This window comes from Thermobia domestica, chromosome 10 (assembly GCF_964235325.1).
Source record: "Thermobia domestica chromosome 10, izTheDome1.hap1.1, whole genome shotgun sequence".
NCBI classification, from domain to species: domain Eukaryota; kingdom Metazoa; phylum Arthropoda; class Insecta; order Zygentoma; family Lepismatidae; genus Thermobia; species Thermobia domestica.
The window spans coordinates 258,469,832-258,591,727 of record NC_137463.1 but is presented as its reverse complement, the minus strand read 5'-3'; the positions used below and the strand labels follow the sequence as shown (position 1 = coordinate 258,591,727).

Here is a 121,896-nt window from a genome sequence, read left to right as displayed (position 1 = left end):
ATGATAGAATATGAGCTTCACTGAGATGTTGTCCACAGTTACATTCCGAATAACTTTCAGCGACAACCTCAGTTGTAATCCTCAGCAACGAAACGGTACATACTGATGCAGATGCCTCCCAAACATCTTGCACACATTGCGTTAAATTATCAGGAGCGAAGCGGCGGGCAAAATGTTTGCAAGTTCCAAAAACGTATTATTGAAACCTTTGCTTCTCATCTCAGTTGCTCTTTTTTCCTATCCAATCACACTTCGCAATGTAAATGGGTGCTTAACTTAAATTTCATTTTATTTTTATTCATTACAGTACCAGTCACTTGCACACAGAAGTGTTTTCAGACAAACCATACCTATTGCCAAGGGTGCCGATTTCTCTGTAAATTTGGGGGGTCACATTCAGATGCAGAAGGTATATATAAAACAAATTGCATTCAAATTATGCAGAATATTGTATATTCATAAATACAATAGGGGAATCCACATGAGCTTTAGGGGCCCCGGGCCCCCCAGAATCGGCGCCCTTGCCTATTGCAAGTAAAAGTGGAGTTCTCAATTGAGATTTTATCATTCATACCCGTTCATGCACTTACGGAGCGAGATCGGAAAAATCATTTTCTAAGAATTGCATTTTCGCTTTTGCATTGTGTCAATTATACTTTAATAATCTTTTTCTCCGTTGCATTATTCTCGAGTCGTGCAATGATAAATACCCTCTGTGATTTCCTATACGAGTTTTATTCTGTTCATTTATCTCCAACTGTTTTCATATTAGTGGTACTGGAAGTTTTATCTGATACAGACAACATGTCTTGGCGGCCATCTTGAATACTGTGACCGATATGAAAAATCTTTCGTCACAACGCTTTTTAGTTTTTAGAGATTTATCGAACGAAGTATCACTCGACCCATGTTTCCATTTAAAATTTTAAAGTTGGGCCCTGGGCCCCCATGAAGGGCGGCCCTGAGAGGCACAGCGACAACACCATTCAGTGTGCCCCATAACATTTCCTATTTGAGCTTTTATTCGGTTCATTTACGTTCAACTGTTTTCGAGATATTTCCGTGGAAAGATTAAAATGGGCCACCCGGTATATAAAATGAACCATCGTACGGTGGACATTTGTGTAGGATACTTATCATTTTTCTAACTTACATTATTGGAAGCGCTTTTAAATTTCAATTTTCTTTGCACAATTCCAATCCGCTTGACACGACTCTTGGTAGCCTTTGTACGACTTAATTCTTGAGATAAAATCTGCTTAAAAACTGATGATGTTAGTATTTCAGACTTTCTGCTAGTTAATTTTAATTTAGTATTCCTTTCAGCAGTGAGGCTATATAAGACTCGAACTTACATTTTAATGTGGGATCCGAACCACATGAGCTCCCGTCGGAAATCAAACACGGGCTTCTTGCGCTGAATTCGTGTTTCCTATTTATGTAGCCTCCAGCTGATTTGACTTTGAAGTTGAAGAACTTGTGACTGAAGGTGGAAGTTTTATTGTAATTACTGGGGAATATGACGTCAGTGTGTATCTTTTGATGAACAGTGAGCTTCAGGGAACTTCTATACATTACTTGTAATTGAAGAAATATTTTCCGTCAGTGGCATCATTACTAGAATCGTTCTCAGACTCGCTTTCGATCTACATCAGTGGGAATATCTGGATGTCTGTGGAGCAATACCACACTGCGCAAAACCAGGCACAACATTCCTAATGGTCGCAACCTTATAAGAAGCTTGAGAAAACAGAATTTTAACCTGAAATTGTGTGAAACGGGTTGTTAAGCTTTAAAATCCGTCTGAAGACATGCATTCTTTTCATAATAATTTGGTTATGAACTTCCTTGTATGATATGCTTTAAATTTCTTGTTTTCGTTGACATATTCCTCAGGTTTACAGTTTTTTTTTTAAATTTTTAATTATCGTATTCCACATGTTATTTGTGTCAGGCAATAGTACGCACGTATAAACCTGCCCCAATATACTCCTTTCCCCTACTCATATAATGGACTACTTACAGTTACCTCATAAAACCAGTGCGAAAGGAATGCAATGTGTTCTTTGTGATATGTAGTAAAAAGTGGTTATTACTTGTTCTTTCTATTACATTGTAACTCATGTCGGATGGCTCATAGGCTAGCACTACGATATTCCATCAAAGTATGGAAAAACAAATTTGCTTAACTATATTTTCTATCTTTCTATGCACCAACATCACATATGTTTGTTTGTTCGCCACAATAACTTGTTATTGTCGTATGATAGTAGTGTTGTAATATGTATAATTTCTCTCCGTTAGTTTTACCATTCTTATGCTCATCTTCAACTTACTCTTGCCCCCTCCTATACACAACATCCTACGCTCCTTTGTCTATTTTTCCACATCTATTGAGGCCCTTGTTCCTCCCTACCATAAATTTCTCGATGCCCGCTTCGTAGAAGGCATCCAGCTGATCAGGGAATCAACAACAAACAAGTTTTCTGCTTCAGTGAACCTCTGTTATGCCAGGAATTTCTTCATTGGATCAAATGGGTTGTCATCGCCGGGGACATAGTTTGGACTGTAAGGGGGAATGCTCCATAATTTCCTACGCCCAAGAATGAAGTTTGACGATTATACGCCACGTACAGTTTTGCGGTGTCATGGAGGAAAACCACATCGTCAACATCTCAAATACTTTGACGCTGTTTCCTAATGACTGCTCGCAGATGGTGAGTATGCGACAGTACCGTTCTGTGTTGATGGTTTCACTTCTTGACAGGAATTCCAGTAGAAGTGCTCTTAGGTTGTCCCCAAACACTGGGAGCACCAATTTACCGGTCGATGATTTTCTTCGGAATATTTTCGGTACTGGCAAAATGGGATTTTTCCATACCACGATCTGCTGTTTTGACTCGGGATGTAATGCAATATTCACGTTTCTCAGCCAGTGACAATGAGGTTCAGAAAATTGTCGCCCTTCTCGACGTAACACTGCAAATGCATCACGGTACCATTCGCTTGCTATTGTTACCATCAGTAAGAAGCTTAGAAATCCACCGACATGAAGTTTTGCAGTACCCCAACGAATGGTCGACAATAAAATAAACACTACCATAGGAAATGTAAAGTTCCATGGCAATGTCCTTTAGATGAGCATATCCATCCGCTTTTATCATTTAGTCAACACGCGAAGGCTGCCGATGTCGGTAAGGAGCTCGATCGCTCATTGTCCTGTGCATTTTCTCGTCCATTTTTGAACACCTTACACTATCACTGCACACTTCGCACTGCTTAACAATTGTCCCCATACACCGGATCCATTTCCCTCTGGTTATTTATTTATTTATTTATTGTAACAACAACACAACAGGCGTCCTGCCCATTTACAGTGTTTGTTTACATATATGGTAAAATATCATTATTTTTACAGAAGAAAAACATACAGAAATTTTTATTGTTTCATTAATTAACTCAGCTCATCATACTACAAATTGTGTTCCTAAACATTTTTTCAGACATATTGAATATGTCTATCATTTCACACTTTTCTTCAATATTATTGTAGTGAGAGCTCATTCTCCATAAAGGGGATTTATACATGATGTCAGTGCGTGCTTTCTTACAGTACATGGTACTACTATTGCTTAACCTCGTTCTAGACGTCGGAACATGCAGAAATATATTAGAACTTAGTTCTATGCAATCAATTTTATTATTTATTATTTTATGTAGAAAAACTAAATCATTAACATACCTACGTTGCTCTAATGTCGGTATATTGAAATTGTTTGTTAGTTCTGGGTATGATATGTATGCTGGGTACATTCCAGTTTTTTTATACATTAGTAATCTCAAAAACTTACACTGCACTCTTTCAATCATCTGGATATATTTTCCATTATGAGGAGTCCAAATAACAGAAGCGTATTCCAGTTGGGATCTTATATACGAATAATATAGTTTTAAAATTGTCATGTGGCTACGAAAGTCTCTACTTACACGACAAACAAATCCAAGACTCTTATAAGCATTGTTTGCAATAGTTTCAATGTGATTTGCGAAAGTCAGTTTCGGGTCGAAGGTAACACCAAGGTCTTTAACAGTTTCCGGCCTACAAAGATTTATACCGTCAATAGTATAATCATAATTTATGTATTTTCCTTTTCTAGTAAATGTAATAGCTTTACATTTAGTTATGTTTAGGCTAAATTTATTCACGTGGCACCAGTGTTTTACATTTTCCAAGTCTTCCTGGAGGTTTTTACAGTCTTCAAGTGATTTAATTTGAGCATATAATTTTAAGTCATCTGCAAAGAGTAAAGTATGCGATTTCTTGATGTGCTTAGTTATGTCATTGATAGTGATGAGGAATAATAAAGGTCGAAGGTTTGATCCTTGCGGTACTCCCGATGTAGCATTAAAATTGTTGGAGATATGACCTTTGTAAGCTACAGATTGTTTGCGATCACGTAAGTATGATGTGAACAGTACTAATGCTTACTTAGAAAGATTCATAAGAGCTAGTTTTTCAAGCAAAATGTCGTGGTTAACTAAATCGAACGCTTTCTGAAAGTCTGTATAGATTACATCCACCTGCCCACCTTTGTCTAGTTCTGAAGCTATAAAGTTTGTTATAATTGTCAAGTTAGTTGAAGTGGATCTATTCTTGAGAAATCCGTGTTGGTATACAGAGATACTGGATCTAACATGATTAAGTAAACGATTGTGTATTATATATTCATAAATTTTTGCAAATGGGGATAGAATTGCAATTGGTCTAAAGCTTTCTATATTTTTAGCATTGCTAGTTTTTGGAATAGGACATATCAAGCTTTCTTTCCATCGGTCTGGAAAAACATTATATTTTACGGACATGTTTAATAGTATATGTATAGGATGTTTTATGATATCAATAGTTCCCTTGTAAGGTGGGATACCATCAGGGCCACACGCTGTTCTAGATTTCAACCTTTTAATGGCATGTTCTATTTCTGATATTGTTATTTCAGTGATTTGGAAAATATCGAGTAATATACTTCTAGGTTCGTGTGACATTAGAGCATCAGTGTTATAACTCACAGGTTCATGATTGTAAACAGACTTAAAATAATGTGCAAAAGCCTCCGCAATATCCCTGTTACACTGTAGACTTTCACCATTATACATAAGGGGGCCATTAGTCAAATGCCTTGTTTTATTTTTGATAAAATTCCAAAAGTTTGTTGGATCATCTGCTATGCAATTCTCGGAGTTAGCTACGAATTCTTTGTATGCTTTCGCAATTTTTGTCTTTACCTCCGTCCTTAAACTACAGAATTTATCACGGTAATATGTATTATTGTCTATTGTGTTCTTCCACTTTTTGTGATAGTACGATTTTTGTTTGATTTTTCGAATTATTTCTGAGTCAAACCAGACAGGAAAGATTTTATTACTGGGATTCTTTTTAGTTGGAATGCATTGTTTAAATACGTCATCAATTAATTGATAAAAAGTTTCTACAGCTTTATTTACGTCATTTGAATATGAAAGGCAATTCCAATTAACTTTTGAAAGTTCTAAATACAATTTATGATAATCGGCTTTTCTGAAATTAAAACCAGATGATCTATTGTTTACTTTTTGTTTCGGAAAACGTTTAACTGAAAGCGCTTTAATTAAGGGGGGATGGTGATTGTCTATAGGTACCAATGGTGAATTTTCACGGTTTACTTCAATTTCGCATGCATTCGAGAGTACTAGGTCCAATGTACGGTTATTGGTATTTTGTATATTATTATACATAGTTAAATTATAGAGTGACAGGAAATTGAGGAGGCTTTTACATTTAGTTGAGGAATGAGTGAAGTCAAACATAGAATTGCTAATTTCCGGGAGGTTGAAGTCCCCAATACAGAGAATAGAGCTACCCACTGGGCAATTACTTTCAATGAATTGATAGAAGTTTTCGTAAGTGCTTATTTTCGATTCTGGCCCTATATACAAAGCACAAATATACACAACTAATGATTTATTTATAAGTTTGATTAGAATACATTCAAGTCCTGCATCATATGAATTAACAAACTGAACATTGAAATCTGAATGTATTGCTATTATTACACCCCCTCCCTTTGATGTCCCAAATAGTTTCAAGTTCCTGTCTTGACGAAATACCGTGTATCTGTCATCAAAATATTCAGAATTATAGTAACCCTCACACAACCAACTTTCAACAGCTATAATAATATCATAGTTAGAAGATAAAACATTAGTGTAAAATATTTCACTTTTACATCGTAAGCTACGACAATTCTGGAAATATATTTGCAAGTTAGTTCTACCTATTTGTGTTAACGTGTCACTGACCTTCTTTTTTAAACATTCTGGTGCATGCATATTTTTATCTATTATCTTACTTACAGATGGAGAGTCCTTGATACACATTTTTCATTTGACTGGGTTTGTCACAATAAGTTGGTTCTTGGACGAAGAGGGGGAAGATAAACTCTATCTATGGTTTTGTGTCCCTTGCGCAATAGGAAAAATAAAAAGTAAAAAAAAAAAAAAAATCGCTCCTCATATGGCGATGAAGTCCTGAGCACTCCGTCATTTTTGGCAACTGATAATAGCGCCGCGCCGTGGAAGAAATCGGAAATTACACTGGGGCTGTTCCAAGAAAAGCCTATCGCATCACTCATATATATCTCGATTTATATTAAAATGTATTACACGCTCAAATAAATAAATAAATAAATAAAAAGTAAGCACAAAGACTTTTCAACTTTCCTCGTATTTGTAAGAAGGATTAAAACGTTTAACGTTTAATTCAAAAATACATTAGTTTCTGATCTCGAATACTACTTGGACGCTGCATCCTAAAGTGGTAATCAAGGCGTTCAATTTGCTTGGTTAGTAAAAAACATATCAATAACATTTAATAAATAGTGATTTCTATTCTACTTTTGTACAATTGTGGTGTGATGTTAGACTGCATTACTTAATACGTAGAAATCACATTAAGTAATGTTATATATACACATACATAATGTTTTAATGTGTTTACACATACATAATACATATATATATATATATATATATATATATATATATATATATATAATGTCTTAATGTTATATATGATAGTAAGACACTATCATATATAACATTAAAAGTGATCGCTAAAATTCTTAAAGGATAAGATTGAAGTAATTTTCCAATAGTTTATATTATAATAGTAAGTTTAGATAACATTAACTTGCCAGTTGCTTCAAAGAAAATAAAAAAAATCATCAAGCACTTGAATATAGTTGATTTATGGTAGTATCCATGATTCCACATACCCTTAAAAATAAACTCTGAACTATGAATCAGACTTCTTTTTAATTATATTAAAAATAATAAATAGCTTTTAAGAATTGCCAATCCATGAATTAGCACTTGTTCATTTCCAATACATATCATAAATATACAAATATTTGAATCTAGTCTAGTGCAAACGTCATGTACCCACTTACGGCATGTCATGCATTCAATCCAATTTGGCAGATCATTCTACATTGGAGTTAATTTGAACAGTCCTCCCACAAAGTTTTAACATGTTTTCCATCCTCATCCTTTCCACTATTGTTAATAAACTCCAATGAAAACAAAAGACTAGATTTTCAATACGAGTTTGCTTGCTATCAGCAGAAATGTCATTATAGACAAATCTCCGCTACAATTTTCTTTTACTATACAGTACCTGTTTACTTGAGTTATGGGATTTTAATGAAACATTTACATTATTAACCTTACCTAATATTCGGTTTAATTATTTATTTTCGTTTTGGTATCCTTAAAGGTGACTTTTCTTTTTTTGCATTCTTTATACAAGTACTGTAAATAGATGGCACTACATCAAAGTGTCTAAATTTGAGTTTCTTGAGAACTCGTAAGAAAAAAAAATGAGACCTCTCAGCTAAAGTATTCAAGAGGACTTACTTTCTGGTTTATCCTTAAGTTGTTGCGACAATATAGGAAGATCTATATGACAGTACTAAATAATCAAAAGTTCATAAAATTGTAACAAATATTAGGTGTCAAGGTATCCTCTAATATATCCAGAAATGCATCATGGTCTAAAATCCATACATTTTCTCAGACTATCGAGTATTGTGAGTTACTGATCTTGGGAAAGACGTAATATTTACAGTCCGTTTATCTCTGATGAGAATGAAACTATGTTTTAAAATAGTATCAGACCTTGAAAATGACTTTTTTCTTATATATATCCGAAGAAAAAACTAACCTCTGAATATACCAAAGGTCATACGTCAAACTCCCCCTCGAAAAAATGTCGCAACACTATTAACGTAGGTCTAATATATGTATGTTTATACAAACAAACTATCACAGAAACATTAAATGAATTAATTGTTTGAAAGTAGATACTAATGTTTTGAAGTATGTACAGTACTCAACGTGGAGAAGCAATTTTGCAGAAACTAAAGAAGTCTTGATACAAACAGAAGAATCATCATCAAGAAAGATGTGATTGTAACATTAGACGCATGGCTTCCGTCATCTTTCATCTCGCCGTTTTCAGTAATTAAGGATATACGGTTCTCAATGCCTTGGATTATAGGGCTCTGCTTCTTAAAATATTCCAAAAATATATCAATATCAGTTTCTCCTGTAAAAAGAAGAAATAATTAAGATGTAAGCAAGTAAGTGTTAAATTACAGTAATATAAATAAATGATATACAATGGCTCTACACCTAAAATATGTATTTTTTCCCTATTTTTCTAATGGACCGGAAGTGTTATGGTAACATCCTGCTCGTTTCTATCGTTACTGGTATAATTTTCTGTACTATGCATGCTAAAAATACTGAAAAAAGTGTAAGTGGTGATGCCTGACATCCCAGATTGTGTGACCGTTAGTGTGAAAAGAATAGTGGCAAGGTTTTAGATTTTGAACAGATGAAGGTGAGAAAAGAATTTTCTTTAAAAATATTTTTACCAAACAAAATTAAGAAATGAGACCAAATTAAGGAGTAGCATAATCTACAATAACCAGAGAGTATGTATACGAAAAAATATTGACATTACCACAGTAACGGGTGGGAATATACCCTTATTTCAGTTTGAGAGGTTTTTGTATAGTTAACTAAAGTTCAGATGTACTGTAGAATATTACGTAAAAGACATTGGGCAACATTCAAAGAAACTTAATTAATCCAGCGCTAGTCACGTGATTAGTTAGTGAAGTATTAGTTCTGTACTAAGGAGGGTGTACTTTTTGGTATTTAGTCTGCTTGGAGTTTAGCTAATACGTTAATTTGGGTGTAATTAACTAATATAATCCCAATACATCGGGTGAGAAAAATAAATGTGGCAACTACGGAAATCTAGACGTGCGCATGCATACCTGTAAAAATGAAAATATATGAAATACGAAATTCGATTTTGTTTTTACTTTGACATCACTATAACTTATAAATATTTGAACCGCTTACTGCAGAAAACAAACATGTCCAACCTCTACACATTTCCTTTTTTGTGACGATAATGGTTTGTAATAGGTCAATGCATCGTTTAGAACCGAAATGACGCTTGTCCGCTCAATAACAATGGGCATCGCGACACTTTTAATTTTCCGTTTACTGCAGAAAAGAAACTTGTCCCGAACGAGTTCCCTATCGACAGTAAATGAGACTGTAGTTTTCCCGTTAGAGGTCACTCCTTCATGCCGAAAGATAGGGATTTCGGGATAATATTGAAGAAGCTGAGAAAGGAGGAAAACTAAACAGTGGATGACGTTGTTGGGCTCATTAAAACTTCCTCAACCATCTCCAACAAGTTTTCCATTGTTCAAATGAAAGCGACTGATTTCATTGACAAGAATTTCTGATGGCCTGACTTTTACAAAATAGCGTGTCTGAGCGATCATTTTTATGGCAAAAAGCCTCTAAACACCTAAAACGACTTTCAACATTTCAAAATACCATGAGATGTACTTCTCATATCTAAATCTACATAGTGTTCAGTGTAACATGAATATTGGTAGCTTGACAGTGAATACTTTTAGGCTGAGGAACTCGTTTAAACACTCTGTCCTGCCCATAAGTAATAAGAAAATGGCTGACATCTTGGTCCACATAACTCAAGAAAAGATGCTAATTTGGAGTTCAATAGCATCCTGACCCATCACAGCGGAAACACGTTCTGATGACAAAGATGACTGATTAATTTGTAATTACACAACTCACATATTATTCAAGAATGTTTAACAATTAAGTTTCCTTCCAATAAAGGATATTTATTAATTTTATAGTCGTTTCCTTTAATCAATTTAATGGAACCCGGAGGTTCAATGCCATGTTCACAAAAGCTCTCCACTGACTTCTATCCTTAGCCAACTGGATACAATTTGTTTGAACAATCTATTTACTGCAGAAAGGAAACATGTCCGAAACACAAAAAAGTGCCCCCCTCTACCTTCTTAGGTGAAACACAAATTTTGCATGTGTATTTTAATCACATACTTCTATCATGTACGGTACTTCTATCATTAAAGGAAAAGTAGTGGAAATAGCGTAAAGATAGTTCTATACAGTTTTTTTTCCTCTCCTACAAAATTACGAAATGTAGACATGTTTGCTTTCTGCAATAAGGGGTTCAGTTACGAAATCGGATTGTATTTTACTTATTGATTTCTGAGGAATATATATTTGGAGCAGGAATAAGTACAACTCAATTAATATTAGCAACAATCGAAGGATTATGTTCTCATTATAAGAAAAAATAATTTATCAGTCAGTTGTATGTATCCCTAAGAAAACTATAAAATGTTTTACTCATCTCTCACTGTTCACTTTAAGAAAACAGTTCTGCTATTGTTGAGGATATGCTGTTTTATACAGCATTGTTCAAAAGACTAATTAACTCTATGGCCTATGGAATCCGGAAGTTCAATGCCACGTTCACAAAAGCTCTCCACTGACTTCTATCCTTAGCCAACTTGATTCAGTTTCTACGATGTATTTCTATTTCTGCAAGATCCATCTTAATAATATTGTCCTCCCATCTGCGCCTAAGTCTTGCTAATGGTCGTTTTCCGATTGGACTTCCAGTTAAAAGTTTGAAAGCATTCCTATTTTGTCCCATTCTGGGTATATGGCCTGCCCACCTGAGACTCCTAGATTTGATGTCCCTAACATTGTTTGGTAAACCGTATAAATTATGTAGTTCCTCGTTATGAAGTTTCCGCCATTCCCCATTCTCGTTCCTCTTGTGTACAAATATCATCTCAGGATCTTATTCTCAAGTATTTTCAGTCTGCATTCTTTCCTTAGAATAAGCGACCATGTTTCTCAAACATACAGAACAACAGGCATGATTATCGTTTTATATATTTTAAAATTCCTCGACAGGATTCGAGGCGACAAAAGATTTTGAACCGAATAATAATACGAATTCCCTGCTTTTAGTAGACATTTAATTTCTCCGAGACCACCGGACCGGGAAAAAGTACAGAGTAAATATTAAATTCAATTGTAAACCAATAATATACTGAGTACAATAAATGAACACATTTAATCGTCAATTGATATTTTACAGCATGACTTGCCTTCGAACAAGCGTAAAACTCAGAATTAAGGAAGGACATACTATCACTACGTATAAGAATAGATTATACGTTACCTGTAGTGTGATTCTTAGCGTTATTTGTTATCACTGAGTATCCGTCACCACCTGAAACCAGAAAGGATGGTACTGCAATCCGATACATAGCTTCTGGATTAACAGGTTCGAAGTTTGGCACTCTGCACTTTCCACAACGAACTTTAAGCTCTTTCACTCTATTACCGATGGGTTTTGTTAGGTTATACGTAATCTGGACACCTTAAATAAAGGAAGGAAAAGTAAACAAATCTTAAAATCAGTACAGAAATAGTATAATTATGAAAATTTTATAGCCTTTTAAAATTTGCTAACATAACTGGATACAAACATGTGCTAGAAAGAGATATGTAAAGTGTGTGAGTGAGTGTCCCATTTTGTGGAACTTAAGCTCCGAATGATGTTCTGCAATTGTTTACATTCTTTTACTGCATGAGTTAAATGTGATTTCCAAGTTAATTTGTATTCGAGATCTAAACTATGTAGTCAATATATACATCCCAAGCTTACTTTGTTTACTTTTAGATTCAAAACCTTAATAATTCTATTTCTTCTTTTTCAGAATTAGCTTGTGTTTGAACTTTCTGAGCATTTCCTGATCTTTTTGTAATTTTCAATCAACTATCAACTCTGCAGGATGTAACTCATTATTCCTTGCTAACGTGAACAGAAACACGTACATTCTAGTAATAAAGTTTTAAATTTAACTTGTAAATAATTACAGAAAATTGAACACTTGCTAAATAACTTAAAATGAAAAACTGTGGTGTGCGTCCCATAGCGCGTAACGGCGCACCACAAACTTTGGTTTATTTATTGCTTAAGTTTTCTCGTTGGAAGGTAAAAGAAATAAAATTCTATCATAGATAGATAAAGACAAAACATAACAATTGAACTTGTAAATTCCATATGTAGAACATTTCTTTGCAGCTCAGAGACAGTCCGTTAACACTCAAAAGATGTTAGTCCTGGAATATTAGTGGACATCGTGTGGGAATCCTTGCGAAGCGTTTATGTCCTGGAAATGTGACTTCCCGCGGGACACCTTTGAGAAAATACTGGGATGTTCGCGAGGAACAAAAAGACAACTTTCGAACATCCAAATACTGTTACATGACATGCACATCCCACTGAAATCTAAAAGCAAACTCCGTAGATATATCCATTATTCTTATAGTTTGCACTCAAATAGCTACATCATCTGAGTGAAATCTGAGAGAAAGCCGCGGATATTTCCATTAGCCTAAGATTCCACTGTGATAACATATTCCACTGATATCTAAGGGAAACCCCGCTGATATATTTCCATTATACTTAAATTTCTACTTTGATAGGTACATCCCAGTGATCCCACTGTAACCTAAGGGAAATCCTATGAATATTTCCATTATGCTTATAGTTTCTACTATGACGGGCATATCATTCTACTGAAATGTAAGGGAAATCCGAGTATATTTCCACTATTCTTAAAATTTCCACTGTGAGCCACATTGGCCCGGGACAGGTATGAATCGCATAGAATACTCAATGGACGTCCCTTGGCCACGTTCTATATGTGTGGAGTCCACCAAAACAAATGATACCAAAAGCACAAGGCACAATTTCGTTACAATTGGTCCATCCATCGAGGAAACCCTTACCGTTTGAGCACACTTGCTCCACCTCAACTATCAAATACTTCAAGACGTAATTTTACAATGATAATGATAATCGTTACCTGAAACTTGGAGAAATCCAAAGAAAAATGTGGACTGCGTAGAATTAGGATTGTTTTCCTCCCTGCTTACAGCATGTTCGAATACTTCTAATAGGTATTTGCCTTGTAGCTCCAATGTATCAATGGTATTTTGGAATGGTGATGTTGTGGCTAAATCTTCAAACGTAACATCTACAAAGAAAGAAAAACAGGAAACTAACTTTCCAAATTGTCAAAAAATGTATGGTTCCAAGCTGTGTATCTAATATTTCAACCACTTGAAGATAAACATAATGCATACACAGGTACAGTATAGGTTTCAGTTTTACACAGATAGTATATGTTTCGTTACCTGATTATTCGTTTATTGATAGCTTCTAATGGATTCCACCACAGTTTCTCATTATATTATCCGATCCACTATGAACTATTATTTCTTCACACGTGTATAAATACAGGTTTCTTTAAATATTTCATCGCAAAGGTTAAGTACAGTAGTTCCTTCGATACGGATTCTTTAAGATAATAAATACTTCAGTCAAGTGGTCACTGAAGTCCGTAGGTCTCAAAGTCTGTTACACGTTTCTGAATCCAGATCTTTTAAAAGATTTAATTTTCTTTTTAAAAAGGATGGCTCTAGAAGATTATGCCTTCTTTTCAACAAGAAAAGTATAGATACCTGAAGATTAATATACTAATTAGGTTGGTAGTGTGTACCAAACCTTGTAGAAGTCGAAGACTCGGATAAGTGTGCTCTTAAATAATTGTATAAATACGGCAAAGAGTTTGGAATGATCGGTCGGCAAACTAAACAAAAAAGTCAATGTATACAACTTGGTCTTTTAATTAAGCGAAATGTTAATTTAATATATAGTGTACATCATTCTGAAACCTCGAACGGAACAACCAGTGAGCCTAAAACACTTGAATAGCCCTTTGTAGCCTAGTCGCTAACGAATAGGAGGTTTGTTAAAAAAGTTCGACCTTGTTATTATTATTATTATTATTATTATTATTATTATTTTGGTGTAAATAAATATAGCTAGGAAGGTTTAGTTTAATGCATGTATGTAGGTGGTCCTAATGCACATTATTATTTTCTTTCCAGCCTGTAGAAGCCATCAGTCACCGATGAGTGAAGTGTAAATGAGCGGCTTCAAAATTTCGTTTTTCATAAAATGACTGAAATGTGTCCAGCTTTAAGAGTCCTAAGCGGAAATCATGCGCAAGAGTCGACAGCCGTTGGGAACAGAAGCAATGAGCATCAAAAAGAATGCTACAGCCCGCCTATTCTTCACATTTATTGACCAAACATAGTATACCTGTGGTTCTATGTCATTTCTGCCTCTTCTCCAGCTGAAAATGTGCCTGATTGGAACCAACTTCAATTCAGAAAAGATATCATGCACAAATGCACAATGCAACGGATGAGCTGCGTGCAATCACAAAAAAAAGAGGAGTTCCAGGTTTCCAACAGTTGAAGAACTGTTTTGAGAGGTGTGTATCACAGCCCAAGGGAACTATTTCGAAGGATATTACGTAAAACTATGGTATCTAAATAGATACACATTTTTTAATGAATAGAAGCCGAATACTTTTGAACAAACCGTGTATGCTTTGTCTCGAATCTGATTCTCATTCGAAGTGGCAATTACCCTGGATACACACTCAAGTAGTGGTTTGAATCCTACTTTGAATAGAAGACGCTGTCTCATATATCTTTGGTGTTGAAAATGCCATTTCAATCAACCAATACAACCACTTGAAAATGAATCCTTTTTTTTAACCTTTTACGCCTTCCCTTCTGCCAGCAATGTATAGATATCGCGAAATTTTTATTAGGTTCATTGGTTGAGAATTCACAATATAGTCGAATGTTAACCTCCTTAGAGGTCTAGATGTTGGTAGAAGATAATATGGATCATATATATTTTTTTTTATCATATGATGTGTTGAGAACACAAGGGAATCAAGCCATGAGAACACAAGGGGGTGAAGCCACATTATTAAAGTTATAAGAAAAGTAGACATGAAGTTGGTACGAAATACTTAATTACAAGGAAAAGTTTACACTAATTTGTTATATTCATCTGGACAATGAATGTTCATCTTTTAAGCTGTAAAAGTGAATTTTGATGTAGTTCTTAAAGGTAAAATTGCTCAAAATGACCAAAAGTGTACTTGACTCCTTATAAGGATTTCGGGACACCTCCCAATGGGCATGCTTTAGATGGTTGTGCTAATTTGTATAAAAGGTTTATAATTCGAACAAGAACAACTTGTAATGAATGTAGTACCTGCAGAGATTAGGGTTACTAACTTCCTAGAATTTGGCACAATGTTTAATTTTTCTCCTATCAAGGTTTGATTTCATCCGGGAGTTCGTATCTACCGTATTAAAAATAAAAACAGCAAAATTGCGAATTCAATCATGAATTTGTGAGTAAAATTTTCATTCTTGAAGATTATTTTGCTTCCTTTTTCTTACATACGCAATCTTCTTTTAGAAAGATCAAAATATCGTGAGATTTTCAGCAATACCATAATGCTTTGTAACCATTTTATAGCTGCTGTGTGTAATAAAATGTTTTAAATCTAAGCATTTTTTTATCTTATATATAAAAGAGAACGCACAAATCCTTTGTTCCCTCATCACGCTAATACGGCTGAACCAATTTCTTTCATTTTTGGGGGGTTATTAGGATTTGGACCCTAGATGGTTTTTATCATATCACTTTAATTTTCAATTACCAGTGTCTTGAGATAATTGACCATTCAAGTGTCCATAACGTACAAATCCTTTGTTAGTTCATCATAGGTAAAAATAAACGTATTTATATGCAACCCGCATGACCGTGTCACTCGGCGGGTTAACATAAATGACAGGCGATATAATGTTAACATTTACTGCAATCTACTATGGTTTTTATCATATCACTTGAAAGCGAAAAAGTAAAAATTATCTAATTAACAAGGTTTATTGCGTTCCGGGGTGACCCCAGCGAAGCGGGGTGAACGCTGCTAGTTGGCAATAAACGTAAGGTTTCCTTTATTTTGACAAGAAAGCTTACCTCTTTAGCAGATGGTATTAGCGTTAGAACGACTGTGTAAGTTTACAAGCAGATATTGTTTATATTGGAGTCATGTAAGGACAATTCGAGGCATAACCTCCTCAGTCCTGGCAATTTTTTTTGTCTCAAATTTCTAATTTTCCTTTACATATATTTAATATAGACTCTAAATGCCCGTAAAATGACCTCAAAATTTTAGTGCTTACGGTGGGTTACGAGTAATCTCATGTCCCTTCCTGTAGGGAACATTCAAGTTTACAGGTTTACTGTACTATCCACGAAAGTACAAATGACGTATTACTCTTTGTCCATATTTTTTCCATGTCTTCCATATTTTTTTATGATTAATTAAACTTATCTTCAGTATTCAAGGAACAACTCTAACTAAAAATAAATATATTTACCTACATCTGTTCGCTGAAATTCCATTCTTTCTAACTACGACATATTTCCAACACATTTAAGAAGCGACGTACAAAATTTTGGCGCGAAAAATACATCACATTACGTACTGACATCTATCAACAATATGTAGAGACGTTGCAAACTCCAATCGTTGCTCACTAGACTTCTTTTTTTTTTAAAGTTATTTCATGTCCCCTGTAGGGGACGTTCGGACCGAGGAGGATAAGGGAGGGGGTGCTCCAAGGACGGTAGGAAGATGGGCACTTGTGAAGCAAGAGAGATATCTATGAAGGATACCAAGGAAATTGCCATACCCATAATTACGGGATATGAGATCCATATATGTATATATGAGCATGAATCTCCTTGTCATTCCTCACATCTGTACATGCCCCTTTACAGACACAAGTGAAAGATGTCTTCATAAAAATCGGCAAGGGGTATCATAAAGGGAAGATTTTTTTTGATTATTTTTTCAATATCTCGCACTGTTTGTAAGATATAAGCCTATTTCCGGTTGCAGTTTCTGATTCATGTATGATAAGTGTTTTTTTTCTTTTTGCATGCAGTATGTAATAAGCAAATAAATACATTACACACACAATTAATTATATCAGCGATATATGGTGTTCATTGGGCAAAGCACTCCAAATAATAAAGATTCACCTTAGACTGGAAAAATGGTTATCCTTCGTTTTTCATTATCATTGGGCCATGAAACAAACGCCCGAGAGATATACTAACTCCGCATACAAACGTGTGATGTTGGAATATATAACTTATAGAATATGATACTTTATTTTTTTTTAATTTCAATACTTCCAGTGTACCCCTAAAAATGTAATAACGAAATAACGGTGACATTTTTTTTAAAAAATTATTCAATTAGAACTGGACAATCTACACAAAGTTTGCAATCGATCAGTGAAAACGGCATCTTTTTAGAGCTTGTGGTTCCCGAGATATCATGGCAAAATAATTGGCCAGAAACATATAAACTTTTCTTGACCACAAACATATAAACCTAGTTCATTTTAATATAAATTACCTGGTTTGTCTTCAATGGAACTTCGAATGCCACCTGAATTGTAAATGGCGATTGGTGCAAATGTCCACCAGCCTCGCTCAGCTGATTTCACGAGCTGAAAATGAACAATACAGTAAGCTAAAAGTTATTTTTTAACACGTCATTACTTCTCAAAAATATAAACTTTGCTAATCGACTGTAAATGTAATACACACTTTATACACTCATATATTTCAGAACTATTCCAACATTCCACGTTTGAGAACACATTAAGATTAACATGTACCTTAGTTATGTATGGTACCTCGTATTATGAATCTAATGATATTTATTTAGGTTTCTCGCAGGGAATCGAACCTACGTCTTCCACACTAAAGACTTTTGCATTAACCATATAGCCACGAAGGAGCGTCCTCTGATATATTTGTACATATATGATGATTGTGAACTAATTTCGTTGTTTACAAGTTACGTCAGATATGTAAGAGTATCGTCAGGGGCAGTGTTTTTACGTGAAGTTACATGCATGCGCATAAATGTTTTGAGAAAACAAACAGGATACGTTGAAACTAATCACATTTGTGCGAGAGCAGTCGTGTACATATAGGGTTTGTGAAAAATAATTAAGTATTTTAAAAACTGTAATAAATTCTGTAATGTAGATCCTTATTAATTAGAAAAAAAAAAAAACAAGTACACGTCCTTTGTTACATAAGTAAACACAATAATATGTTAAATCTTAACATAGGAACACGTATTGTTAACCAGTTCCCTCAAATGGCGAGGGATACAATTGATGATTTTCTGAAGGAAATCAGTTGAAGTTTGGACGTGTACTCCTTCCTCTAAATGCAGCCCCCTCAAGAAAACATTACATGGAGGGGATCTGGATTTCTTGCTGGCAATTCGTGAGGTCCACGCCACTGAAGCCGATGTCCAGAAAGCTGGCTCATGAATAGATAGTTGTTCGCCATGTTTTTTTTTTTTTTTTTTTTTTTTTTTTACATTACACATGCTGCTTCCAGTAGTCAACAATTGAACTTAGTGAAGCAGACAACATGAAATCTTAATAAATACTTTATATTATGATATTGTTTTCAACGTGAAATCAGTAATATTAGCTATAATGTTTATAGAATTTTATAAATTCCTAGTTATTTTCACCCATCCGATTCTTTAAGCCGTTTTCTGTATAATAAGTAAAATCGAAGCATCCCACTGAACAGCTCTGTACTGAGCATTTCAGTGAATTCAAGAAAGACAGATAAATCCTGTAGTATGTTCCTGGATAAGGAAAAAATATCTTAGCTTGAATTTTCAGGCAAGCAAAGAGCGGTTGATTTCCCACAGAGCTCCAGGAAAGCTAGATGGGTAAAAAAACACAGAGCTCCAGCCAAGCTAAGTGGTTGCAGGTAACGCCTAAAGATTTTCTCATACCTCTAAGCAAGCCAAGAGAGTGATCGAGTGTTCACGAAGCTCCAGGCAAGCTAACTGGGCAAGAGGCATCAAAGCTCCAGGCAAGCTAAAAAAGGAAAATTGACCAGCCAAAACTGATGTCGATTAAGACATTACCTGAAGTTTTATACCTTTTACTGGGCAGCGATGGCGCTGTTGCTTTCTTTCTGTCACCTGATCTGACGATGACGATGATGCCCGTCTCCTTTTTGTACTAATTTTGCACTTTTTTTTTTTTACAAAATAAAAGCAGGTGTTGGTGTTTACAAATACAGACCACGTATAAGATATTAAATCTCACTCATATTACATGCACTGTGATTTCACTTGTCATTCAACACATTTCAAAGTGTGCCATGCAACGTTATTTGGTGCTATGTTCCATTTATCGAAAGAATCACTTCAACTATCATATGCAATAACAAACTAATACGATAGATGGACTATGTCTACTGACTTTCACTGCTCTTGTCTCCTGGCAACCCTGTAAAGACAGAAAACTATTCATGTCTCCTAACCCAGCACACACATCAGCCAATAATAGCGCATAAACAGAACACCCGCGTATCTACAAACAAATACAGTAGCCCGCAAATATGTAATACATTAAACCAAATAATAATAGCACTTTCTGTGTTGATTTCAACTTACACTCGAAATCATTGCGTCAGTGATAAAATTCCCTATGTTACATTCGCCTCTTGAACAAACACCATTGTTGAAGTCGAGCAGAACCTTAGAAGATCCGATAACTTCTTTTCCTTTGACGTCAACCGCTTCCTTCCAAGGTTGTAATTGGGATAGAACATAAGGATCTAGAATAAAAGAATCATGAAACATTACGCAACATTGAGGAAGACCATTACATTACACATCCACAAATATACTCTGATAAAAGTATAAACATGATTACACATATAAGCAACTAATTTTCAAAAGGAAAATTCACATTTTTTTTTTTTTTTATCGAAATTCACTTTTGTCAATTTCTGAATCTTTCGGATGAGGTATGTCGGATTGTGCAACTGGGGTTATAGAAAAAAGAAGTTTTTTTTTTTTTTGGTAGAAATCACAATGTAAAGTTAATCGTTTCTATCAAAATGGAACATGTCCACCTCGTTAATTCATGTCTACTGTGAACTCTGTAAGGCTACTATACACTATGAAATAAGTCCTAGAAAATATCTTAGGATTTATCTGAGGAAAAATGTTACAACATATCTCATAGGAAATCCTACCCTTTTGTGCCATACACGTAATTACACTGCATATCTTACTGATATTGATACCAGGCGCCATGTTGTTAAATTGCATACCTCTAAAATAGCATAAAAATCATAATATAAAAGATCAAAACATACCAGTAGCCTCATCAGTCCTTCACCACCCTCCATTTTGTCGAGTATTTTTGCTCTTTACCCAGATACAGCTGGTGGAAAGAAAAATTTGTTTTAACTTTCTCTCACCTGATGTCGCTTAAATCGAAATCTTACGAATTTTGTTTCCGAAATAGAGCGTGCTCTAAACAAGAGAAATCTCATAGGATCGTTCAGAACACAGGAAATGACATGCGATCTGATGCCATACATGTTGAGATTTTGACTCTAGAAAAAATCGTACGAGATTTCCTAGGATCTATCCTATAGTGTATAGAAGGCCTAATTGTGAAACTTTCATCTCAAAGGTTCAGAAACCGTTAAATGTGAATCACGAAAGAAATGAATAATAATAATATAAAAAACAACAGAAATGGAAATGGAAATGTTCCCTTTTTAAACTAAGATTCTCATGTAATACAGTCCATGATCGCTGATATAATACAGTATCGATTCTCTGAATAATCATCGCATTCTCATAGAATATCCGAAATACACATCATATTGTAAAGATTGAATCGTTTCTCTGAATATTTACCACATTCTCGTAGAATGTCAGGAATACTCATCGTATTGTAACGACTGTATCGTTTCTCTGAAGACCCATCACATTCTCGTAGAATATCCGAAATATACATCATATTGTAAAGATTGAATCGTTTCTCTGAATATTTACCACATTCTCGTAGAATATCCGAAATACACATCATATTGTAAAGATTGAATCGTTTCTCTGAATATTTATCACATTTTCGTAGAATATCCGAAATACACATCATATTGTAAAGATTGCATCATTTCTCTGAATATTTACCACATTCTCGTAGAATATCCGAAATACACATCATATTGTAAAGATTGAATCGTTTCTCTGAATATTTACCACATTCTCGTAGAATATCCGAAATACTCATCATATTGTAAAGATTGAATCGTTTCTCTGAATATTTACCACATTCTCGTAGAATATCCGAAATACTCATCATATTGTAAAGATTGAATCGTTTCTCTGAATATTTACCACATTCTCGTAGAATATCCGAAATACACATCATATTGTAAAGATTGAATCGTTTCTCTGAATATTTATCACATTTTCGTAGAATATCCGAAATACACATCATATTGTAAAGATTGCATCATTTCTCTGAATATTTACCACATTCTCGTAGAATATCCGAAATACACATCATATTGTAAAGATTGAATCGTTTCTCTGAATATTTACCACATTCTCGTAGAATATCCGAAATACTCATCATATTCTAAAGATTGAATCGTTTCTCTGAATATTTACTATATTCTCGTAGAATATCCGAAATACTCATCATATTGTAAAGATTTGAATCGTTTCTCTGAATATTTACCACATTCTCGTAGAATATCCGAAATACACATCATATTGTAAAGATTGAATCGTTTCTCTGAATATTTATCACATTTTCGTAGAATATCCGGAATACTCATCATATTGTAAAGATTGAATCGTTTCTCTGAATATTTACCACATTCTCGTAGAATATCCGAAATACACATCATATTGTAAAGATTGAATCGTTTCTCTGAATATTTACCACATTCTCGTAGAATATCCGAAATACACATCATATTGTAAAGATTGAATCGTTTCTCTGAATATTTATCACATTTTCGTAGAATATCCGGAATACTCATCATATTGTAAAGATTGAATCGTTTCTCTGAATATTTACCACATTCTCGTAGAATATCCGAAATACACATCATATTGTAAAGATTGAATCGTTTCTCTGAATATTTACCACATTCTTGTAGAATGTCCGGAATACTCATCGTATTGTAAAGACTGTATCGTTTCTCTGAATATTCATCACATTCTTTTGTAGAATGTCCTGAATACTCAGACTTCAGGCAACATTTAGCATGCCTAACAGCCTTACTCAGCGTTTTGGATACAACTCTGTTTCTGAGTAAGCTAATTGTCGCCTTTATTCGTGCGATTGAAATATTTGACATTCTCTGAGACATTTGTTTATAGGTTTTGTGTGTGTTGTTTTGTTATCTAGGCTATATAAATGCAAGTGACCATGTTTCTGGTTTCATGCCTCTTGAACCATTAGCCCATCGGATGGTATTTATTATTTCAGTTTGAGGGTTCAACATGGGTAAGGGCAGCGGTAGATATTTAAAAATGATCGAAAATGACCGATATTAGTGTTGAATCTACAGTCTTCGGGGTCTCTGAGATTAACAATGATACTTCCGATTCTGTTTAAATACAAATTCAGGCCCGCAACTTGGTTGATGGAGAGAGGGGTGATATATAAAAATAATAATCGAAAATGACCGATATTAGTATTGAATCCATAGTTTTCCGGATCGCTGAGATGAACAGTGACACTTCCGTTGCCGTTTTATTTCAAACCAGCAAAGCGGGTAATCATCGCTAGTTCTTTTATATTCTTTGAGTTATGTTTCCTGTTTTGATTTCCTTTAGTTTATTCACAACTTTTGTTTAATTTTTTTATAATTTTATTTTCAAATACGTGTTATTTCGTCGAGCTTATACAGATACCTTTACCCTTTGATAGAAGTCTCATTATTGATTATTGTTTCTGTTTGGAGAATCCTTCTACGAGAATCAGTTGTTACTTATCGGTCTTTTCTTGACAGTGACTTCGCAGCTGAGGTTATATCAAATAGCATAATCAATCAATCAATCAATATAGCCTAATAATTCACAAACTATCTATTCAATCATCTGCAAGAATAGTTTTCTCGGGAGAGTATGTCCCTTTATCTTCTGTATATGAACAAATTTAATTCCTTTCACATTTCGACTAAAAACTGTCAACTTTGATCACGAACATACGGCGAGGTTGTCTTAAAGGTTTCGGAGAAAGAAATGGACAGTAAAGATTTTAAGCACTGTACTGTATTTTTAAAATCCAAATAAATGTTATTTTATTAAATTAAGGATTAGTTATTCACTATTTCCAACTATTATATCTATTTTGATTCGAAAACTAGTTATTCAACATAAAGTTGTATACATATTTTATGTACATTTCCTTCATCAGAATTTGATTTTGATTTTTAAAAATGAAATTGATTCAAAATCTTCCTTTTCGACTTTTTTTTTCTGAAGATTTAGAATTCCAATTCCTGAAAGCTTGTGTTCACTTTTCTGTTTTTGATCCCTCAGGTATCCATTCTCGCCGGTTTTAACGTTGTCCTTTATCATCCCCATCTAATTTTCATTAACCCTGAAGTGCTGACGCGAGGTGTTTAGCATATCACACATTGTAAAACATCTCTATCTAGACTGATTAAGTTTAACTATCTACTTGGTATCTTTAGTGCTCTTCAATTTACATCTTATCTAAATTTCTAACCTAGAAAGTTTTATATCACAATTGTCACTTTTGAATTTACGTAGGGTATTTGAACGTCATAGCGTGTTTCTGTCTGCGTTGTCAGAGAAAACTGCGACTTGCTCCTATGATAACAGTGTATTATGATAGTTATAATGGTCAGAACACGCTTGCAGACTACAATTCATATTGGATTACTAGAAAAAGAAGACAACGGACCACCACCTACAAGTCACATGACGACATGGGAGCAGCAGCGGCTATATAAGGAGGAAGATTCTACGGACAGGCACCAGTCTTCGATTGCTCTTCCCCTCATTTAGCTTGCCTGGAGCTCTAGGAGAAACCCAATCTCAAAGCCTTTAGTCTGCTGCGGGACTCTAGGCTTCCCTTCCACCTCGCTTAGCTTGCTCGGAGCTCTGTCGAGACCCCAACCTCAGTTGCTTAGCCTGCTTCGGGGTTCTGTGACTCTTAATCCCCTCACTACTTGCTGTGGAGTATAGAAGTTTTCTACACCATTCTACTTAGCTATTCTAGAGCTCTGTAGAGATCCCAACCTCAGTTGCTTAGCCTGCTCCGAGGCTCTGTGACTCTTAATCCCCTCACTACTTGCTGTGGAGTATAGAAGTTTTCTACACCATTCTACTTAGCTATTCCAGAGCTCTGTAGAGATCCCAACCTCAGTTGCTTAGCCTGCTTCGGGGTTCTGTGACTCTTAATCCCCTCACTACTTGCTGTGGAGTATAGAAGTTTTCTACACCATTCTACTTAGCTATTCTAGAGCTCTGTAGAGATCCCAACCTCAGTTGCTTAGCCTGCTCCGAGGCTCTGTGACTCTTAATCCCCTCACTACTTGCTGTGGAGTATAGAAGTTTTCTACACCATTCTACTTAGCTATTCCAGAGCTCTGTAGAGATCCCAACCTCAGTTGCTTAGCCTGCTTCGGGGTTCTGTGACTCTTAATCCCCTCACTACTTGCTGTGGAGTATAGAAGTTTTCTACACCATTCAACTTAGCTATTCTAGAGCTCTGTAGAGATCCCAACCTCAGTTGCTTAGCCTGCTCCGAGGCTCTGTGACTCTTAATCCCCTCACTACTTGCTGTGGAGTATAGAAGTTTTCTACACCATTCTACTTAGCTATTCCAGAGCTCTGTAGAGATCCCAACCTCAGTTGCTTAGCCTGCTTCGGGGTTCTGTGACTCTTAATCCCCTCACTACTTGCTGTGGAGTATAGAAGTTTTCTACACCATTCTACTTAGCTATTCTAGAGCTCTGTAGAGATCCCAACCTCAGTTGCTTAGCCTGCTCCGAGGCTCTGTGACTCTTAATCCCCTCACTACTTGCTGTGGAGTATAGAAGTTTTCTACACCATTCTACTTAGCTATTCTAGAGCTCTGTAGAGATCCCAACCTCAGTTGCTTAGCCTGCTCCGAGGCTCTGTGACTCTTAATCCCCTCACTACTTGCTGTGGAGTATAGAAGTTTTCTACACCATTCTACTTAGCTATTCCAGAGCTCTGAAGAGATCCCAACCTCAGTTGCTTAGCCTGCTTCGGGGTTCTGTGACTCTTAATCCCCTCACTACTTGCTGTGGAGTATAGAAGTTTTCTACACCATTCTACTTAGCTATTCTAGAGCTCTGTAGAGATCCCAACCTCAGTTGCTTAGCCTGCTCCGAGGCTCTGTGACTCTTAATCCCCTCACTACTTGCTGTGGAGTATAGAAGTTTTCTACACCATTCTACTTAGCTATTCTAGAGCTCTGTAGAGATCCCAACCTCAGTTGCTTAGCCTGCTCCGAGGCTCTGTGACTCTTAATCCCCTCACTACTTGCTGTGGAGTATAGAAGTTTTCTACACCATTCTACTTAGCTATTCCAGAGCTCTGTAGAGATCCCAACCTCAGTTGCTTAGCCTGCTTCGGGGTTCTGTGACTCTTAATCCCCTCACTACTTGCTGTGGAGTATAGAAGTTTTCTACACCATTCTACTTAGCTATTCTAGAGCTCTGTAGAGATCCCAACCTCAGTTGCTTAGCCTGCTTCGGGGTTCTGTGACTCTTAATCCCCTCACTACTTGCTGTGGAGTATAGAAGTTTTCTACACCATTCTACTTAGCTATTCTAGAGCTCTGTAGAGATCCCAACCTCAGTTGCTTAGCCTGCTCCGAGGCTCTGTGACTCTTAATCCCCTCACTACTTGCTATGGAGTATAGAAGTTTTCTACACCATTCTACTTAGCTATTCCAGAGCTCTGTAGAGATCGCAACCTCAGTTGCTTAGCCTGCTTCGGGGTTCTGTGACTCTTAATCCCCTCACTACTTGCTGTGGAGTATAGAAGTTTTCTACACCATTCTACTTAGCTATTCTAGAGCTCTGTAGAGATCCCAACCTCAGTAGCTTAGCCTGCTCCGAGGCTCTGTGACTCTTAATCCCCTCACTACTTGCTGTGGAGTATAGAAGTTTTCTACACCATTCTACTTAGCTATTCTAGAGCTCTGTAGAGATCCCAACCTCAGTTGCTTAGCCTGCTCCGAGGCTCTGTGACTCTTAATCCCCTCACTACTTGCTGTGGAGTATAGAAGTTTTCTACACCATTCTACTTAGCTATTCCAGAGCTCTGTAGAGATCCGAACCTCAGTTGCTTAGCCTGCTTCGGGGTTCTGTGACTCTTAATCCCCTCACTACTTGCTGTGGAGTATAGAAGTTTTCTACACCATTCTACTTAGCTATTCTAGAGCTCTGTAGAGATCCCAACCTCAGTTGCTTAGCCTGCTCCGAGGCTCTGTGACTCTTAATCCCCTCACTACTTGCTGTGGAGTATAGAAGTTTTCTACACCATTCTACTTAGCTATTCTAGAGCTCTGTAGAGATCCCAACCTCAGTTGCTTAGCCTGCTCCGAGGCTCTGTGACTCTTAATCCCCTCACTACTTGCTGTGGAGTATAGAAGTTTTCTACACCATTCTACTTAGCTATTCTAGAGCTCTGTAGAGATCCCAACCTCAGTTGCTTAGCCTGCTCCGAGGCTCTGTGACTCTTAATCCCCTCACTACTTGCTGTGGAGTATAGAAGTTTTCTACACCATTCTACTTAGCTATTCCAGAGCTCTGTAGAGATCCCAACCTCAGTTGCTTAGCCTGCTTCGGGGTTCTGTGACTCTTAATCCCCTCACTACTTGCTGTGGAGTATAGAAGTTTTCTACACCATTCTACTTAGCTATTCTAGAGCTCTGTAGAGATCCCAACCTCAGTTGCTTAGCCTGCTCCGAGGCTCTGTGACTCTTAATCCCCTCACTACTTGCTGTGGAGTATAGAAGTTTTCTACACCATTCTACTTAGCTATTCTAGAGCTCTGTAGAGATCCCAACCTCAGTTGCTTAGCCTGCTCCGAGGCTCTGTGACTCTTAATCCCCTCACTACTTGCTGTGGAGTATAGAAGTTTTCTACACCATTCTACTTAGCTATTCCAGAGCTCTGTAGAGATCCCAACCTCAGTTGCTTAGCCTGCTTCGGGGTTCCGTGACTCTTAATCCCCTCACTACTTGCTGTGGAGTATAGAAGTTTTCTACACCATTCTACTTAGCTATTCTAGAGCTCTGTAGAGATCCCAACCTCAGTTGCTTAGCCTGCTTCGGGGTTCTGTGACTCTTAATCCCCTCACTACTTGCTGTGGAGTATAGAAGTTTTCTACACCATTCTACTTAGCTATTCTAGAGCTCTGTAGAGATCCCAACCTCAGTTGCTTAGCCTGCTCCGAGGCTCTGTGACTCTTAATCCCCTCACTACTTGCTGTGGAGTATAGAAGTTTTCTACACCATTCTACTTAGCTATTCCAGAGCTCTGTAGAGATCCCAACCTCAGTTGCTTAGCCTGCTTCGGGGTTCTGTGACTCTTAATCCCCTCACTACTTGCTGTGGAGTATAGAAGTTTTCTACACCATTCTACTTAGCTATTCTAGAGCTCTGTAGAGATCCCAACCTCAGTTGCTTAGCCTGCTCCGAGGCTCTGTGACTCTTAATCCCCTCACTACTTGCTGTGGAGTATAGAAGTTTTCTACACCATTCTACTTAGCTATTCCAGAGCTCTGTAGAGATCCCAACCTCAGTTGCTTAGCCTGCTTCGGGGTTCTGTGACTCTTAATCCCCTCACTACTTGCTGTGGAGTATAGAAGTTTTCTACACCATTCTACTTAGCTATTCTAGAGCTCTGTAGAGATCCCAACCTCAGTTGCTTAGCCTGCTCCGAGGCTCTGTGACTCTTAATCCCCTCACTACTTGCTGTGGAGTATAGAAGTTTTCTACACCATTCTACTTAGCTATTCTAGAGCTCTGTAGAGATCCCAACCTCAGTTGCTTAGCCTGCTCCGAGGCTCTGTGACTCTTAATCCCCTCACTACTTGCTGTGGAGTATAGAAGTTTTCTACACCATTCTACTTAGCTATTCTAGAGCTCTGTAGAGATCCCAACCTCAGTTGCTTAGCCTGCTCCGAGGCTCTGTGACTCTTAATCCCCTCACTACTTGCTGTGGAGTATAGAAGTTTTCTACACCATTCTACTTAGCTATTCCAGAGCTCTGTAGAGATCCCAACCTCAGTTGCTTAGCCTGCTTCGGGGTTCTGTGACTCTTAATCCCCTCACTACTTGCTGTGGAGTATAGAAGTTTTCTACACCATTCTACTTAGCTATTCTAGAGCTCTGTAGAGATCCCAACCTCAGTTGCTTAGCCTGCTCCGAGGCTCTGTGACTCTTAATCCCCTCACTACTTGCTGTGGAGTATAGAAGTTTTCTACACCATTCTACTTAGCTATTCTAGAGCTCTGTAGAGATCCCAACCTCAGTTGCTTAGCCTGCTCCGAGGCTCTGTGACTCTTAATCCCCTCACTACTTGCTGTGGAGTATAGAAGTTTTCTACACCATTTTACTTATCTATTCCAGAGCTCTGTAGAGATCCCAACCTCAGTTGCTTAGCCTGCTTCGGGGTTCCGTGACTCTTAATCCCCTCACTACTTGCTGTGGAGTATAGAAGTTTTCTACACCATTCTACTTAGCTATTCTAGAGCTCTGTAGAGATCCCAACCTCAGTTGCTTAGCCTGCTTCGGGGTTCTGTGACTCTTAATCCCCTCACTACTTGCTGTGGAGTATAGAAGTTTTCTACACCATTCTACTTAGCTATTCTAGAGCTCTGTAGAGATCCCAACCTCAGTTGCTTAGCCTGCTCCGAGGCTCTGTGACTCTTAATCCCCTCACTACTTGCTGTGGAGTATAGAAGTTTTCTACACCATTCTACTTAGCTATTCTAGAGCTCTGTAGAGATCCCAACCTCAGTTGCTTAGCCTGCTCCGAGGCTCTGTGACTCTTAATCCCCTCACTACTTGCTGTGGAGTATAGAAGTTTTCTACACCATTCTACTTAGCTATTCCAGAGCTCTGTAGAGATCCCAACCTCAGTTGCTTAGCCTGCTTCGGGGTTCTGTGACTCTTAATCCCCTCACTACTTGCTGTGGAGTATAGAAGTTTTCTACACCATTCTACTTAGCTATTCTAGAGCTCTGTAGAGATCCCAACCTCAGTTGCTTAGCCTGCTCCGAGGCTCTGTGACTCTTAATCCCCTCACTACTTGCTGTGGAGTATAGAAGTTTTCTACACCATTCTACTTAGCTATTCTAGAGCTCTGTAGAGATCCCAACCTCAGTTGCTTAGCCTGCTCCGAGGCTCTGTGACTCTTAATCCCCTCACTACTTGCTGTGGAGTATAGAAGTTTTCTACACCATTCTACTTAGCTATTCTAGAGCTATGTAGAGATCCCAACCTCAGTTGCTTAGCCTGCTCCGAGGCTCTGTGACTCTTAATCCCCTCACTACTTGCTGTGGAGTATAGAAGTTTTCTACACCATTCTACTTAGCTATTCTAGAGCTCTGTAGAGATCCCAACCTCAGTTGCTTAGCCTGCTCCGAGGCTCTGTGACTCTTAATCCCCTCACTACTTGCTGTGGAGTATAGAAGTTTTCTACACCATTCTACTTAGCTATTCCAGAGCTCTGTAGAGATCCCAACCTCAGTTGCTTAGCCTGCTCCGAGGCTCTGTGACTCTTAATCCCCTCACTACTTGCTGTGGAGTATAGAAGTTTTCTACACCATTCTACTTAGCTATTCTAGAGCTCTGTAGAGATCCCAACCTCAGTTGCTTAGCCTGCTCCGAGGCTCTGTGACTCTTAATCCCCTCACTACTTGTTGTGGAGTATAGAAGTTTTCTACACCATTCTACTTAGCTATTCCAGAGCTCTGTAGAGATCCCAACCTCAGTTGCTTAGCCTGCTTCGGGGTTCTGTGACTCTTAATCCCCTCACTACTTGCTGTGGAGTATAGAAGTTTTCTACACCATTCTACTTAGCTATTCTAGAGCTCTGTAGAGATCCCAACCTCAGTTGCTTAGCCTGCTCCGAAGCTCTGTGACTCTTAATCCCCTCACTACTTGCTGTGGAGTATAGAAGTTTTCTACACCATTCTACTTAGCTATTCTAGAGCTCTGTAGAGATCCCAACCTCAGTTGCTTAGCCTGCTCCGAGGCTCTGTGACTCTTAATCCCCTCACTACTTGCTGTGGAGTATAGAAGTTTTCTACACCATTCTACTTAGCTATTCCAGAGCTCTGTAGAGATCCCAACCTCAGTTGCTTAGCCTGCTTCGGGGTTCTGTGACTCTTAATCCCCTCACTACTTGCTGTGGAGTATAGAAGTTTTCTACACCATTCTACTTAGCTATTCTAGAGCTCTGTAGAGATCCCAACCTCAGTTGCTTAGCCTGCTCCGAGGCTCTGTGACTCTTAATCCCCTCACTACTTGCTGTGGAGTATAGAAGTTTTCTACACCATTCTACTTAGCTATTCTAGAGCTCTGTAGAGATCCCAACCTCAGTTGCTTAGCCTGCTTCGGGGTTCTGTGACTCTTAATCCCCTCACTACTTGCTGTGGAGTATAGAAGTTTTCTACACCATTCTACTTAGCTATTCTAGAGCTCTGTAGAGATCCCAACCTCAGTTGCTTAGCCTGCTCCGAGGCTCTGTGACTCTTAATCCCCTCACTACTTGCTGTGGAGTATAGAAGTTTTCTACACCATTCTACTTAGCTATTCTAGAGCTCTGTAGAGATCCCAACCTCAGTTGCTTAGCCTGCTCCGAGGCTCTGTGACTCTTAATCCCCTCACTACTTGCTGTGGAGTATAGAAGTTTTCTACACCATTCTACTTAGCTATTCTAGAGCTCTGTAGAGATCCCAACCTCAGTTGCTTAGCCTGCTCCGAGGCTCTGTGACTCTTAATCCCCTCACTACTTGCTGTGGAGTATAGAAGTTTTCTACACCATTCTACTTAGCTATTCTAGAGCTCTGTAGAGATCCCAACCTCAGTTGCTTAGCCTGCTCCGAGGCTCTGTGACTCTTAATCCCCTCACTACTTGCTGTGGAGTATAGAAGTTTTCTACACCATTCTACTTAGCTATTCCAGAGCTCTGTAGAGATCCCAACCTCAGTTGCTTAGCCTGCTTCGGGGTTCTGTGACTCTTAATCCCCTCACTACTTGCTGTGGAGTATAGAAGTTTTCTACACCATTCTACTTAGCTATTCCAGAGCTCTGTAGAGATCCCAACCTCAGTTGCTTAGCCTGCTCCGAGGCTCTGTGACTCTTAATCCCCTCACTACTTGCTGTGGAGTATAGAAGTTTTCTACACCATTCTACTTAGCTATTCCAGAGCTCTGTAGAGATCCCAACCTCAGTTGCTTAGCCTGCTTCGAGGCTCTATGACTCTTAACCCCTTCACTACTTGCTGTGGAGCATAGGGGTTTTCTAAACCATTCTACTTAGCTATTCAAGAGCTCTGTAAAGATCCTGTTCTAAGGCTGCAAGGTCTTGGGCTATCTTGTTCTATCTCTCATTACTGAAAGTTGTATTGTCATATTTCTGTAAATACTGTTGTTATATTAGAGGATTCGGTAGTGGGAGTCGATTCCGGACTATGATTTACTCAACCTAGCTTTATTTCCCCTTTCAAAGGGAAGACCTTTTACAATATATTCTAAATGTAAATAATTAAGCAATTTCATTACCTTGAGGCACTGCATTATCTAGAAGGATAGGCTGTCCACTCCACTTTGTAACTTCATTGTTGTCGTTAAAAGTAACAGATAACAATCCCAGATACTTAGAGAAGCAATAGGCCTGCACAATGGGTACTTCCTTCCCAGTGTCTTTCTGTTTGACAACAATTGGATATGGACCGTACGGTATTTCAGTAGAAGGCGGCGTTCCTGTAAAATATATATATATACTCACTAATATATTAGTCTATTAGTCACTATATATTAGTCTCACTAATATAAAATTACAAAAGGTGTAAGGTAACCCAGAATAAAAACTAAAAGTTTTTCTAACATGTATATAACTACTGTAGTATTCAGCAAATAATTTTATACTATAAAGAATCCAATAGAATTCAAATAAATTATTATCGTCAAATGATTCAATAATACTTCTAGATTACCGGAAATCTATGGAAGAAACCTCGCAACCGTTTTATATACTTACCTCGAAAATTTATATACTTACGCTGAAAACGTGATTCGCTTAGAAAGGAGGCAATTTTCTGAGGCTAATGAAAGCTATCATCAGTTCGCTCTGTTCGTTTCAAAGAAGTGCATATCGCTTGTGTATTTCAGGAGTGACATAACTCAAAAATCGCCCTTATTAACTTATGGGCAGAAAATGAAAGCTAATCTTGATGTCTATCTTGGTAAAAGTTTCATAGATGTGATTCCAAAACTGGGCGCTAGAGAGCACTTTGTGTCGTTCTTGCGCCCATTTGTTTTCATTGCGTTTCGAAACTTTCAAACGTTTCTTCTGAATAGTTATGAATTTGGAGTTATGTCACTTTTGAAATAAACAGCGATATATATGCTTGAACCAAATATTTTTATAGATAGTCTTTAATCAGGCTATGTCGAAGGAAGTTGAATGGAGAACAAAAATATACCGGTAAGGTGCGAGAAGAGAAAACGCCTCGGAGATAATTTTCAGAGGACTTAGTACTTTTTTCTAAAGAACAATAACCCCTTTCTACCATTCGACCATGTAACTTAAATATAAATTATATAAATATAAATTATAAATATGGAGAACTAGTACACAAAAGAAGGGAATGAAATGGAAACTAAATAAAAATAACTGATATTGTAAATAAATAAATAAATAAATAAATAAATGCGAAACAACAAATAAATAAAGAAAAAACTAAATATGCATAAACAATCTAAAAAATTTTTAAAAATATTAATAAATAAAACCATAGAATATTTAAACACTAGTAAAAATAACAGTCATGTTAGGCTAGGCTTAATTAGGTAAGATAGTTTAGTTAATAATAAACATTAATAAATTTTGATAAACTATTAAGATAGGAATAGGAAACAATTAGGAACTAAGGTAGGCAGTTAAGAGACATGCAAATGAACATAGCACTTAGGGAAATTATTGTTTTTTGTTTGTTGTTTTCTTTTTTTTGTGTGTGTGTGTTGTGGTTGTTTCCCTTTTTCCCTTTTTCCTTTTCCCTTTTCCAGAAATATAATGGATAATGAATAAAGAAAAGAAAAAAATGGCAATGATGATAACCCGTTCCGGTTTAATTTTTCAGATACCGGATCTGAAAGACGGGCCTGAGCCAAAATAAATAAATAAATAAATATATATATATATATATATATATATATATATATATATATATATATATATATATATATATATATATATATATATATATATATATATATATATATATATATATATAAATGTAACTTAAGGTAATCAGGATTCACCTGAAACCTGAAATGCAATTTGATTAGTCTCCATTTATTTCATTGGTTTGTGTTTCGTATGTACTCTATTTTGACGAGAGACGCCTACAGCAATAAAGAGATTGGGTCAAGAATTGCCATAGCCAAAGAAGCATTAAACAAGAAAAGATCACTTTCAACTAGCAGGTTTGATACTGAACTAAGGAAGAAGTTAGTCAAGTGTTATATATCGAGCATTGGACAGAATGGTACAGAAACTTTTAGGTTACAGAAGTTAGAAAAGAAATATTTAAAGAGTTTCGAAATGTGATGTCGCAGGAAGATGAAGAAGATAGAATGGACAGAGAGAGCAACAAACGAAGATGTCTTAAAACGAATAGAAGAAAAGAGGACACTTCTATCTGACACCTTTCATAAAAGGCCAATTGAATTGGACACATCTTGCAAAGAAATTGTCTTCTTCATACCGCCACAGAAGCAAAGGTGGAAGGAAAGCGAGGAATAGGAAGAAGAAGAATACAAGTGATCGATGATTTGAAAAATAGAGGAAAATATTGAGAGTTAAAAAAGAAAGCTGAAGATCGAGAAACATGCAAGGAACAAGGAATAATAGTAACGATAATAATAATAATAATAATAATAATAATAATAATAATAATAATAATAATAATAATAATAATAATAATAATAATAATAATAATAATAATAATAATAATGTACTCTTTACAGTACTATATCTATTATTGTTACCGGGAGACATCATACACAAAATAACATCTTCATTTGTATTTAAGAAGCTTCTTTACCAGAAACTCCTGTATTTACTTTGTCCGTGTGTCCGTCCGGGAGACAAAATATCTTACAGGGTTTCTATTGATCCGGAGAAATATATTTCCCTCACTTTTCTCTGACTTTCCCTGGCCTTTGGGAGGAAATTAACTGACTTCCATGACAGGTGTCAGATAAAGTTGACATATAAATAAAGAATAAATATATATATATATATATATATATATATATATATATATATATATATATATATATATATATATATATATAGGGTGTAAAGAAAGAGGTTGTTTACAACGCTTGGGAGGTGATTCTACAGATGAAAACAAGTAAAAAAAATGTCTATGTAAGACAATGTCAATCTCGGCCTCCTAACCGAGTTACGGACGTCCAAAAGGATGGGAAAATGAACTTTGAAGGCTAATTCTGGCAAAACGACAAGAGATAGAAGGGCGGTGTTAGGCGGCCCACACAGACTCTCAACATGGACTATCCAAAGATACTAAGATTAGATGTGTACAAGGCGAGCGCAAGGGATTCCCCAAAGGATGCCTCACTCTGCCCTCACAACGTCCGCGGCATGCTTCGCATCTTTTGGGGAATCCTTGCGCTCGCCTTGTACACATCTAATCTTAGTATCTTTGGATAGTCCATGTTGAGAGTCTGTGTGGGCCGCCTAACACCGCCCTTCTATCTCTTGTCGTTTTGCCAGAATTAGCCTTCAAAGTTCATTTTCCCATCCTTTTGGACGTCCGTAACTCGGTTAGGAGGCCGAGATAGGCATTGTGTTACATAGACATTCTTACTTGTTTTCATATGTAGAATCATCACCCAAGCGTCGTAAACAACCTTTCTTTACACCCTATATATATATTATTCTATGTAGATAAATATTAGTCATTTGCTCAAACGCACATTCCACTTACCATAAATAGGTATTATAATGATTGGTTAAGCTGAAATTGGTGTACAAGTAATATTAGGAAAAAAAATATTTTATAAAATTTCCCTGATTTCCAGTCGTTTTTTCCCTGAATTCCTCTGATCTGCACCATTTTCCCTGACTTCTCTGACCAGTAGGAACCCTGTCTTAAGAATCTCTTGATGGATCACCATTAATTTTAGCTTGGACGTAGACGGTCAAAAAATAGGAATCGACTCCGTTGATGGATGTAATATTCAATTTGGAAATGGTAGAAATAACCACTTCTGATTTTTACATTCATCGTTATAGAACAAAAACAACAATAAATAGCGAGAAGCGGTTTCGTGCAATGTATTAAGCGTCCCAACAATACATATCCTCTTCATCCTTCACTCTATACCAGGGCCGGCGCTAGCAGTTTTGCCGCCCTGGGCGGTACTATCACATGCCGCCCCTTTAATCCACAAACCTTATTTTGACAGAAGACGTTCAAGTGTCATGAAAAAAGATGTTTGGAAAAGTAACCAAAAAATTGAACTACTTCTCTCGAATGCTTACGTAATATTTGAGGGGCCACGATGGCTCAGTGGAAGTGTTCAGCTGTGGTGCATGTGGTCCGTGGTTCGATCTCAGCTCGCGCCAAGTGAATTTTGTGATGGACAAACACCGTGTGCGTGGGTCCTCGGGGTTCTCCCGTTTCCTACCACTTTCTTCATTCCACCATTTTCATAATTTCTCATCATCACTGCTTTAACCTAGTCGGCATAATCGTGGGACGTGAAACTCAAATTTTTTTTTTAATTTTGCTTACATACTCCATACATGACACAATATTTAGTATGCTCGATTTCGCTGTGTACCTGTAATGTACAGAAGCGCATACAGAAAATAAAATAAAAATGCTTTAGTCACGGCTAAGAATTTTAATTTTTAAGCTTATTTTATATCAAAAGGTGATGGAGCATAAAAATAATAGAGTGAATCAGATATTACGGCAAAACTAAGTGATTATACTTTAATTGAAAGAAACTTCTTGATTTGATACGAGCAAATTCCATTATCACATTCGCGAAGTCCAATGTTTCAGCCAATTCGTATTCTATTGATGTCTCTAGACCACACAGGCGTGTTTTAGACGTGCAAGAACGTAGATACTTTTTAAATAAACTTAAGTTTCGAAAAACTTCTTTCTCCACTTGCCACTGTTACCGATAAGGTTAGCAAAATCCTAAGTCATGTTCCTTAATTAATTTTTAAGTCCCTTTTGGTGGCCTTTCAGGCTTAATTATAGCGGATAACAGTTTCAGTTCGTCTTTCAAATTATTGAGGTTAATATCTTTCGATTAGGTGTGGTTTAAAATGCTGGCAAATTTAGTCACTTTTCAGACAAAAGTTCAGGTGACATAAGATTATTAATATCGTAAAGAAAATCGAAATACTCGCTGTGATGTTTGAGTTGCTCAAACCTTTCTCTTAAAGCTAACACAAACACGTCTAGAACTTTGTAATAAAAATCGATCTTGTATCTTATTTGTGAATCTTCAATAACTTCATCCTCTGCCTCACACTGAAACTGTCTCTTCTTTTGACTTCTTGCACTGTATTACCTATCTGTGGATCATCCATATCTAATACTGATGCCAACTCTATCGCATCAACTAAGATTGAAACTTTGCATCATTTCTTCTCCTCTGAAAGTAATCAAATACATTTTCAAAAAACCCGACTGTATCCAGCACATGACAAGAATGCTTTGGAGACTTGCTTACTATGTTTATGTGGAGTAAAAAGTCATACCAGATAACGAGTGAGCAAAGGAAAGTAGCCACGCAGCTGGTTTGCTATACACAGAGCATCGTGGGTGACCATTCTATCTGAACTATTGTCGTTACTTATTTGAAGTAAGGCATCATAAAACTCCCCTATTTGATATCTAACACGTAAGTTGAGTCAGAGCATCAATTCGGCTCTCCCACCTTGTGGTGCTTAATGGTTTTAAAATGAGACTGCTAATATGTTCCTTTAGTATGGCCCAACGTTGAACTTATACAAAAACTGAAACGGCGTACTGAGGTGCTGTGGCTGCATCGTTAACGACAAGGTTTAATGAATGTCTACTGCAAGGAAATAGAAGGCTCGGGAATATATTTCTAAAATTCTCTTCTGAATACCTGAATGTTTGCCTTTCATATTGGAAACATTGTTATATCCTTGGCCCCTTATGTCTTCGATAGGAATGTTCATTTCCTTTAGATGTTAATTATTAGTATTTCTGTCGGTCCTAGGCCAGCGGTGTCTGTTACCGGTACGAAACCAACGAGTTTTCAACCAATTTGTAAATAATTAAAAAGTCGCTGCTAGAATCTAAATGTCTCTAGATGCTGTAGGCTAAACGCCCTGTCTCAAGTGGGAGTGTACCTTTTGCATATTTGGAATGGAGCGTTAGAACATTGCTGAATAGAAAAAAATATAAAAGACACCTTCAAAATCTTATCCACCCTAGCTGAAAATCTTCGCCGCTGCAAGGGAAATATTGAACGAGATACCTGTGGCTAGCAATTCGATAATTGAAAATGAGGGGAAAGCTGTGAATTTCCTGAGTAAGTAATTTCCTGAATGTGAGTGAAGTAAGTTCAATTAAATTCTTAGGTGAATACAGTTTTATGTTTTCATTTGTGGGCCTATTACGAAGCATTATATTTTGATAGTATTCTTTTCCTTTTCAAATTTTGCCGCCCTGGGCGGTGGCACGGCTCTATACTAAAACTGAAAGTAATAGAAACCCACTAAACTTCCGGTTTCAACATTGATTAACAAAGACCAAAAGCGTTAAGAGAGATAGGAAAAAAAGTGTTTTCTCTAGCATCGATTTTGCTTTTTAAATAGTTACGGTAGGTACCATCTTTTCTTTGAAATCTGTATTCAAACCGGAAGAGCAGGAATAAAACATTTCTGGTTTTAGTTGCTCGCTATAGATTAAATAGCGGTAGGAGATAGTGAGAAACGGTTTTCTACAATCGATTTAGCGTCCAAAGATTACATTTCATCTCCACTCTATTCTCTATTCTCTCTATTTTTTCCAGATTTGATCGAAAAAAATATAGTGCCAATTCTGGTTTCAATAGGAACTGAGAAAATGTCACACCGCAGGAACCAAACTTCTTCACGTGGTGTACATATGACACTGGGACTTGTGATAATAATATGTTTGGAATATAGAACAAATTAATACGTCTTTATTACTTTTTATATGGGAAGTTCAAGTCAATACACGACAGTTTCATGATGCGAGTAATTTTCTGTAACGAACTAACCTCATAGTGAGGTACCACTGTAGCCCGTAGATGGTCATTTTGCACTGAGCTCGCTCGGGCTCCCGCTCACTTTTTTCCACTGGGCTCAGCCTCACGTGGGTTCGCGCTCTCTTCTCTTAACTGGGCTCGCATCACGCGGGCTCGGGTTCATGCTCACTTCACTCAACTGGGCTCGGGCTTACTCGGGGTCGCGCTCAAGTCCGATCCCGGTTGAGTGTGAGTGCCGAGCTCATGAGTGTTGGGTTCGAGAGTTTGGGCACTTATGCTGCTAACTATAGATGGAAATATAACTTCTTCGGGAGTGGTTTAGAATCCCTTGGGAGCAGGGACATAGCAGGAATTTATTTCGGGAGGGGTCTAAAGCGTTTCGAGGGGGATCCAAATACAATTTGAGGTTAAATTATATGAACATTTCTAAAATTGCCCCTAAAAGTAGACTACATTTACAAAAAAGTTGGGATTTCGGGGGTCTGGACCCCCAGGACCTACCCCTGCGTACTCCCTTACTTGGAAGGAGGGATGTTGGACCAAAGTCGAGATTTTTAACTGATTCACACTGTTTCTGAAAAATTACTAACAATTGGGAGCTGTAAATAATTTCTCTCCAGTACCTTAACAACAAAATCAATTACCATTACGCTATCACCTTATATTGTTGATTTGATTGGTTGGAAATAAAACAAACAAACAATTTTTACCTGAATAAAGGAAAGTATGCGAATGTCCTCCAACAATAACATCAATATCAGGCACAGAGGCTGCGACTGTTTGGTCCACATCTATTCCAGCATGACTAAGTCCTATGATGATGTCAACACTCTGTGATTTCAATTTCTTTACTTCCGCTGCCACAGATTCTGTTTCGTTCAAAAACTTTAACTTCCCTGGACTTGACAATATCTGTAAATTATAAAATTAAAAAATCACATTATTTCAATTATATTATGTATTAGTCTAGATATCTGGGATCATTTAGTTAAAAATAAAGATATTCTACTAATAGTTTATAATTCTTGTTGTCCACGAGACGAGACGGTGGCTCACTGGCTAAGCTCTTACTTCTGGTGCATCGGGTCCCTGGTTCGACCCCCGGCCAAGTAAGTTTGTAGTAGACAACATCGTGTCCGTGGGTTTTCTCAGGGTACTCCCATGTTCTTCCACATTCTCATTCCACGAATTCTTCCGTCATCATTCACTCTTCTTAATCATTCATCTTCCTTAGCTTAAAAGCCATAATAGTGAGACGTTAAATTGAAAGATTGTAACAAGAGAATTTGGCAAAGCGAGATTTTGGCCCGGAAGGTTTCACTCAAAGTTTTGACTTCGATTCACTAGATGATAGGAACTTTGAAAAAGTAGTGTTTTGCGCTCTACTTTTGGGTATCTAACGAAATTCAAAGGAAATTAAGGTGTGTCGGAAAGATGTTATCCCTCAAGTGGTGATATGGGAACAATGTATAATTTACACATTACACTTGCATTCACACTGAAATTTCTGTATTGCACTCGTTATTATACATTCGCCATTAAGAACTAACTAACTAACTCTATGGCCTATGGAACCCGCAGGTTCAGTGCCGCGTTCACAAAAGCTCTCCACTGACTTCTATCCTTAGCTAACTGCATCCAGTTTCTACTTTGTATTACAATCTCTGCGAGATCCATCTTAATATTGTCCTCCCATCTGCGCCTAGGTCTTCCTAATGGTCGTTTTCCGATTGGTCTTCCAGTCAAGACTTTGAAAGCGTTTCTTTCTTCCATTCTAGCTACATGACCTGCCCACCTAATCCTCCTAGACTTGACGACCCTAACAATGTTGGGTAAACCGTATAAACTATGTAGTTCCTCGTTATGAAGTTTCCGCCATTCCCCATTCTCGTTCCTTTTGGGCCCGAATATTCTTCTCAGGATCCTGTTCTCAAATACTTTCAGTCTATGTTCTTCCCTCAGAGTAAGTGACCATGTTTCGCAACCATACAGAACAACAGGCATGATTATCGTTTTATATATTTTAAGCTTCAAATTCTTCGACAGAATTCGCGACGACAAGGGATTTTGAACCGAATAGTAACACAAATTCCCTGCTTTTAGTCGGCATTTAATTTATTCGTGAATATGATTTTCATCTGTTAATATTGATCCTAAATATTTGAAAGTATCCACTTTATCAAAAGTATTATTTAATATTTTAACGCCTCCACAATTTGCCGTATTACGGTCCCGACGCATATTCACCATTAAGACAAAAAGAAAATCAAATTGCAAAATAATTACCATAGAGCTTCTTAATGTAAGTTCTTAAGACTCCAATGTAAAATTTCCATACACATAGAAAGAAGAAAAACATATTCAAAGATGTCTATTCAATTCCTCAGCCTTTGATAAACTCACAGACTACTCGACAAATCTATTACCATTAGAATAGTGAAGAAATGAAGAAAATAATATCATATACAGTGAAACCTCCCTTAACGGACACCTCTCAATAACGGACACCTCTATAATACGGACAGATTTTTTGTCCCGGCAAAAATATATGTTCTCTTACGGAAAAAACCCTCCCTTTTACGGACACTCTCAGATACGGACGCGGACAGTCCTTTTCCTCCCAAACGTTTGAATAACCTCTTCATAACGGACAGGAATTGTTCTCGGTTCTGCGATATATTACAGTATACAGAAAAGTCTTTTCCCCATAAGTGTATCTCTCATGAGTCCAGACCTGGTGAACCATCAAACAGAACAGCTGAACTTGAGTTTTTTCCGCAATAAACTGCTTTCTGGCGGAAATCCTAGAAAATTTTCAATGAGCAATAACACTCATGCAGGGTTAGTCGTAAGGTCAGGAATTCTGTGCGTAAGATCTTCCCTTCCCTAACAAATTTAATCCTTTTCGTCTGGACCTTGCATCTTTACCGACAATTTCATAAATAACAAAACAAACATTGTTTGTTTTACAATAACATTTTCAACGAGCAATGTTACCTCTCTTACTTTTTTGGAAAAGAAACATTTTTCTTTAACTCATGATACTGGAACAAGTCGGGGTTGGTGTTTTCCCGGCTTCCTTTTTCATTTTCTCTAAAAGGATATTCTTTGTGATTGGGCCTGGGTCAATAAATATATGCATCCCCAATAGCTTGCCTTTTCATCCTTTGTGTCAAGGAAGATGCAGCGCCAGTACACAAACACACACATACATGTTTCTTCTGCAATCGTACTGAGGATTTTTAGAGGACACTTGCTAATGAGTTTTATTACCGTTGTAGAGGAAAAGGCAAGCTTTGCCTTTTTCGTTAAACATTGAACAGCAATAATAGGCTATGATTTAATAGAAATGAATTTCTCCTTCATCCCTCCCAGTAATTCAAATTTGTACTAAATAAAACTATTTTCATATTGAATTTTACGTATTTACGCCCATACATAATGTATTTACTGCAATTACTGCATACAACTATCCTTACGAGAAATTAAATTTCTGTAACCTCTCTATAACGGACACCTCTCAGTAACGGACAAAACTTCATGTCCCATTGGTGTCCGCTATTGAGAGGTTTCACTGTATTGAGATCAGAAGACTCTCGATTCAGCCTTTCTGCTCTCATTTTTCCCTGGACACTTTGCAGTCGGTGACGTCACTTGGAGGTATCGAAAAGGATGTTATAAAATAGAGGATCTGCCCATAATACAAGATCGTGACGATATACGTACCGCAAGACGAGGTTACTTTGCACACGATATAAGGAATTTTAAAGAAAATCACATGTAACAGAAACGTATTGATTTAGAACATTTTGTTTTAAACATATGATAGCTAGACATGTGTGGAAAACATTCGTATAAATTCATTAGTAAACATTCAGTATGACCATAGTTATTGAAATATAAACTTTGCTGCAAAGTAACCCCATAGTTGGGGTTACTTTGTACAACATATAAAAAACTATGTTAACATACGAATATAACGTTTCTGTGCAATGTTTTCCCTTCAGTATTTATACATTTTACTTTCTACACAAAACTGCATACAGTTTACAAATATTGATATTAGAATGAGGGTATTAGTATCGATGCTTAGTATGAATTGCCAATATTTGTGAAGAAAATTACGTATTTTCTGGTACCGGCACAGGAACTACATTCTAATAGTTCAGCATATGTCCCACACAAATGCCAACTCAGGAAGAGAAAAGAAATCCCCGTGAACTGATTTGCCTGGGTTATTCCTTATACAGTGAAACCTGTCAACTTGGCCACCTCTCTAAGTTGACCACCTGCTTATCTTGGCCTAGTTCGTTTTGAACCTGCATTTTCCCATAAGACATTCGTTACTTACTACTCTATAAGTTGGCCATCTGTCTATCTTGGAAGTTGGCCACACTGAAGCAATGTTTACCCTATGATGATAATGATAAGTTTACCTGCGTATCTTGGCCACCAAAATACAGTTTTGTTATTTTTCTTAACTCTTTCGAATTCCCATATGAGAGGCAGATGTTCTGTATTTGTGACTGGACACAAAGAAGCATAGTTTCGCACGATTTGTTCTTGGAGGTCAATGGCCAGAAGACTACCCTGATAAAAGGGTGGTGAAGGAAGATGTGAATAAGAAAAAGCACGTACAGGAATTCAGGAAATGGTTGTACGTATTTGTTTACCCTGTCTATTTTGGTAAAATCATTAGCTATATCAGCTCCTCTCATCAGTGGGGAGCTTTAGTAATGCCGGAAAATTCTCAAGGTTAAAACTAACCATCTCAATTATCAACTATTGGCACCTGTCGGCTTGTAAAAAGATAGTGGAGTTTTTGAGATATGAATTCCCTCAAGATTTTCTCAAAACATCTTTTGCTCCGAGGGAAACACTTCTAGCTCATTAACAAGAGGTAGTTAACTACAATATTAAAATGTGCATATCTGACAAAAGGAATAAAGCAAATATGTCTAGAATGAACCACCATTCAGTAACAGCTGAAAAGAAGTCATATAAATTGCATATAAATTTCTCAATTTATAACTTAGCTTTTCTTGTTTTCAATCTGAATAACTCAGTGTGCTATAATATCAATTTCAATAAACTACGCTTCTATTTCATGGTTGTTTTTGTTATTGTGTTTTTAATCCGAATAATCCAATGTACCAGACTAGTTTTCAGGAAGAGAAAGGTATACACATATATTAAACATACTATAGTAATATTTTCTAGTACTGTATATTTTTATGATTACTCTATATGCATTATTTATAAGTAGCCGTTGTGTCACTGCTTATTAAAATTTTACAATCAAGTAATACTAGAAATCCTATTCTAAAAATACATAAATCACACTTATTTTCTGTAAGTTGACCACCTGTCTAAGTTGGCCACTTTTCGATGGAACCAATGGTGGCCAACATAGACGGGTTTCACTGTACCCAAGAATATCACCCTAACCGTAATTAGTGGAAAATTTATGGGGTTTGAGACTTTCAGGTTGAAGTTCACCCAAATTGCATGATTTCTTTGTCAAAAAAATCTAATGCTAGTCATTCCTATGCGTATAAGCTGCAAGCCTTTCCAAAAGTCTAGTTATTTCTAAAAAATAAATAAATAAATAAATAAAAACGCCGAAGCATTTGTGGATGAAGCTTCTCTCAAACTACTCTTCTGCATCCGCCACTGTTCATAATTTATTTTACAATAAGAAATTCATTCGGCGTCTACCTAAATAGGAAATTTACCTAAATTCAGAATGCAGGAGGTTCCAGTAGTAATAATTTCCTATCTAAGAGATATTTTTGACGTGTGTAAAGTAACTCTCATTAGAGGCTGAAACCGCCTTCTTCCAGTTTTACTTTTTTTTTATGACTTTAAAACGTTTCACATTTCAATTTCAAATATTGCATCAAAGTCTCATTACATACAGTAGTATTCTACGAAACTGACTTAACTTTGACGGAAATTCTTGTGGGTGATACCTTTCAAATTTTGTCGGCCTTTACACTGACTGCTTTTCATACCTCTACAACAACAAACCCTCCCGGTAATTATAACTGACGTTAACCGCCAAAATTATAGCCAAAATACAGTTAGATGTTCAATCTTACGGCGGCAGTTGAAACTTCTTCTTTTCTGTTTATTGTTTTGCAGGCAAAAGACTGTGAAACTCTTTTCATATTTTGTGCAAAGTAACCCCCGGTGTGCAAAATAACCCCGTCTTACGGTATCCTATGATTAGTGATTTTCTTACCTGTGAAAGATTATTTCGGATAATTTCTTCTCACTTCTATTTGTACCCCACACGTACAGCATGTAACCATTGTATAATATAAATCTCAAGCAACAACTAATAAATAAAAATAAATAAAAATAAACGACAGACACACTACTGAAGATCGCAATGTTTTGATCTAACATATATGGCGGAAACGAGAGTAGCCAATCAGACGTGCCAATGCTGGGTTGTTTCTGGCTTCATTTAGTTAATAGGATGAAGATACATATGGGCATATCTTCTGTTTTATAACATCCTTGGATATCGCAAGGTATCGTTCAAGAGAACAAGTGAAATAATGTATACGCAATTATGCTGGTTGATATACTGTTTGAAGATTGCTTTCCCCACATGACGTCAGTGGCAGGCACCAATCAGAAAGCTAAACGAACTGAGGCTACCTGTTATTATATATATACCGTAAGACGGGGTTACTTTGCACAAAATATGAAAAGAGTTTCACAGTCCTCTGTCTGCAAAACCATGAACAGAAAAGAGGAAGTTTCAACTGCCACCGTAAGATAGAACATCTAACTGTATTTTTGCTATAATGTTGGCGGTTAACATCAGTTCTAATTACCGAGAGGGTTTATTGTTGAAGAGGTATGAAAAGCAGTCACTGAAAAGACCGCCAAAATTTGAAAAATATCACGTACCAGAAGTCTCGTTAAGTCAGTTTCGTAGAATACTACTGTGTATAATGGGACTTTGATGTAATGAAATTGAAATGTGAAACGTTTTAAAGTCATAAAAAAAGTAAAACTGGGAAAAGGCAATTTCAGCCTCCACTCGGGGTTACTTTGCACAATACCGCTTAGATAGGAAATTGTTACTACTGGAACCTTCTGTATTCTAAATTTAGGTAAATTTCCTATTTAGGAAGATGCCGGAATGAATTTCTTGTTGGCAAATAAAGTATGAACCGTGGCGGATCCAGAAAAGTAGTTTGAGAGAGGCTTTACTCACAAAGACTTCTTCTTCTTCTTCTTTTTAGAAATCACTAGACTTTTTTGGGAGGGGGGCTTGCAGCTTATATGCATAGGAATGACTAACATTAGATTTCCCAAAAAAGAAATCTTGCAATTTGGGTAGGTTTCAGCCTGAAAGTCCAAAATTCCGTAAACCTCGATTGGGATGATATTCTCGGGCATAAGGAATAACCAAGACAAATCAGTTCACGGGATTTTTTTTCTGTTCCTGAGTTGGCATTTTTGTGGGACATGTGCTACACTATTAGAATACGGCTCCTGTGCCGGTACCAGAAAATAAAAAAATTAATTTTCAAATATCGATAATTCAAACTAAGTACTGATACCGGTATCACCATTCTAATATCAATATTTGTAGACTGTATGCAGTTTTATGTAAGAAGTGAAATAAATAAATATCGAAAGGAAAACATTGCACAGAAACATTATGTTCGTATGTTGAACATACTTTTCCGTATGTGGTGCAAAGTATCCTCACCTATGTGGCTACTTTGCACATAGCTATGGTCAATAATTAGTTTTTGGATTAGTTTTCATGAATGTTTGCTAATGAACTTGGGTAATAGTATACATGAGACCGCCCTTGTTTTCGGTGCTCCAGGAATGTTTTCCTTATATATCTAGTTATTATGGGCGGTATTCAGAGAGAATTCGTTAATCGAAGGTTAGTCACAGACTAGTTAGTAATAATACTAACTCTTTATTAAGGAAGGTGCACTTTTTGGTATTCAGAGTCTACTTTGAGTACAACTAAAAAGATGATTTGAGTATGATTAACTTATAGAACCCCAATGCATCGGTGAGTAAAATAAATGTGGCAACTACGGAAAAGTAGATGAGCGCATGCGTAGTCTGTAAAAATGAAAACACATGAATTACGAAATACGAAATGTTGTGTCGCACGCTAAACCGTGGGTAAAAGATTATTCTCTGCTCTAGATTAATTTGTCACATGTGATTAACTTCGTCCAATATTACGTCCTAATAAGAGACTCTGAATACGATTTTGATAACCATCCGTTAGTCAACCCCGTAGTATGGTGTTAATCATACGTCAGTACGACTCTGCATAAGGCCCTTTATATTTAAAATACAGTGTTCTAAATTATTACGTCTGTAAGTTATATGCGATTTTCTTTAAAATGGCTTAAATCTTCTTCAAAGTAACCCCGTCTTACGTTATCTTGTTTTGAGATTATATCGTTGCTGAGTAAGCCAACTGTGGTGAGAAAAATATACTACAATGGACTCTATTTATAGGACTACCAATCAGTTTCCTAGAATTACTTTTTTCTTTCATTTACGCAGTTCATTTTCTTACTAAGAAACTTCGCTATCTAAAGCAAGGTTTGTGGTTGACAACTCGAGATATCGCTTGGAAGTAATATCTTCAGCAAGTGAAGTCATTAACATAAACTACTTGGTTAATATAGTTGAAGTTACAAGAAGTGATGTCAACAACCGGTTCTATATTAAGGTTCCCAACAGTTACAGTTTGGGCGGAGTTAACCAGGAATTTTTATGTGCACCGGGATGCTTAAGAGGACTCATCACTGCGAAATTAAAGTACCGCTAATTTTACAGTAATTATACGATATCTTCAAATAGATAAAAGATAATCGAAAAGTGAAACAAGACCTCTCTAGATAATGTTATTTTGCGTGAGATACCGTTATCACGACTCATTTATCTGCTTTCGATTTCCAGCCATTTAGAAAAGCGGCATTTATTTTCGCGTTTCTAAATAATTGCAAACGGAAAGCTACTGGGTGACTCGTGATAACGGTACATCATGCAAAATAATATTGTCTAGGGAGGTCTTGATCCAATTTTTGATTATCTTTTATCTATTTGATAATATCATATAATTACTGTAAAATTAGCGGTATTTTAATTTCGCAGTGATAGAGACTCTTAAAATCCAGACATTCAATCTTTCACCTCTTGAATAATGAATATACGTTACGTTAGTTACAAAAATAATTAATAAACAAGAATTTTAGGAATGATCTAAAAAATGCATCAAAAGATTACAATCTTGCCCAATAATTAGTTTTTGGATCAGGGGCCACAAAATTTTTGAACGGCCCCTAAATCGAGTTTTCGTATTTTCTACGGAATAACCACATCATACTAAGTTAAAGTGATAGTTTAGGTTTGGCTACACTATATATAGTTCTCTAGATATAAGGCTTAGAAGAAAATTTTCGATTGAAATATATTGGATCTTTTGATCCAAAAATAAAGTGCAAGTTTGTAAGTATCGTAATCACAAATCTCAGGAAAAGCACTGATATAAAAATTGAGCTGATGCGAGGATGACTGATCTTCCCAGCAACAGTAATTGTAAGAAAGTGATTAACTGAGGAAAGCAATGATTCATGTTCCTGTTTTCTCCGTGTATATACATTTCCTTGTCTTCTTTGGACTTTTACTTTGCATACTTTGCATGAAGTTTTGTTATCCTTTTCTATCCTATAACTACGATCCTGAATATATTTTGAGTGAAACATGCCATAACTGAAAGTATTAGAGAGTGTGTGTCTGTGTGTAGGTGTGCGTGTGTGTGATTATGATAAGAATACTTTTGTGAATAAGCTAATCTCTTAACAGAAAACATGTCAGCGATTCACTCAACTGCCAATAGATGGCACTAAACAAAGTGTTACTCTACATCTTTAGCAGTATGAACTATACGTCTAAGCAATTCAATTTCCAGATATAATAAAAACTCATCAACTATATCTTTATTTAAAAGGATATTAATCAACATTTTCTTGAGGCACCACTAATTTGTGCCACCAAAATTATTCTCCTGTATTTTCTTCTCTGTTTCTAAGATTTATCTCTTTTCATTTTCTTTTGTTTAGTTATAATATTCTTCTATATATTATGTATATGTTGATTTCTATTTGCTATTCTTTAATGCGGTAGCTGCCAACCTTTTCGCTGACGAGACACTGCACAAAACAGTCATGGCATTGTAGAACACTTGCTTGTTTTTTTATTATTATAATAATGTAAATTATTAATAGTGCAAGACTAAAAAATTTCTATAAAGTAGTGAGTATGTAATACTGAGTGTTGCTGCTACAGGTGACTGGTGCAGTACGTCTCAAAATTGATTTCACCTAATTGTTAAATTTTTCACGATTTTTAACTTCTTACATATCGCGACACACCGATGGAGAACCACTGCTCTAATAAATATATTAACTGGTTAAGTGTAAAACAATGCAAAGTGACTTAACTAAGCCATTCAAAGTACGAGTTAATAAGTAATACATTTTAAAAGCTGGTTCGGACAAACCAGTGCGAATTGGCTGAATGATATAAATTGAATACAATGAATTAAACCCAGTGACGTAACTAGGTGGGGCAAACGGAGCTTGTGCCCCGGGTGCCGGATTGGGAGGGCGCAAAATTGGACAAATATTTGGGGGAGCGTTTTGGTTTGGTTGGTCAGGGGACGGTAAGGCGAGTTCCTGCGTATTTGCGTCGCTGATCCCACCTGACGAAATACTCGTACATGTTCGTGTAAAGTTGTCCTCTATTAACGTCAGGAAGTTATTTGTTGTTTTCAAACAAATGTAATTAGCAGTTGGAAAAAGGGGAGCTGCACACAAGACGATCTAATGTTCCTGGTATCGGAACTATAAGAGCTCGTTAAAAAGTAATGGCAACGTTGTTACAATTGAGGGGCTTAGTGGAAAAGAGCGTCTCACATTTGAATGTTTTAAGGAAACAGAAGCTTTTGGGTTGCAACTGACAAAAGTTTTACTATAGAAGAAAGGTACATAAATACAACAACACACATTAGAGGAAAGTATGATATGTTTCAGAAAAAAAAAAATCATCATTCATTGCACTTATCTTTCAGAAGAAATAAACATAAGATATGCATATGATCAATGTTCCGAAACCAATGAGAGCTTTCTATATTGAAGGATCAAAATGAAAGTTCCAATAAGCGAATATTGGATTTATACCAATGTTCATGTTCATGTCAACTGTTACTATTAGTCACTGTGTAACCAATAAGAACATGTTGACTATTAGTCAACTAACGCAACAATCAACTAATAGTAACGTGTTAACTGTTAACTATTAGGCTCAGGCATTAACAGACAGCAACATAGTCAGTGATATTGCAACAGCGCAAACTTAACAAAAGTTTAGTATTGTCAGATATGGAGATCAAAGAGTACTAAACAACAATTAAACATGTTAGTTTTAGTAAAACTGTTCTTTATTGTGAATAGAATACTCAACAAAACTTTTATTGTATTACTAGCTGGACCTGCGCTCTCTACACAGCACATCATTCGCATATGAGCATAAATATCCTTCTCATTCCTCACAACATTGGTACTTGTTCCTTTACAGACACAAGTGAAAGACGTGCTTGATTTTAAAAAAATCGGCAAGGGATATCATAAAGGGGAGATTTTTCAATTATTTTTCTCAATATCTCGCACCGTTTGCAAGATTTGAGCCTACTTCCGATTGGAGTTTCTAATTCATGCATGGCCAGTGTTTTTTTTCTTCTTGCATGCAGTATGTAATAAGAAAATACATTACATATACAATTAATTATAATGGCAGTTATATATGGTGTTCATTGTGCAAAACATTCCAAAAATAAAGATTCATCTTAGACTGGAGAAATAGTTGTCCTTCCTTTTTCATTATTATTTGGCCATGAAACCAACGTCTGAAACATATGCAACCCCTATATACAACAATGTGGTATTGGAATGTATAACGCGTAGGATATGATGCTTTAGTTTTTTTTTTTTTTTAATTTCAATGCTTTCAGTGTACCCTAAAAATGTAATAAAGAAATAATGGCCATGTTTCTTAAATATTCAATTAGAACTGAACAATCTACGCAAAATTTCCAATCGATCAGTTAAAACGTCATCTTACTGGAGCCTGTAGTTTCCGAGATCTCATTGTCGAAAGGATTGACCACAAACATATAAACGTACACAACATATAGTTTAAAGGAACTCGGAAGATGGAAGCACAATTCACACGCATAGATTTTGGAGAAGGTTTATTAAAATACAAAGGCTTTGAACAATAATTTTATATCATAAACTTTGTGAAAAAGTTCTAGTTAACTGATTTATTTAAAGTATACATACTTAAAGTGTTTGTCTCTGTTAAACGTGAAATCACACAACCATAAATGAAAGATTTGAAAGCCAAAGTTATATGTTGAAGCTCAGGCGCTTTTAGTTGCTATTGTAGCATTTTAATAGATAGATATAAAATTACTAATTCGTAATTTCATATATAAAATAAAGTAGTGTAGCCCAAAAGGTAGCGTGTCGGCCAATTTGAAACTTTGGCCCCGAGGGAACTTTCAAAAATCGCCTAATCCGCTACTTCTGGCCAGGGGCGTAATTACTATGGCGCGAAACACCGCAATGCAGGGAGGGGGGGCGACACTTCCAGGAGGGCCCACCACCCTGAAAACTGAAATAAATGTTCAGAATTCTGTGTTTAACCTAGTAAAGCTTTTAATTGTGAAATATAAGACATTGGCGTCTAGCTTTTCAAAACTTATTACTACGTATTTGTTGATTTTGATGCTCCCTGTCTCTGTCAGTTTTGTTTAGAGGTCGTTCTCAAAATTCAAATTAATAATAATAATAATAATAAAACTGCGTGAGAAGCACAATGGGCCAAAATAGATTAAGTAATCTAGCACTGCTCTCAATAAATGCGGACGAAGTTGAGAAAATGGATCTACGGGAGTTAGTAAAGGATTTTGCTGAGAGGAAAGGAAGAAGGAAACCATTAAATTAATTCCTGCCACTCTTCACTAAAACTGTCACTGACTGCAAAAAGGTAAGTCCATCTTCCATTCTGAAGCTTATTGAATAAATTATATGTATAAAAAAAGTGGTTTCCATTTATAAATATTTAGGCCTAATAGTTGCATGTATTTAACTCATTATTCACAGATACAGTTAAGTATGGTTATTTATTATATTATCTATCATTCCACAAAAATATTTTGTCGATAGGGGCCCTAGGTATTCTCTTGCGGGGGGGACATAAAACGTAGTTACGCCACTGCTTGTAGCCCAATCTCGCAACACTGTATAGAAGGCGTCGTACATTGTCAGCATGTATTTGTAGATGTCCCACAATGACCAGTGATGCCAAGCCATGGGAAAAATCACATTTCGTGGGATTTTTTTGGCATTAATTTCTCCAATAGGGATAAAGGGAATTTTCGTAGAAATTGATAGCTTATAGGATTTTTCAAACATTTACTTCATCAATGCGAACAAAATTCTCTATGGACGAACAGTAGACTACTGAGTCTTCACTAAACGTGACATCAAGGCTTATTGTCAAATACATACTATTATGGAAGTGATTTAGCAGTTACTTGAGAATCTGGACCTTATTAACAGCTCTGGTATTAAAAAAAAAAGAAAAAAAGAAAGAGAGAAATAACCATCTTCCAAAACGTTCCACACGAAATTATTGAGAAATGAAGTTTATCTTATCTAGTTTCGCTACGCTCCGTCGAAGAGTACGACACAAATTCGTGTTGCAAGTACTAATTTCTAACAACATAATGCGCTTATATTTGTCTACATTTTCAGTTCCTTCTCTTAATTACTTATTCATAAAGTGATTAACATAGAAGGTCCGAATTTACTCATATATTGAAAAAAGTGAGTGACAGTCAATAGCTTTACTTTTCATATTTAATAAATAGGGCAACCCAAAAGCATATATATATATATATATATATATATATATATATATATATATATATATATATATATATATATATATATATAAAACATAATGGCATTTTACACATAGGGTTGGTACCTTGAACGTGGTTGTGGTTGTCTAAGGGTCCAGAAGAAACTAATTTTAAAAGCCTAATAAAGCATAATTTTAGAAAATAAAGCATAAAGCACAAGGGCGTCATTTCAGATTTCGCTTGAGGGGGCAAGAGCACCGTCGACATAAGAAGACTTTCACGTTTTGTACTAGTATATTAGTAGTCAATCGATTAAAGTATATGTATCACTCAAACTCTTGGGGGAGGGGGCAATTGCCCCCTCCTGTTCTCCCTAAATGACGCCCCTGATAAAGCATAATTTAAAATATATAGGACAATTCTTGGAAAATTATGTTTAACTGCAAGTTTAACATACTGTATTAATATTTTTTTAAACCAGTACTTACAATACAAAATCTTTGAGAACATAACAATGCAACAATGAAAAGTTTATTTTTATTTCTGTAAACTTCGGTGTAATCCTTTGATGTGGAGAAATGAAAAAAAAAAAAAAGAAAACTTTCCGCCAACAATGAATAGTACACAAGAACTTCAATATATATTGTTATGTGTACCTCTTGAACTTGAGCACTTTCTGTTAGGGATGCGCACGAGACGAGTCGACACAGGATTTTCCTGACAAAATTCGAGTCGAGACACGGCTCTTCTAATACATTTTTCGAGTCGAGACATCACTTTTACAGCACATTTTCGAGACGAGACAGCCACAAATCTTGTTTCGTGCGCATCCCTACTTTCTGTACTTTTATGGTGGCATCTTTTACTTCCCCTTTCTGTATATACTGTATGAACCTGGCGCACACAAGTGATAAAAAAAACTGACTTAAGTAAAGCATATCTCCTTGCAGTGCATTAAATAGAAAGTTCATTAAATATGGAAGAAACGGGTTGCATAAAATATTAATAAATAGATCAAGATATTTAGAATATTTAATATATAGTATTATACATTACACCGATTAATGTAAAACAATGATTGAAATTAACAATAAAGCATAATTTGGAAAAAATAAAGCACAATTAAACAAAAAAAAATAAAGCATAATATGGGTTGCTCCATTAATAAATTTTGAAAATTTTGTAGAGTGTGGGAAATTTAAAACCAAAAATGGGGGATTTCTGACTCTGGGGATGGGATTTTGAAACGTTTCAGGTTGGCATCACTGATAGTGGCTGCTATATTGCATGGATGATGACGTCTCTTGTGTCGTAGTTGCTTCCCACGAAGTGGTTACTTCATCTTCACGGAAAGATCATCACGAAGTCCCTGACAACATTATTGTGCAGTGCGCCTACGTACCACTCCAATCTTGAGCCACACACGTTGTTAAGAGGCATCATCACTGCGAAATTAAAATACCGCTAATTTTACAGTAATTATGTGATATCTTCAAATAGATAAAAGTTAATCGAAAAGTGGAACAAGACCTCCCTAGACAATATTATTTTGCGTGAGATACCGTTATCATGACTCATTTATCTGCTTTCGATTTCCAGCCATTTAGAAAATCGGCATTTATTTTCGCGTTTCTAAATAACTCCAAACGGAAAGCTACTAGGTGACTCGTGATAGCGGTACCTCATGCAAAATAACATCGTCTAGGGAGGTCTTGATCCACTTTTCGATTATGTTTTATCTATTTGAAGATATCACATAATTACTGTAAATTTAGCGGTATTTTAATATCGCAGTGATAGGGACTCTTAATCTTTCCGAAACATAATTTTTAAGGCACTTCCACTTTCCTCCTCTATTTTATAGCATTGCTTATCTCAATAGCACACACTTGTTACCACTCGCTATACTTTATCGCCACACATTCGATTATCAGCTACGGAACTCTTGTAGAGCTGGACACCGCCTCTGGCATGAGAACAATGTTGCTATAACTTGTTATCTAACCTCTATATAATTTAGTTCTAGTACAATTCACTCGTATGATGAAGGGTATTTGGCTCAGAGGACGTTTTAATTTATTTTCTTACAAATCAAAATCGTTACAAATTATGATTTACGTACTTACCCCAGTATCGCTTGCAATATATCCTATTATCCCGATCTTCCTTCCAGCTACTTCAACAACTATGGATTTATTGTATTTCTTCTGGAAACTTGGCTCCAGGGAATCATCAATATTTGCCACGACAATTGGACAATTAATTTGATCCATGTAGGGAACAACTCCAGGTACATTGTCATCGAATTCATGATTGCCTAGCGTCTGAAAAAAGTAAAAGAGAAATCTTATTGTAAATGTGAATTCTGATTAATGAATGTAAATATACAAGCAAAGAAATAAAATTGAATATTTCAGTTTAATATCTCGCGGTTATGCCGTGTAAAATTTTAATGGAAAGCTGCAATGAAGACAGGAGAGGAACCTCAAGAAAATCAACGCATACGATGTTTGTCTACTCAAAGCCCATTGGGCGTGAGCTAGGATCGAACTATGGATCCCATGTACAAACGCTGAACGCTCTACCACTAACCCATTGCTCCCCCCAAATAAACGATGGCGATGTGATATAGTAGAACTGTCACGTAGACACTAAAGCAGTGATCGGCAAACCGTGGCTCATATGCTCTACACAAGGAATAATTCCTGACTTGGGATATTACAAAATCAGAGAATCAATGACATGGATTAGGTTACAATCGGTTTAAAATAATGGGTCAAGAAACAAATTCTTGAATTTTCCCAAAATGGTCTTGATTCCTGAATTCGACGATGGCGCAAATGTGTTCAAAATCATAGAGATTACATTAAACAATAGTTTTGTAGGTATAACTAAGCTAACCGTATTATCTCCAAATATTCTAAATAGGTAGGTATTATAGATATGCTATTTTCTTTAAGTGATTGGAAATCTAATTCTACCCTTATATTTTCCTTATTTGATTTTTTGAATAAGGGATATATGCATTTATACAAGGGTGCAGTGCAAGAGGGAGTAGAACATTATAGGGTGTATATAAAATTTACAGTCTAGTTCCATCAATGCCAAACTAGGATTAAAACAAAACTCTCTTTCTTAGTGCAAGCGATAATAGGTATAACCGAATATATCCTTTTGTCTTCTAAATTCTGAATTCATATCTTTTGTGTTTGTTTATTTTATTTTCGTAGCGCAAAATTTTGGTCAAAATTTACTTTATCAAGTTTTAAGTCTGGATTTTTTTTTTTTTTTTTTTTTTTTAGGACCCTTCCACAGTTTCAGTCATTATCAGTCCCGTTTCGACTGGGAAGTCAAGAGTCTTGTACCGGTAGTTTGGTGTTTGCAACCTTCTCCACAGAGGATGACAGATAACAGAGTTGAAAGCCTTGAGTTGTTATGAAAGATGTCTTGAAAACATTCTGGAGCAAAATTTGAGTTCTGCTTTTCGGTGTACAAATGTTTTACTGATTGTTAGATACACATCTGTTCTAGCCCGGTATCAACCAAACAGGGATATGTATATGAGAAACTCATGGTCTTAAGGAAAGCAAATCATAAAACTCCAGTAAGAAGATTATATTCTTCTTGTTATTATACATATTCTTATTGTCACTTATTATTTATTTTCATTTTTTAAATAAAAATGAGTTTTTACTTAACGAGAATAAACGTAAATAAAACTCAATATATGACTCTTAGTTTAAGACAAGTGCCTGTTGAAAATAGCTCAACGTCTGTAAAGTTCTTGAGTATTTTTATTGACAATAAATTGTCATGGGAACAGCATTATTTTTAATTATGCCGTATTTCTGGTTGACTTTCAAGGATATATTTGTTGAGGTAATTGAAAAACAAAACATGCTCCTGATAACTATGTTAGAGTACAGAAGAAGACCATCAGAATAGTTTTAAATTAACACAGGTTAGCTCATGAAAAATTACATTTTTAAGTTTTACGTCCCACGTTTGTGGCAGCTAAGCTAAAGGAGACGGCGATGATAAGAAATAAATGAAACGATGGAATGAAAAAAGTGGTAGGAAACGGGAGAACCTCGAGAAAACCAACAAAGACGGTATTTGTCCACCACAAAGCTCACTTGGCACGTGCTGAGATCGAACCAAGGACCCATACAACAGAGGTGAGCGCTCTATCACTGAGTCACCGCGGCCCATAGGTTACCTCATTGCAGACCCTTGTTTATTAATCTTAAGACCATGACAATGGTTAACTTATACATTTATACAATCTCCTATAGGTATATATAAAGCAAATCTTCATAGTTTACAAATTAGGCAAGAGATCCACTTGTGTAACACCAGGAAAAACAAACATATAAATGTTACATATTAACAACTATCCAAACCGTTAAATAGTTATGTATAATAAGTTGCCTGCAGCGCTAACAAAAAAAAAAAAAAAAACTTAAAGTTAGATTTAAGGGTAAAGTGTTCAAACAGGAATATTTTGAAATCTATTCAATGATTTTGTTAATAATTATCCGTAATATGTTATGACGATAATAATGTCTGTTCTCTTTAGTTCCGAAATATGGTCACTTACTTTGAGAGAAGAATGTAGACTGAAAATATTTGAGAACAAGATCCTGAAACGAATATTCAGACCCAAGAGGAACGGGAATGGGGAATGGCAGAAATTTCATAACGAAGAATTGCATAATCTATACCGCTTATCAAACATTGTTAGGGGTCATCAAATCTAGGAGGCTCAGGTAGGCAGGTTATGTAGCCAGAATGGAAGAAAGTAGGAACGATTTCAAAGTTTTAACTGGAAGTCCAATCGGGAAACGACCATTCGGAAGGCCTAGGCGCAGATGGGAGGACAATATTTAGATGTATCTCTCAGAACTAGGAATACAAAGTAGAAACTGAATCCAATTGGCTAAAGAGAGAAGTCAGTGGAGAGCTTTTGTGAACGCGACATTGAACCTCCTTGTTCCATAGGCCATACATAGAGTTAGTTAGTTAATCTCAGACACTTGTCTTAAATTTTAAATATATTTTATTATTCATTCATATTTAAGTTATGTATCACTAATTCCATTTATTATGATGTTTTCCATTGCTTAATGACAATAAAATTCGTTATTATTATTATTATTATTATTATTATTATTATTATTATTATTATTATTATTATTATTATTATTATTATTATTATTATTATTATTATTTAATTTGAGAAAGTAAAATGGTATCGAAATAAATTATTTTGATTCATCTAACTTGAAAGTTTGTAATGAATAGACCGTAGCCCTTTGTTTACCAATTCTAAAAATTTCAACAGTATTACAAAATCTTTACTTTTACGTCCCATGGTTATGCCGGTTAGGCTAAAGGAGACGGTGATGATGAGAGATGAGTGAAATGGTGGAATGAAGAAAGTGGGAGGAAACAGGAGAACCCTGAGAAAACCCACGAGCACGATGTTTGTCCACCACAAAATCCACAAGGCGCGAGCTGGGATCGAACCAGGGACCCCAAGCACCGGAGGTGAACGCTCGACCACTGAGCCACCGCGCCCCCTTCAACAGTACTTCAATTGCAATAGAAATATGACTAATAATGACGTCCTATTTTAATATACTAGATTTAGAAATACAGAACGACTGTTTTTCCCCATATTATCACGAATATTCCACGAAAATGTTAAGAATGCGTTGTTATTCTTTTCCTTTATGTCAAAATCAACATTGTTGGGCTACAACGAGTTCCATCTAGTTAAATGTGGATATTTATCAGCAGGATATGACACACAAGATTCTTAGAGAATTATTCAGATTCAGAATTACAAGACCACCTGATAATTCCAGAAAGTTTATATCAATGAAAAATATACAAAGTTCTAGAGACCTGCACGGGTCAAATTTTTCGGCCCGAGCCCAATCCAGCCCGAATGTACCGAGGCCCGGCCCAGCCCGGGCCCGAAAAGTTTTGGAGATTTTCGGCCCGAGCCCGGCCCGGCCCGATAAGTTTTTTAAAATTCTTGGCCCAAGCCCGGCCCAGGCCCGATAAATTTTAAAAGTTTCATTTTGTAACATTTTTCACGGACACACTTCTTCAACGTTTGCCTTTATTCCAATTATCGTTTAACGAAAGTCAATAATTATTAAAGAATTGCAATTAATCGGCCCCAGCCCGGCCCGACCTGAAGAGAAATCAGTGTCGGCCCGCCCAAGCCCGGCCCGGCCCGGCCCAAAGAAATAACAGAGTCGGCCCGCCCAAGCCCGGCCCGTGCAGGTCTCTACAAAGTTCTAAATTTACTTTTATAAAGAAACAATTAACATCATGCATATTATCTGCAAGTGTCACTAAGTAAAACTAGTCTGTATTCTTAAATCTTCTTTAATGTGTAATGTCCTATTAAGTAGAGCTAGGAATTTTAGGTGCAAAATTTGGGTTTATAAAGGTGCAGGGGACAAGGGGGACGTCTTCCTCCTAATATTTGTAAAACGGTTTTCGTCCTTCCCAATATTCCAAATATCTTAAAATCAACAATGAGAGACCGAGACTCAGAAGAGCGTCAACTATATAACAGTTTGCTACGTTGACAAATCAACGTGGGTGCACTGAAAATGCGCAAACTTTCACTCCCTTATCCGTTGACACAGATAAAGTCTTAATAAGCAGGCAACAAAATTGGAAATTGTGTAAAAAAAAATATTGTGCAACGTTCCCATCTTTACCATAAGCATTTCGACTAATAAAGACAGTCACCAAAATGCAAGTCATTTTAGGGAAAAATCGTTACAGAGGGGGGCGGGGAACATGTCTCAGTCAATAATTTTCTTGATCTGGGGCCTGGACCAAGGTACCCGTGACCAAATTTTGGTAACTCTCGATCCACTCGTCTGGTTCCCAGGCCGCACACAGACAGACAGACACAAACTATTTTATTTACCCTGTCCTCTTATTTACCGTCTCCTGTAGCCTAACTGGAATAACCGTGGGACGTGAAACTTCATTTTCTTTACGAAGATTTCATTTTATTTATATTAGATTATAGAAAGGCTGTATCTCCAGTCACTGAGTAAGTCTCCTGGCTGTATGGTTAGCGAACGGGCCTTCGGTGCGGGATACCCGACTTCGATTCCTGATGGAAGGCCATGCTGTTATGATTCCACGTTAAGCTGTAGCTCCACATCTCCAACAGCCTCAGTGCAAAACGGGACTCTAGTTTCACAGGTGTTAGTATCTGTAAGCTGTTCTGATGTGAGCCGATCAGCCTCCGTATGAAGAAAAACAAGTCTATACGATTACTGTTTACACGCAAAGTAAAAATAGTCCTATAAACGTCTTTATCAATCAAGAACTCAATTTTTTGTATTGTCATCAGGTATTCATATCAAGGTTATTATGAAACCTTGACCACTGTGAATATTGATAAGATAATGTTCCTGATAAGTGTTGAACCCGTGATTTTCTAAAACGCTTAAAGTAAGTATTGTTTGCGGTATCTACTGCTTAGATAATAAGTAACAAATGTTTCATTTTTGAGTTATTGTTCCTACTTACGCCAACTGATATAATTGCTTTAATATCTACTAGTGCTTTGTTCAGATAAGCGATCTTTTCTTTCTTATAGCCAGCATTGTTGTTGAAAGTATAGGATAGTGGTTGAATCAACCTCGAAGCTTATTAACATTTTCAATCCTACTGTGGTTTCGGAACGGCAGGCTGTAAACTTACGTTAAGTCTGAGTGTCGGTCGAGAACGACACGCCCATTTATAATTTAAAATACCAATCACAAATGAGTTTTGTATGCTCTTTTATTTGAGAAAGTAATTTTGAGTGTTTTGTGAATTACGTGATGGCAAATCATGATCCAAGAATCCTTTCAGTCATTATAGAAAAAGAACTAAAGAAGGTGTATCATTATCATTCACAACACTCAAGCATTATTACTTTGCAAGAAATAAAGTTATTTTTTGCAATGATTATTCGCATATGGCTTGTATGGAAACCGAAATCTTCTAGTAGATTGGTACTTTTATTTCGAAAAATTTCAACCGTTTAGAGTAAAAACTTAGGAAGATATGATTTTTTAAAAATGACGTTTATTTTCTCCCAGACCAGGACTTTGTCAATTTAAATACCCCTTAGGTCGAAAGTGTTAAATTTCACACGACAAATAATTTTTCCTCTGTAAAACAGAAATGTGCTACTCCAAAAACGCAGTACAAACGTTAGTCTTAATGGGCATTATGAAGTCTTTCTGACGCGTAATTAGTGCCATACTAATGAATTCGACTAACACATGTGTCCTGCAGTAGTCAGGCCTTTAGTATGACGCTAATCATACTTCAAAACGACTCTACATAAGGCCCAATAACTCTTACAATATTTCCATCGTGGAGTGCACTTAGCGCCCGTAGATTCAGCGCCCACATATAATATCGTATACTTAGCGCCCAGAAAATATTTGATGCTTATCAGTGTGCTAGGGTTGACCAAAGAGAGAACTAGTTTATATGTATAAATGTAGTTTCGTACTCAAATCATCTATCCCATCCCCTCTCTTTTGACGACTAAAGAACAAAAATGTTTCACTTGAAAGATCCTGCCTAAGGGGTTTTAAAACTTCCTGCACAATTGGCATGTCACTTTTAAAACCCCTTAGGCAAGTTGAAAGAAATGTGTTCTTTTCTTCCTCTTCTGTTCATCACCGTCAGCTCTAACACTCTGACTTTTCATGTACATCTGTAATTACGTACAATTTAATTACGACTTAAGAGCATTACCATATCACCTATGAGATTTTCATATATGGATGTGAATTCATGTGCCAGCGTTATTTTAAAATTTATATAGTTTTAAATAATAATAATTACACTCACCTTAATGCAAATACTACTGCATGGAAAACAGCAATTATTTATGCACATTGCATAACTTCATATTCTATCGTAAATACAGGGTGTCAAAAAATTCAAATGCCAAAATTTGCTGGGTAATTCTTTATATCAAATGAAAATAAAACGTTCTAATGAACATGTGTCAAGTGTTATAAGCCGCCCTAAACGCAATCAATCACATTTTAAACCCTAGTTTAAAAATAATGGAACATATCGTAAGTAGTTAAAGAAATTCGGCAAGAACTAGTATTTCCTCTATCTAAATATCCATACAAGGATACACTTTTAACCCTAGGACCACGGGCGGCGATTAGGGGGGGGCAAACGGGGGCAGTTGCCCCTCCACTTTTTGAAATGACCCATTAATGTATATAGTTTCATTTGGAAATATAAAGTTTTGTATGTATTATTGGTTTATAGAATACAAATGGTGCCATAAAATATTTGCCGTTCCATGAGTACGTATTGGTTATATTTTCGTGAAGTTAAGAAAGCTACAGAAATTGCGTTTTAAAAATGCCACTAAAAATGGCCCAAAAATTAAGCTGTTGGAGCGAGACAATTCGAGCGTACTTTCATTTCATCTTACAAGGGCTCGATATTTTAGTAAGCCGCTCTGGATCTAATTGAGATATCATTTCGCAAGAAAAGAAGTCCTTCACAAGTTATTCTTTAATTGCACAAAAATTGACAGTTCCTAAAACAGTTCTTTTCTTGAAAAATTGACAGTTCTTTTCTTCTTTCTTATAGTAAGGAATATTTTGATTTGATTTTTTTCAGTTTAACATCCTGTTCAGCAGCGAAGCTATATGAGACGTGAACTTAATGATTAACGTAGAGTCCGAACCACGTGAGCTCCCTCCGGGAATTGAACCCAGGTCTCCTACGTCAAAGGTGCGTACGTTAACCGCTTAGCCACGAAGGAGCTCAGTAAGGAATACATAATTTTGCAGTGTAATATACGAGTTTAGGGGTGTACATATACAGTTTTGTTATACAATTAAATTTAGTAAATTTAACATAATTCTAGGTTTTAGGATTATTTTGTATAACTGGAATGTGGAGTGACTAAGTATTGTTGAGTTTTGATGTATTCCAAGAAAATGAAAACTGTATCTAATGGCAACGAACATGTTTCGGGAAGCTGCAAAAATATTTCTTTGAATGTCGTAGCATATGCTTGTAGTATTCACTGTCTTTCTAAGAGTAATAACACATATAATAACATGCGTGGAATTAAAAAGATAAGTTGTTCATTAATTTCCAGTTTCAATATAACTTTTGCAGAACAAGCCTTATTATCCATTACTATGATTATTTGATTAATATTATCCTTTCTATTTATTTGTTTTGCAAATTTGTTATTAAATAGGTCCCTAATCTGATCACACAATTTTCCAGACAGAATTTTAAGATGCATGATTTTATGATTTTTTGATTTCATGAGCAAGGAATCAGATCTCTTCTTACATCTTCGTTGTATAAGAGTACAAAGAGTTAGTATCTTGTGTTGCTCTTGTCAATTTACGTAACAAAATATGAAACAAGATATACGGTATTTTAACTGAAAAAGATAGTTATACAGTTATACAGCCTTTAGTCTATATAACAGCCTCCTAATAGTTATATAGCCTTTAGTCTAACAAAGTGTTACAAGCAACCAGGAAAAGTAACATTGACATACAAATACTGTATTTAGATCATGTCTTGCCTCCCCACTTTTAACGTCCAACCGCCGCCACTGCCTAGGACTACCAGGTGGGTCCATTGCACTCGTACGCATACTTTCTTTAATAATTACTAACAAGTAAGGGACCATATGGTTGTCGCGCAAATCAGATGCAGACATACGCCATCTGATTGAGCATGAAAAGATATGGAGAACACAGAAATTTAAGGTGCTAAGGGCCATAGGGAGCGGAGTGAGGGAAGAGGAAACATTGAATGTCGGCAAAATTGAAGAAAGTCAGGAATGATGGGAAAAGTTAATTTCTTGCAAACAGGGAAAGAAAGTCAACCAAAAGAAAGAAACTAAACATAACAAGGGCATCAAGGACAAAGAAAGATCATAATCAGGGTTGCCATCCGGACCACAGTGTTGCCAGCGTTGCATAACATTGATATGGAAAATATAGCACAGTATAGCAATTCATGCACTAGGAAAAATATTAGTAACACAAAAGACAATTGAAAAGACTGTACACGTGCGTAAAAAGGTTTAACGATAGTCATGAGTGAATAATGTACATGAGGGAGAACAAATATAGATATGAAAGTGAAGGGGGTACACATGATAACACAGAAACGAAAGTGTGTGGGAGCATCGTTCCTGATGATGATGATGATCGGTGTTCTGCCCGAAGGCAGGTTTTGACGTTTGCGTTTTTCAAATGTGGCTAATCCAATGAACATCCTGGACAGTTTGAAACACCTTCCGCATATTGCTTTGAAAAAGGACTCACAGAGGAATGCTGCAGAGACGCGTGTGACCAGCGTGCTTTCATCCGCTGTGCTCACTGCGAGAAATGTTTGTGTGTGTTGACCACGCATTCATTCGTGATTTTCACGTCAACTGCAATTAAGCTACAAATGGTACGTACTGTTCTCTATTTTCCTCCATTTGTATTCACGCGGGTGTAATATTGACTCACGACTGCGTTAAACCTTTTTACGCACGTGTACAGTCTTTTCAATTGTCTTTTGTGTTGCTAATATTTTTCCTAGTGCATGAATTGCTATACTGTGCTATATTTTCCATATCAATGTTATGCAACGCTGGCAACACTGTGGTCCGGATGGCAACCCTGATTATGATCTTTCTTCGTCCTTGATGCCCTTGTTATGTTTAGTTTCTTTCTTTTGGTTGACTTTCTTTCCCTGTTTGCGAGAAATTAACTTTTCCCATCATTCCTGACTTTCTTCAATTTTGCCGACATTCAATGTTTCCTCTTCCCTTACTCCGCTCCCTATGACCCTTAGCACCTTAAATTTCTGTGTTATCCATATCTTTTCATGCTCAATCAGATGGCGTATGTCTGCATCTGATTTGCGCGACAACCATATGGTCCCTTACTTGTAAGGCTTAGTAAGTATTGAAATTCTATGACATCTCCCTGGTTGTGTTCTTGTATTATGTTATTTAAGTATTTTTTTTTTCATTTCCGTGAGTTAATTGATAGTTTTTAAAATTTATAGTATTGGGTACCGAGTGGGTCCATTAAACTCGAGCCTTAATGAATAAATATGAGGATAGATTCAGAATAGATTGAGATTGTGGCTCGTAGCGGAGTGAACGTTCTGATAATTTTCTAACTGTACCAATGAAGTCAGATATAACATATTGCAACTTTATGTGTTATTATTTAGTTTGATTGATTTAATTATTTGCAATTTTGCTTATTTTAGTAGCAACTTTTCTTTATTTATTCACTTATATAAGTCCATTGTCAGAAGCATAATAGTTGCTTTTGTCTATCAAACTGTATTAATTTTTCCATTGTATGCAGTTGCGTATCCAGGGGGAGTTTCCCGGGATATGAACTCCCAAGAACCAAAATTGTAAAAATTTGCTAGAATAAAATCTAAATTTGTGCTTTCAATCTCCACATTAACAAAAAAGTTTTCCGGAGTAGGACACTGACCCCCCCTTCCGAATAGAAATCCTGGCTTTGCCACTGATTGTATGTAAAGTTTTGTTTATTGTTAGTGTGTTTTGATCATTGCACGTGGTAGACAAACAGATCACTAACAATGCACGTCACTATTGATGGTAGAGGAGGAATATTTTTGGTAAATCAATAAACAATGAAGAAATTGATTCCCGACAGACGATAAGATATTAGCAGACTTATATACAAATGCAACTGAAGTTTCTTGTTCAGGTACCGATATTGAAATGAGACGTTGAGTAGTTTTCTTATCCAGAGGATTGGTTAGAAGTTTGAAGCGTAGCACCTATAGCTAATGCAAAAGCACGTGCTAATGCAAAAAGCAAAACTCCGGAGAAAAGCGATCCTACATGGACTGCCTTATGTTTTGATGAAAACATCGGCGCTATTAGAATACCTGATGATGAACTGTTCCTAATTTGTGAAGTTGCAGATTCTTTACACACTCTGCAATATAATTTTATTCTTACATATAATATGACTAGACGAACAATTTCTCATTTTTTGGGTGCGCTGTCTCTTTTGACAATATATACCCAGTAAGATCATCCATTGCAAAACACAATGCACAACTATCCTGAAGTGGTCACTTCTAGAGCGGAGGAAAAACTCAAAGTTATCATATATTACAACACAACAAAATCACACGTTCACACTAACAATTATATGGCTCGCTGTTAGATTACAAAATAATGAACAAAATGGCCTATGACAGTATTTTACATAACTGATGTAAGTGGACTCAACACTTATGGTATTGTGTCATCAAAGCGTAATTTCAAACGAGAAACAGACATTAAAAAAGTTTGAAATGCCGTAAATTCTTCATTTCGTCTGGTTAGCAGTTCGCCAACGTTGAGAAAAAATCACGGAGAATGGAAGCTTCCCTGCATACTGAAGAGGAACAATCTAAGAAATTCTCTCCAGCAAAGAGGGAGCACAAAACAAGAACTTTCTGCCGCAAATGCAAGCTGCATGAATGTACTGTCATGTAACATTTTCGAAGTGTAACACTCCGACTTTGATAAAATTTGGCAGGTAGATATTACACATTAAATAAACGAATACGTGTTTTTTCTTTTCTGGGGAAAACTGTTTTAAGGGTAAAAGCCTCCACCCAAAATTTGGAGAAATTTGAGGTCCGAAAGACAAGAAGAAGAAGTTAGCCGGAGTGAATGAAATTGTGCACAGATATTATAAACGTTAAATGATGGAATATGTGTTTCGTATTTTCATGGGAAAAATGGTTGGGTGGGGCACAGACCCCTTCAAACCTTTGATCTCGAAATATCAAAAGCGCTAATAACAGTACGTCAAAAATGCCTACTGGACATGGAGAATTGCAACGAAACTATGTTTACATTTCATCACGACTTATCAAAGTGCTAATTAGTGTAGTGAAAAGTACCTAAAAAGACATGGAGAATTGTAAAACAATTACCTGTGACTAATTAATTTTTAAATTTTGTTACGCAGAAATAAGTTTTCTTCTTGCAAATTTCAATATTATACTTCTGAATAGTGTTTTACTTCATAATAAAACCTCCCTTTTGCAAAAATAAAAAAATAAAAAAAATAAAAAATAAATAATAATATAATAATAATAATAATAATAATAATAATAATAATAATAATAATAATAATAATAATAATAATAAATAAATAAATAGGTTTGTATTTAGTTTTATGTCCCATGGTTTTGCCAGGTAAACTAAAGAAGACTTGAATTTACTGATTATAGTGGAATCCGAACCACTTTGGTCATTCAATGCTCTCCCACCAGGAATCGAATCTTGAACCTCATACGCCAAAGGCTTGCGTTCTTGCCACTAGATCAGCGAGGAGGGATAAAACAAACATATATAGGAATATGTAAATTAAACTTACAACCAACGTGGCTAGTGAGGGAAGTCGTAAGCCAAAGCGTTCCAGACAAATCACACGAACACGAAGTACATACTGCAGCACTTGGGATTGGCGAATTTTTACAGGGAGAATGAGAAAGTCCGATTTCTATGGAATGGTGGACGGATTTGTTTTCCTTCTCTCTGACAAGGGTCAGAAGTGATGGATTACTTACAGCAAATCGTACCAGAAGAAACTGAAGAATTCCTAATTTATTTTGATCAACATTACGCATCAGGTAGTATCTGGAGTATGCGACTTTCATCTTACGGTGATCTTACGATTCAATTTCTTTGCTAGCCTCTTTTGTTTCCTCGCAACATACCCGTTCATATAGCAAAATTACAGAAAGAGACACGAACGAGTAAATTGATAGAAGCTTCGAATTTGAAATTCCAAAAGGTTGAACCTGTCCATCCTTCCTTGTGGATGGACATTACAAAAGGATGAGGCCATGGTTTCAACTGCATCGAACAAGAGCAGCGATATGAATTACCGAAGTAGAGGGTAAAATGGAAGACGATTAGCCTTCAAAGGCGCTTGTTCAACTTAGTGATGGATTATTCTCAAAGAAACACCATGCTCGTTCAATATCTGATTGGAATTGATTACTGCATAAGGCTGTAACTTTAGGGTATAATGTGTACAATAAGGTTCGTAGAGCGATTAACTTATTGGTTCGTAAAGCAACGTTCTTTTTATTATAGAACGTTACGTTGTTTTTCAGTGTTTGTAGTGTATGATATCAATTGCTTAACTATACAGATTTATATTACGCATAAAGCTGTGAAATATGTATCAGACTTAATGCGGATAGCTTGTTAGATTTTTTTTTTCTGAAACTGTGTAATACCATATGATAATATGACTTTTTTCTTTTTTAGTATCAAACCCGATGTTGTTATATAGTCAGAGTTACCATATGACAGATTTTTACCGGGACAGTCCCGGTTTGGAAGCTCTTGAAATGAAATGAAATCTTTGGATTTTACATCCCACGATTAAGGAGATAGGAGTAGGATAGAGGAGACGGTGATTGTGAGAATGAATAAAATGGTGTAATGAAGAAAGTGAGAGAAAACGAGAGAACTCCGAGTTTATCCATGCACGCAGCGTCTGACTACCACAAAGCCCATTTGACGCAAGATGGGATAAAACCAGGGATCCTATGAACCAAATGTGAGTGTTTCTACCACTGAACCACCGTGACCTCCATGAAGACTCTTATCCCGGTGTTTCGCCAGTTTACATTTTGTCCCGCTTCTCAGTCGAGAGAATATGTACACAGTTTTTTGTATGCCTTATTCTCATTGCGGTATTCTAGATTACGTCTGTTTTACATAGTTTTTACATTAAAAGCTAAATATGTAACCTTAGTTTATAGTACATTTAAATATTGTAGAGCATTGCATACCACGGAGTACAGTTACATACATGCATACATACATACACATACACACACACACATATATATATATATATATAAAACTACGTTTCTGCGTTTTACCCTTTCCCCCGGAGGTTATGATTCATTGAAGAGTCATAATCAGTGCTATTGGCTGGTCTCTCTCTCGCTCTCTCTCTCTCCCTCTTCATAACAGTTTTACTTAGTGGACGCTAAGTACACGGAACATGGATGTAAGAAAATAACAGGAATTAACGACCTGTGGAAAGAGTGGTAAAATGAACTGGACATCCCTGATTGTGAGATAAAATCAATATAAAATTCCTTCTGTGAGCCAGAAACACTGGGCGCTAAGTCTACGGGCGCTACATGCACGGAACCATTTCCATAATCCAACAAGAAATCCCTGGTCAAACTGATATAAGAGGTAGTGTGGCAACTGGACTATTTAGCACGGAGGCCGCAACTCCGCCAGTTTCTTTAACCAGCTTTTAGTGGTAGTGACAATCAATGTTCAACGTCTGGTAAGTGAACTGTCAATGTATGTGTTCGAACTCGGGTATAACAATGAGCCAGCAACCAAAAACATTTGTCATGCGAGACGGAAAGTTGCAATGAACCACATCACGACAACTCGTTTGTTCCAGAAATTTCTTGCATATTGTAAAAAAGTTGAAGATCAGCCAAGGTCTGACCACGTCAGGGTAACGCATTCTGAGGACATACGATACGGCACTGAGGAAAATCCATCCAACAGCATACGACAATTTATTGTGAAACCAACGCGAGTAGAACCCAGCTCAGGCCCAGAGGGAAGTGGATGTGTGCCGCTGCATTCTGACACATGAGTTGAACCCAGCTCAGGCCCAGAGGGAAGTGGATGTTTGCTGCTGCATTCTGACACATGAGTTGAACCCAGCTCAGGCCCAGAGGGAAGTGGATGTGTGCCGCTGCATTCTGACACATGAGTTGAACCCAGCTCAGACCCAGAGGAAAGTGGATGTGTGCCGCTGCATTCTGACACATGAGTTGAACCCAACTCAGGCCCAGAGGGAAGTGGATATGTGCCGCTGCATTCTGACACATGAGTTGAACCCAGCTCAGGCCTAGAGGGAAGTGGATGTGTGCCGCTGCATTCTGACACATGAGTTGAACCCAGCTCAGGCCCAGAGGGAAGTGGATGTGTACCGACAACTGCTGAAAATCTGCGTGATATGCGTTTCCTGAAACGGATTGTCACATGTGACGAACACTTGAGGGTGTTTTTTCGAAATCCAAATGTGCAAAAACAGTGGTTGAGTAACAGTAACTTCGAGAAACAGTCATCAAATAGGGCTGTGCGGTGGAAGAATTAGAGACTGATTGATTTCGTGTTCGTTCTTAATGATCGTATTATTAATGCCGATCTTTCTTCCGATCAGTTGGAGCGGACGCATGCTGCACTACACAAAAAATATCCTGCATTGGCGAATCAAAATAGAATCTAGATAGAATCGAGGAACTGACAGAAAAGTGGCTGACAGTCCGAGACGAGGGGCTATACTTTGAATGCTAATCTTTCATTGTACTGTAATAAATACAAGTATGTCGTTTACCAAAATATTGCAAGAGTTATGACATCCGTGTAATTTGAATTATCAGATTGAAGAACTGTTCTAATTAATTAATGGTAGTTATATCTTGTCACGATAAAGTTTTACACTTTTACATTAGATTAATAAAGTGTTTTATTCGTATTGGAAGAAACAAACAAACAAAACGTTTACGAAATCTTTCAGTATAACGTCCCGAAGCTGAAGATCCAGCTCAAAGGTTTCGTTTGGACACCATTGCGGAGATCCAGCGCGAATCGCAGAGGATATTTGACATGCTTCGGAAATAAGATTCCCAGGACTCATTCCAGCAGTGGCAGAAACGCTTGGAGCCCTATATTGCTGTACAAGATGACTTTTTTTTTTTAAAAGGTGACGGTATGTAAACGTAAATAAGTAAAGTAATTTCTGGTAAACAGAGCTGGTCTCGAATAATTTTGAACAACCTCATACTTTATACTGATTATACTGATAAGAACCTGCAATTTACTATATAAGGAAAGTACTAATGCTCTTCATATTACGTTTACGGCAGTAATTCTAGGCTTTTATTTATTTAATTCTGTTAACAAGAACAAAAAAGACTTCTTGTGATGCATGTACAGTGAGCGACAAAAGTTGTTTCTATTTGACTAAATTAGTTTCGTAAATAACGTAAGAATGGAACGATAATTTCAGTACAGTTCTCAGTAAATTAAAAATAATGTAATTTTCTGTATTCACCCTTAAACTCGGTTAAACTGTGTACGTTCCGCCGTTATTCCCAAAATAAATTTTACCATACGGAAAGAACTTTTGTCGCCCACTACACATTACTTAAATTTGAATATAGTCGAAACAACGATAAATAATTTTAAAAATAATATTGTAACTCAGTTTTGCCGAGATCTCAATTACAATATTGTTTTGTTTTCAACAACGGAGAATTTACTACAATTTCCTTCAATACAGCTCATTTGAATTAGATTGTATAACACCTGAGAAAGTAATGTGATTTATTGAAGCAATCGTCCTACAAAAGAACAATTTATTTTAATACAATATTACCTGTAGTTATTCTCTTAAGTACTTAAAGAAATTACTTTTATCTTGAATGGGTCACAGTAATGTAAAAATGGGATGCTGAGAACGTGAAAACCTCTATCGAGAGGTACCCGGTTAAATCCCGGACGCTCCCTCATTGTTTTGTAAACTAGTGTTGAAATGAGGCAAGATGAAATGTCTCGTCTCGTCTCGTGTCTCGAAAATGCAAACACAGTTTTTCAATTTGTTTAAAAATGTATTAACTCGGAACAAATTGTTTGGCTTCGAAAATGTATTCAATCGTTTATTATTTGAAATGAGGACTATTCTACAAAGAACAGGGAATACCTCAAGTTATTTTATTTTTAATGCTTCTTACAAATAGCTTTCATTTCCATTTTTCAATCGATTCAAGTTTAATTATTTTGTGATAGGCTTCAGATTCAAATACATTAAAGCATTAATCGAGATTAGTGTTTCAGAAAATTTTATTTCGGGGACTGATGGGGATATCTATGTAAAAGTTCTGTTATAGAAGTACAAGTTCTCCTAATGACAATTTTATCAATAACTAAAAACCGTTTCATGGTCTTTCTCGTTCCGAACAAAGACAGAAACGTGTCAGCCATTTTTCGGTTATGAGTTTTGAAAGGATGCTAGTTTGACAATAAAATTTAGTTTTTATTATTATTATTATTGTTTTATGATATTCGAATCTAAGCCATTTTTGAAATCGGAAAGTCACATAGGCATCCGTATTTGCTGAAGTGGCGCCAGAGGTTCTGAAAAAAGGATTTCAGAATAAGTGGGGAAGGCTTGCCTTTTGCCTGTACCGACGGTATTGACAAATATTCCTGTCGTAGTAATTAATTACTGATTCAGTCGAAACTAAGCAGTCGTTGTTGGAAGATTGTAGTCGTGTTGGGTGTTGTGCTCTGTTAACCAAACCAAGCTTGGTTAAAAGTTGTAATTTTAACCACTTGGCATAACAATTCTTTTTTGTGGCCTCAGCCGCTCTAGTGTTGCCACGAGACGAGACAGAACCATTCGTGACGAGACAAGCACATCTTTTCGAGAGAAGACACGAGACGAGACAAGACAACCTGAAGTCTCGTCTCGGCGCAACACTATTGTAGGCCGAGTGGAAGAAAAGGCACAAACCTTAACTCAGTCTTTAATGAATTGAAATCGCAATTGAAATGGTTGAATCCTAAATTGAAAGTGTATGTAGGCCATATAGTTAAGGAATATTCAGAGCTCCTTTGACATAAATGGTTTTCATTCTTAGAATTTCATAGTAAAATTTTATCTAATCAATGGTAATACTACTTTTATTTTTTTTTATCACGTATGAAAAAATCACATCCTCCCCCATTATGGCTATTATAGCCAAGATTTTTTTTAAACCATTGTCATGGATTCCAAGTTCATGATCAATATCAATTTAAAATAGGTCTACTTGAGAAAATATCCCACATTTTCTGTGCTTGAGGAAAACGTAGTTGGGGAAATACTACTGAGTACTATCTGAAAAACACCAATAAGTAAGAGATGGAATAAATACAGTGTTTACATAAATATTTTGTTACAATTAGAATTTGCTGAATAAAGTATCTTATCTTACCGTGACACTGAAACTGGAAAAAAACTGTGGATTGGAAAGAAAATTATATAATACATCTGCCTTTTTAAGAGTTCTCTCTCATCCATTTCAAAGTACAGTTGGTTCTTATGTTGTATATAGAACGCAATACACTTTTTTTCTTTTTGTAAGTGAAGGTTAAATTTGTTTAAGGATATTGATCCAACCTTACAGCATTCGCATTCATAACAACGGGATCTTCCCGATTTTGCTTCTGCTTGGAAGGTCTCGTTGATTGCTGCGTTGGAGCACATTTTGAAAAATGCGCTCACCAATCAGAATGTAGGTGAACAGAACTGTGTTTCCAGGCCACCAGGCCAGCCAACTGCGCTGCAAATAGCAACATAATAAGCTTTATCTTTAGCGTTTGTTTACTACGTAATTCAGTAAAAAAAAAAAAAAAAAAAATCACAATCCTATTCCTAATAAAAACTTGAAATTCGGTATGCTTGTACGTTTTCGTTAGCGTTACCTAAGTAAATCACTAAAAATAAAAATTTCCAACTTAGAGTGGTTTTATGGGGAACTGAAAAATCTTCTCAATGTTATTTATATGGACACCTTTTACACCCCAAAATTATTGGGCAGTTCTTGCAGGGCTACTATGAATAAATTTGATATGATTGTAGTTTCTCGGGACAAACCGACAGGAAAATTGCCAAAAGTGAATATTTTTAAGTTTTAGGGGTCTAGAGGGGCGAAGAATGGACCTTTTATGGACCTATAATCTCATATATTATGTACTTGGAATTGGAATAAAAACTTGAAATTCGTGTTCGTACGTTTTTGTTAGCGTTAACTAAGGAAATTTGATAAAAAAAAAAAAACTGTAGAGAGCTTTTATGAGGAACTGAAAAATCTTTCTCATGTTATTTATATGGGACATCTACACATTAAAATGTTTAGGCACTTCTGGCAGGATTAGAATAATAAAATTTGACATGATTGTAGCCTTCAGGTACTAACCCACAGGAAAATTGCAAAAAGTGAATATTTTAGTTTTTAATGGGTTTAAAGAGAGAATGAAGAAATTCTCATGTTATTTAAATGAACGTTTTCTTGGGATGCAAAATCTTATCTTTTAGATAGTAAAATACGAAAAGAAGCTTTAAAATTGGTAGAATTGAGAGTTTAAGAGATGCGATACCGTAGGCCGAGCAAACGGGGGAGTCTGGGGACGGAGGCCCGAGCTAGCCAAAGGCTAGTTACAATATAAAACGATGTTTATTGAAGTACGCCTTACACTATTACTTTTTATGTGCTGGAAAGTAATTTTGACCATAATTTTCGAACTTTATGAAGAAAATTTGGTCTAGTACATTTCGTAAAAGTGGCCTATAGTTTAAAAACAAATTAAAATCCCGAACTTTTACTTTTAATTTTAAAATGGGTGAAATAAAAGGTCACTAGTACAACATGGATCAATTTCCTTACATAAGATTAGTGGTATCCGGACTGGGCTCTATGAAAAGCCCAGATCTGAAAAATTAAGTATACTATTCGGGATGATAAAAATAATGAGATGTAATTATTCATGCGTCCTCTTTCTAGATCGAGGACCGCCGTTGCTCAGTGGTAGAGCGTTCACCTCTGGTGCATTGGGTCCTTGGTTCGATCCCAGCTTGCACCAAGTGAACTTTGTAGTAGACAAACACCGTGCGCGTGGTTTTTCTCGGGGTTCTCCTGTTTCCTTCCACTTTCTTCATTCCACCATTTTCCTTCGTTTCACATCATCACCGTTTCCTTTAGTCTAGCCGGCATAACCGTTGGACGTAAAACTTAAAGATTTCATTTTCTAAATCGAATCTGAATCATATGCTCCGAAGACTCTTATAATAGAACACCAACGAGAAGGACATGAATTTGATTAATTCGGTGTTTATTTATTTATTTATTTTCTTTCAGAAGACAACAGACAACAGGTAATTCTACCCAATTACAGTGTTGATATCAGAGTTACATAGAATAGCTGGTAATACATTTCCGAAATCTATACTGACTTATACCGTGTATGTATATCCAGAACATTTTTACATTTCTTGTACCCTGCACTCATCTTCCACATTGGAGACTGTTTTATTGCATTTGTTCGAGATTTCTTACAATGAATGAAACTTCTATTGCCCACAGGAAAGTTTCCATTGGGTACCCTGAGATAAAGGTAGAGATCAAATCCTTACTATTTAATTTGTTATTTAACATTTTGTACAAGAAAATCTAATCATTTAACACTCTTCTGTGATTGAGAGACATTGTGTTTAAATTTTCATTAAGCGATGTACTATTATCGTATCTGGGGAAGATGCCTGTTTTCTTGTATATCAGAAGTCGCAGATTTTTTTTTAACTCTTTCTATTCTAATAAGGTCTTTCTTTGTGTGGGGTTCCATTTAATGGATGCGTATCCTAATTTTGATCTAACAAATGAAAAATATAATTTCAGTGATGGTCGTTTCGCATTTTCTACATAAATGTAGACCCCTACATTTCTTCTACAAAAAATATTTCATTTTTCCATCATGATTTTATTTTATCAAAGTTGTAAATAAAATGTCATATAAAAACCCCCGTGGTTTGTTGGTACATTTTTGAACAAAAAATTTCTTTATTGAAAATCAATATTAATCAAATACTTATAGACCATTATTATCTATGATCTTTTGCCATTTTTCGGGTAGCTTCATAATTCCATCGCTGTAGAACTTTTGTGGTTTATCGTCGAAAAACATGGCCAAGTGATTTCCAGCGGCGCTTCGGTCGGCGAATTTCTTTTAGCATCAAGACAGTTTTGCAGAGACCGAAACAAATGGTAGACAGACGATGCAACGCCCAGGCTATACAGTGAATGAATCAAAACTTCCCAACCAAGTTCCGTCAATTTGTTCAGCATCATCAAAAATGTGTGTGGTCGCGAATTGTCATGATGGAACACAACTCCCTTTCTGTTGGCCAATTCTGGTCGCTCTTTTTGGATTGCTTCTTTCAAACGGCTGATTTGTGCATAGTACAGGACCGAATTGATGGTTTCGTCAGGTTGCAACAGTTCATAATGAACAATTCCTTTTCAATCTGACCAAGCACTCAACATAACCTTGTTTGCCCACAATCCAAACTTTGAAGTCGTTTATGGAGGGTAATCATGACAATTCTACCCTCTGGGTCTCTGCAAAACTCTCTTGATGGTAGAAAAGTGGCCGACCGAAGCGCTGATGAAATCACTTGGCCATGTTTTTCGACGATAAACCACAGAAGTTCTACAGCGATGGAATTATGAAGCTACCCGAAAAATGGCAAAAGATCATAGGTAATGATGGTCAATATGTACTTGATTAAAATTGATTTTCAATAAAGAAATTTTTTGTTCGAAAATGTACCAAAAAACCGTGGAGAATTTTTATTCTACGCTACACTTTCTATAGTTCTATAGTTTTCTATAGCGTATATTTTTTCTACTCGGCAATATGAACTCAATTTTTAGGAAAGGCAACTTTTATCTTGGTAATACTGTCGGGAACACTGGTTTTAAACTGATAAAGAGAAGGTAAATATATAATCTAGTGTAAAGTAATTACGCCATAAAACGAGCTTACATATATCACAGACTAATGCAAACTAATCCTGACAACAATCTAGTCTGCAGCCAAGTCCTTTATCCGAGAGATAATAATCAGATGTTTCATGAAGCATGAAGCCAGTTGAATTGTGCAATTAATACAATATTGTATCTTTTCGAATAACCATATTCACAAATTAAAAGAAGATGCAATGAAGACAAAGGAAATAATTTTGATCATATTTCATAACTAAATATTTTAATAATAACTTACGCGAAACATGATTTAATTTGAGAAATGAAAGAGAAAAATGGTATTGTGGACTGTATCTTTTATTTTTATCGTAATAATAAAGGACCAACCAATCAGTTTGTCACGCAAATCCTAACAACAAACAAATGTCACGCTAATAATGTCGCTACCTGCGTCATCGCTTGCCTCCCTATGCTTATAGCATGAGTGTTTCGGTCCACCCCTAAATTTTGGAATTGAAAATAAAATAAAATTTGGTAAATATTGTATAGGTCTGGGGTACATACATAGTAGTTCTGTAAACTTCGGGCATATTGTCCCTTTCAGTGGGTTAAAAAATGCTAACAAAATTTGAAACGGAGACGCTATGATCCACTTACTAATTTGAAACTGTATTATAGCTTAATGTAAATTGAATGTTAGGTTTTGGATGTATTTAATATATAATTGTTGATCACAGGTTCATAGTACGTACCATCTTGTTCTCTTGTATGGGAATAAAATTTTCAAAATAATATTTTGGAAATGATGCTTTAAGATTCATTTGAACTAAATTACAAATATACATTGAATATAGTGATGATATAGATTAGCGATGCAAAAAAGCCGGCTTTTTTGAGTCGATGGTTTTTTGCACATAAAAAGCCGGATTTTTTGGGGAAAAAACGAGAATTTTGGAAATTTTGGCTTTTTTCATTTTCATGATTTTTCTATTTGAATGGCTTTGCTATAGTATACTCTAAAGTAAAATAAGATTTCATGACCTAAATACCATATTTCGCTCTGGAATTCATCATCATGATGGATGGAGCACATGTTTTATGAATTAAAGTAAACATACAGTACGTAGTATTTGAGGGCAATTGCAGAGAATATTTAACTTTATTTTAACTTCTGAGTTATCGACATTTTTTTCTTCTCTACGTCATTTCTTTTTCAGTCATCCGTGTTCCATTTCTTAAAGATTACCAGGCCTACTCTAGCTCCTAGCACATAAGTTAAACTTATGTTTTTCAATATATCCATCAGAACGTACGTTTGTCAGTATATCTGTCAGAGCGTACTTCCACGTTTTTGTTATACTGTAGCTGTGCAGTGATTTAGCAATAATCTTACGGATACAACCTTGAATACAGTTTTATAGAAACAATCAGTAGCGGATTCAGAAAAGTATTTTGAGAGATGTTTCTCTGCTTAATGTTTGTTTTTTCTGAAATTTCCTAATTTATATTTGGGAGGAGCTTGAAGTTTATGAGTATAGCCATAACTGATATTTCGTTTTGTTTGTATTCAGCAATAATCTTCTGGATACAACCTTGAAGACCATTTTATACTCATAATCAGTGACGGATTTAGAAAAGTATTTTGGGAGGGTTTTTCCATATTAATGTTTAGTTTTTCTAAAAATACCTAATTTTTATTTGAGGAGAGCTTGAAGTTTATGAGTAAAGGCATAACAAATATTTCGATCGTTTTAGAAATTCCGTAATTTCGGGATACAGGTTTCAATCTGTAAGACGTCCCCGCCCTAATCCCCTTCGCAAATCAGTCACTGCTGGTAATTAGTAATAACAACGATTTAAAAACGATAAAGGAAGTCGGTCAGGATTCACAGTACACGCACTATCTCTACATTCACAGATGGAATTTAAAAAAAAGAACTATTGTCAAAATGCTCGAATTCGGGATTGAATCCCGGACTTCCCGATAGAAGTACAAAACCTAACCACTCACTCATGGTTGTTGTGCAGTTGTGCTTAACTTAAATATATTCTCGCTATATATGGCATACTTTCCCAGAGCTTAGCTTTGCTCTGCTCTGAAGCGCCACTAGAGCATAGTGACGAGTTTTGCAATCTCCTATCCCACTATCCTGGTCACTGAAGCTTGGCATCTGTGTGTATCGGTTGAGAGACTAATCTAGCCCAACTCATCAGATACCTACGCAGGTTGATAGCCTCTTTGGCCCACCTAGACCACTATCCAAACGGGTGGTCTTCTTCAAACCTGTAACCTAGACGACCTTCGCTATGGCTTCTGGACAAGGTACTGGTCATACTGGACTACCTCCTGTTGTTGCTCAGGGACCTTCTCTGACGGCGGCAAAGATCGACAAACGAAAAGCCCGCCAAGAGTCAGAGCCTAGCAGTCCAACGGCTCACTCTACGACAGCTGCTACCTTTTCTGCTGCTCTTCAGATGACACCTCCAACCAAACGGCATCATACACTGAGTGAGTCATCGTCAGGATCAAGCAATATGGATATAGAGATTCACGGGAAGTCATCATCTAAACCAGTAGTCCATTCATTTCTTCTTACAAACTACGATGCCAAGTACCATGATTTAAAGCAGATTTACTTACGTCTACTGAAGTATGTGCCACGATCGGATGTCAAACAGCTAATACCTACCAAGAACGGTATTATCATCCGATCGACAGATCCTAACATGGCAACCACTCTCCGTAACACCTACTCGTTCGAGATCTTTGGCACCTCGGCAAACCTCCAAAAGCTTTCATCCAACCAGGCTAAGCAGCCTCCACCTCCTCGCAAGCCTCCAGCTCTCTCTGTTGTAATACGAGGAGTAGATCCCCAGTTCACGGATGCCGAGGTCGCTGATGAACTTAAGCTGGAGGGTCATTCAATCCTGAAATGCCTTCGCATAAAGAATGCCTCCGGACCCACTTATATGGTCCGAGTACTCACAAACAGTCAAGAGACCGTGGATGACCTTCTTAGCAATGGTGCCTACATATACCTGAAAAGACATCGGGTGGAACCGTCTCACTCACCTCCGCCTCTTCCTGTCCGTTGTGAGCGATGTCAAGCCTATAACTCCCATCACACTAACGACTGCAGGAACCCTTTCAAATGCGGGTACTGTGCAGGTCCCCATTCCACCAAGTCTTGTCCCAATCTCAGTAATCCACCGCAATGCTCGACCTGCCCGGATCAGCATCCTACATACAGCTATAAATGTAAGGCCAAACCAGCTGCAGAGATGCTAAAACCCGAGCTCACTGTACCTATCCGCATTCATAACATAGATTCTACTACTCCTCCTCCTAGCTCTGCACAACAACCCATCACCATCGATAAATTTTTGTCATTTCTCACTGTAACCTTGCAGAACATACATCCATTTCTTCGTCAACATATCTTCCAACAAGTACAACTCGCTGCTAAATCTATTCTGCATGTCAACTTCACTGGCACTTACTCCAACAACTATGCTCATTTTCATTCTACAGTCTATGAATCTGCAGTCTAAGTTCTCTCCCCATCTCTTCTCATTATTTTTCATTATGGCAGTGCATTTTCTCTTTCTGAATATTCGATCTCTACAAAAAAACAAGCCTTTGTTTGAGCAGCTACTTCTGGAAGAACACGTTCATTGTTTTCTTCTCAACGAAACGTTTCTCACTCCTAAAATCTTATGCAAACTCTCACCCTATCACATTCTTCGACACGATAATACCATTCCCACCCGCCGTGCTAACGGTGGCGTAGCTATTTGTTTTCCTCACTCTATTTCACATAGAGTACACGCTACTGGTGATACATCTCTGCCTGAACATCTTATCGCCACTATATATTTCAAACAATGCTACGTCACTGTTGCTACCATCTATATAAGACCAGGCCATCCTATTCCTCTAAGTTTCTTTCAATATATTTCTGACAATTTTCGGACCTACATCATAATGGCCGACATAAATTACCATAGCCGCTCCGATACTCAAAAACGCACCTTTTGCCATTATATTCAGACTCAAACGACGGGATTTATTCATCCCCTTCCTAAACCAACTCGACCGGCTTCGAATACAACTCCCGATATAGTCATTACATCACCCAATATTCTCTCCAAGCTCACTCTTTCTGTGCTTGATCCCCTTGGGAGCGATCATATCCCAATTAAAGCTACTCTTCAAAATCTCGGTACACCTCAACCCGCTCCGCCTACAACTCCCCGCACAGTGGCTCGTTTCGACCGTGCCCGTTGGCCTAACTATAGGGAATACCTTTCCAACAGGTTAACACCTTTATCCGTTCCAACTTCAGAGTCTGAACTATACGACACTATTGATGAGATTACTGATAGTATTCATCAGGCGTCCTTGCAGTATATCCCTCAGACTACAATTGATCCCTATAGGCCAAAACTACCGCCACAATACTTACCTTTAATACGTCGTTCCCGCCAACTTTATCGAAATTTCACTCGCACGGGCAATCTGGAATCGCTTCGTCAACATCGTCAATACCAAAGGGCAGTTCATAATTATCTCGTGGCATACAAGACCAGAAGCTGGATAAAAACCTGCAATACCCTCTCTGATACAGCACATCCAACTAAGTACTGGAAACGCTTTCATCAGCTCACCGGTAACACCACTCGCCCTTCATACCCACTCATTCTCAATGATACGCCATTACACTCTGACGTGGACAAAGCCAATGCCTTCGCTGACCAACTTCAAGGTGTCTTCACGCCTCTTGGACCTGCCCTCTCAGCTCGCACTCATCCTACTGACCGGCTCAATCTCAACTCACCATCACTCCAACCTCATGTTGATCATCTTCTCCCCGACAATTCACCCTTGACAGCTCCTATTACCGTCACCGAAATTACTACCACCGTCGCTCGTAGACGCACCACCGCTCCCGGGCTAGATTCTATTACGTATCGTCATATCAAAGAAGGGCCATATATCCTCCATTATCTTCTGTCTCTCATCTTCACGTTCATCCTCCGTACTGGTTTCATCCCCAACGACTGGAAAACATCTAAAACTTTAATGTTTCTGAAACCGAACAAACCAGCTTCATCTGTGTCTTCTTATCGCCCAATTCAACTCACCCTTGTTTTCAGTAAGATACTCGAACGGATACTTGTCTCTCGTCTACACACCCATCTCGCTGATCACAACCTAATTCCCTTTCATCAAGCCGGATTCCGTCCGAATTACAGTATTAATGATCAACTACTCCGCCTGACCACGTACATCACTGCCCAGTTTAATCAATCTAAGCCTTCCTGTCTTGTCCTTTTCGATTTAGAAAAGGCTTTCGATAAAGTTTGGCATCTTGGCCTTCTCTATAAACTATTTTCTTTTCGACTGCCAATGTGTTATATTCGCTTCATTTACCATTTTCTCTCAAGTCGCCTCACCTACGTTTCCATTAATAATGCTCACTCTCACCCTGTATTTATCCATTCTGGTGTTCCTCAAGGCTCTGCTCTGTCTCCGCTTCTTTACTTACTCTATGTAGCTGACTTCCCTACTCTCCATCCAAATGTCAGCCTTTTTCAATATGCGGATGATACGGCTTTTCTGGCAACGGCAAATACCATTCAACGCATCAACCACATTCTTCAAACTGCCATCGATGCTTTCCTTCAGTGGTGTGATACGTGGCGCCTCAAGCTTAACGCCAATAAAACTCAAGCCATTATCTTTCTACCACCAGGCAAACGCAGTCGGGTCCATCGCAATCCCTCAAACCTCAGTATTGAGATTGCAGGTACACCACTTGCTGCTAGTCCCACAGTCACGTACCTGGGCATCATCTTCGATTCACATCTGAAATGGACTGCTCATCTGAAAAGTCTTGCTCTAAAAGCGACCAACCGACTAAACTTACTTCGACGCCTAACTGGGACTACCTGGGGACTGAAACCTAAAATCCTACTTAATACCTACAAGGCATTTTTACGTCCTGTTTTGACTTATGGCTTTACAGCCTGGCTTTCCGCACCCGAGGCATACTACCGCCGACTCCAAATTCTTGAGCGCCACGCCCTACGCCTTGCCTTCCGAATTAAATTACCCAGCCCTACCCGGGACTTATATGACAAAACACCTTTTCCACACATTCTCTATCACCTAGAAGACCTCAGACTCAGGTACATTACGAAGCGATTCCAGACTCACCATCCATTGCTCTTTGATGCTATGCACCACGAAGCCACTCTCCGAAAACCATCAATAATTCTCCGGCATTCTCCACTCTCTCTGCTGTTTACTCTGTTCCACTACGTTCTCCCACCAAATAGTCCAGACTTTCAACTTCTTGAAGACTTCCTCATTCCACTCCCCCCACCACACATCATTCCATCTCATGTTGCACAGTGACTTCCCCGCACTAACAGGGCTCCCTTCGTCCCCATTACGTCCAGAGCAGCCCCTGGACAGAAGATAACACTCATTCGTCTCTCTAACCCTCGTCTATGTATTGTGTTGTGATGTCAAGTGCACCTCATTGTTTCATTTTCATTTTCACCGATGCTCTACTCTCTCCACTCTCATATTGAATTGCTCGCCAGTGTACATTTCCTTTTCCAGACCTGATGATTATGGTTAACGGCCATAATGTCCTCTAATGATAATGAAGTTCAAATATAATAAAGTTAATAAAATCTCCTTTGCCTGACAAAAATAGCCTCACACCTAAAGTTCCTGTCAACTCCGCATCCCAAATAAAGGGCGTAACCCTTTGGGTGGGTGCTAGCTGCGGCTAGCAAAAAAAAAAACTATATATGGCTTATGGAATCCGAAGGTTCAATGTTGCGTTCTCAAAAGCTCTCCACTGACATCTATCCTTAGCCAACTGGATCAAGTTTTTACTTTCTATTCCTATTTCTGCGAGGTCCATCTTACTGCCCTCCCATCTGCGCCTAGGTCTTCCTAATGCACGTTTTCCGATTGGATTTCCAGTTAAAACTTTGAAAGCGTTCCTACCTTCTTTCATTCTGGTTACATGATCTACCCACCTGAGCCTCCTAGACTTGATGACCGTAACGATGTTTAGTAAACCGTATAAATTATGCAGTTCTTCGTTATGGAGTTTCCCCATTCCCGTTCCTCTTGTATCCGAATATTCGTCTCAGGATATTATTTTCAAATACTTTCAGTCTGCGTTTTTCCCTCATCGCAAACGACCATGTTTCACAACCATACAGAACAACAGGCATGATTATCGTTTTATATATTTTAAGCTTTAAATTCCTCGACAGAATTCGCGACGACAAAATATTTTGAACTGAATAATAACACGAATTTCCTTATTTCAGTCGACATTTAATTTCTTTGTGCATATGATTTTGGTCTGTTAATATTGATCCTAGATATTTGAAAGTATCCACTTTATCGAAAGTATTATTTGATATTTTAGCGCATCCTCAATTTGCCGTATTACAATCCCGGTGATTTCCATGTATTTAGTTTTCTCTGCATTTACTTCTAAGCCCATGTCCCTGCAAGCGTTTAGTAAGGCCTATGCATTTCTTTCTATTGTTCTCCCATCATCCCCTATTAAATTTACATCATCAGCATACGCCATAGCCTGGTGAATACCATTCAGCGCTAGGGCCTGGTTGCTATCTTTAATTTTCCTTATAGCGTGCTCCGGAACAATGCTGAATAATAATGGCGATAGCGCATCTCCTTGTTTCAAATCATTCTCGACGTTGAAGCTCATGGACAAGAATTTTTCTACTCGGACTTTACTCTGGGATTCATTTCAACACATTTTAGTTAATCTAACTAGCTTTTTCGGTATTCCGAATTTTGTAAGAATTGTACAATACTTCCCTCCTATCCGAGTCGTAAACCTTCTTAAAATCAATAAACAGCTGATGTACTGGGTAATATATTCCCATTTCTTTTCAAGTATTTATCGAATAGTAAATATCTGGTCGATAGTCTATCGATTCCCTAAATCCACATTGATAATTTCCAATAATTTCATCTGCGTATGGAATCAATCTTGTTAATATAATGTTAAGAGAAATGCCTCGCTAATTATTACAGTAAGTTTTGTCGCCTTTCTTGTTAATTCAAACAGTGATTGATTCTTTCCACTCTTCTTAAATGTATTCCATAGTTTTTTTTTTTAAAACAAAAAAGTTGAATTCCTGTTGTTAAAAATTCAGAAACCTTCAGGACTGGGTAAACTGTTATGGTGGTTATAAGCCTAGGAAACCACACGATAAGATGAACAGTATATTACGCATATGATCCATGAACAGAAAATTCGGTACTTGTCCGATTCTAAACAAGCTTAAGGAGCAGTCAGTGCATTATAGAATTCGAAAGTTTACCGATTTTGCAGATCCGAAGCACCTAATAGGTGTAACACATTATTACGTATGTGATCAATGATGAAAAATTTGTTCGAAATATCCATACAATGTATATGAAAGTTAAAACTTAAAAGTTTCAAGAATGTGCAGAACCATCCGAAACCAAGCTCTTGATGTGCAGCCTGTAAGATTATCATATAAATGTATTTCTCTCATGTTTAATTTTATTTTGCTTTTAAAAAGAGGGTGTGTGGTATTTTGAAGTAAAAATACTACATACAATTTTGCTAGTTATTTGTGTATCATTTTTTAAAAAATAAAAGTACTTACTTTTGTGTATAAGAGGTTAAAAAATGTTTACATCTGTTGGTTAATTCTTAGGAACTCATAATGTAAATTTGTTAAGAATTTAAAAAAAAAAATCTTTTCGAAATGCATGGTTTATTTTAGGTTTTATATTATTACTAGAGCAATCCAAAAACATAAAAAGCATAATAGCAATTTAGACATATGGTCGGTACCTTGAACATTGTTGTGGTTATTTAAGGGTCCATAAGAAACTAATTTTAAAAGCATTATAAAGCATAATTTTAAAAAAATAAAGCATAAAGCATAATTTAAAATATATAGCACAATTCTTGGAAAATACTGTTTAACTGCAAGTTTAACATAGGCCTACTATATTATTTTTAAAACCAAATTTTTAAAACCAAAACCATTAAAAAAAACTTGTCTTTATTTTTCTATTCCACATTTTAGGTGTTGTTGGTGACATTATTATTGTAATATTACCACTATGACGTTAAGGTTGACACCCTTGTGAAAGGCAACCAGTAGAGGAGCTGTGTATAGCGGGTTGACGGACATTCCAGGCGCTTTCCTTCATTCTGAATGTCAAAACCTATTTCAAGCTGGCAACTTCGAAGGTTTGTAGACCCACAATGAGGCATACTCGGATGTGGAATTATAATATATATATATATATATATATATATATATATATATATATATATATATATATATATATATATATATATATATATATATATATATATATATATATATATATATATATATATATATATATATATATTTGCATTTAGTATCATGTAACACATATCCAAGTTGGCCACAAACTCAGTCCAACGTTCTATATATTAAAATACTACATTTATATATTTTTCTATAGCAATTCATACCCTTTGAGAGTCTTCCTGTCCTTTATTTGTATTCGTAAAGGGATTTGCACAGATATAGTGAGAAGTGGGACGGAGATTCAAGCTCATATTAGAACTGTGCATTGTGTAAATAGCACAGGTTCAGCTAGTATATATAAAATTGCTAGAGAAAAGTAGTATGATACTCTATCTACTAGAAGAGAAATCCACGGGCCAATTTTATTGTACAAATTAGCAATGGATCAACGGAAAAGCAGACAATTTTCAAATTACTGAAATTCAATGTGAACAAAAATAGGGTACATACTATGCAAAAATAGATTTGCTTTTGCACTTGCTTTGTTTTTTTCTTAGTACTTGTTGTTTTGATTAATCGTACTACTTATCCACGAATCCTAAAACCGCCGGTGAATGTCCCAAAATTTAGGCACCACGTTAGGAAGATATTACTTTGAATTCGTCTTATGACTTAACCTCTATGAGGTACTACCTAGAATCTTCTTTGGTGCAACAAAACGGCAATCTCCCACATTTGGAGATGGGCATAACTTCGGGTGGGGAACATGGCGTCGAATAATGGTTGCGTGGCCATTTCAGTGCACACTATGGCGAAGTAGGGAAAACCCCATGCTTCTGTTGTTGAATAGTTTTTTTTAAAGGACAGCTGGTAACAATGCATGTATTTTGCATCTACTTCGCATCAATGATGGAGATCACCACTTGGGGGATGATGTTTTGTTAGCAATACGCTGATTTAAATTAACATTCTGTGCATTTTCTAGGAATAATAATAGGAAAAATAACTGAAATATTTACTTTGGTTTTAAATGTATTAGCTTCCCAAATAGGGGCATTTTTTCTATCACTTCCTATGCTGTTGTTGAATTCATGACCGTGCGTACACTGCAAACACATGCTCTCCTACAGCATCCTCTCCCCTCCCTGAATGCAACATATGCATCACATGGTGCCATAATTAATGTATTATTAAGAAACTGTTTTCTGCGAATGTTGGAAAAAATGTTATAGTTTCATAAATCTGTTCAAAAGTTATCAATAAATTATCCATTGATAGACATGTTTAACATGTATATCTTTACTGTAACATCTGTTGAATCATGTAGCCATCAACTCCACGTGAATTCACGCAGTGTTCTTTGTCACGATTGTGCTATAAAAGAATACACAGCCCCGCCATTTGCACATCCATATATTGTTATAATTACTTGAGCAACAGCAGCAAGGCTGCTCATCACTTATCGATGACCGCAAGCAGATTATTCATACCGATTTGTAATTGTTACCATTCTTGCAATTTTGTATTCGTATTTAAATCAGTGAGTAAACTGAAAGAAACAGATAAGAATAATAAATTAGTTTTCATTCAAAATTTTCTATTTTATCTAGTTAATAGTGTAGGCCAACTAACAAGAAATTAATAGGTTATAACCATTTGCACCTTAATATAGGCCTATATGTTATCGCAACTCAGTTGAACAAACCTTTAAAAAGAGTTAAATGAAAGCAATTAGAATTTTAAATTACCCACAATTTCAACCTATAGCATACAGCGAGCTTGTATAGAAAAACTAATATCCATAATCCAAGTACTATCCGTTAACCTATATCTATCATCCAATTACTGGCCGTTAACTAATATCTATCAATCAAATACTAATCGTTAATACATATATATCATCTGAACACTAACCCTTAACCCATATTTATCATTCAAAAACTATCCGTTAACCCAGGTTTACTATCCAAATATTATCAGTTAACCCATACCTATTATCCAAATACTAACCGTTAAGTCATATATATTATCCAAATACTATCCGTTAACCCATATCTTTCATCCAAACACTATCCGTTAACCCATATGTATCATCCAAATGTTATCCGTTAACTCATATCTATCATTCAAATACTATCCGTTAACCCATGTCTATCGTCCTAATATTAACGTTTAACACATATGTCATTCGAATATTACCCGTTAACCCAATCTATAATCCAAATACTGTCCATTAACCTATATCTATCATCATAAATAATATTTGTTAGCCCATTCTATCATTCAGTCTATCCGTTAACTCATATCTATAATTTATATACTATCCGCTAATTTCTATCTATCATTCAAAGACTATCCGTTAACTCATATCTATCATTCAAAGACTATTCATTAACCCATATATATCATTCAAAGACTATCCATTAACCCATGTCTATCATCCAAATACTGATCGTTAAAACATATCTATCATCCAAACACTATCCGTTAACCCATATCTATCATCCAAATTCAGACTTTTACACATCTATCATCCAAATATTAACCGTTAACGCATATCCAAATACTGACCGTTAACATATATCTATCACCCAAACAATATCCGTTAAGCCATATCTACCATTCAAATACTCACCGTTAGCATATATCTATCATCCAAACACTAAATGTTAACCCTTATCTATTATCCAAATACTGACTGTTAACACATATCTACAGTATCATTCAAATGCTAACCGTTACTCACAGCTATCATCCAAATTCTATCCATTAACCCATATCTATAATCCAAATGCTATCCATTAATTCATCCTTATAATCCAAATATTGTCCATTAACCCATATATATAATCCAAATACTATCCATTAACCCATATCTATCATCCACATACTATCCGTTAACCCATCCCTATAATCCAAATACTATCCATTAACCCATATCTATAATCCAAATGCTATCCATTAATTCATCCTTATAATCCAAATGCTGTCCATTAACCCATATCTATAATGCAAATACTATCCATTAACCCATATCTACCATCCAAATACTATCCGTTAACCCATTCCTATAATCCAAATACTATCCATTAACCCATATCAATAATCCAAATGCTATCCATTAATTCATCCTTATAATCCAAATACTGTCCATTAACCCATATATATAATCCAAATACTATCCATTAACCCATATCTATCATCCACATACTATCTGTTAACCCATCCCTATAATCCAAATACTATCCATTAACCCATATCTATAATCCAAATGCTATCCATTAACCCATCCCTATAATCCAAATACTATTTATTAACCCATCCCTATAATCCAAATACTATCCATTAATCCATTCTATTATCCAAATACTAACCGTTAACCCTTATATACCATCCTTATACTTTCCGTTAACTCATATCAATCATCCATTTAGTTTCTGTTAATTCATACGTATTATCCAAATACTAACCGTTAACACATATTTATCATCCAAATACTATCTGTTAACCTTATCTATCATCCAAATACGTGTGCGCCCGAAGAAAATTTTGTAGAGGGGGCATCTCCTTGGTTGATATATTGCGTTTCGCATTTTTTATTTGTATTAAGAAAATCTGAAATATACATTATACAGTTTCGTGAGCCAGGAGGGCCCAGGCCCCACTCTACCCCTCCCCTTCGGGCGCTCATGTCCAAATTCTATTTGTTAACCTAAATTTATCATCCAAATGCTATCCAGTAACTCATATATATCATCTAAATAATATACTATCTTCGCACTTACCTATAAAAAAGTTTTAAAGCTGCCTAGACTATCATTTCTTTAATGTACTTTTTTAAAAGAAAGAAATCGTTTTACGGGGAAAATGAAAACACACAAGGTAAAAAGTGGCAGAAAAACAAAACTTCCGGGAAACCATAAGACCTGATAATCATAGATTCGACCCACGTGTACTTTTATAGGGAATTAAACCAAGACCTTCAGTGCCGAAGACGACACTGTTAATCATTCAGCCAGAGAGAAACTACAAGGTTATTTTGAAGATGACAGGAACCTCTATCTGATGAAATTAACTCTCAAGAATGATTAAGCAAGATTTTTGATGAATAACTTTTCAAGGTTTGTTGAACAGACAGATAACAAAATAAATCCACTTTTAATCGTGGCTAAGCGTGTACTTTTGACAGATACATGATTCACAATAAGCATACAAGATTTGTTCATTCAGAAAATAAAAATAATTTCCTCTAAAGAGTGTATGAACTGAATTGCTTGACGAAATCATTGACGCAACAAATGTTTCCATTAGCCATAATGTTTCCGGGAACCTTGAGAGGTCTTCTGTGTACAGTATACCTGTTTTCGTGTGTTGTATTTTATGTTCATTTTCCTTGTTTAACAGCGCAACAGAATGAAGCATTCTGATCTCAGTCTACTACGCATAATAGGGTAAAACTATTGTATAATGCCTGCTCTGATGCTGCTTACGAGAATTGAATTCAACCTATTTTTCGTGTGCTTCGGTTTTAACGGCTTCGCTTACAATGTTTCCAGTCTGCAAGCTTTCTTAACAGTTTATATGAAATCTTTGAGTTTTACGTCCCACGATTATGTGCCGGTTAGTCCAAAGGAGACGATGATGATGAGAAATGAATGCAATGGTGGAGTGAAGAAAGTGGGAGGAAACGGGAGAACCCCGAGAAAACCCACGAGCACGGTATTTGTCCACCACAAAGTCCACACGGCGCAGCTGGGATCGAACCAGGGACCCCAAGCACCGGAGGTGAACGCTCTACCACTGAGCCACCGCGCCCCCTCTTACTAGTTTAATCATCATTATTATCATCATAGGTATTCTGCCATTATTGGCAGGTCACTTGTAACGGATAAGCTTCCATGCTCCAAAGCCATCAGCTAACCTCTTGATCTTCACGTACGATTTTTCTGTTCGATATCATCCATTAATTGAAGTCTCCTTCGCTTTCTCCCTTTCTTTTCCGCCACCACACCCTCTAGCACGTTCTTAATGATACAGTTTCTTCTTAGGCAATGTCCCAAACAATTTCTCTTGCTCTTCTTAATAATGTCAAAAATTGTTCTTTTCTCCCCCCCCCTAACCACCATTTCGTTTCTCGCTCTACCCAGATAATTCTCTCCATTCTTCTCCACACCCACATTTTAGAGGCTTCCAGTCTCTTTTCATCATTTTCGCGTAATGTCCATCTTTCTGGACCATACAGTACAATACTCCATATGAAACAGTTTATTAGTGTTTTTCCCTCTCAATAACATGTATATATTTTTTCAAAACGAGACAGCACTTCTACATGAAACTTTTCGAGACGAGATAGTAATAAATCTTATTTTTGTAAGTAACACTGCCTACAAGAATTAGGGTACGTGCAGAACCTTCTTAACTTTTTTTTTTTTTTTTTTTTTTTTAAATGTCGCAATGTAATTCGAAGACGAATCCTATGTCTTATTAACCCGTCATTAACCGCCCGTCAATGAAATTTGATTTTTAAAAAATACATAGTCTGGGATAAGCAATATTTTAAGGGTGAATTTGGTGCAAGCACCTCATCCCACTATCACTACAGGGGCCCCAAGATAGCTAAACATATTTTCCTGGGTTTCCATAACTTTATGAATCGTGAGGCATGTATATGGTATTCGAAAGCCTGACCCCCCCCTCCCCCCGTTCTAAAGACACTGATGAACAAACCACGAGTCTAAGGTAAATCGTTTACACGAATTGCTTACACCAGATATAAAAATGAAGGCTGCGCAAAAAAAGGTGCGCGTTATATTTTTATCCTTAGAAATTCTCTCTGTATATACCTTTTCCAAGTATAAATTTTAAGTCAGGCCAAGTATTTGACAGGCGTGTCAGTTTAAAGAAATTTGGGGGCTAGCCTTATAATATGTTTTAATGGCAAGCCTAGCGCAAGCTTGCGATAGAGGAACTAGCAAGTTTGCTGTGATCTTGGTTGGGTCTGCAGCTATTATGAATGCAAGGTTGTGCAAGTGTACAGACTTTGCCTCGAAAGCTTAAGGAAGGCCATTAAAAGCCTTGGATGCTATTAAGGAGTTAGCATTTGGATCGAGCCAGTTTTCACCATATCACTTTTATTAAAACGCATATCCTACAAGGGGAAGGAAGAGAGGGTCTATCCTATCTCACGTGCACTTCATGTTCGGAAGATGAAATTTTATATATAACTTAATTATTTTAAATTAATGGCTATCTGCTCCAGCGTTTTAGAAAATCCCGTTTCTGACAGTGAGGAGGGGAGAGGGAGATGTTATTCTCAATATATAAAAATAACACCTATGTTGTCTGTTTCATCATCACGGGAAAACGGATGAACCGTTTGGAATGCATGAGCGTAGACTAGAGCCGAGAATTTTAGCTTGTATACTTTCACCAAACCGCATAGGCTCTCTCCTAAGATGGGAGAGATTCAAAATTTGATAAAAACGTGTATCTCAGGAGCCTTCAAGTTAGATAGAACTCGATATATGAAATCCTTACTGTGGTTTTCCGTAGTGTAGTCGCTAACGCTCTTGCCTTTTGTGCGAACAGTCCCGGGTTCGATTCCCTGTAAGGACACTCCGTCGAAAAGGTGTAACAGCTTTTACAGGTAAACCATCCTGATTGAGATTTTCCCTGAATTTTCCTCATTCACACCAGGTAAATGCCAGGATAATGCCTAACATAATTATCCCAGGCTACTTCCCCATTTCTTTCTCACTCTTCAGTTCCCCGGGCAGTGTGATCGTTGAGGAACGTCATACGTCATATGTGTGACGGGCTAACATGGCCATAAATACCGAAAACTCATAAATCTAATTTCTAATTCCTAATCGTAATGAAATTCTTATTGGAAATCAGTTAAAAAGTATACCAGAGCTTTCGAAAATTCTGCCTCTAAAAGGAGGAGCGTTTCTGTACTATCTTAATTTCCTTATTTTTGGTATTCATATAATGACGAAAATGAGGACAACTGTTAAACCGTTTAAAATGATTTTTTTTTCGATCGACCTGGGTATTAATCACTAACTCTACACTTGAATTGAAATGCGTATTCTAAGGGAGTGTGGGGGGGGCCTTGGTTCGATCCCAGCTTAGAGATAATGAAATAAATTTTTTTGAGTTTTACGCCCCACGCTTATGCCGGTTAGGCTAAAGGAGACGGTGATGCTGAGAAATGAGTGAAATGGTGCAATAAAAAGAATGACAGGAAGCGGGTGAATCCCGAGAAAACCCACGCACACGGTGTTTGTCCACCACAAAGTTCACTTGGGTAAAACTTAGAGATTTCATTTTATTTTCAATAATAATAATAATAATAATAATAATAATAATAATAATAATAATAATAATAATAATAATAATAATATTTAAATAATAATAATAAAAACGAGGAGTATATCTGTTGTACAACGCCATGCAAAATTTCTGCAGTTTGCAAAATGCTAGCATATTCTACATAAATATATTTTTACTTTGGTTGTGTGTGGATTAAGATGCTTAAAAACAAATACGTACTAAAATTATCATAATTATCTTAATTTCTTTCCTCCAATTATCGTAATGTGAATTCCGAGTATTATTGTGAGAGTTGACTCATGTGTAGGGAGAACAAGAATGCACTGCTACTGACTGTGAGTGGCTTGTGTGAGAAATACCTTGGGAAAAACATAACATAAATAACAGGAAATTCCGATTTCGTTTTTAGTCTAATATTACATAGTAAAAGAATTTTTTTAAAAAATAATGTTCCACAATTAGGCTAAGAGGCCTAATCAGTGCGAAATTAAAATACCGCTCTTTTTACAGTAATTATGTGATATCATCAAATAGATAAGAGAACAATTGCGTCCTAGACAATATTATTTAACATGAGATACCGTTATCAGGACTTACTTAGGATCTGCTTTTGATTTCCAGTCTTTTAAAAATCGGCATTTATTATCGCTTTTCTAAACGGCTAAAAACGGAAAGCTACTAGGTGACTCGTGATAACAGAACCTCATGCAAAATAGTGTCGTCTAGCGCGCTCTTGTTCCACATTTCCAATATATTTTATCTATTTGAAGATACTGTATTACATAATTACTGTAAAATTGGCGGTATTTTAATTTCGCTGGGGTGGGGCCTGTTGCCAAGTGAACGATGAGGGGAAAAATGTGGAATGAGAATGTGAGAGAAAACCCAGAAACAATGTTGTCCACCAGAAGTCCCGGGAATCGAACCAGGGACCCCACGCACTAGAGGTAAGCGCTCTACCAGTTTTTTTTTTTAAGTTAACTGGTTTATCGAACGTGCCTCAGTACCTTGATTACTTAATTGCTACGTTTTTACTTCACTTTACTCGTGTCTTCCAGTAACCAATAACGACAAGGACACGAACCCAAAAATATCCAGGACAGTTAATATTCCAAAGGCTCTCCCACTGGGAATCGAACTCGGAACCACATACACGTACACTAGATCAGCCGGGAAGACACCACCGTGCTAGGGAACTAGACAATGAAAGGAGCCGCATGGCTTACCAGTTAAAGAAAGAAATGTTTTTTTTTTAAAAATTAAATCAAGTACAATTGATTTAAGTCGAAATTATCGATTTAAATTTTTAAAAATCAACAAAATAGTTTTTGTGAAAAAAAAAATGATTTTTCAATGCCGCCTGTAAGCTAAAGAAGATAGATGCTATAAGCCAGATGTGATCAACATTATTAGGATTAAGAGCTACTTATCATTTCCGAAAACGCTGGGGGTCTATTTACCTGTTCACTAGAATGCTATAGGCAATAATAAAACAATTACAATAACCGATGCAGACATTATGGCACAAATTAACACTACGGGTACGGGCTACTTTTCACGACTTGCTGGTCGATTAGTAGTACGCGGACCACGCCTTGACCACTCTTTGCTATAAATAAACTTGAATGAGAGTCCCTCTCAATAGGGTTAGTTAAGGGAACATTTGAAGATATCGCTTAACTATAACAGGCAAATTGGTAGGCAAGTATGATGGCTCAGTGGTAGAGAGTTCACTTCAAGTGCGAGGGATCTTCGGTTCACTTCCCAGTTATGTGAGTTTGTGGTTTACATTGTATACGTGAGTTTTATAGCGGTTCTTCCGTTTCCTTTCTCATTCTTATTGCACCAACCTTTCCATAAACATTCACTTTAATTAATCATCTGCCTCCTGTAGCCCTAAGGGCTTATAACTGTAGGACAATGTCAACTCAATACTTCATTTCAATACGCAAATGCAGGAATGATACCTTTATCAAATTGCCTATAGTGCTTCCTTCTAGCACTTGTTCAGAAGCAGTGTTTTCTATGAGGTATACTTTCGGAGGGACACAGCCCCTGGAGTTCTCCAACCGCTCCCGGAACTATGATAAATTACATTGCAATTCACTCTTGTGGAGAGTACGGTCTTTAGTAAATAGGGTCCCAGTACACCCCACTGACTTTTGTCTTCCCTTCCCACACATTTTCTTGAAGAAAGAGAAAAGCCTATTATAAAGCCTATTCAGAAGGAACCATAATGACTTCCTAACACTAAAATTTACGCCTCCTAATGAGTAGATCTCTTGTTAAGTTGATTTTCAGTTTAACGCCTCGTTCCGCAGCAAAGCTATATGAGAAGTGGACCTACTTATTAACGTGGAATCCGAACCACAGGAGCTCCCGCCGGGAATCGAACTCGGGTCTAACACGCTAAAGGCGCGTACGCTAACCGTTTAGCCACGAAGGAAATCTTTGGTGTTTGGTACAAAAGGTCTCAAGTTCAATTTCCAATGGAGACATTGAATGCTTTATATAGCCAGTTTATCAAATAAGCAAACTATGTCAAAATAAATTCCGTTACAAAAAAATAATAATAAATAAATAAATAAAAATAAATATAGTGCTAATCTAATTTTCACCTATTTATGAATGTGAAATATACGGTACTTACCATTGCTGTAAAATTCATCATGTTCATAAAAGTAGCCGTGACATTCCATTTAAAAAGAGTGTACCACAAGGTTCCTTGGAAATTATCACCAGCGTTAAGCACAATTGCATTTGGGACTCTTTCACGAAGCTCTTTAAGTTTGCTGAAAATTCGTGCAATTCCACCAAAACACTTGCCTGCTGCAGCATCACTATCAGAACAAACTCCGGAATTGACATTTGTTTCCAGAAATCTGGCGTGGAAATCGTTCAGATGAATAATTGTGAGATTAAAGTCCGCCAATGACAGTGGAGCGAGGGCCAACATGCATACCAACAGTTGCAGAATAAACATTGTTGTTGACGAGAGGTGAGTCGCAAAGCTTTGAAGCAAATCACAAACAGCGCGCACGGAATCAACTACTTTCACGTTTCCCAAGTGTTGGCGGACGATTCATTCAGTACTAAGCATGAGTGGTAAGTGAGATGGTCTTTTTCAGTACAGTAAATTTCCCCCCTGAAAGTTCTAAGTAGGCCCCGCAATGAGTGTAAAATGTTAGTTCTTCGAGATAAGAAGAAGAAGAAAAAAAAAGAAACTTTGTGAACGTCATTAAGTTACTACGGCAGGTAGGGAAACAATTCAATGACACAACACTGCCTTATTATTATTATTAGAGACCGGATGTTTAGGCACTAAAAACCTGGAAAATAGGCAGGCAAATAGGCACTAAAAATTTAAAAAATAGGCACTAATGTAACTCGAAATAATGAAGATAAATACTCAATACCATTAAAAAATACATTCAAGTCATAAATAATGCTCAAAGAATATAGAAACATACTTCTTTGTCAATATCTTCTTTTATTGCATATATAAAAACGAAGCTTGCTATGCATTCCATATATACTGGGTAAACCTGGAAGATGTGCATATACTTCGGGAGGTGATTCGTGACATCAAAAGCATACAAAAAGTCCTCTTGCATGTTGTGGAATTCCGCGTCGTATACGAGTAACAGGGGGGCCAACTTGGAATCGAAAATCGAATCCTGACAATTGGAGCGAGACATAAAAGTGTGTACATACTTCGGGAGGTGATTCGTGAGATTCAAGAGGACTTTTTGTCTTCTTTTCATGTCACGAATCACCTCTAGAAGTATGCGCACATCTTTCGGTTTCGTTCCAATTGTCAGGATTCGATTTTTGATTCCAAGTTGGCACTCTGTCACTTGTACATGACACGGAATTAGACAAAATACACGAGAACTGTTTGTCTTCTTTTCATATCGCTAATCACTTCCCGAAGTATGTGCACATCTTTGAAGTTCACTCTGTATATATATTGCAACGTACCACGTGCTTGTGTTTACAGACACCTAATATACACATATATGTGTGTATTATTTATGTTATATAAATTACATTTTTCCCAATGAAGGCTTAATTTGAAGAAAATGCATAGAATAGGCAACATTAGGCACTAAAGCAATTATTTAGGCAGTAAAGGTCGAAATAGGCAAAATAGGCAAAATAAAGTTGGCTTAAATCGAAACAATAACCCCCCATATAAACTTTAAAACGTTATTTTTGATTATATCTTTAATATTAAAGAATAGGCATTTTGCCTAACATCCGGTCTCTAATTATTATATAAGGTACACCAATATATAGGAAAAGAGAAACGACTTAAATTCCTTCAGTAAACAGAAACAGCAGAGGCGGATTTAGCCCGGAGCCGGGTGAAGGGGATAGTCCCTCCAGTTTTTGAGTGATAAAAATAATTGAAGCTATTATTTGTATATTTTTGAGAGTTTATAGTTAGGGTTGTCATAACTTTTTGATCCAAAATACGGACAAGTCTTAAAATAACGACCCATCAAAGATGCGGTGCCCAAACTCACAAGAAATATTTTGAAATTTTACCTAAAAATCTCCTGTTTAGGTTATCACACAACTGTTTAGTGTAATACTTAAACATTATTGGAAATTAACATGTTATATATATATATATATATTTCATTAACACAAATATAATAAATCATGCCATTAAATTACTTATATTAAATTTAACCAAAAGAACTCTGGAATGGAAAAATGAGACGTTTTTTTTAAAAACATAACCTACTTTATTAGTAGTTACTAAAATATAAGTTAAATGATGAAAACACAATTCTCTTCGCTCGAGATTTTAGCGATTCCAGACTCGGAAATTTTCGGGCAGCTGCAAAAACTGTCAAATACGGGCATTGTCCTATTTCATGCTTTGTATGATACGGACACGAACATGGACAGAGACCCAAAAGTACAAACAGTCCGTACAAAATACGTACATATGGCAACCCTATTTATAGCAAACTCATGATATGCCTATCATAGTCTAGGTCAGGGTTTCTCAATCTGGGGGGTCGTGAGATGGTGTCATGGGGGTCACGAAGGTAAGGGGAATAAATAAATATGATTAGAATCTAATGCCGGAAAATATTTTGAATTTTGTTCTGATAGGCATACTTTTATACATACTGTTAAGAACAACAAAAATAGATCTACTAAACATTTTCAAAAGTGCACAGCTGTTTAAAAATCAATATAAATGAAAGAGGTACGATATGAAACTAATGAGAATTGCATATTGAAATGCCAGAAAAATACAAATGCAACCTACATATTGAAATACAATAAAATTGAAACTTTAATTGATACCTGAGCATAGTGTAATTTCACCAGTGCAGCAATGTCTGGTTCAACCTTCGTGATGCACATTATCAAGTCTTTTAAAATAATAACTTTCTTTTAACAAATATCTAAGTTTTTTTTTTTAACCAAAATTAAAAATCACTTTATTTATTTTATCATAACTAACTAACTCTATGGCCTATGGAACCCGGAGGTTCAGTGCCGCGTTCACAAAAGCTCTCCACTGACTTCTATCCTTAGCTAATTGCATCCAGTTTCTACTTTGTATTCCTATCTCTGCGAGATCCATCTTAATATTGTCCTCCCATCTGCGCCTAGGTCTTCCTAATGGTCGTTTTCCTATGGGTCTACCAGTCAAGACTTTGAAAGCGTTTCTACTTTCTTCCATTCTAGCTACATGACCTGCCCACCTAAGCCTCCTACACTTGACGACCCTAACAATGTTGGGTAAACCGTATAAACTATGTAGTTCCTCGTTATGAAGCTTCCGCCATTCCCCATTCTCGTTACTCTTGGGTCCGAATATTCTTCTCAGGATCCTGTTCTCAAATACTTTCAGTCTATGTTCTTCCCTCAGAGTAAGCGACCATGTTTCACAACCATACAGAACAACAGGCATGATTATCGTTTTATATATTTTAAGCTTCAAATTCCTCGACAGAAGAACGTTGTATAATGTTTCTCTCCTAACCGAGTCGTAAGCGTTTCTAAAATCAATAAATAGTTGATGTACCGGGGTATTGTATTCCCACTTCTTTTCGAGTATTTGGCGAATGGTAAATATTTGGTCGATAGTTGATCGATTTCGTCTAAATCCGCACTGATAATCTCCAATAATTTCATCTGCATATGGGATCAATCTTGCTAACAGAATATTTGAAAGGATTTTATAGGATGTTGAGAGAAGAGAAATGCCTCGATAATTATTACAGTCAGTTTTGTCGCCTTTCTTGTGAATTGGAACAATGATTGATTCTTTCCACTCTTGTGGCAATTCTTCCTTGTTCCAGATAAGGAGAATGAGTTTGTGTATCTTGTTCCACAATTTTTCGCCTCCAGCTAAAATTAACTCAGCCGGAATTTCATCTACACCCGGAGATTTGTGTTTCTTTAATTTATTTATAGCGGCTTCCACTTCTATTCGATTGGGTTCTGGAATATACGGTTCTGCGGTGTGTATCTCCTTTTCTCCACGCACATTAGTTTTTAGCTGCGTGTTCAGCAAATCGTCAAAGAATTGATTTATTTTATCATATGACTCAAAATAAAGGGACTTATGAAGTTTTACAATTTTCAAACGGCCTCCATTTTGAAACAGTATGATGGATCGAATTCAATATTTATAATATGAATGAACTGACCGAACTTGGTTTTAATCCATTCGCTTTTAGGGAAGTTACTGTATGCACTATATACAAGAAATGGATTCTACTATTATAGAAATAGATGGATATCGTGAGATCTCAGCAATAGGTATATTAGAAACCCCACCAGAATTTATAAAGGGGTCACTGGCAAGAGGGTGTGATAAATTGGGGGTTGGGATAGGAATTAGATTCAGAACCAATGGTCCAGGTACTGGTTGCCCCCGTCCAATTTTTACCTTGTAGATCTTCCTCTGTTAAACATTTTCATGTCATAAAAAAATAATGAATTTATAATGAATACCACCATTCATTATTTTAAGAAATAACGAATTTTTATTGACGAACTTGGTTTCAGATAACGCATATTAATCACTGATTTGCATAATTACAGTTTGAATTATCTAATTACTATTGTACTCTACAAAATGGGGTTCTTGTTGCGTTCTAAGGCGGAAAACGTGAAAAGAGTTGAGTTGATTTTGAGTTTAACTTTCCTTTTGGCAGCGAGGTATATTAGACGTGACTTACTGATCAACGTGGAATCCAAACCACATGAGCTCCCGCCGGGAATCGAACCTCGGTCTTCCACGCCAAAGGCGCCTACGCTAACCGCTTAGCCACGAAGGAGCAAGAAAAAACAACAGAATACATAAATACAATGTGCATCACGGTGATAGAAGACATTGTTTTAAAAAAATTAAGTTCTAGATCAGCGTTTCCCAACCTTTTTCAACTTGCGGCACACTACGGGTGTAACTTGAATTCTCGCGGCACACTCATAGATATTATTATTATTATTTGCAAATATAAAATACCGTGATAATTTGTTTCTCTGATTACGGATCTCCTTCTCACAGAGATGAAAGCTTGATCACAGGTTTTCCACTAGGCTAATTCATTATGCTTATTTTTTATTCTAATTTTAAAATAGAAAACAATTGCAATGAAATATAGGACTCAGATTGTTAAAAATACGCTTTCTTTTTCGAAAATTTTATCCAACCTTTCACTAAGAACGAAAATCACTAAATAACGAACGAACAAACAAATGTCTTGTACTTTTAACTTTGCTGTTTTAACCAAAACCGATGCATATTATTGCCATCATAGAGCTTGCGATGCGTCGAAGTCAAAACACACCTGTTGAACAAAGTGTTGTTCTGTCATTCACGTTCGAATGAGTGTTCTATGAACGTTCACTTGACGCGTACCGTACAAGTGGTTCCATTTCTCGGTGTTAGTATGACTCTTAATTGAAGCGTAACATAGCAGCTAACCGTGGAAACGTGTACGAGCCGAAATACTGTCTGCTACACAGTAATAGATGTAGAATAATATATTACAATTACAGTAATTTTTTTCATGGTAGAAATTCATAGTAATGTGAAATACAAAAAAAAAAAAAAAAAAAAATCCCCCTATGTCTTGCAATTTGGTTGCTATAGAATTAATAATTTTGTTTCGATTTCCTCGCGGCACACCGGTTGGGAAACGCTGTTCTAGATGTTGTTCGAGAGAAATGATAATATTTCCTGTTGTTCAACATTTGCGTGTGAATCATCGCTTTGTAAGTACCGTGTTTATTGTTGAATTCGCGCTTTCCGGTGTAAACTCAACATTGTGAAGCAAATCGCGGAGGAACTTCAATGAACTAACGGAAGCGAAAAGATTTGTCACAGTGACGATTCTAGTCCTTTGACCTAATCACGGATATTACTTACACATTTTTAATTAACTGTAGGCTATACTAATACAGAGTGTTGATTAATTCGTGTGTCAATTTCATTTGTTCACTGTGCAAAAGTGGTATGAGGTAAAGCCGTAGAATTTGGTGTAACTTTAGACGAAGGACATAAGTTTTGTTTCGCCATAGAAGCATGTCACTTGTACTAAAGATTGAAGAGATATAGGGTCAAAGATCAAATTTCAATTTTTTTCCTTATGGGATTCCAATGTTAAATTCTGAAAGAGCCTGAAAAACCGTAAATCGAAGTGATAACAAAGAAAAAGCTGTATGCTATGATTCTATGTCGCAAGCCAACCAAATATGCGTCAATTAAGTGTCATAGTCAGAGGTCACTGACAGATCAAGGTCACAGGTCACCTTGAGAACCCATTTGACATGATGTACGGATATTGCATTGTTTTCAGTGTATTCAAGTGGGTTCTCAAGATGACCTGTAACCTTGATCTGATCGTGACTTCTGACCTTGACACTTGATTGATGCATATTTGGTCGGCTTGCGACATAGAATCATAGCATACAGCTTTTTCTTTGTTATCACTTCGATTTACGTTTTTTCAGGCTCTTTCAGAATTTAACATTGGAATCCCATAAGGAAAAAATCGAAATTTGATCCTTGACCCTATATCTCTTCAATCTTCAGTACAAGTGACATGCTTCTATGGCGAAACAAAACTTATGCCTTTCCTAAAGTTACACCAAATTCCACGGCTTTACCCAAGGATGTTATAAAATAGAGGATCTGCCCATACAACAAAATCGTGAAGCCATACGTCACAGCTTCGCCTGCCCACTTCGCCTACTCTGCCCACTCCGCGCCACTAAGATCGCAATGTTTCGAGCCAACAATCATGGCAGAAACGAGAGTAGCCAATCAGATGTGCCGGCTCAGACGATGCTCGGTTGTTTATTGGCTTCAATGAGTTATATGATGAAGATACATATGGGCAGATCCTCTATTTTATAACATCCTTGGCTTTACCTCATATCACTTTTGCACAGTGAACAAATGAAATTGACACACGAATTAATCAACACTCTGTATATGTATAAAATGAAAGTCTACTATGTGACTTAATAACTCTTGAACCACCCGACCGATCTCGATCAAATTTGCCACGTAGATGATGTTCGGTCATGTAATGGTTGTTATGCGCTCTATCTAAATATCCATGTTCTACCGTGGTCCGTTATCGGCGAAACGAACTGTAAAAAGGAAGTTGAGGTATCGGAATACTTCTTTAAGTACTAATGGCGCTTCGTTTCGCCGATAACGGAGGATGGTAAAACATGAATATTTAGATAGATCGCATACTAGTTCCTGTGTAATTCCTTAAACCGCTTGGGATAGGTCCTATAGTTTCCAAGGCAGGGCGTTTCGAAACATGATTTTCCGAATTTTCGGCGGTTCATAACTCTGAAAGGAGACGTTTTTTGTCCCATGTTTATTGGAATTTTTTTCTTTCATTTCATATAATGAATCACCTCCCAAAGTTTTTCGGTGGAGTTACCTACCACCCTGTATATATACATATATATATATATATATATATATATATATATATATATATATATATATATATATATATATATATATATATATATAGGGTGATTCAATAAAGTATCAATCCTATATCGCAGCTAATACTGCACGTAGAGCCTTCAAACAAAAAATTGCATTACCAAATCGTACGTGTAGAATGCAATAAAAATAGTAGCGACACCAGTGGCGCCTCGTGAATACCTCCAACGGGGGGCAACTTCACAATTTGAAATGGAAAGAGGCATAGGCCTAACTGTTGGAATCGTTCGAAAGGACATTAAATGTAATGCAACTTTTAGAGGACAAACTTTGTCATATCCTTTCCCATTTAGCAGCTAGAGGTGTTGTTCAGACTTATATCTGACTTCCCGTACCAGACCTTTATCTCAGCTAATACTCCACGTAGAGCCTTCAAACAAAAAATTGCATTACCAAATCGTATGTGTAGAGTGCAATAAAAATAGTAGCAACACTAGTGGCGTATCGTGAATATCTCCAACGGGGTCATCTGCAAAATTTGACATGGAAAAAAGGGGTTGGTTGTGCCTCCATTGAAACAAGCGCAAAATGGGAGAAATGTCGAGAGGAAACACCTTGGCATATTTCTTCCTCTGTGGCAGCAACACGGTCGCATTACTAGGTGAAAGTCAGATGGTGCGAGGGTGTCCCCAGTCATACCAGGCGAATGCCGGGAGGGTACGTGCAAACCATGCCCTGGCAAACAACCGCCGACGCCTTTGCAGGATTAACTCGTGGCCTAAGCCAAGGGTAGCCCAGACCCACAATGACGTGGACGCGCGATGTATCTTGTGTGCATACGTACAATATGAAATATCTCCCAAATCCGGGAGCATGTGTTGTGGGCTATTTTGTCGTTGTTTCGAACAACACACTCATTTATCGTTGCCAGTGATTGTGTGGTGGTACTCTTGTAGATCCAGTAGCTATCATGTGCATGACCTTGCTCAAGACATGGTCTATGCGGCCTCGAACAGGCGATTGCTGCTATGCCAGACAGAGAGCAGAAGGAGCGATGCTGTAGCCAAAACAGGTAACACAAGCGTGTAGAGTCCGAAAGTGATTAACCTCTGCAATGAGTTAAAGTGGTCCGTGTACTGGACAAGGTGTCGTGCATTGAGTTCTACTACCGCTGTGCATTACAAGCTCGTGATGGGACGAATACGAAACTTCCATAAGCAGTGAAACCTCTTTGATTGTGTTGATGTTTGAGTGATTGTAGTAGGAAGTGTCGATAGTAAATAACATTCATGCGGTATACGAATTTGGCGGCATTCCAAATGCTCATGATTTAAGGGGAATGCCGGGAAAATTATAGGGCTGTAGCTCGATTATACGCTGAACGCTATCCACAGCGACAAGCTATTTGCCACAATCTGCTGCGGAGATTAGCAGCACGATAGCGGCAGACAGGCAACATGCGTGGACGCTATGGTGTCTGGAAAAGAGTCGTACAAAATGAAGACGTTGCCATTGATGTACTTGCCGCTATTGTAGTAAATCCTCATGCATCTTCGCGGCAGATCGCACCGTAATTTAGTGATGCGGACCGTAATTTACGGCTTCTGTTCTGCAACTGGGTGGTCAATAGCGTGAGAGAACATCCAAATTTCAGTCACTTCATTTTATGGACTGATGAAGCGACATTCTGCAGTGATCCCCACAATACACATTACTGGACAGCGGAGAATCCTCACTGGATGAAAGAAGTCAATCGGCAACACCGATGGCGCATTAATGTGTGGTGTGGCATTGTAGGGACTCAGGTCATTGGGCCATGTTTTCTTTGGTCATTTAACAGGTGTAATGTTTCGTGATTTCTTGCGACACCATCTACAGTCGCTATTGGAAAACGTACCGCTCCATATATGTCAGACGCTGTGGTTTCAATTAGATGGCTGTCCAGCCCATAATGCTGCCATGTGTAGGGAAGAGCTAAATGTTCTATTTCCGCAACGCTGGATCGGAAGAGGTTCCCATCCATAGTTTCCTCCGCGGTCGCCCGATCTCACTTGTATGGACTATTTTTTCTGGGGTCGAATTATGGATCTTGTGTATGTCAACCGACCAACTACAATTCGCAACATGCAAGACCGCATTACAACTGCATTCCGGACCATCAACGTGGCCGAGTTGGAAGCTGTTGCTCACAATTACGTACAGCGAATAAATCGCTGTATTGCTGTTCAGGGACATCACTTTAAACATTTATGAAAGCCAGGGGGCGTGGACAACATTCCGCAGAAGGTAAGCTGATTCTTTAGCTCTTTACTCATCTTTCTCCAATGGCTTGATTGCAACGCCTCAGCTTTCTGTCCCCATGTTTTGTTCCATGTTTTGACAACAGCACATTCGGTTTGTCTTTTTTCAGTGCAACCAATAGTTTTTTCTTCCGTTTTGTGATAGCATTGTATACACGACTCCAAAAGTGCATTACCACCTGCATTTCTCGTTTTCCTGCAATAGCAGGCAACCCAAAAAGCTCGGCGGTTGGGTTGGTTCCGAATTCGAAAGGCGTTGGACCAAACCTCAATTTTGTAACAAATATATCAGTGTGGCAAACTCCAAATAAGAGAATAAAACAAATTGTTAAAAATGACAATTTTATAATCGTGACGGAGTTGGATGAGATCAAAAGTTACAAAATGATCTTACTTCAGCAGTTCAAACAAGATAAAGGGCAAGACACAGATAACAGAGGAAAGCATTTCTCTCCTCCCCACCCAAAAAAGAATCTCATAAAAAAAGAAAAAGTTACATAATTTAAAGTTTTAATATAAAAACCCCACTCTAAATGGTGAAAGATAACACATGAAAGGCAAGAACAACTGAACCAAAGTCAATGAAATTGTGCACAGATATTGTAGGCATAAAATGAGGGAATACGGGTTTCGTATTTTTCTGGAAAAAAATTTGGGTGGGGCACGGAACCCTCAGAGCCTTTCATCACGAAATATCAAAAGTGCTAGTAACAGTATGATAGATTTGTGTAAAGGAAATGACGAATTGAAACGAATCTTTATGTACGGGCAATACGCAGAAAATAAATGAATAAGGGTTATTTTCTGCAGAAAAACGGTTTTAAGGGGCAAAAGCTCTGACCCAAAATTATGAAAGTTGACGCCGGAAAGGCAAACAAAAGTGAACCGAAGTGAATAAAATTGTCCATGGATATTGTAGACATAATATGAGGAAATACAGGTTTGGTATTTTGCTGGGAAAAAGGGTTGGGTGCCGCACGGACCCCCCTAACCTTTGATCATAAAATATGGAAAGTGCTAGTAACAGTATGTCAGATGTGTGTAAAGGACATGAAGAAGTGCAACACAACTTTGTGTATGGACAATACCCAAAAAGTAAACGAATACGGTTTTTTTTAAATTCCGCGTGAAAACGGTTTTAGGGAGCAGAAGCTTCCACCCTAAATTTTGAAAGTTCACGCCCGAAAGGCAAAAGGAATTCAAAAGAAGTTAATAAAATTTGCACACATTTTGTAGACATAAAATAAGGGAATACGGGTTTCGTATTTTCCTGGAGAAAACGGTTGGGTTGGGCACCAACCCCTCCAAACCTTTGACCACAAAAAATGAAAAGTGTTGGTAACAGTATGTCAGATGTGTGTAAAGTACATGAAGAATTGCACCGAACCTTTTTGTATGGATAATACGCAAAAAATAAAGGAATACGGGTTCTTTTATGTTCTGCGCAAAACGGCATTAGGGACAAAAGCTCCGACCCAAAATTTACAAATTTGACTCCCGAAAGACAAAAAGAAGTGAACCGAAGTGAGTGCAATTGTGCACAGATATTGCAGACGTAAAATGAGGGAATACGGTTTCCTATTTTCCAGGAAAGAGGGTTGGATGGGGCAAGAACCCCTCCAAACCCTTGATCATGAAATATCAAAAATGCTAGTAACAGTATGTCAGATGTGTGCAAACAACATTAAAAATTGCAACATAACTTTGTGTATTAACAATACGCAAAAAATAAAGCAATACTTTTTTTGTTCTGGGGGAAAACGGTTTCCGGGGCAAGAACCCCCACCGAAGTGAATGAAATCGTGCACTGATATTGCAGAATAAAATGAGGATACACTTTCCTGGAAAAACGGTAGTGTGGGGGGCACGGACCCTTCCAAACCTTTGATCACGAAAACTCAAAAGTGGCTGTAACAGTATGTCAGATGTGTGTAAAGGACATGAAGAATTCGGACATAACTTTGTGTATGGACAATACGCAGAAAGTAAATGAATACGGATTTTTTATGTTCTGCGGGAGAACGGTTTTAGCGGGCAGAAGCTCTTAAACAAAATTTTGAAAGTTGACTTCCGAAAAGCGAAAAGAAGTGAACCAAAGTGAATGAAATTGTACGCAGATATTGTAGACATAAAATGAGGGAATATGGGTTTCGTATTTTCCTGGAGAAAACGGTTGGGTAGGGCACTGATCCCTCAAAACCTATGATCACGAAATACCAAAACTGCTAGTAACAGTATCTCAGATGTGTATAAAGGACATGAAGAATTTGGACGAAGCTTTGCCTATGAACAACAGGCAAAAAGTAAATGAATACATTTTTTATTTTCAAGGGAAAAATGGTTTTTGGGTCACAAGCCCTCGTTCAAAATTTTGGAATTTGACCCCAAAAGGCAAGAAGAAGTGGACCGAAGTGAATGATATGTGCACTAATATTGTAGAGGTAAGATGAGGGAATACGTGTTGCGTATTTTCCTGAAAGGAAAAAAACTATTGAGTGAACCGAGTCGTTGAGTGGCGGTATCAGTGGACCGAACCGAATGAAATTGTATGTAGATATTGGATATGTAAAATATGGCCTTCCGTGTTTCACAAGTGTCGTGTCTCCATTCGATTTCTTCAAATTTGGCAGATCAAGTAACAGCAAGCGCAAACAGTACAGCGTATTTTATAGGATTTCAGGAGGCACCTTTAACCCTTGCAATGTTTTCCGCATAAACAAAAACACATGTCGATTTATTTCCATATTGCTGTTGATCTGTCAAATTTGAAGCAAACAGGATAGGGACACTTGAGAAACACGATAGGACTTATCTTACATATGGTATATATAATTTCTACACACAAGTTTGATATGCTTGGGTCCACTTCTTCCTGCTCTATTATGGTAATATTTCCCTTTTTTTCGGAAGGGCTTAGGCCCCAACACGGTTCTTCCGCAAAAATTAAAACACGTTTCACATATTGTTTTAAAATAGCCTTTACGAAGTTTCGTTGCAATTCTCCATATTCTTTAGGGACTTCTGACGTATGCTTATTTGCACTTTTGATATTCCGTAATCAACAGTTTATAAGATCTGTGCCTCACTCAACTGCTTTTCTTCGGAAAATACGAAACGCAATTATCTCATTTTACATCTACACTATATGCGCACAATTTCATTCAATTCAGTGCACTTCTGCTCGCATTTTGGGCGTTAAATTTCAAATTTTTTGTGGGGGCATTTGCCCCCTAAAACCGTTTTTCCGTAGAAAATAAAAGAAAAGCCGGATTCATTTTTTTGCGTATTGTCACTACACAATGTGTTGTTCCAATTCTTCATGTCTTTCAAGCACTTCTGACATACTCTTATTAGCAGTTTTGATATTTCGCAATCAAAGTTCTGGAGGTGTCTGTGTCCAACCTAAACGGTTTTCTGGGATACGGACAAAATCTCGCGGCCGAAACATTGCCGCCCAAAATCTCGCCGGCCAAAACCTCGCGAGAGAAAATCTCGCCGGGCCAAAACCTCGCCGCCCAAAACCTCGCGTAGCCAAAACCTCGCCGGGCCAAAACCTCGCGGGACAAAATCTCGCCGGGCCAAAACCTCGCGTTGCCAAACCTCGCCGCCCAAAATCTCGCCGGGCCAAAACCTCGCTGCGAATGAAACTTTTCTTTAAAATTTATCCAATGAGTTTCTTAATATGCAATTCCACATTACAAATAATAATAATAATAATAATAATAATAATAATAATAATAATAATAATAATAATAATAATAATAAGAAGAAGAAGAAGAAGAAGAAGAAGAAGAAGAAGGAAAAGAAGAAGAAGAAGAAGAAGAAGAAGAAGACACAAAACATCGTGTGCGTGGGCTTTCTCGGGTTATTCCCGTTTCCTCCCGATTTCTTTATTCGATCATTTCCTTCATCCTGGTCATCTACGTCTCCTTTAACCTACAGGACATAATCAAGGGACGTCGTAAAAACTAATATATTATTTCATACTTTCGTAAATAATATTAGATTTTTGTTACAATTTTAAGATTTTAGATGTCCCAAAGTTCACGAAACTAACCCCGTTAGTTGTCATTACTTTCCTTATGGAGACTTTCTTTCGCTATAACCAGTTTAAAAACATCCTGTCGCCCTACCTTCACATTGAAATCCTCTAATACAGAAATACAATTTTCATATGGTATTGCGGGAGTTGGTCAAATACCCGTGATACTTCTTCTGAAACAACGTTTTTTATACCGTCATCCTTATCATTTGTTGGAACATTTACATTTTGGCCAGGCGAGATTTTGGGTATGGCGATATTTTGGCCCACGAGGTTTTGGGTGGCGAGGTTTTGGCCAGGCGAGGTTTTGGCCCCGCGAGATTTTGGCCCGCGACGTTTTGAGCGGCGAGGTTTTGGCCAGGCTGGGTTTTGGTCAGACGAGATTTTGTCCCGTGAGGTTTTGGGCAGCGAGGTTTTGGCCAGGCGAGGTTTTGGTCCGCGAGGTTGTCGCCGCGAGGTTCTGGCCGCGAGGTTTTGTACTCAAACCCGGTTTTCTTTTTCTCCGGAAAATAAGAAAAACGTATTCACTCATTTTATGTCTACAATATCTGTACATAATTTCATTCACTTCGATTCACTTCCTCTTGGGCCTTAACTTCTGTTTTGGAGGGGTCCGTTCCCCACCTAACCGTTTTCTCCAGGAAAGCACGAAACACGTGTTCCCTCATTTTATGCCTGCAATATGTGTGTAAAATTTCGTTTACTTCGGTTTACTTGGTTTTTGCTTTTCGGGCGTCAACTTTCAAAATTATGGGTAGGGGCTTTCGTCCCTTAAAACCATTTTTTCCACAGAAAATAAGAAACCCGTATTCGTTTACTTCATGTGTACTATCTACATTCCAAATTTTATCGAAATCGGAGTGTTACGCTTCGGAAGTGTTACTTGTTAGTAATAATATTTCTTTAAAATTTTACGAACAAATAGAGGGAATTAAAGCGAAAGATTGGGATCAATTGGAACTTTCGGCTCCTACCAACGTTGAAACAAATGACAGTACAAGCATTTGGATGCAAGATAGACATGAAATTTGAAATTGAGATTTAACTATATTTCTGTCATGATTTTAATGCACACTGCAATGTTCTTAAATGCTAATTAAGTCAGGATTTTACATCCAAATTAAGTTGCAACATAATAATTCTTGTTAGAAAACCCGAATCAGCAATGCGAATTTAAGATTAGCCGATACTTTAGACAGCTTGGGAAAAAGGTTGAAGAGTGTGACCTAAGTGTGTGGCCAAGTGGGTTGCGAGGCGATTTAATATATTGAATGTCTTCTACTTGGCAACATCCACCTCAACCGTTTCATTTTATTTGAAAACAAAACATTTTTATCATGAGTTACATTTAAGAATGCGCACGATACGAATCGAGACAGGATTTTCCTGACAAAATTCAAGTCGAGACACGGCTCTTCCAATAGAGAAATATACATTTTTCGAGTCGAGACATCACTTTTACAACACATTTTCGAGACGAGACAGCCACAAATCTTGTCTCGTGCGCATCCCTAGTTACATTAGCGCACACCACATGAGTGACAATTTATATTATGATAGAATATACTATGAGCTTTAATAAAAAAAGTGTAGACACTCGATAATTATTACCTAGTTAGATTTCAATAGATTCAGGGTTGATCGTGCCGTATGTGAAGTTATGAAATTTGAATTAGTTTCAATAGGCGTGGATCCAAGGGGAATTTTATAGGGGTTACAACCCCCCCCCATGACGCTCAGGTATACACTGGATAAAATGGGTTTCAATGCTACTTTATTTACACTGGGTAAAGTTGGAAATTATGGTTTAGTTCATCCCTTGATCATATCCTGGTTCTGCGATGTTAATGTCTGGTCAGAACTTGCTGTTCTAGAAGCCTCATGTTCACACGCGATAAAATAGTATTTCTGCATTATGCACCCTTTTAAACTATTTTCAATATCTGTATGTATCTTCAGACGAACCCTACTCGAAAAGTTTGCTTTATTGTATATTGTATTTCTGACGATGCTTCCATTATCAAATACTGTATGTAGTTTAATTAACCTAGAATTGAATACTCCAAAACAGTTGAAAACTTTCTCATTGTTTTAACTTTTCTTGAGTTGATTTTGAGCTTAACGTCCCTTTTAGCAGCGAAGCTATATGATACATGGACCTACTGATTAACGCCGAATTCGAATCACATGAACTCCCAACGGGAATCGAACCTGGGTCTTCCGTGCGTTTACTTTACTTGAATTTGCAATCGAACGCTTTCAAGTGGATTTAAGAGGGTGCACTTGCTAACCGTGAATTTTTCCATGAATGTATTTTTTAGTAATTATATTAATTTTACTTTTCAGAAGGTGTAAGCATTTCGCTTTTTTTTTAAAAAAAAAACCTTGAATGATACGTAGTCAGTGTTGAACACAGGTTTCATTTTTATACTTGACAATAGTAATTTGCATAGTCTCCTCTCTTCTATCTCTAGAGACACAAATATTTCTTTTAATAACTGCCAAATTACGATTTTTATCAATAAAGAGTAGCTGTCCTACTAGGGTGGTCCTTATTTATATGGGGAAAAATAAATTTAGGAATTTCCGTGGACGAGCTCTCTAAAATGGTTCCATATGGGACTAAATTAAGCAAAAAGAAAAACTAGATCCATTGAATAATTTTAAATGGTGCCTCAAGCGACCTAAAGTTTTGAATCCGATTACAATACGTAGTATATGGAGAAAATCTGGGAGAATCCTTTGTAATTTAGAAACGGTTTAAGGAAATGGGAAGATATCTTGAATAATGGAACTATAAAAACAGACCAATCTAATCCTGTATAGCATTATCATGGCGGCCATCTTGAATTCAGGTAAAAAGTTTTACACAGGAAGAGGGTCACAGGACATATCGTTTTGAGGTAGCGTTTTACCAGAAGCACAAATCTGGCATTATTTTCAAGATACCTATAATCATGTAAGAGTCATTACACATGCTTCTTATTGTAGTTATAGGCAACATATTTGTAAGAATTTTGAATTTTTTTTACGTAAATTGCAACAAACTGCTAGAAAAACCTAAATCTTTGTTTCGCTATGAACTAAAAATAAGTTTTCATCATGATGACTCATAGTTCATTATGAGGAAAGAGAAAAGTTATAACTTGGAAGAAGTTTTCAATCTTATTTGCTACACAGTTCACTTCGGACACATCTAAGAAAAGATTATCTGTGGACCTTCACTATCCGCAAAAGAAACTGTTTCTGTTCCTCAGTTTTCGTAAGAACGTTGTTGTAATCTTTTATTAGTTTCACTTCTCTTTCTGCTGCATCGTTTGTTACGTGAATGAATTTAATAGTCATTATTATATGACCATGAAATCTTATCACACTCAAGAAACCCTTTAGGTATTTTAAATCTCTCAAGGAAAATTTGTTTTTTTTTTCACAAAACGACTGATTTCTCTTTTCACAAGAATTTTTATCTTATTATCTATTGAATCAAACCTCTTTGCTGTTTCACGGTTTCCCCTTACAGTTTTCATTCTTTCAATCATTTTTTTCATAATGCTAAGTACGTATAAAAAACTGCGTGTTCCTTCGCCAAGTACCAGAGACGGCGAGAAAATTTAGAGAGTGAATTCAACATCTCTTTGTCTATAAGTGTACAAACCTTTCAAAAGTTGCAGGTCTTGTAATGGTGAATGGGATGCTCAATTACATTTAAACCAAGCTTGCACATATAGTCGTATCAGAAAAATGCATACTCTCCGAAGGCCCGTTTCTATTTGCTTCGTTAAACGAAATTGTTAGCGAAAGAGAAATGTTTTTAAACAGTCGATTGCTTTTCCCTTCCACCCTGCATGGTGAGTTGTTCCAGGCAAACGAAAGAAAACGCCTCGAGGAGGTATACCACCCAAGAATATGATGACCAGTCCTAAAAATTCCTTGTAGTCTTCCTGTGGTGTCCTGTTTCTACAAGTTTGATACCGAAATTTAAAACTTCATTTCTTCCATCGGAAATATTGTTCCTTACAAAGTACGAATTACAAATTAAATCATAACTATATTCAAAGTGAAACTAAACAAGAATTAATGGAATATGTTTTTGACGGACGCCAAAACTTTGGGTCTAGGTCAAAACCCCCACAGCCAAAACCCCCACAGTCAAGAAATGTCAAAACGCCCACACGATCGGTCATAACTCCCACAGAAATGGGCAAATCTCCGAAACGCACGAACGATCAAAATCCCCACAGCCGAAACTCCAACACTCAAGAAATGTCAAAACGCCCACACAATCGGTCATAACTCCCACACAAATGGACAAAACAGCCACACATAGCAACGGTCATAATCCCCACATAAATGGACAAAACTCCCACACAAATGGTCAAATCTCCCACATGCAGAAATTGTTACAACTACCACGCAAATGGACAAAACCCCCACACAATCGGACAATTCCCCCTCACTCTGAAATGATCGTGATTGCACGTCTTCGTTGCGGCTCTTTATGACGCCAACTTTAGTATTTCTTTCGTTAGAAAACAGTGCAAGAAGAATAGTTGCAACATCAGTTTAAGTGGAATAAGAAATGTTATTAAAAGTACAAGGGCAAGACATGCAACCAGGATCATTTCAAAATATGGAAGATTTGTCCGATTGTGTGGGGTTTTTGTCCATTTGTGTGGGGGTTTTGTCCATTTATATGGGGATTGTGACCGTTGCTATGTATGGGAGTTTTGTCCATTTGTGTGGGAGTTCTGACCGTTGGAGTTTATGACCGACTACCAGTGTGAGGGTTTTGGCTGTGGGAGTTATGACCGTTCGTGCATTTGGGAGATTTGTCCGTTTGTGTGGGAGTTATGACCGATTGTGTGGGCGTTTTGGCATTTATTGAGTGTGGGGGTTATGGCTGTGGGAGTTTTGACCTGTTCCCAAAACTTTAGCTTAGGTTACATTAGCAAACGATTTGATTAGGTTACATTGAATGGCATTACCGTACTTCTTATCTTGAGTACCGTTCTGTATATTATGAATTTCTAAAGTTCTTTGGTTTATATTTTTAGAATTTCTGCCAGCTATGAAGTTATCAATTTCGAGAAAAATTAGATATACTGTTTGCCTGATTAAATGCTGTACGATTACCATTTCTGTTACTTCTGGAATTGGGTTCGGTTCTATTACCGGAATAATTGAATCTATCATTACTTCTTACATTAGGACTACACTCTTCACGCACATTGATATTTCGGATTGGAATATGATTGGCTTGGTTTCGGTTATTACTAGTTTGGTTTCGAGCTAGTATTATTTTGCACCATTGATTGATTTTCAAAAGTTTGCACTATTATAATTAGATGATTGAAATTAATGCATTGTACAGAAATCAGTATTTGCTGCAACCTAAAAGATAACACTATCCGGATTGATGCTATAATTCGAGATGGCTTTTGGTATAGATTAATTAACTTCGACTCATTATATACGGAAATTACAAAATCAGTAAGATTCTTATCAATTCTTGGATCATAACGTCTGTTTCGAATCAAAGTGTAAGCAGTCGAACTTACATCATCATCATCAATTCCTGGAAGAAAGTTAGTGCAACTTATTTTTGACCACTCGTTCTGAGAAACGCTTAAATAGAGGAACGTCCTGTACAGCTGCAAACCAAACACAACACTTACCAAATACACATTTTAAAACTAATTCATAAATGTGGTGTCTACAAGGAAGGTATAGAAGATTTTTTGGAGCTTCTGCTTTAGCAGAATGCAAGAACCGTTGACCTCGTCCTTTCTGTCTTTGAAATAAAAGAAACTCTCTATCTTTTTTGATTTCAATTATACCTATAGCATTAGTGTGTGTTATATCAAATAAATCAGGCAAGATAATTGAGAAGACTACTTCTTTCTGCCTTTGCACTTCACTCGACGTTTCATTGTTCTTCTGTAATGCTCACCATTTCTCATACAATATAATAAGTTTGTCAACACTGCGTTGGGCATCCTTTACCGAGATCTTTGCCTTTTGCCAAAATACCTCAGTTTCTTTAACAGCTAATCGTGCACTTTCCCTCACTGTCAGATTTACCGTTCTCAAGTTGTAGAAAAAGACACTCAACACTTGCTTGTTTGATGGTAATTTATTTCTCAAAATCTGTTCATTGGCACTACCAATTAAATAAATTCCTTTTCGACATATAATATGGTTGTATCCGCAGCTTGCATTTTTTCATTAAAACATACTAAAAAAATTGAAATATTCAAATGTTAACCCTGACATTTGAACTAAAATAACATTTGGGGGGGGGGGGTTAAACAAGAGTTTCATTCCCGAAATCATTTCATAGGTAATAATTCTTACACAACTAAAGCTATCTTTACAATACTGCCAGATTTGTGTTTCTGGTAAAACGCTACCTCAAAACGATATATCACATGATCCTCTTCCACTTTAAAAATTTTGATCTGAATCCAAGATGGCGGACTTCAAGATAGCCACCATGCTAATACTATACAAAATTAGGTGTGTCTCTTTTTCTAGTTCTATTACCCAGGGAATTTTCGCATTCCCTTAAAGGTTTCTAAATTGCAAGAGTTTATTTTCAGATTTTCCCCATGTGCTATGTATAGTAATCGCATTCAAAACTTTAGGTCGCTTGAGGCACCATTTAATATTATTCACTGGAGCTAACTTTTCTCCTGGCTTAATTTAGTCCCACATGGAACCATTTTAGGGGGATCGTCCAAAGAAATTCGGAAATCAAAAATTAAGGACCACCCTACGTCCTACTAACTCTGCTACCGATTTCCTACTAAGCATGGATAAAGTGAATCTGAAAGGGTAGGGGGACGGTAGGTAGCGGCATGACGTCACGCCATCCTCCATGCCTATCTTTGCCCATTGTAATTCCTTAGGAACTGGGGGGACGCCATACACATTTTTTTTTGGAGATTGGGGACGGCGTCCCCCCGCGTTCCCAAGCACTTTTACCCCTGCTGCTAAGTATTAATTGCTGTGAGGACTAATGAAAAAATATTATGTGGTACTACTACTACTACTACTACTACTACTACTACTACTACTACTACTACTAATAATAATAATAATAATAATAATAATAATAATAATAATAAAGGATCTGAATGATAAAGATATTTTTTCAACTTTCTATCCTGTGGGCTTCCGTGAATCTGGATATATTGTTTTTATAAGGAATAAAGAAGCTTCAAACAACAACCTTCTGTATAATAAAAAAAAGTCCTATCAGTTGTTTTACGAAGGTGTCTGCTTTTTTTAAACACAATGTTACAAGGCACAGAGCCACGCCTGCGGGCATTTTGCTTCGAAGGCAGCTTCGGTACTAAAATCAAGACTTTCATTCTGTCGTTGGCACGTGTCGAATCAGCTTGTTTGCTGTGCGATGTTTTGCCTTCGGGCGATCGACTAGATAGATAGAAGAGTCAAGAAAGAAATGAAACTATATGCTTATTTCATGGCGATATGCTTGCTTCTTGGCATTAAGTGTTTGAAAACCAAAACTGTTCTGAATATCCATTTTGTTATTTCCATAATAAGAATAAAGGAAAATGTTAATTCTCATATATAGTAGGGGTAAAACTGAAGGGAAACGTCGGGGGACGTCGCCCCTTCACTTCCAGAAAGTATATGTGGCATCCTTCCACTTTCTAAAAATTTACAATGGCAAAGATAGGCACGGGGAGCGGCGTGACTCATGCCTCTCCCTACCTTTTCAGATCCACTTTTACCCCTGGTATATAGAAAGAAAGAAAGAAAAAATATATTTCACACAAATAACAAAATAAGATATTATACTTAACTTCGCCTTGACCTTGTGTGTTTCAAAATTGTTCAGAATGTTTTCCTAACTCCAATAGAAAAATGATGGAATAAAAAGAATTGTTAATTCCAACCAAAAAAGAAAACAAAAATATAATTTCACTTATTAAACAAAAAGAACAAGCTAAAATATTTCAGTCTGTCTTTGCAATTCCAAATGCTTAGAACTATTTTTTCCCTTCTGCTCGTGAATACTTCAAACTAATATTATCTTGAACAAAACAGTCTTCAATAAACATAAAAATCTTATAATTTTAAACCTAATAGTGTGTCCACGAACCATTATTATCTATCACCGCATTCATTCGAGGAGGCATGGAATCAATTTGTGACGAAGGAAGACAGGAATGAAAAAGGAAGAAGGTGAACTGGGACCTGTATGTTAGGTTCCATACCGGCATTTGCCTGGTATGAATGAGGAAAACCGAAGAAAATCCTGACTCAGAATGGCTGGACTGAAAAAGCTGTTACACCTTTACGACCAACTGTTCCCATACACATAATGAATGAAACCTCTTATTTCTCAGCATTTTCAATCAACAATCTTCTTGGAGCGTTTTACATGAGATCTGATTCTTGATTATTTAATGGAAGATGAAGATGTCTGGATCATTGTCCATCTCAAAATAAAATTTTTCGTTTGGTCTGGGCAGCATAATATTCAACTTCAAAGTCTTTCTTATTCCTGTTACCTAAGGGTCTCTTTCCTGTTACCTAAGGGTTTTGTTTTACTACTTCCTTCAAAACTAAGGACGATTTTTCTTAATCTCTTAATCTTATTTATAAAGAATTTGTGATCCAAACTTCCCCCTTAACAAAGAGAAATAATGAAACCTGTTAAGTTAAACGCGTGAAACAATATTGGTGAAAATTTCACGAGCAGCAATTACGCAATAGATGATTAGGATATTTAAAACACAACTTATACGATAGTAGAGATGCTACAACTATAAGATCTTTTGATTGCAATGTATGACGAGTAAACGACACGCTATAATACTGAAAACTGATACACATGCTATTTACTGATGTGTGTGTTATTGTGCGCACAAAGTAATGTTGCTGAGGAAAAGACACAAGACGACATCGTCCAATAGAAATCACTAAACCTTTTTGAAAACGAAATTGAATTTCCATGATACTTCACGAGACGAGACAGACTCCCTTCGTGAACAACAGTAGCAAAAATCACGAAGTTTACGTCGTTGTTGATAATCGTACCGGTATGTATACGTTTCGAATATAAATAACCCTCACAACTATACTGCTGTAATCGCAGTTTTCATTCTTGATATCTGAGAATTTGAGATTAAGAAATAAACGCTTATACCTTGTTCTGAGAGATAATATGTTTAACCCTGTAGCTGTAAGAGGTTCTAAAAACAAAGATAGTTAAAGAAAAATGTACTGTTTCTGGGTGTAACTGGGTAACATTTATTGTTGTCTGGGTTTAACAAACGGTTCTGCGGACTAAAAATATTTTAACAACCGGTTCTAGCGATCCGGCTGAATAGCACCACTGGACCGTGGGGAATTTCCTCGTAATAGTTAGAGTGCTTATTTTCGGCACGGGAGACCCGGCATCGATTCCTGGTGGGAGATTATGTGGTTCAGATTCCACGTTAAGATATAGGTCCACGTCTTCAACAGGGATGAATTCAGGGGGGTAGCCCCCGGGGGAATCTCCCCCCGAAAAAAATCATTCCCCCCCGGAGAAACAAAAAATTTCAGTCACAAAATGTAGAAAGTACTTCAACCAATTATTTGCTTTTCTTTCCGTGCATGTGCAGACGAAATCTGATCTCTCAATATAAATGACGCAGACCCATTCTATATAAATATTAAACATGTAACATCTAAGATAGAATACCAAATAGTCAATAGAACTTGTATTTCTTAACACTATGACCGAGTTTGGCAGAACATGTAATTGTTAACTGTTGAAGAAAGGTTTGTATTTTAGTAGGTAGGAAGATCTTTCGATCATTCCATATGATCTTCGATGTCAGCAGATTTCAGTTCTTGAAAATGTACAGTTCTTGCATTATTTGAAATAGAGCGCCTAAATCCCATTTCTCGCATCGGAAGTAATAGACGTAAATGTGTTTTACGATTGTTAAAGTAAACACACCTTTCTCTAATTGAAAATAAGTCAGTTAAAGGGTGAGATACAGAGGGCGTCATTTAGAGTGATCAGGGAGGAACAGTTATCCTGGGTTAGAGATTTATATAGAATTTATCAACATAAGAATAGTATATAACTGAAAGATTGCTATTGAAGGTGATGAAGATCATGCTCATTGCCGTGGCATGGGGAAGGGGCAAGCGGGGCGATGGCCCCGGGCACTGAAGTAAGGGACGCAAAATACAAGAGGGGAAAAAGAAATGAAGAATGAAAGAAAAAAGAGGAATGTAACATATGTGCACATATATAAAATGAAAGGAAAAAATTAATAAAAAGTGCTCAAAATCAAGGAAAAGCAGGGTTTACTTTTTAAAAATTTTCTTCGCGGCTGGTTTGTCGACCTCACTCATATATACGGGGGTGCCGTTGTATACTCTCGCGCCAAGCGCTGATTTTCCACGACACGGCACTAATCCTACTGAAGATTTCGTAAACTAAACTATTGCAATGCAGAAACCAAGGCTAATATGCTTGATTTAGAATCAGAAGTGTGAGAAAGAATGATAACTCTTTGTTAAGATATTCCTATGTATGTTTGTTTTAGGACAAAATATATTTGAGTTAATTTAAATCTTTTAAAAAACTTCCACATTAGTAACAAACAGTAACTACTGAATATAGGAAATAATAACAAAAATAGCTACTGTAAATACCAATTTAAAGTTTAGTCTAAAATATTTTTGCTAGTCTTTATTTAATGTTTTAGATAAAATTAAAAGATTGTTTTTTTTTTAATTATAATCTCACATTGAATATTTATCAGCAATTAGTCTCAATATTAGGTAAGATGTGCATCTGAATGGAATTCTTAAATATACTGCTTTCTTGCAAAAATACAGAAAAACAATCATCCTCCCCCGAGGAGTTGACATTCCCCCCGGGTGAAAATGTCTGAATTCAACACTGGTCTTCAATTGCCTCGCTCTGAATAGAATAGTAAACCCCAAATCAATCCACCACGTCGGAACCGGGAGCGCCTTTCCGTCACAATGAGAGTATGGTGGCTCAATGATAGGGCGCTCACTTTTGGTTTCAAGGTCATAGGCTCGATTCCAGCCTATACTACGTAAGTTTATGTTGAACAGCTTTGTGTCAATTTGTTTCTAAGAGTTCTTTATTGCCTTCCACTTCATTCCTCAGTTCCTTTCATTAATTATTTAGTTCACTTATCATCTGTTTCCTTTAGCCTCCAGGATATAATTGTGCGATGTTAAAATTCCCATTTCATTTCAAAGTATTAGACCAATAATGCAATCTTGAATTTCCGAAATCACTTTTCATTGTTCACATTTCAATTACCTGTGAGTAGATCATGAGTATTTAGATATCTAAATTAATTATAATAGGTAATCTGGCACTTGTAAACTACTATGTATGAATTATTTGTTTTGTTTTCCTTCTCTGTCTAAAAGCACTAAACTTAGTATCGAAAAGAACATTGTTTTTCAGCAGATACTGGATTTGTTTTGGGATAGCTGCTTACAGACCTCACGTGAAAGCAGCAAGTCTCTCGGAGAAGTAAACTCACGTGAACAGGGTTGGGAATATTTTCCCCTCTTGCCCGCCTGACTTATTTCTTTCGTGACTGTACGTTGTAATCCCTTCCCCTCTTTTACACACTGTGTGAAATTTAACTTGTATACTGTAGTGAGTTACAGAAATGATAATGCTATTTTTAATAAATGACATCAAATAAGATTGACGATTGTCACAACATATTCAAGATAACAAATATTCATTTAACAGTCGTCGTACGTAGTTGTCTGCACTGAAATTCCCATAATGTGCTTTCTTCTTTAATGAGCTCCGAGCTTCGTGACTAAGTGGTTAGCATACGCGCCTTTGGCGTGAGAGACCCCGGCGAGAGCTCAAGTGGTTCGGATTTCACGATTAATCAGTAAGTCCCGTCTCATATAGCCTCGCTGCTGAAAGGACGTTAAACTCAAAATCACATCAACTAATATGAGCTACTTGGCAATGGTACTGGGTTATTTCATAATTTCTTCGAGAAGGTCTTTGTAGGAATGAATAATCATCAAGTAGTTAATCTATGTTGGGACATGGTACTCCGAAGATAAGATTTCATTCTTCATAGAATCGAAAATAATCTTTCTAGTGTCACTGAAGTCATAGGAACAATAAGGTAAAGCATTGTTAGCTTATTAAATTCCGAAAACAAACAATGGGTTATCTTTTTTGGTTGAGATTTGAATCAGACAACCAGATCTTGAACACCTTCAATGACGTTCAAAGAATCATTTTTGCTTCGGTGAAGCGAGGAAAGTGCTAATAACAGTATGTCAGAAGAAATTGAAGAACATGAAACATTGGAACGACACATTCTTTA

General features: G+C 36.8%; 1 protein-coding gene across 1 annotated transcript; it reads right to left on the bottom strand.

Annotated features, from left to right (window-relative positions):
- Positions 1-7,152: 7,152 nt before the first annotated feature.
- On the bottom strand, positions 7,153-96,298 carry LOC145663170 (apyrase-like). Its single transcript, XM_081729499.1, has 9 exons — positions 95,867-96,298; positions 54,987-55,184; positions 39,575-39,776; positions 32,109-32,309; positions 19,941-20,104; positions 17,856-17,949; positions 13,353-13,523; positions 11,657-11,857; positions 7,153-8,641 (listed from the first exon to the last, which is right to left on the bottom strand). The coding sequence occupies exons 1-9, from the start codon at positions 96,197-96,199 to the stop codon at positions 8,454-8,456; spliced, it is 1,752 nt and encodes a 583-aa protein (XP_081585625.1). The 5' UTR covers positions 96,200-96,298; the 3' UTR covers positions 7,153-8,453.
- Between the last annotated feature and the right edge of the window lie 25,598 nt (positions 96,299-121,896).

Coding starts and splice junctions, on each gene's coding strand:
- LOC145663170 (XM_081729499.1), bottom strand. CDS start 96,199: ATGTTTATTCTGCAACTGTTGGTATGCATGTTGGCCCTCGCTCCACTG. Junction 55,185..95,866: donor TGATGAATTTTACAGCAATG/GTAAGTACCGTA, acceptor TACTTTTTTCAG/ACGCTAGGCAATCATGAATT. Junction 20,105..32,108: donor AGATAATGCAGTGCCTCAAG/GTAATGAAATTG, acceptor CTTTTATTCTAG/ATCCTTATGTTCTATCCCAA.